Source organism: Chelonoidis abingdonii, chromosome 10 (assembly GCF_003597395.2).
Source record: "Chelonoidis abingdonii isolate Lonesome George chromosome 10, CheloAbing_2.0, whole genome shotgun sequence".
NCBI classification, from domain to species: Eukaryota; Metazoa; Chordata; order Testudines; family Testudinidae; genus Chelonoidis; species Chelonoidis abingdonii.
In genome coordinates, this window is record NC_133778.1 from 46,526,400 (window position 1) to 46,670,578 (window position 144,179).

Consider the following 144,179-nt stretch of genomic DNA (forward strand, 5'->3'; position numbering starts at 1 on the left):
ACTTTGCCATTGGGCATTTTCCATTGTCTCTGTAGCACAAAATACCCAAGGTCTATAGTATTATATGCATTAATAATTCTGTCTAGATTGGGCTATGTTCTCCTCACAGTGCATGTACTCTATATTCCATTAACGCCAATGGGTATTTTGTGTGCTTAGAGAAGAAATTTACCCCAAAATATGTAATAAAGGTCTGGGTGTATCCGGTGCGACAAGCTCATATGAAAGGGCAGGGAATACTGTTATAGAATAAATACTGGTTTACACAGAATGGAAGTTTGTTAGCTAACAATCATTTGATGTATGAGATGCGTTTAATAGAATTAATTTTGCGTGTCTTGTGTACTTCAAATTCTTCTCTGGAAACTTTTATTCAGGTACCATTAGTGGAGCAGCATTTCAGAAAAGAGTTCAATCCATTCCTAAAGCATTGGTATCGGGTTACTGGATTAAGTGGTGATTCTCAGCTGAAAATCTCATTTCCTGAAGTTGTAAGAAAGAATGATGTCATTATCAGTACTGCCCAGATCCTTGAGAATTCACTGCTGAATGCAACCACAGAAGATGATGAAGAAGGTGTCCAGTTATCAGGCAAGTTTTTCACCCTAGATTTTCTTTGGGGGACTTAACGTGTGGTTCCTCTCTGGAAAGTGTCATTGTGAAAAAGGCATGGTTGGTTTCCATGCTCATTGTTCCTCACTGCTGTTTTTCTAATTGTTAGCCTCGCAAACTCAACCTGGGCTGTGAGAGTCAAGATGAATTCTTGCCCTCTTGTGCATCATTACCAGGAATAAAAATTTTGGCAGCCAAATTAGACAGAATGATACCTTTGCATCTCCATTCCCTTCATTGTGTTTGCCAAAGTGAACTGACTGGAATCTAGTAAACAATTCTGTGGATGAAGCAAAAGGGAATTGAATCCAGCTGATGCAATCTTAGCTGTGTTAATCCAATAGCAATGATGGACAAAAAAGCAGTAAGAACTTTATTTTAGTTAAGTAGATATGACTGAATACAGAATAGAAACCATTTTGTTGAGTAGTAAGATATCATTTTTACATAGTCACTTTTCCAAGCTGAATTGTACTTGAGTCCTTAGCTGTTATATTCCTTTACACACACACACACACACACACACACAGAAATGGGATTGCTCAACATCACAACTCTGTGAGGTAGGCAACTACAACAATATCCCATTGTTGGAGAAACTAAGGTCCACAGAAGTTAAACTACTTGCCAAATTAATAAAGGGATCTGTGTGGGGAATGGGAAGGAATTCTCCTATTTCCCAGCAATAGACCAGCAGTGGAGCTACAGCGTGTGCGCCTTACTCCATTGACTTCAGTGTGGCCATGATCTCACCCAAGCTGTGGATCCTGCCACATGTAGTCTCCAAATCATGTGTCCCATTTCCATAGCAGAAGTGCACCTATTCTGGTAGGCTAGGCCCCTCTGAATAACAACAGTAATGCCCTCCAGAATATACAGGTTCCACATGGAAGGGCAAAATAGGTGTTATAAGAATCCAATTCAGGAGACTCTAAGAACCTGCTGGTACTATAGCAATAGTCCTGCAATACTTTGGGACAGTTTTACTTTGTGTAATGGCCCATCCACTCCCAAAACCAGACTCCAACGAGAGACTGCGGAATTGGAATTAATTTGCAAATTGGACACCATCAAATTAGGCTTGAATAAAGACTGGGAGTGGATGGGCCATTACACAAAGTAAAACTATTTCCCCATGTTTATTCCCCCCCCTCCTCCTCACATCTCCTTGTCAATTGCTGGAAATGAGCCATTTTCATTACCAATACAAACAGTTCTTTTTCTCTCCTGCTGATAATAGCCCACCTTAACTGATCACTCTCCTTATAGTGTGTATGGTAACACCCATGGTTTCATGTTCTCTGGGTGTATATATATATCTTCCTACTGTATTTTCCACTACATGCATCCGATGAAGTGGGCTGTAGCCCACAAAAGCTTATGCTCAATTAAATTTGTTAGTCTCTAAGGTGCCACAAGTACTCCTGTTGTTTTTAATTATCCTCAGTTTCCCCAATTACAAGATACTGATGATGATACAGTAGCTTAACATTTCTATATTCTTTCCAGTGGCTTTTGTGTCTCTCTTCTATATATAGCTTGCCCTCGTCCCCATCTTTTTTCTTTTTTTCTTAAAAGAAAAAACCTCTTGTCTGCTTAGACCAGTGGTCCCCAACCTTTTTGTGGCCAGTAGCACATTCATGTTTTCAGAAGAGTGTGGCGGGCACCAACAATTTTTTTCAAGGCTTATTTTGTATTTGTACCTTAAATAATGCGAAAAACATCATATTTAATACTACATAATATATGAATCCATAGGATAAAAAGGGTAATTTTACACGTAAAAGGGATTAATTCAATTATTTGGCAATTACCCTTTCACCTTACAATCTGAATTTGCTCTTTTTTATCTACCTGTAAGAAAAATTAAGGCGTTTTTACAAAATAAATATCATAAACAATTTTCATCTTATTTATTTAAAAAAAGTAAAACATTGTTGAACTGCTGGTCCAAGTATATTTATTATTCTTACTTTAACATAGAATGAAGCCTGCAGCCCTGGAGTTCTCTGTCCCTGGCAGGCACGGGGACTTCTCTCCCATGCTGGGCACTAGTCGGGCCCTGCGCCTGCAGAGACAGAGAACACTGGCGCCTGCAGCCCCGGAGAAGCCGGAGAGAAGCCACAGCCCTGCGCCTGCCAGGGACTGAGAACACCGGCACCTGCAGCCTGCAGCCGCGGAGTACCCTGTCCCTAGCAGGCATGGGGCCCTGGCTTCTCTCCCCTGCTGGGCACTAGGTGGGCACACATAAATGCCCCGGCAGGCACCATGGCGCCCGTGGGTACTGTGTTAGGGACCACTGACTTAGACTGTGAGCTTGTTGGACAAGACCATCCATTCCTGAATGTCAGGAAAGCATTTAACACATCATAGGTGCTCCCATAAATAAATAATAAAGCACAGTTTGTTTGCACACGGTTAAAAAAGTGTGTTTCTGGGGTCCATTCTTGCAACAACAAAAGTCAGTTTATATAATGTAAAAAATTACTTTGCACTTTAATAGTGCTGTTTCAAACAGATTTCAAAGCACATTGCAATACATACACATACATAAACACAACCCTCTAGGGATATTGCATGAAATTTACTTTCTTTTAAAGCAGATACATTTTAGATCCCAAACAGATTTACAGGGTTCCTCTTCATTAGTAGCATGGTATCCTTTGCTGTAAGAGGACTAATTCACTCCAGTACTGCAGTCAAAGGAAATCTTAACCATTTTGTACTGGGTGTGTTTTCCAGACTTTTCTCTCATTGTTATTGATGAATGCCATCACACCCAGAAGGAAGCCGTCTATAACAATATAATGCGACGTTATTTAAAAGAAAAGATGAAAAACAATAGATTCAGAAAAGAAAACAAACCCCTGATTCCACAGCCTCAGATCCTGGGACTAACTGCTTCACCTGGTGTAGGAGGGGCAAGAACTCCTCAGAAAGCTGAAGAACATATTCTGAAAGTAAGTAGCCCTTAAGTTGCAAATCACCAAGAGAATATTATCTTATTCAAGCAAAATTCCTATTGAAGTAAGTATTTTGCTGTAAATGAATCCCCTCATTTTTGGTGGGTACATAAGACTGATTCTGTAAACCTTGTAAGTAAGTTGTCCCTTTGAAGTTAGTGAAATCATTTGCATGAGTAAGGATTTGCAGGATCTGGTAAACAGATAAGAATGGCTACACTTTATTATTAGAAACCTACAAATCCCATCAGTGCTCTGGAAGTTGTAGAGTACTGTCATGTCCTACAGGAACATGTTTGTTAGATGTGTTTTTTAGAGCTGCTGACATTTTCGAGCTTCAACATTTTCAGCATCTGTATTGAAAACTTATTAAATAGGATGTTTGGTTTTGGTTTAATTTTTGTGAAGAAATGTTGCAATTCAGATTTCTAAACTCTTGCAAATAGATTGCTACTGCTGATGTCATATACCTTTTGTTTTGTACATTGATGAAGATATAAATGTTTCCCTTTATCATCACTGAGATTAATATAATAGAGAGAAAATATTTTCTTACTGAAAACATCAAAAGTGAAACAATCTCTCAATCTGTGTAGTTAACAGGCAAATGTCTATATGTTTCATGTTCCAAAAAGGTCCAGGTCCAGCTCTTACTTTTATAATTACTCTCTGAAACCCAATTTCCTATATTCCACTTTATTATCCTACATGTATCCAAAGTCTTTTTGATCTAGATTTTTCATGTCTAAATCTTGATGTACGTTTTTTTTTCTCATCTCAAATTCCCATTTTGCAGTCTAAGCTGATAGTTACATTTGTTTGCTTTTTGTTTGTTTCCTCTGTACAGAAAGGCTCATCTTCAGTTTGCGATGTGGTTTGATTAGCTTATCTCAGATGCTTTTCCCACACTTCTTTACATTTTGCAGACCTATATAGGATACATAGGATGTGCACACTGTCTTTTTAAGGAAGAACTTAAATTAGATCAGATACCATGTTAAAACATGTATATAAATAAAGAAGGCACAGTATACTCATCCAACTGTTTATGTAGAATAACTCATAAAATATATGAAAAGTAAAACAAAAATCTTCCTTCTTCCAGATTTGTGCTAATCTTGATGCATCTAGACTCATGACTGTTGAAGAACATGTCTCCCAGCTGAAAGATCAGGTGAAGGAACCATATAAGAAGTTTGTGATTGCAGATGACAAAAGAAGGGTATGATGTTTTGTTTTTGTTTTTGTTTTGTTTTTGCAAAATCTAAGCAGTAAAGTACATTCATCTTGAAAGAGGTATTGACTGGAGTCAGGGTTTTTTAGGCCAACGCTATTGCCCTGCAGGTTGATAGTGATCCACAGTATTTCTACTCATCCAACAATAAATGAACTCTTTAGAAAAAGAAACAAAATGTATATATGTTGAAATTAATGACACACTGTATTTCTGTAGATGAATATCAAGCTGAATGTAAAATTTTTCTTTCCTTTTCAAAAGGGCTTTGGGTTGCTCTTATATTTTTGAGATAACAGAAAGAATAGTATTAATGTGGGGTCATAGTTAAGTTTGTGTTGTAAGGAAATCTGCATTACTTTATACTCCTTAGAAATGTATTATTTGGACAGTATAATATTTATGATGTCCTTAGCTATTCATTTCCTTGGCTTTAAGTGTTTAGATAAGCAAGTACCTTCAGCAACCTTAATTGTTTTTTGAAACAAATTTTTGTTTAAGGAATTTCCTATAGACAATATTAAACTGAAAAAGTCTGTTTTTGTTGCTGGCAGAATAACTATTGTAAGTTTAATTACTTTTTATCCATGTGCTTTTAGGATCCCTTTAGAGAGAAAATTACAGAAATCATGACAGAAATTCAAAATTATTGTCACCTCAACCCAACATTTGAATTTGGGACTCAGCCCTATGAACAATGGGCTGTTAAAGAGGAGAAAAAAGGTATTAAAAATACTTTAACATAAATGCATCATGACTTTGGACTTTGGGGGGTGTTTGAGCCATCTGTGTGGGCAGCCATACAAACAGACACAGATACAGATGTGTATATATATGTTCTGTTTTTAGCTGCAAAAGAAGAAAACCGTAAAGAACGTGTTTGTGCAGAGCATTTAAAGAAATATAATGATGCCCTGCAAATTAATGACACTATCCGAATGATTGATGCATACAACCATCTCAATAACTTCTATAAGGAGGAGAAAAGCAAGAAAACAACAGTAAATGAAGATGATGATGAACCAGTAGCATCAAAACTAGACGAAACAGATACGTTTCTGATAAAGTTATTTTACGGTAAGCATGAAATATACGGTGATACTTAGTCAAATCTGAAATCTGTGCAGCTGACTAGTATACACTGCTGACATTGTAATATATTATTTGCATTGGTACTTATTAGTTCATACACACTTCTGTGGCATTCAGTTCTATAGAGTTTGTATGTCACAGTATACTGTATAAAATATATTAAACACCTTGTCAGCATCATATGATATTTTCATGTCTAATGGTATATAGTGCATTGTACAAAAGTATATTCTCATATTCAAGATTTTGCATATTTCTGATACAAGCTCAGGAGATCATTTACCACACGTTAAGCAGAGTCTCTCAGGTACTTGATGTTTCTGGGGATTCATAATTGTGAGAAGCACAGTCTCTCATGTCTAGGTCACTGGTGTGAATCCAGTCTAGGTTGATGACTGAAACTTGTTGCTGTCAAATGGTTGTTTGATGGGCTATGTGAAGTTCTTCAAACATGATCATTAAATCCTCTGCCCTTCTTCTTAGGCTGCCAACAAGAACAACTGTGACTGCTAATTGTAGGAGTGGTTCTGTCATGTGGATAGCTGTTTGGTAGTCTTGGCCTATTTGCAGCTAGACTAACATTTTTTAGTGCAATAAATAAGGCAAACTGTGCTTCTGATTTGTTATGGCTCTTTGAATTCAAACCCTATTTGTGCCAAAAAAACCACACACCATATTTTTACTTTTCATTCAGAGGAGAAAGTTCTGGTTATTGTTAATATAAATTACCATAGACCTCAATGGGAACAGGATCAGACCGACTGATAATTTGGACTAAATCCTAGTTGCCTTCTAGAATTTAGAAGTGTGTGTTAGGTTCTTTGTTGCTATAAATACAACCCCTCTGTGCCTTCACCACCACATATGCGCACATCACAGAGAGCCAGGAAAAATAGCTTCCTAATAGAAATGGCTTTTTACTAAAGATAAAGCATACTGGAAACCTGGGGGATATTCTAAAGAGAAAAGGCCCCGTCAAATTAGGCCATGAAATTTAGGTTTTGTGAAACCACGCTGCAAAGCCAAACTTATTATAAAGATTTGTAGTAAAATATTTAATAGCATCTTAAATATCCCTGGTCCTTACAGAATATAGATAACGTGTTATTGTAGATAAGCCTCAAAGAGATAATAGGCACAACAGTCACAGTAGAAATGTTTGATATATTTTTTTTTTCAACTTTCAATGGAGGAAGATTTATATTTAAAGGAAATCCCTTCAGATGTTTGCAGCCTGAACATGTCAACGTCGGGTTAATACCTGAGAACTAGAAAGTTAAACAGCTCAGAAAGTAAAGCTTAGTAGACTAGCCTGTTTTTCATTGCCAAAAGTCAATGAAATACTGTTCCCTAATGAGGGAACAGTAAATTAAAAAATCTATTCCATTGTATTACTGAAGGTGGCATTAGTGACACTGGGAAGGAAATTTATTTTTACATTAATTTTTCTCTGTTGTTTAAGACAGGGGATTGCCTATGGGAGGTGGTCCTTACTGTAGATTTCACTGTGTAATGGTTTTAATTAATTAGAGTGCCTAAAGAAACTTGTCACACCTCCAATATTTGATTACATTCTAAGATCATATTAATAAGTCTCATTCCCTCAAAAAAGCACATTATGTGTGATGGAATTCACTATATTCTCCTCCCATGCTGTGGCAAACATATCGTGTAGTGAACGTGTCTAAGGCCATTCCTCGTAAGGCACTGAACGTATAATGTTTTTTTTCAGACAATAAGCCAAACCTGGTGCTTCTTACATGCAATGGAAATTGTCAGTGCGGGGCATCCTTACAAGGGTGCCTCAATGGGCCTGGCCTCTGTCCTCTCAAAGCCACCACCCCAAAAATGCACTCCAGTTGTAAGGTCCAGTGTGTGTTAATGTAGGGATTTTTAATATAAAGCCTGCCAACACTTCTCAAGCTGTTTGGTAGATTAGTATAAGGGCTAAAGTATTGTTTATACTTGAGATCCCAAAAATGTTGTAACATAAAGTACTTTGTAAAGTAAATTGCTGTGTCGCTGCCCTTCATACTGTGGTGTGAATTAGCTTGTATGGGAGAAATATAAATTCATTCTGCTTTTTGACTTTCCTAGAGCATTTATTTACATGGTGGCATCTTGTTGATTTTATATTTATTTTTACAGCAAAAAAGAAACAGCTGAAAGAGTTGGCTAGAAGGCCGGAATATGAAAATGAGAAGCTGACACAGTTGCGAAACACCTTAATGGAGGAGTTTACAAAGACTGATGAAGCTAGAGGAATTATCTTCACAAAGACTCGGCAAAGTGCATTTGCCCTTTTTCAGTGGATTAAGGACAACACAAAATTTGAAGAAGTGGGAATTAAAGCTCACTACCTTATTGGAGCTGGGCATAACAGTGAATTTAAACCCATGACTCAGGTAACTCTAATAGAAAATGTAATGAAAGGAGTGGTGTTAAAAATGTGTTTATATTTAAAGGAGGCAGCTTGTCTTAATTGTTAGAGCAGAAGACTGGGAGTCAGGAGACCTGAATTCTAGTCCCACATTTGTGTCTGACTTTGTGCAATCTTGTTCAAATCACCTACCTGCTTTGTGTCTCATTTCTCCATCTGAAGAGTGGGGGGCACTCATAGCCACCTTTTTGTAAAGCACTTTGAGAGGCCTAGTTGAAAAGCATTACATAAGTACTAAGTGCTATTCATATTTTAAAATACATTTGTTGAAAACTAGACCATCCTGCCCTCACTTATCAGCTGAGTCCTGAGATCAGAATTCTGAGCTATCTCTTCACTGACAAGGAGTGTTTTGACCATGTTACAACTAACACTCCATTAGTTATCATGCAGTACAAACATAGTGGAGACAAGACACTGTAGCCGTGTACGGCGGAAGGTATAGTGCTGATCCTGCTACCTCCTGGTGTAAATTCCAAGTGCCTGGTCTTCTCTTCATTATCTCACTCTAAAATTCTATCATGCATTAGTTATCTCATAACAAAACACCTTTGTGTCAATGAAGACAAGGTTCCCCTAGAAGAGATGATCTTACAAAGGGCAAATGAGTAGGGATTGTTGGGAATTTTCTGCTTTGGGTCTTTGTAATGTCACCTCTTCCAGGGAAGAACCCAGAACTCTGTATTAATGGTCCCTCCTGCAAACACCACCGAGAGCAGCACTTAATGGTCCTACTCACAGCAATTAGAACTATCCCCAATTGTTTTCAAAGCATTGGGCTCACAGAAGTGAGTAGATTTTCAAATAATGGGCAGAATTCCACTTGACTAACTCTCAGTACAAGCCAACTGATATCAGTGAACTGACTTCTGTCATTTGTTACATCTGTACAAACCCTGGAGTTCAGTGGGGCAGCCTGGGCAGGACAGACCTAGGCCCTTTATAGATATAGATATAGATATAGATATATAGATAGATTGGCACCAAAATGGGATATTAAACTAATTTTTGTAAAATACAATTTATCCTTTAAAATTGTATTTTAAGAGACCAAAAAAAATAGCTATTGTCATATTTAATATTAAATTGAAAAGAAAAGAGTTGTAATGTTATTGACCTCTGTCTGTCCCTTGTATTGCTGTTTACTTAATTTGCATAGGCCCATATGCTTCACACCAGGGCTGGATAATTATTGAATGAGAAATTGCCAAAATTCACAATGAATGTTATTCACAATGAATCACTCAGTTTGGTTTACTTCATGCTATTCTGTTTGTTGACTGTGCTTTCTCTGTGACTTTCTGCAACCAAAAATTATTCAGATTTCAAAAATGAATGTTCTAATTGGTTAAATTTTCCCTTTGTATTCCTGTTCTAGCTCCGAATGAGACTATCATTTCAGCACTTTAAAAAACAAGTGTGGTTTACATGCTAGACAGAACCAATTTACATCAGGGTTTCTCAGTTTAAAAATATGTTAGGAATTGTTCCCTCAGAGACATGATTCTGGTTTATATGAAGATTTTTTGCAATATGGTATAATGATAAAAGAGCAAACAGAGCTTTTCTTTGAAAGCCTCTAGATTCTAAAGTTGAACAGAGCATGTAGAAAGATTTCAAAAGATGTCACATGTCCCTGCACACAAGATTGTTTTGTTCTGAAAGTCTGGTCAGTGCTCCAGTTTTTTCATTGCCAAGTCACTATGCTGTTTATCTAAAGTAGAAAATTTTACATTAAAATATTATAATTCTTATAAGGAAATTAAAAAAATCTTTTGGGCCTGGTTATTGAGGTGCTGAGCCCTATCACTCCAGTTGAAATCAGCGATAGTGGCAGATGTTCGCAGCACCTCTGAAAATCAGGACTTTATTTTTTTTTTCTATCAGTGCTGCTGTTAATGACAGAAAAAGAGCCAGTATTGTCCAACCGCACTGACACTTCTTAGTTCACTAGCATTATAGGGTGAAATTTTCCACATTTGGGCATTTAACATTAATATTATGTGCTTAAATAAAAGTGACCTGTTTTTTTTTTTTCTTTTTCAAAGATGTTGTGCATCTGCAGTACCTATTTGTCAGCAGTGTAGTTTCTTATCCCCTTAAAAAATGCCTAAATATGGTGCCTCATATTAAGTGCCCAAGTTTTCAAACTTTGGCCATAAGTCTCTGAACTTTTTAAAGAAAGGAAAGGGTGACTAGTTTTAGGTGCTGGAAGTTAACACTGAAAGTTAATATATTGAATCGAATTCATGGAATTGTTTTTACAGAATGAACAAAGAGAAATAATTAGTAAATTTCGTGCTGGAAACGTCAACCTACTTATTGCTACTACTGTGGCTGAAGAAGGCCTGGATATCAAAGAGTGTAACATAGTTATCCGCTATGGTCTTGTCACCAATGAAATAGCTATGGTGCAGGTATGTCGATTTACAACATGGATCTTTTTTTTTTTTCAATATGATTTGTATTTGTGGTTGTGTTTTTGTTGTGGTTTTAAATAAGGTGGTTATTTCTCATTGTCGTGCCTAAAAACGAAAATAACTTTTTTCTGTCAGGAGGCGGATTGGAGGTGATACACAGGAGCGATGCGCTCTCTGATGGTTGTTTTTACATCAGTTTAAGACTAATGATGATTTTTTTAGAATTGTACGTATCATATTTGGAGCAAATCTTGGGAGCCTTGCAGACTAAATGGGAAGGTGGTCAGAGAGGTGTTCTGCACAGTTGTATACTAAGGCCATTTCCATGCATCATCCTCTGCCTGTGCACAGTGTGAAATTCACCTAGGTGCAAAGTGCCTGCGCAAAGCTCTTCGCAATATTTAAGATCTGTGGTGGCCCTTCCTGAAGATAAGAGGGAGGATGGGCAGAGCAAATGTGAAGGGCTGGCCTTTGCTCCCTTGTACTGTGTTGGAAAAGGGGCTCGAGAAGGAGAAGTGTACCCACCACTTCTGTTGATTTAATGAGCTTTTATTTACTAACTCTTTCCCATCCCCAGCACCCAACCAAGATAAATGAGAGAGGTTTTTAATGGGAAAAAATTCTAAATTATTCACTGACAATATTAATTATTTGTATTGCATCGGAACCTGGAGGCCCCAGCCCTGGAGTGCTAGACAGAGTACAAATAGATAACAAAAGACACCCATGCTCAGAAAAGTTTACAGTCCAAGTAATGAACAGAATATAGCTTTGTGAAGGCATTTGCTGTGGTAAATAACACATGCAAAGGAACACTTGCATCCCAAAATACCACTGTGCCAATGCTAGAATTTTATGTGTGAACTAATTTGGGGTTTGTGTTTGCAACACTTTTTGTTTGTTTGTTTGTTTTTCTGGGCAAAACTTAGGTTCTGAGTTTCAAAGATTTTGTCTCATGATCCCTTTAGCACCATATCTCCTTAACACCCACTTGCTAGGTGTTTTATCTTTAATGGACTACAGAAGCATCCCAAGGTATTAGAATGCTGTTTATCCAAGAGCCAGGTGAATAATCTTTAACTGCAAATATGCTGCACAGGAATTCTTATTCTCTTAACTGAACATCTTTAGTTACATGAATATGGCCGAGCAAAGGACTGCGCAGGATTTCTAAGCCTATGTTTCTTGCAACTGCAGGCCCGGGGTCGAGCTCGAGCTGACGAGAGCACCTATGTACTGGTGGCATCAGGTGGATCGGGAGCTGTTGAACGTGAAAATGTTAATATATTTCGTGAGCAAATGATGTATAGAGCTATTCGACGTGTCCAAAGGATGCGACAGGAGGAATATTTAAATAAGGTATTGCCTCTGACTCCTACTTTTGTCTTATAAAGAGAAACAGGTCTGTTTCTTGAAGATTAAAAGAAACATTGTCAACACAAAATCTTATTTAAAAAAAAAAGTTAAATGTAATATCTGGTATGACAGTTACCCCCAATTCCTCATGCCAATATTTATTTTACAACCACATTTACCTGTTTTTAAAAGAACATTTTCTCTTTCCTGTTGATGACAATAGAAAAACCCACTTGAACTAAGTGAACCTGACTATGAACAAAGTAAAGTAACTGAAAATTTAGTGACAAATACTATTCTCAAATCTCTATGACAGTAGTTTTAGGAGTTAATTGTAACGAGAGCTAGACATAAATTGTTGGGCAAAAGAGTGATTTTAAAGTTGACTGTGTCCTTTTAACTGTATCCATTTCCAGAATCTGTATTCATTGCAAGTGTATGGCGTTTTGGAAGTAAACTTGGAAATAAATCTTTCAGTTCTATAGATCTGCTGCTGTAGCTTCAGCAGACTATGACAGTGTTGTTGTTGTTCTGCTTATAGATTCAGGGCTTTCAGATGCAAAGTATAATGGAAAAAAAAATGAAGGCGAAGAGAGATCAGCTTAAGACTTACAAGGAAAATCCATCACTAGTAACTTTCCTTTGTAAAAATTGCCACAAACTGAAATGTTCTGGAGAAGACATACAAGTTATAGAAAATATGCATCATGTCAATGTGAAAAAGGAGTTCCAGTAAGTGTTACCCAACTACTTGTTCTCTTTGAGGAAGGAACCAGTTTTACTGTCATTATGTCTGCAAAGAGCCCGTAACATCACAGCTGCTATAAAATAAAATATCAAAGTATTTTGGGGGATATGTCAGCCAAATTCTGGCTAGTAAGAAATGGAGAACTCATTCCTCAGCTACACAAGGTTTTGGTGCAGCTGAGGAGGTGGTGGGGCATGGTGGCCCTAAGCTAAATAGTGGATGAAATATCAATAAATGAAAAAGATTAGGTTCCAGTTGCAATATGGACTAGGTCACTTTGTATAGACTGCCTGTAATTAACAATCCAACCAGCAACCGAAAATGCTAAGTACTTGCAATATTGCAAACTGCAATACAGCATGTTTATATTTCCTTTTGTTTTCTGTTTTAGCAGTTTTTTTTATATTAAACTTGCAACTTTAATGTTAAGCTAATTTTTAACTTCTGCATATCATCAAGAGATAGAAAAGCGAAAAAAAGTTGTGCAATTATTTTTGGAGTCAGTTTTAAACATTACGGCTTTGTAGATTGAAGACAATAAAATAGCTATGGTACTATGCAGTTATATAACTATAGCTGTAATACTGTAATTGCTGAGCTCCATAATACCATAAGGTGAAACTCACCCAATACAAAGGGGTCTACACAGGGCCCTGTATGCTAGCCAAATGCTGCTTAGACCTTGGTGCTGGGCGTAGAACAGTGATCCTAGGATGTTGCATGGGCATGTGGTGTGTGTTGGGGTAAATTTCACCCACTGATCATAATGTAACAGAAACACTATTAGAAATGTCTTGCTGCAGGTGCACAAAAGAAACTGTAATTGCTTACAATAGAGTGTGTGTGTGTGTGTGTGTTATATTTCCAATTTATCAATCAATTATTCTTCACTGTGAACTAGCTCTATATCAGACTCCTCCCGACACTTGGGCACTTCCCCAAAAGTTACTCTTGGTTGAAACCACTTGCTGAAGGTTTCAGTCTAGGAGAACGTTTGAGAATGTTTGAGAAAGTGAAAATGGGGAGTTAGAGAAAAGTTGAGCAGGAGCTGTAAATATTAGTATGGTATCTATGGTAGCAAAAAGATAAGGAGGCCCCACAAAGAGCTCAGTAAGCAGCCTACCACCTTGTTAGCATAATGTTGGCAGCTGCCTACCCAAGCACGAGATTAGTAATTCTTTTAACACTTCCACATAGCCTAGGAACGCCAAACATCAAGCACTCAGTAGAATAACTAGCAGAATGAAATACATGCACTCTGTAGCGTTGTATTTTCAGAACCAGGCACAGCTCTACATTGAGAGGAAATAAAGAAGCAGGACCACCCGCTCCCACACGCTATTTCTCCCAAAGCTCCATGGCACATAGAGTGAGCTAGCTGCACCATCATGTCTGAGGGTGTAGCACGCTCTCCTTTCTAAGGAGGGTGTGCTCTGATGGCCAGTATGTAGAGAAGGGAGGGTCAGTTATGGCACCACTTCTCCCCTGACTCCTAAGTAGGAGCTACCAGAGCGTAGCTACTACACTCAGAGGTGCATACAGAGTGCAGTTGGCATTGTCTTGCCCTTGCATTGTCTTGTACACACACAAAGGTCAGTCAGAGTTTATGGCAGCAGCTCTAGTATAGCCATTTTACATCCACATCTTACTTCAGCAATTATGGTCTCAGTGTACTGTATTTAAGACCATCTCTGCTGTAAAAAGGATAACGCAATCTGATTAATCTTTCCTGTCCATTTTCAGGGACCTTTACAGCATAAGAGAAAATAAAACACTGCAAGAAAAACATGCTGATTACCAAACAAATGGTGAAATTATCTGCAAAGACTGTGGGCAAGTAAGTGTGTGTTCCCTTTTTCTGTTTTCTGCCAATATATTTCTGTCTGATCACACTGAATATTTTAACTGAAATACAACCTCCTTACTTTTTTCAGGCTTGGGGAAATATGATGGTGCACAAAGGTGTAGACCTGCCTTGCTTAAAGATCAGAAATTTTGTAGTTGCGTTCAAGGATAAGAAAACCTCAAACAAAATTTTCAAAAAATGGGGAGAGCTTCCAATCAAGTTCCCTGTCTTTGACTATGCAGAGCATTATGTTTCCAGTGACGAAGATTAAGAATTCATACAAGGATGTAAAGAAATGAAAATACTCAGCATTATTTTGACTGCTATAATCAGACACCCTTTTTGCATATAGAAGGCCAAATTTTGCATCCTACAGACTGTTGAAGGCCTTGAATGAAGTAAAACTACTGTGTGTGAAGAAGAAGGACATGGAGAGGAGAGAGGACTATGCTTTCTGGCAGCTGTTTACACTCCAGCATGCAGTGGAGGTTTGGGATGGGTTGAGGAAAAAGAAGATCTCATGGAGTCAGGCTTAGTGTGGGTCCACAGAACAAACCTACTCTACCTACACAGCAGAATCCAGTCAATTATCAAGGTTTCCCTTATATTTTTTTAATTGCAGCTGTCATTTTTATTATTGTAGTAAGTGCCTTTCGCTGGCTGAGACTTTCTTCAAATAGCCTTTCGCTGGCTGAGATTTTCTTCAAATATTTTGGGGGTTTTATTTCAAGAGACGCTTTTTAAAAAGATAATTTGATTATAGTTCAAATGTGCTGAAAGCAGGGATTGGGAATCGGTTTTTGGTGACACAGCAGCGGAAGTGGAGTACAGGGTATGCAAGAGTTGTTGAGGGCCACTGACTCCTAGATTTGGTCTAAGCTGGTCATTTTCCTCACCTCGTTCCTCATGCTCTCATTGCTGCTACCCAGAAGCACAGGTGACCTTGCTGTCTCTACTTCTACACTATGTCCTGAAAGAGGAGGCCAGTGAGGGGAGTAGATTTACCTAGTGTTGTCTCCCAGAATGCTCTATTTCTCTCCCTTTATGCCATCAGCTGGCGACTCCCAAAAGTGTTATGTGGTCAGACTAAAACTAAACTACTATTAAAACATGCTTTGAAAAATCACCGTATTTAAACCCATTTAAATATCCAGCCTCTCAAATTTCAGAGCTTCGGTGACAAATATAACTTTACGTGTGCAGTAACATGAAAAGACTATAAAATGTTCGAGATAAAATAATGTAGCCCATTAATAAATAATCTCTGTAAACTGTGATACAGCTTATTTCCTGTCACCATTAGTGCATACATATTCATATACAGTAATTGTTGAAGCTTTTCTTCATGACTTTTTTTTAAACGTGGTGTAAAATCCTGGTCCTATTTGAAGTTGATAGCAAAACTCCTATTGATTTCAACAGGGGCAGGATTCCACCCTTGCAATTTAAAGTGCAGCTCTGCTCTAAATAGTGACTTCAGAAATGGCATCATATGGTTCTATATTTGTCTCATTGACCAATTACATATTTTCTCATCTTACAAGTAAGATAACTATGGGTCTTGTCTTGTCTTCCTAAATGTCAGCGTTGTAAACTCAACCTGGGATCTCTGAAAGTAAAGCTGTGTTCTTTCTGGCTTGAGCATCATTGCTGGTAACCCTGACCCGCATAGGCGCCGACTGTATGGGTGCCTCGGGGCTGCAGCACCCACGGAAAAAATAATAGTGAGTGCTGAGTACACACCAGCAGGCTCCTCCTTCCCTCGTTAGCACCAGGCCCCAGCGATCAGTTCGTCCCCATCCCCCGCAATGCCTTCCACCGACCGCCATCAGCTGTTTGGCGGGGTGCTGGTGGAGGATTGGGAGGTGGGCCTGGATGACACATGGCCCAGATGTAGGAAGTGGAATGGGCAGGATCAGCCCCTTCCAGCCACTGAGACGCTGTTCTGCAGTCCTGCTCAGCAGTTGCCTGAGAGAGCATGGCTGGGGAGGTGACTCCCGCTGCCTGCCCGGGCTCAGGTGCTGGGGTCCTTGGCAGCCGAGCCAGGTGGGGAGCAGAAGCCACCTCCTCCCTAGCCAGGCTTTCTCAGGCCACTGCCGGGCAGGGCAGTGACCAGGAGGGGCTAGCATTAAAAGTGAGGGAGAGCAGCAGAACGTGCCAGGATGGCAGGCGCAGCAAGAGGACAAAACGCACCCCCCAGGCAGGTAACATGGGGCAGAGAGAGTGCAGTGGCCCTGGGGCTGGGCACAGGGACACACACACATGACCTACCCTTTTGCTTGTGCCCCCCCACTATGGGGAGGCACCAGTTGAATATGGGGCACTCTCGAGGAAGGGATTGGGGCAGGAAGAGGTTGGGCGGGGGTGGGGCTTTGGGGGAAAGGGTGGAGTGGGGGTGGGGCCTAGGACAGAGCAGGCCGTCAAACATCCCCCAGGAAATCTGGAAGTCGGCGCCTATGCTGACCCGAATGAGATCTGCAAAAGTGCAGTTGAAGTGCATCTGCATTGTTCTGCAACTGCAGGTGAAGATCCTGCAGTTGAAACATAGTTAAAAATTCCTTTTGATTATACACAAGACAGAAAGTAATCCAGCTCATTCTCTCATACGTATACCAGCTTTATGTTGCTAACAGAAGTAAAAAGTAGTATGCACTTGTTTTTGTTATTAAAGAATCAGTGTCCACAAGGAGCAGCTCTGTTGAATTAGGACTTCTGACCACACTTTAGGCATATTAAATTGTTACATAAAAAAGCAACATTAATTATGAATTGCAGAAAATAGTAGCATAACACAGGTATCAACAAACTGTGGTATGGAACAATGGTAAATTTTAATTTACATATCTCAATGTCTATTCTGATAGGCTCATCTGAGGTCTATATTGTTTTATTTAAATTCTTGCCTCAGTCATTCAGATAACTCATGGGAAGCTCTGCTGATTGACTCAAGTCAATTTTAGTATTTGCCCCTTTAATATAATTGTGCATTAAAATGTTAATATTTAAAAATACTACTAAACTAAATTTCATAATAGATACGGAGAAATATCCAGGTATTTCTTATTAAAACATTTAGATAACACGTAGTAGTACCTGCCTACAGTGGTGCTGTCTCACTGAGCATCAAGTTTTTTATTAACACTCAAGATAAATGCTGAATTTGGCTTCACCTCAATCAGTCTCTACCATGTTTCAATTAAACTGAATGTTCTGCCTCTCATACATGTCATCTCTAGAAAGAAAGATGTTGTGTAGTTTTACTGTAATATTGTTAGCAGTTAAAGTGAAGTTGATCCCAGTTCAGCACTCTGACTACTACTAGGAACTGTTGGTTATTCTGCACTGGCTGAGATCACATTTTACAAGCCCAAATACACATGTATGCATGGCAATGAATGGAGGTTATATCATACACATAGATTTGGCTTCTGGTGAATAAGTCATCTATGCTGTGCCATCATACATGTGATTTATGGTATGGCCCTTGCTAGCTGTTCTATCATAGCCAACTAAGCATGTGTGACAGCCTCATATCATACATAACCTATAATACCAAATACTGAAGCTCCAGTTCACATATTGGCTAGGCAATTTCCGCTCCAGTGCATTTGTTCACATATGGTGTTGTAAAACTCACATTGCTCATCCAGGAAGTGCGAAGTTGTAAAGATAGGACTAAATTGTCATATCTGTATCTGCTAGTTTTATCTCCATTTATTGCCTTGTGGTCTCAAAGTCCTCCAGGAGAGTGACAAATCTACACAAGGTTCCTGATTGTATTTTGCACTTAGAGCTCTGATTTTACTGACAGATGTGGAGAGGAAAAAAACATGTCTAATTATTAGGAATTTGTCTAGCTATGTTTGTGGATTCTTAAGAGTTCTGCTAAGGGTTAACTGTAAGTTAGGCTTCCATTGATTTCCTTCTGCTCTAGATTTTAGTTATATTTTGTATTTTCCCATCCACTTTTGGTCAGGTGTCCTGCACACAACACACCTGTATGCCTCCATTTCTTCATCTGTAAAATGGGGATAATACTTCACCTGCCTAACTGGCACAGGTGTTGTGAAGAGTAATTAGATAATGTCAGTAATACACTTTGAATGTGAAGAGAGAGTGACAGGTGTACTGTCAAAATTTTGGAACGTCAGTACCTAAAGTTAGGCATCTAAATACACAGGTTTGGGCACCTGATTCAAGAGGGCCTGTGTTTACAGAGCAGATGAGCCTCTGCACTTCCAAAGGATATTTGGCTCTCCGAGTTTCATATGACCCTCACCCTATATACAGTAGTGATACCACCTTCCTTGATTTCACTGCTGCTGCATTTCCCAGTGGTACTGGCTGTCTACTCCTTCCTGTTAACGCTACTTCCTATCTCCACCCACTAGGACCTCACTGGCTTGGGTGGATGGTGACTCTACTGTCAGTTAAGTACCTTCCATATCAGGATGTCCTAAAGGGACAGTGTCAATATGTTCTTTTTATTTTAGCTGAATGTTACAGTAACTAGAAGCTTAGGAAGCTGACCTCCTAGGCTCAGAGCATGTGAAATTGCCATGGGGTGGAGCAAACAGGCCTAGAAACTACATTGAAGTTGTTGCTCATTCAATGTGAGGTTCCCCTTTGTTCATGCCCTAATACAGCAAGGAAGAGCCAGGCCTAGATTCTCTTAGCAAAGGAGGGCTGCTTACATAACATTTTGCTCCTATAACATTTCTCCAAAGCTGTACATATGGCATGTCAAAAATGTGATTCTAAGGGCAAAATTCTCCCTTCGTATTTACATTGATTCAATTCATATGTGTTCTCCCTAAATATGTACAGTTGTCAGTGACATATGCAGGGAGAGCTGAATGGTAGAGTCCAGATCTGTTGCTCTGAGAGAGTTTTGCCTTGTGTACTGAGATCTCCAAAGCTGCTCTTTTGTGTATTACTCAGCAGTCTGAAATGCAAAACATTATTTTCTGTTTTAACTAACTTTTGATGTAAGAGCCCAAGGGCCTAGACCCAGAATTTGCAGGATTTGAGGCAGACACTATTGCTTTGTTTCCTTCAAGGGTCCAGGCAGGGTTGCCACCAAGAATTATTGAGGGAGGTAAGTCTGCAGGAAGGCCTGCCCTAAGGAGCATGAGCGACAGCCATCTGTGATTCCTTGATTGGCTGGCACTCCACATATAAACCAAGCCATTCTGGGTGCTTCTGCCTTAGATCCCACTCACTGTGACTTGCCTTGATCCAAGACTTCCAGCTTTCAGACTAGGCTCACCTCCTGACCCTGATCCTGGGTTTACCATCTAAGACTTAAGACCATTGCTGATCAAGGCCCTGGCCTGTCCCAACCCTGATTCTCACCTCATGCTCTCAGTTTGATAACAGACTCTGACTTCGTGTTTCTGACCTGACCTGACCTGGCCTGGCACTGGATTGATCTTTCTCTCACTCCTATACTGAGCAGCTCAGTCCACGTCCACAGGCTGCCCATGACCCAGCTCTGACATTCACACTCTCCTACTTCCATGCTCCTGCTTCTATCTCCTTATTGTAAACCTAAAGATTACTGTTCTTCGAGTGATTGCTCATGTGTAAGCAGGGCCGGCGCTTTCATTTAGGCGACTTAGGCAGTCGCCTAGGGCGCCAGCATTATGAGGGGGGTGGCATTTTGCCAGGGGGGCAGCAGGCGGCTCCACTGGAGCTGCCGCAGTCGTACCTGCGGAGGGTCTACTGGTCTCGCGGCTCCGGAGACCCGCGCGCGGGGTGGCGAAATGGCCCAGCGCCTAGGGTGCCAGAAATCCTGGCGCCGGTCCTGACAGTAAGTATGCGTGCTCGCCACGTCCGCCAGTGCTGAAAGTTTTTCCCTTAGCAGTACCCGTAGTGGGGGAGCACCACTGCAACCCCTGGAATGGTACCTCTATATCATGCTATAAGGGGAGCTGTGCACTCTCCCTGCGCTCAGTTCCTTCTTGTCGCCAGTGAAGGTAATCGGAACTTCATGCTCCAGCTTTGCTGCAGCTTCTCTAGTTAGCCTTAGTAGTACAGTTCTTCAATAGTGAAATAGTTTCTACAGTTAGTCGTCTGGGCTCAGGGCATGCCCCATGCCCCAGGCTTCAAGTCGTGTGACTCCTGTTCTATGCCAAGAAGTGAAGAAGTGATCCGCACATGCAGTGTCTCCGCTGCTTGGGCGAAACCCACGTAAGTGAGCACTGTAGGATCTGTAGATCTTTCAAACCACGGGCTAAGAGGGAGAAGGACATTAGACTTTGCGCTCTCCCAATGGAATCAGCGCTGACCCCGGCACCGCCACACCGAACGAATTTGGTGCCCAGCACTGCGTCTTCGGTATGGAGCGAAGTTCCCTCCACTAGCCAGCATCACTGTCCTGCAAAGAAGCAAGGGAAGACTCGGCAGCGCCGAGAGAAAGATAGGGATGAGGCCAGACCCGATCTGGGCAGCCCGTGATCCCTCTCAGGACCCAGGCCTCCGACTCGCTTTGAGCAGAGCAGCCTGGTCCCATCCACGGGTGCCTCCCCTGAGGGGGAGGATGCCGTCGATGCCAGAGGCGGCACAGACCACACATGACATTTTAACCCTCCCGGTACCCGGAGTGCCGCCTGAGACAGGCCCCCGGTCTGAAGGGAAGCAACCACTGGGAGCACAACAACCCTCCCCGACACAGCACAGCCCTCTACCCCACTTAGGCTGACTGGCTTGCCGCCTGTGATGGAGCCTCAGAACTCCTCTATTCCCCGCGACCGGGGACACAGGTACTGGGATAAGTGGCACCGAATCTCCTCCTTGCGTCAAAGCTACTGAAGCCGATCCCATCACCGCCAACGTAGATGCTCCGACTTGAGCTCCCACTCTACCAAACATCGCGCATGGGACTCATCTCATGATTCACCAGCACCAAAGCATTGTAGCTCCAGCCACCGGGGCGAGTACAGAAGCAGTACCGATGGGTACTGATCTTTGTCCTCGAGGTCCCAGTCATGTGGACGGTACCCTCGTGGGCACCATCACTCATGTCGCTCCTAGGTTACCGTGCAGTCATCGATGACCTCTGTGTCAGCACCCAGCCGCCCGTCTCCAAGTTGTGAGGCTCTACGAGAGCAAACTGCACTGCCTGGCACCCAAGTCCATCAGTGGCACGGAACACTGTGGCAAGGGCAATGGTGTCAATGGGCACCGTGGCCACAGATCCCTGCCCAGGCAAGACCCCACTCAGTGGCAGGAACGTCTCAGGCTCCTTCGGCCTCCCCTCCGTGACAGAGGGAGAAATCAACAGGTCCTGAGCCAACGGCACCGCGCCCAGACTCTGACCTGGGGATCAACCCACCGTTACCATCTTACATCCTAGACTTTGTGCAGGTACCCTCTCTGGCACCGGAGGATACCATAGCGGCACCACCGCCCGTCCCACAAGAGGACTTCAGGGCTCACCAAGAGCTCCTCAAGCAGGTGGCATCCAATCTCCAGCTCCTGGCTAAGGAGATGGAGGAGCTGTCTGACTCCCTCTTTAATGTACTGTCATCCTCAGCACCAGGCCGTGTGGCCCTACCTCTCCACCAGGAGGTAGCCAATATCTTGACTATCCTGTGGCAATGCACAGCTTCCTGGTCCCCCATCTCCAAGAAAGCAGAGAGGAAATACTTCGTACCAGCTAAGGGCCACGAATACCTGTACTCCCACCTGACACCTAAATCCCTGGTGGTAGAGTCAGTTAATCACCAGGAACGTCATGGTCAGCCTGCACCCACCCCTGAGAACAAAGATGCCAGGAGACTGGACACGTTTGGCAGGAAATTTTATTCCTCATCAAGTTTCCAGCTCAGGGTGGCCAATTACCAAGCCCTTCTTAGTCAATATGACTTCAGTTTATGGGGGTTCCTACCAAAGTTCACCTCTCCTTCCAGAGCAGGACAAAAAGGAGTTCAAGGCTCTGGCAGAGGAAGAAGAATCAGCGGCAAAAGCAGACCTGCAGGCAGCATCAGACACGGCAGACACAGCAGCCCGTGCAATGGATTCTGCCATATCCATGCACAGGGCATTGTGGCTTCTCCTGTCCTAACTGTCCACAGAGTCCCAATCCTTGATGCAGGATCTTCCCTTCAATGGGAAAGCATAGTTTGCTGACCAAACTGACATCTGCCTGCATGAGATGAAAGACTTCTGTACAACCCTGCAAACCTTGAGCCTGTATGTCCCTCCAGCGAAGGACAAGCCTAGGCCACAAACTTTGGCTCCTCCTGCTAGGGGTAGATATGAGCCCCCGTCTAAGAGACCGAGGGAATAGAAATGTAGGTCCCACTATCAGTCCCACTTGGCCCCACAGCCTGGCTCCTCGAAGGGCAAAAGGCAGAAAAAGAGGTGGTTTTGACTTTTTGTGGGGGGCCACTGGACTTGTTGCCAGGGAGACCCCGCTGTTAATAAAGTTTGTGTTCTGCAACTGTTTATTTGCCTTCCGAGTGGAGTGGTCCCAGATAACGCTGGACCAGTGGGTCCTCAACACTATTTCCAAGGGCTACACATTGCAGTTCACTTCATCCCCCACTCTGGGTGAGCCTCGGGGACCCGGAGCAGGCCTGTCTCCTAGAACAAGAGATGGCACGTCTCCTCCACCTGGGGGCAGTGGAAAGGGTACTGGTAGAGTATCAGAACAAGGACTTCTATTCCCGGTATTTCCTGATCCCAAAGGCAAAAGGGGAGCTCAGGCCCATCTTAGACCTCCGGGATCTCAACAGTTTTATGGTCTGTTACAGGTTTCGTATGGTATCCCTGGCCTCTATCATCCCCCCTCTGGACCCAGGGGATTGGTTCACAGCCCTGGATCTCCAGGACGCGTACTTCCATATCCATATTTTTGAGGGACATGGGCATTTCCTCTGATTCCTGGTAGGGGCGGACCATTACCAGTTCACGGTCCTCCTATTTGGCCTTTCTACGGCCCCCAGAATTTTCACCAAATGCATGACGGTGGTAGCAGCCTATCTCCAGAGGAAAAGAGTACACGTTTTCCCTTACCTGGACGATTGGCTTCTCAAGGGCAATTCTCGGTCCCAGGTAAGGCCCAGGTGGGACTTCTTCTGTCCACATGCGCAGATCTTGGCCTACTGGTAAACAAGGCCAAGTCTACCTTAGTTCCGGTTCAACGCATACAGTTCATAGGGGCTCTGCTGGACTCATTAAAGGCCACAGCGTCTCTTCCCCAGGACAGGTTCGAGACCCTAAAAGGTCTCATCACCTCAGTCATGGCCTTCCCAGTGATGATGGCAAGGTTGTGCCTTCAGATCCTCGGTCACATGACGGCATGCACATCCATGGTTTGCCATGCCAGGCTCAGAATGAGGCCCCTCCAGCTCTGGCTGGCCTCCCAGTATTCCCAGGCCCAGGACAGGGTGGACGAGGTTGTCACGATACCGTCCCTGGTAGTTGCTCCCCTACAATGATGGTCCCTCCTGCACAACATGCTGCAAGGGGTCCCCTTCCGAGAAATCTCCCCTTCACTAGACCTGGTGTTGGATGCCTCGGACCTGGGCTGGGGAGCCCATATAGGGAACATTGAAACCCAAGGGAGATGGTCGGCCTCGGAATTATCCCTACACATAAACGACAGGGAGGTCAGGGCGATACGGCTGCCGTGTGTGGCCTTCAGCGGGCACCTTCTCGGAAAGGTGGTCAGAGTCCTCACGCACAATACGGCTGCGATATATTACATCAACAGACAGGGAGAAACATGCTCCTCGGCCTTATGCCTGGAAGCCCTGAGCCTATGGGAGTTCTGTATAGCCCATGATATCTCTCTGCGAGCCTTCCACCTACCTGGCACTCACAATGTGAGAGTCAATCACCTCAGCAGGTTTTTTTCTCACCAATATGAGTGGTCATTCCACTTGGAGGTCACCCTACAGCTCCGAGAGTGGGAGTTCCCTGGGTCGATCTCTTTGCAACTGCCCAGAACAGAAGCTGCCCCCAGTTCTGCTCCAGAGGAGGGACGGGAAGGGGTGCGATCTCGGACGCCTTCCTCCTGCAGTGGTCGGGCAACATTTCTATGACTTCCCACCTTTCCCCCAATAGGCAAAGTCCTGCAAAAAGTAAAAGCAGATGGGACACAGGTCATCCTCATAGCCCTGGATTGGGCCTGTCAGCACTGGTATGGGACCCTCCTGCAACTCTTAGCAGCTCCTCCGCGGAGGCTGCTGCTTCGCCTGGATCTCCTCTCCCAGGAAGGGGGATGCCTCCTCCACCCCAACCTGGCCACGCTTCACCTGACAGCATGGTTGCTCCATGGTTAGATGAGGAGGAGGCAGGGCCGGTGCAACCATTTAGGCAAACTAGGCAGCCGCCTAGAGCGCCTAGTGGTTGGGGGTGCCTAAAAGTCCCCTCAAGCGAGGAGGTGGAGTGGAGGTGAGCTGGGTGGGGGGGTGCGTGGGGAGGGTTGCCCGCAGTAACGGGGGAGGGGGTGCACAGGGGAACAGCTCCTCACCCCAGCTTACTTCTGCCTTCTCTGCTGAGCACACAACCCAGCTCTAAGTCTCCTCAAATCAGCGCTGCAAGCCTGGGCAGGGAGGAGAATAAGAGCAGTGACGGCGTGCTCAGTGGAGGAGGAGGAGTCGAGGTGAGCTGGGGCGGGCTACCCAGGCAGGGTTAGCTTCCGCGGGAGGAGGTCTCCCCAGGTGGGGTTAGCTGCAGTGGCTGGGGCGGGGGAGTCTCCCGAGGTGGGTTAGCTGCCGTGGCAGGGGCAGGGGAGCCTCCCCAGGCAGGGTTAGCTGCCGTGGTGGGGTGGCGGGAGAGAGGGGAAGTCTCCCCAGGCGGGGTTAGTTGCCGTGGGGGGGGCAAGAGGAGTTAGCTGTCACGGTGGGAGGAGTATGTGCTTCGGGGGGGTTCCCCGGGTGGGGGGCTGAGTTAGGTGCCGTGGGGGGGGCAGGGTTAGCTGGGGGGGGTGCAAGGTGGAAGTTTCGCCTAGGGCTTGAAACTTCCTTGCTCCAGCCCTGGGAGGAAGAGAGGTGATTGGAGAATGTCAAATGAGTCCTTTTGGATAGTAGAAAGCCGTCCACTTGACAGACATACCTGGCCAAATGGTCTAGGTTCTCTAGGTGGGCGGGGGAGTGGGGAACTTCCCCATCGTCCGCATCACTCCAACTCATTCTCGATTATCTCCTGTAGCTTAGGACCCAAGGGCTAGCTCCCACCTTCATCGGGGTGCATTTGGCAGCCATATCAGCCTTTCACCTGCCGGTACAGGGCCTTTCAGTCTTTTCCCACAGTATGACCTGCTGCTTTCTAAAGCGTCTGGATCATTCATTCCTGTATGCTAGGCCCCCTGTGCCACAAAAGGGATCTAAACCTAGTGTTATCCTGCCTCACGGGTCCTCCCTTTGAACCCTTTGCTACGTGTTCCTGGTCTAACCTATCACGGAAGGTAGCATTCCTTGTGGCTATTATGTCATCCCGACATGTCTTGGAGCTTAGGGCCTTGACGTCAGAACCTCCATATACGATCTTCCACTAGGATAAGGTCCAGCTTCGCCCACATCCCGCTTTTCTTCCGAAGGTGGTCTCCACCTTCCATATGGATCAGGACATTTTCCGACTGGTACTCTGTCCTAAGCCCCATTCCTCTGAGGAGCACTGCCTACACATGCTAGATGTGCATAGAGTGTTGGCTTTTTACCTAGACCGAACCAGGCCGTTCCGGAAATCCTCGCAGCTGTTCGTTGCGTCGGCTGAACGGATGAGGGAACAACCGATTTCCACCCAGTGCCTTTCGCACTGGATCACCTCGTGCATACGTAGTGCTCCCCCCACCCTACGGGTACTGCTAAGGGAAAAACTTTCTGCACTGGTGCACGTGGTGAGCACGCACACCTACTGTGGAATACACCTGAGCAACACATCTCGAAGAACGCCAGGTACCGAACAGGTATCTGTCCTTTTTCCATGCTTCTCTCAAGTTTTTCACCTGATAGTGTTTTTGTTCACTTTCAGAATTGTTTTTGTTTCTAATTTTTGTCTGCCCACTCTCCTTTGCTCATTTGCTTGCTCTTTCTCTGACCTATCTTTTCTATACTCCTCTTTTTTACTGGTACTTTATGGCTAGCACATGTGGAAAGTAGAGACAGCTCTGTGATGGGTACTCAGTGTATCTGATATCACATGCCTGGACACTGACAATAACATTTTGAAGCACGGAATGTTGAGACTAATGTACTGAAAGAAGCAGCAGAGAGACATTGGTAGGGTCAGTAGATCTTCATGGCTTGTGATGTTATTCTTACTATTGCAATGGTTGCTGCTCGACTTCTCTGCTTATTACAACACATGCTTAAAATGGTTAGACCTCCAAATTAGAAAAATACACATTTTTGTGGGATCATGGTCTTGTTGTTAACTTGTTGTCTTGGTATGTGTCATATGAGTTTGACTCATTTCCTCCGTGGAGTTCTGTAAATGCCCATCCAATAGAAGCAGCTGAATATTTGGAAACTGGCTGTTCTGATCAAACACTGAGGTTTTCGGGTTTCCCCCCCCCCCTTCTGTTTATTAGTATTTCCTCCTCTTGAGGTTTTGGAATATTTTTGATTGTGTCAGATATGCCCAAACATGGTGCGGGAAAAATTGACTTCTGCAAATCCTGATTGCCCTGGAACAATGAGTATGTAATTTGTTCTCCAAAACACAAGGGAAGGAATTGATAGTTTAACTACAGTTTCCTCAGTGACCATATCCACTTGATGTTACTCAATATCAAGTGGTCTATATTATGAATACTGCATATAAAAACAATACATTTTCTGATGCTCAATTCATTTTTCCTAAAGACTTCCTCAAGGTTTAGGACCTTGGAAGTATAGAACAACTGTTAATTACAAATGTTGATCTAAATGAAAGATGTTTTTCTAGCAAATAATTGTCTATCAGATGCCATCTTTCTTCTAGAATTGGTCAAAAAATAAAAACAAAAGTGATCTCCATGGGAAAAAATTGAAATTTATTTCTTTTTGATACAGTCAATGAGGGTCAATTATTATTTTTCATTTTTCCTCAAACATTTTTATATTGAAAACCTCAAAATAGCAGTTGGTTATTTTTGTGAGGACTTTTTGCTACCTGGGTTTTGAAAAACTAAAAATGTTGAGAATCGGATCAGTGAGTGCTTTGGACGAATCGTTTCTTTTTATTTATTTTTTGAATAATTTTTACGTTTTTTGTGGAGGAAAAAATGTATAAGAAAAAAAATATATTCTGAAACTTTCAGCTGGCTCTACTTTCATTGCCTTATTAAGGATCACTACTCCTGTGCAGTGCAGTTCTATCCTTTAGGCATCAAAAGGCCTCATAAATGATCTATCATTTCTGACTTTTTTTGTTGGTCTTTGTTTCCTTTTCCAAGGAATTAGTCACTCTGAGGACCAACACTCATCACTGTTCATTCTGCATCTCCTTTATTATCTAGATAAAACAAAGGAGGGGTGAGAGAAAGAATCAATAATGAGAAAAAGCAACCCAGGCTTCAAATTGCAGTTGTTCTGAGAATTTTGTCTGATTTTGCCTCTTTACGCTGTCAGGGCCAGTTCAGACAATTCTGCCAAACCTGCAGCTCAAGGGGGCCCTGGATGGTGGCAGCCCCACCAATGGTAGTTTGAAGATTACTGTTCATACTGCAGGCTTGTGCAGAGTAAAAGTTGCTTCATGCTGGCTGTGGGTTCCAAGGGGATAAGGACTTGAGCGCCCATGTGTGGATGGGTGTCTCTTTTCCATTTATTACTGCCTTGAGGCACAGCACAGCCCTGATTCCACCAGTCAACTTCTTTGAAAGGAAACCTGTGTTCACTCTGTCTGGGATCTTCAAAGGAGAGAAGTATTTAGCTCCCATTTAGTTTCAGTGAGATTGGGGTGCTCAGCTTCCTTTTGCTACATAAGAAAATCCCAACCATTGGGACTATACTAATTCTTACCACAAACACACATCACTATTCTGGACTCATTACTTATTCTCCCCCCTTCTCGTTCTACATGAACACAACCTATGCAGTTTGTATACTTGAGGACTTTGGGACAGGACAGGACACTCACTGAATATTAGGTCTTTTCACCACTACCCAAAAAAGCAACAGCCAAGTCTGAGTCCACAATATTCAGTTAGATGGTGCAGTTATTTATTTTCTGTTCAATTCCCTTGAGAAGGACACAGGTTATGACAATATTCTAACACTTAGGTAAATACCCTGGAAATGGATATTAGATTATCAAAGGTTCTTTCAGACAATGCCTGTGGAATAAGCTCCCAATGGAAGTGGTGGAAGTGGCACCTTTAAAATTAAATTTGAAAAAAATTATAGGGTATTAGAAGAGGGCTAAAGCTCAGTGCACATTAGACACAGTTCACGTGTGAGGCTGGAGGCAGTGTTAGTGAGAATTGTATCAGCATCCCTGATTGAAGGAATGCAGCTGCCATGTATAAGGCAGGTTCACAGTTTGGTGGGTAGTACGCCAAGGTGGTGTCTAGATGGATCAATAGCCCAAAATCCTGTTTTTGTCATTTCTTGGTAAAGTGAGTAGAATCAATTACATCAGATACAGACTTTGCCAAAGATGTCCATGCCTGTCACCTCAAGAATAGAATACTGCAATGAGCTCTACATAGATCTATACCTCGGAACACTCAACAAGTTAACATAATGCAGAATGTGGCAGCCTAGAGCAGTTGTTCTCAACCAAAGGTATGCGTACCCCTTGGGGTACACAGAGGTCTTTCTTTCTGTGTAAAGTTATGCTTACACAGAGGGGGTACATCAACTCATCTAGATATTTGCCTAGTTTTACAACAGGCCACATAAAAATCACCAGTGAAGTCAGTAAAAACTAAAATTTCACAGACAATGACTTGTTTATACTGCTCTATATATCAGTGTTTCTCAACCTGGAGGTCATGGTTTATTTTATAATTATATGATGAAAACAAGAAAGTACGCAATTTTTTCAGTAATAGTGTGATGTGAAACATTTGTATTTTTAAGTCTAATTTTGTAAGCAAGAAGTTTTTAAGTGAGGCAAAACTTGGGGGTACACAAGACAAATTAGATTCCTGAAAGGGGTACAGTAATTTGGAAAGGTTAAGAACCACTGCCCTAGAACACATAGTACAGGTATTTCAGGAACTGTACCCGGTGCCTGTGAGTTTCTGGGCAGAGTGCAAGGTCTTGGTTTTGACTCTTTAAAGCCCCGAATGTGTTGAGACAGTGGTTTGGGCCCAGTCAATGTAAGTGACCCTTATCTCCTTCTCCGACAGTACTACAGTTGTTAACAGCAGAGTTGTTCAATCTGGAGTCTCATTGATTAATAGGACCAATCAACACAGTGGTGTCCATTGTGCTAGGTGTTGTACAAACACAGAACAGCAGACAGTTCCTGCTCTGAAGAGTTTACACTCTAACTAGAGAAGACAGAGATGGGGTGGGGGAAGTGGTAGAACACACAAGCAACATGAAGAGTGTGATGGCAGACAATGTCATGTTAGTGCTATAATTTTTGGGAAGGAAGGGAAGAGAGTGTGTTTAGTTAGGATAGGATAAGATGAAAGGGGCAAAGGAAGGGGAGAATAGGGTCAGAACAGCAGGTGTGGTATGAAGCAGAAGTAAGAGATTGTGAGGAAGGCGGGGAGTGGGGGTTAGAACAAACAGTCATTCAGCACAATTAAAACTGTTGGAAGTTCTCTGAATGTCCAGAGATCTGACTTTGGCTGCTTCTCTCTTCCTGTCTGGAATATCTATCTGTTTGTCCCCCAAGGCCACTACCACCTGGGTCCTAGTGCTCTTAGAATGGGGAAGGTTTCCCTTGCAGAATTCTGGGTCATAGGGGGTGTCAGTGAGAGGAGTGACCACAACTGGGTTCCATTTTATTGCTCTAAAAGTTGGTGAGCTGCGGGCAGGGCATTCTCTGAGAAGACCCTCTATTCAAAAATGTCCTTTCCCTACTTTTCCAATATATCCGGGATTGGTTAAGCTTCAGGACTTGTCACAAAGCCCATAACTTCTCTAGGGCATTTGAGGAGGAGTGATGGGAGTGGTTTGGAAGGGTTTTGAGGAGATGCCTTATGTTGGAGGCAGTGGGTACAGGGGGTGATTGTAGTATTTATTGGTTGTCAGTTATCTGGGTCACTTGTTAATTTGAGTTATGTGAGGGTACCCAGCATATACAAAGAAAGGGCACTTACTGGTTTGGTATTACAAATAAAATATTGTCTTCATTTTTAAATACATTAGTAAACAATCAGGTAGTACTGGACTAATCGGCCCAAGAGACCTCTAACCACTCTATATCCTGTAACTGCATGAGAGAAATTTTGTGTATAATCTACTATAGGTGTGATAGATGTGAGGTCACTTCCAGAGTGTTAAATGTACACTTTCTCCAACTGTCTTTGGCGCTAGTTCAGATCTGTGAGGTAAGCTTCCTTGCCAAAAGGGGGAGACAGAGACAAAGTTGAGAATGTGGGTTGCTTGTTTGGCTGAGTATGGAGACAAAGCAGAGGAAAACTCACAGCACCTCTCAAGTAAGGCCTTTATTTGAAAGGCAAATATTTCCAGCTAAAATAATTGATCAACTGAAAGAGGTAAGGAAGAAAGAGACTTTCTTAGCTAACTTGTGTCAACGCAATATGGAGAAGAAGTGGTACCTATTTAGGGTGACGACATGTCCCAGTGTTCTGGGGATCTTCTCATTTTGGGGGGATGTCCTGGGCTTTCAGATGGGTTTGCTAAAACTGAGTCAATTCCTAGTTCTCATGTGGTCATAGAGCTTGTGCTGTTGCTGGACTGGGCTGAGCTATAGGTTATGTTGTCCCGAAACAGCCCAGCTGTGCTTCACTAGCCCCTGCTTCTCTGCAAAGCATAGATTTTGACCCCACTCCCTGCCTGCTCCGGACTGGGTCCTTCATAGGCCACTGTCCAAGAGAGACCCAGGACTCTTGCAGACATATTTGAACAGCCTGATCCAGTCCCATGCTGAAGTAATTAGCTGAAAATATCATTACTGATTCTTTGCAGAGATGTCAGAAGAGGTCAGCTTTTCAGTTCTGAACTTTCCTTATGAAGTATTTCTGTGCAGTGAGGGGAAAATGGAAACCTGCATCTGGAAAGACAAAGGAAGATGAATGTTACCCCCCAAAAAATATAATAACCCAAACAAAACAAAATACCATGTTTATTTGCTAAACCCACTGGATGGCTGGTAAAGAAACCTTTCAGTACAGGCACTGTGTTGCACTACTGCAGTGGTTCCCAAACTGGGATTTGTGAACCCCTGGGAGTTCGCAAAATGTTACAGGGAGTACTTGGGAAAGGGACCCCAGGCAGCACGGTGCCTGCAGCCCACAGCCGCTGGACTTCCAAGAGCTTAGCAGATCAAAGCAAGCATCTCTATTAGACTGAGGAGATTTAAACTTCAAGGCTCCTTATAAGAAATGGAAAGGGAGGTGGATATTTTTTGCTGTTTTTAAAATTAAATAGGCAGCTAGTATTGTTTATAAAATTATTATGAAGAACAAGTTTAAGCTTTGTTGCAACGTGCATTGTTTGTCTGGACTGCTCAAGATCTGAATGCTTGTGTAGAAGGAATTCTTTAAGTTGGCTTCTTAAATACTTCCATGCTGTTTCATATCTGATACTCCTTAATGAAACATAGGAGCCTTGATACAAGCTACGAAAGTGAAATCTGGGAAGAGTGTTACCATTTTCATAATGTAATAAAAATACTGTAATAATAAATAGTATATAAAAATAAATAATAAATAGTATATATATAATTTTTTTTATATTTGATGATCACTGCTTTTATCATTTACACTCAGGTAAAGGAGAAAATCTGTGGAAATATTCATTTTTAGGAGGGAGTTTGCAAGACTTGACATTTTAGTGAAAGGGGTTCACAGGTTGTTAAAATTCAGGAATCACTGCACTACTGTAAGATATCCTGTAGGGCCCCTTGCAAGCACCAGAATATGGCACATGCTGTGGCTGGGGCAGAAGATAAGAGAGGCCGTGCTGAGGTAGGGCTATAGTGCAGCACTCTGTGAGAGACTGTCAGCAGCTCTGAATTGTGGAGCTGTCTAAAGGCAGCCCAGGGAGGGCTGCCATTACTTGAAGCAGCTCCCTGGGCTGCCTAGATTAAATGGAGGTCTTGTTTCTGTGGTGTTCAGTGGTCAGTGCTTAAGGTGCTTGTAAGACATCTTTATTCTGTGTCCCTTTCCAACTGACTGTTCATAACAAAAGCTAGAACTTTACTGCACTCACCTAGACTCCCTTGTCTGACAAACAGGCACAGTCTGCAATATCACAGGTTCAGTGTGAATGTATCCTAAGCGCGTGTCTACATGGTAGGACTTTCTTAATCTCCCACCCAAATGTTATTGCACTGGTGCAGCTCTGAGCATAGTTAAATGACGGATGGGTTAAAAATACCTACGGCCATCTACGCAAGTGCTGTCACCTTTTCCTGTCACCAGTTGGGGCTGTACCGAAGCTAAAGCAATAATCCAGGAAAATTGAGAAATGCCTCCTAACTATTATTTATAGGTATGTTCTGATACAGCAGCATGATTTTACTTCTCTTCATTACACTTTCCCCGCTGAGCTTTGGATCCAGCCCCTATATGCCTATGCCGGACAGAGGGACTGCACTTCCATGCTAGGAGCACTCACACAGACCAGTTATATGTGTATGTTTGTCACACTATAGAGATATAGAAATTGGGGAGGGTGGTGCCAGGGCCGGGCGGCGGGGTTGTTTTTCCTCAACACTAAAATATCAAGTTTTTTAAAAAAAATTATTAGCAGCGATGGGGCCAAACAGAAGAAAAATCCAAAGCCCATGGAAGTCAGTGAAAAGACTTCCATTGACTTCAGTGGCCTTTGGATCAGGCCCATAAATGTTTCCCATTCAAATCTATACTGTAAAGTCTACTACACAAATTATCATTTTCTCAGAAGTACATATAATAATTTTCTTCACATGCTAAAGAGTTATTGATTTAAAGAAATTAAAAAATGTATGTATTTCTGTTCCTTACTCTGCATTTCTTATACACTTTTCATTTGTTTTTTCTCCCCAAAACTAAACATATAAGCATAATATATACAAATAAAAAGAAGTGCTTTACTTTTCCATAATTTGTTACTTCATTGAGAATAGAAATAAGGTCATTGTCAATGGGTTCTAAAACCTTGAGGTTTGCCAAAATACACTAAACTCTTTAGAGGCAAACAGTGTATATCAGCCTAACTGTTGACTCATAAACCCCATAAATTTCCGTAAGCTGATGCTGGTTACAGTTTACATGGATAGGGAGAATATAATTACCACTCCCACAGCAACCCATGGGTCACTTCCTGGCAAGAACACTCCCAAAAATCTGTTTCTAATTTTCCAGAAAACTTTTGAAATTTGGCACAGTTTTCAAAAGTACGTGGAAAATTTTTTTTCCTGAGGTTTAGCCTCTGACTGTGAAAGCAGAGCCTGCTATTTCTGACTCCTCTCACAGATCCACTGACCAACACCCAGGAGAAAGAGTTTTCATTCTTTTAGAATACATCTGGAAAAATGAAGGTCAGTACGTGAACCGAATTCAACCTTTAAAAACTGCTGGAACTGTTGTTGTAAACTTTCTATTGTTGCACAGGGCCAGGCTCTAATCTGTAAGTATTTGCTTCACAGGAGAGAGGAAGAAAAACAGTTCTAAATATACTGCAGGAAGATGTATGCTCGTTGACCTGGATGGATGTCAGCAATTAACTCGAATGCTCTTTCTTTTTGTGCTGGGGCTATTTAGTTAAAAACAAAGCTGTAATATATCTACTGCAGAGGATACTGTAAACATAATTATTTGTTTTTATCCTACAGACCCAGCTAAAAATCATATTTGGAGTGATTGTATGCCTTTTGCTTTCCTCATTATTTATATGCATTATGCTACTTCCAGCAAGAGGTAAGACAATTTATAGTGTAATGCATTAAAAACACATCTTGGATGTTGTTTTAAAATAAGTGTAAAAATAAATAATTTTTATAAAAGTATTGTGCTGCCAGCATTGCTTTGGCTTTCTCAGCTTATAGGAATGTTTTAGTGACAATTTAAAGCTCCTGAAGAAATGAAGATGCCAGCATATGTTGATACAAGGAGCTCTTTCAAGTGAAAGGCACCTGCATTAACTTTAGCGTTCATGACAAATAATGTGCTTTGACAGGGCTGCAAACATAGTTTTCATCATACTCCTATTATCTGTTAGCATTTGTCTTTGGGGCAGTGACACTCTCATGATCTGTTGTTATTTGCTTTGGATTTGGGGAACTTGTATTAGGTTACAGATGGTTGAACAATAATTGTAGAAGATATTTTTACAGTAAAGTATTAGCTCAATGCATTGCTTTTATGAGGGGGAAGGAGGCTTGATTAGTTTGTGACTATTTACAAATGACATAACATGTTTTGTATGAAATGTTAGCCAGCAACGTGTTTCATTATTTGGCTAGCTCTCGAGAAGGGCATGTCACTCTGTGAGGTTTGCAGATGTCTTATGGATCTGTTCCTCCTTGAGCTAATTACTGTAGCTACATTTTAAAATAATTGTCTTTGGTATGAATATTAGGACAGGTGTGGTCTTAAATTCAGGACCTGAGTGGCAGTGGCCTATTGGCATAGGCAGGTTTTCCAGGTGAGGTGTCTTATAGGAGCTACCTAATTTATATAAGTACTCGCATAGCCCCCATAGTATCTTAGTCCCTCCCAAGCATTTAAAAGAAGAAATAATAATAAAAATAGGAGGCTTTTTTCTTTCTTCTCAGCCTAAGGGGAAAATAGCTTGGTTAGTTTCTGTTTTGTTGGGGAGGGGAAGTGTTTTGAATAATTTACTGCAAAGGAGCAAAGTCAAAGGAAGGAGTTGTGAATTTAGTCCCAGAAGTGATGAGATTTATGACCATAAACTTATGTTTTGTGGGAGTGAGTTCCATAGTGTAGATCCAATTACTGTGAAAGTTCTGTCTCCAACTTATGAACCTCTTTGCATTTTTATTGTGTCTGTGAAACAAAACTGTTATGGGAGTTGCAGTCATGGAGGGAAAAGGGAGTTAAGACTGATCCCATGAGGGGTTTTGAGTATCAGAACAGAGACCTTCATCTAGAACGGGCAAACATTTTGGCCTGAGAGCCACATCTGGATATGGAAATTGTATGGCAAGCCATGAATGCTCACGAAATTGGGAGTTGGGGTACGGGAAGGGGTGAGGGCTTTGGCTGGGGGTGTGGGTTCTGGGATGGGGCTGGGGATGAGGGTTGGGGGTGCAGGAGAGTGCTCCAGGCTGGGACTGAGGAGTTTGGAGGATGGGAGGGGGATCAAGGCTGAGGCAGGGTGTTGGGGCACAGGATGGGGTCAGGGGTGCAGGCTCCAGGAAGCACTTACCTCAAGCAGCTCCTGGAAGCAGCAGTATGTCCTCACTCCGGCTCCTATGCAGAGGCACAGCCAGGTGGTTCTTCATGTTGCTCGGTCCACAGGTACTGCCCCTGCAGCTTCTGTTGGCCATGGTTGCTGGCCAATGGGAGCTGCAGGGGCGGTGTGTGGAGCCCCCTGGCTGCCCCTACGCATAGGAGGCAGAGAGGGGATGTGCTGCTGCTTCCGGGAGCCATGCAGAGCCCTGGCATGTGCAGAGCAGGGCAAGCCCCGCACCCTGGTCCCAGCTGGAGCTCAAGGGTCAGATTAAAATGTCTGAAGGCCTGGATTCAGCCTCTGGGCCGTAGTTTGCCAACCCTAATCTAGACTCTATCCAATGGGGAAACAGTGCCGAAAGCATAGTACTGAGGTTATGTGTTCATGATGACCCATGATGTTAAGCAGATGGACTGCTGTGTTTTTGGCTAGTTTGTGAGGTATGGTGGACTTTGCTTTTAAGGACTGAGATTCCCAGACTGTGTCTGGCTGGGGCACTGTGAAGCTCTTCTTGTTGTGCACAGCCAACTGGAACCAAACACAGAACAGAGCAGATCTCTTATAAGCACCTAAAGCACCGAGAGATCACTGAACACCACGGTTTGAGCATTTTCAGTATGTGAGGTTTAATTCCTAAATAAATTAGCTATGAAAATCAACCTAGCAGTGACAAGTCTGTGGTTTATTATGACCAGGTCTATGGCTGATACTGTGGGGGCACAATCTTCTGGTCTGTTGCAGATGGAAATATGTGTATTTTGTTGCCCCAGCTATTTGGGGATCCAGCAGCACTCAATGAGCAGTAGAGCTTTTTCACCAAGAAATGCAGTTTGGGGTTGACCAAAATGATGAACTCATTTAACACAAATTCACTGAATAGTCTCAGACAAAAAAAAAGGTTAGGCTAGATATACAAGAGGACTTTGGCTTCAATCATTTGGCTTCAATCATGAGAATTATTCTGTCACCTGTTGGGTCTCCCACATCCCAAGTGAGCACACTATCCAAGTGCAAGTCACTCCTCCACTGTTTATAAATAATTAAATATTCACTGGAACAATTTCTACAGGAGTGACTGAGAAAGACTTACGCCAGAATACCCAGTAGCCTGCTGGTTAGGGCACTCGCATGGGAGGGGGAAGACCAGGCTTCAAGTCCCTGTTCTAGAATGGGGATTCAGATCTGGTGGGTGCACAAACCACTGGGCTAAAAGTTGTGAGTTTTGTCAATTTAGCCCTTCATTTACTTTACCTTTATTAAAATGATCAGAACTGAAACAAAACCTTTCATTTTGGGCCAGGCAAAGGGGTTCACTCACCACAGATGCATCTCCTTGTGGCTGGGTCTGGGAATTAACTGATGCCCCATCTAGTGTCCCTTCTGTCACTTGTTCACACTGTGGTCTCTTTCTCTCCCTCTCTCTGTGACTTGGGGTGTTAACTCGTGGTGACTTGGCCTGTGGTGGAGCTCACTATATAGTCTCCCCATCCCCCCAGAGTAACAAAGTCCCACAGGATAAGGTGTCCATTCCATCTCTCCAGGTCCTGTGCTATTTTCACAGTGGCTGCTAGGGGAATTCAGGCCTGTCCATTTCTCCAGGTTCCAGACCAGGGACCCTAAGAGTAGCAGTTCAGGTCTGCTTAGTCTCAAATCCTGTTGCTGTTTCCCTGGGCTCCTTCCTACCACACTTGTCTATCTCCTTGCCTATCTTTGTATTTACCACAGGAGATTCCTCTTCTCCCCATGGCTACTTCACCCTTCTCAGCCTCTTGCTGGACTCCCCAGTTTGGGGTGAGACACCAGGACTTACTCTTCCCCTGGATCGCCTCCTTGTCCTTAGTCAACTCCCTTTCCCTCTAGGGACAGATTGTGGACTTCCGCCCTGAATCGCTTCCTGTTCTCATTTCCTGGTTTATACTCCTAGCCCAGATTCTCCCCCACCTGGGCTTCATCTGCAGCTCGGCCTTCTTAATCACTAACTACCATCTGGGTGCAGCATATAAAGTTAATTATCCACCTTAACCCACTCAGGGCTTGTAGGGATGAACATCCCATTACAAATAGAATGACTCAAACTAAAATTTTGATCAATTTCTGCAATTCACTGAGAATTCTGAAAAATTTCATTTTTGGTTTGGGTTGAACCAATTTTTTTTTCCAAACCAAAAAACCAGTCAATCACCCAGCTCTAGGGAGGAGTCCAAAAGGACCCAAAGACTGAGAACTGGTTTAACTCTCAGAAAGTAGCTGCTGCAGATAGTGGGGGATGCTACGGAGGAGACAAACACTTCAGAACACTTTGCCTTTCCTACTAGCATCACCTCAGTCTTGCTTAACGTTCATCTTTAGCCATTTCTTCATCCAGATTTGAGCTCCAGCTAAGCACTGAGAAAGCTGGGAGATAATGCTCTTTATGGTGGATGTCAAGGCAATGCAGAGCTGCATGTCATTTATGTACTGCTGGCACTGCAGCCCATATTGTCTCACCAGTTCTTCCCAAGGCATCCAGCAGCCCAGAACCTGCATCCAGCTCACCAGATCACTCTATCTGGCCTGCCACAGACCCAGCTCAGTGCAGGGAATCCAGTGATACCAGGGCCAGGAAGAGGACCGGGCATCATGTGATGAGCGTCAACTAGCATACAGATGTGTGCATCATGTGGTGAGAGTCAACAGGGGAGAACAGGGAACAGGGATGGGAACCGCCACTGCTTGGTGACAAACCTGGGAGCAAGACCTGACCTCCTGTCCGTCCCCACGTCACACTCCCCTGGGCCAGAACCCAAACCTTTCCCTACCATGTCACATCTCCCTTGCCGCCAAAGGGTTTTAGTGGATTTTATGGCCCTCTACTACCATAAAGTTGCCCATCCATGATATAGAGGTTGAATAATAATGATGATAAGGTCTCTCAGCGAGTTCGACAGATGAACTAGAGTTAGTTATTTTGGGTCTTGAGACAACACCAAAGACCAATTTGGGACCTGCAACCCCATCTAGAAGTGCCACAGGTGAAGACTATTGCAGATGAAGGTGCACTGCTTTTAGCTTTATGCCTTGCACATCTCTCCTTAACTGCAACAATCTGCTGTGTCTTGAAATCTTTCGGTCCAAGATGGCAGAGCTGCTGCCATTTGATCTTGTCACAGGCTTTTGGGTTCTCACAACAAATGTTTTGGTGGCATTAGAGCTTGGCAACCAACTCTTGCTGATAGTCATTCTGACAATTTTTCCTAAAATACATAATTAACTTTAGGAAAAACAAATAAATATGCACATACACGTCCAAATCATTGTAATTTATTTTTGTAGGAGTTTTTTTGAAGACTCGATAATAAAAATAATCTACAGTTGTCTATTCTTTACTGGACCTAAATACGATGGAAACACAAATAAGGTGCTTTCCACATTCTTGTATTTTTTGTTATTGTTTCTTTTGCTCTTTTTCTTTCTTTCTTTTTTTTTTTTAGACTTGCTGGCTAGTAAATCTACTGCTATGATAAGTGATACTTGTATGTTAATATCACTTTTCATAGCCTCCTAGCTAGCTACTAAATCTGCTGTGAAAAGTGATATTAACAAACATACAACTATCACTTTTCGCAGCAGACTTACTCAACCCTGGAACAAATTAAGCCCTGGATGGGGAAGTGGGTAGGGAGGCAGCGGGACCACAGGTGATAGGAGAATGGATGGGGGCCAGAGCCTGCTGCTGCACAGCCTGAGGACAGACCCTGAAAGCCTGCATCCAGGGGCCTGGGACAGGGCCCAGGGAAGCACCCCAAGGGCCGGAGATGGAGCTTGAAGCCCTGTGGCGGGAGCCTGCTGCCCACCATTCCAGGGCTGAAGCCAACCCCAGGAAGCAGGGAACTCACTGGCTGTCTGCTTCTCTAATTTTTGTGTCTCCAGAGGGGGAAAGGCCCAACCCCAGCTGGTGGTCCCGGGAGACGAGTTGCTGCTTTGTACCCTCTCCCAATCCCTACCCAGGAGGATGTGGCTGTAAGAAAAGGCCCTGGTGGCTGCATTTGAGAAATACCTGGGGGGCGAGGGGGTTGAGGTCAACATTGTGAGATCGGAGGTTGGCCTTGACAGAGTCTTTGAATGTTTTCTTGGTCTGCTCCCAAACAAGTTCCAGTCTGCAATTCTCTGTAAAAGATGGCCTTTGGTGTTCTACTGCCAGACATACTGACCACATGACAGAATCATCTCAGATGCACTCTCACTATAAAAACTTCAATGCCTGTGATGTTACAGCACTGAAGGACCTCGGTGTTTGGAATCAAATCTTGCCATTTAATTCCTTTTATCTGCTGTAGATGTTGTAGGTGGAATTGATCCAAACATTTTATGTGGTGTTGCTAAGTAGTCTACGTATGGCAGCCACAGAGGAGTGTCGTGATGACGATGGCACAATAAACATCAGTTTTTGTTTGCAGTTTCACCCAGTGTTCATTCCAGAGATGATGCTGAAGTCTTCCGAAGGCATTGGTGGCTGAACCAATACACTAGGTGATGTTGTCATCAATCTCATGAAACGACATTGCCTACATAGTGAAATTTGTCAGCGAGCTTGTGTGGAACATCGTTGATGGACACAACTGGCATAGTTGCAGTACTTCTCAGTTGAGGCTGGACCGTAACTTCTGGCTTCTTTAGGCTGATTCTTAAGCCAAAAAGTTTGCTGAATGCACAAAGCAGTTGAATAATAATAGGACTGAACCTTGTGAGACTCTACAGGTGAGGGCTTTGTAGATGGAGGAAAAGGTGCCATAGCAATCTACTGGGTTCAGTCAGATTGGAAGGATATGAGTAATTTCACAAAGTTTCCCTTCATCTCATCATCTTCTTGGAGGTGAGAGGAATATTTGATAAGGTGTATAAGATATCACAAAAAAGTCCAGTTTAATGGATTTGGATGTGTTTATCCTGTCCATGGACAAGTGCTGGCTTGGCATCAGGCTCTGCCCAAAGCCTCACTGAGAGGAAACAGGAATTGCTAATACCAGGTCAAACTAGTGATTAGTTCCAATATCCATCAACTACAGTGTCCTGTTCCCATCAGTCTCCAGTACCAGACGCTTTAGAGGAAGATTTAAGAAATCCTGTTTAAGAACAATTATGGGTTAACTCGTCCATATGCGAGTACCTCCTTAATCCCAAGCAGTTAATGTTTGATATTGGCCCATCAATATAAGGGTTTATACTCCTTATGCTTTTTTTACTCTAGCTAATGGAACTGTGGATGTTATCTCTATCTATATAAAGATCCAATTTATCCTTGAATTCTACTGAACTGTAGCAGTTTCCAGAGACAGATGTATGAGTTTTTTGTGCTTGCAAATCTTGCAAATCTTGCAAGTCAGACAAGAACAGGAAATAGATGGTGAGTCAGAATTTTATGTTTTGCAACACCGCTTAACAGTGAGAAGTTGGAGTTCTTGAAAGAGGATTAACTCCACTGGAGGCTTACCCAGGAAGAAAGCTAAGTTTCCTCTTCCAAAATAAACAAAAAGATGTAATCTGTAAATACTATGTGAATTATAAGAAGAATTTAATAACAACACTGTGGAGGGGGGAACTGCCATCAAGTTTGCTAATGGAGAACCAAGAAATTCACAATTTTTCTTTCAGAGAATTTAACATATAATGTAGTTGCAGTTTATGTGATTTCCCTGTATTTGTAATTTTGATTACATGGCTATTCTAATACTTAAAACTTCTGAAAATATGAAATATTACATATTTATAATGAGAGCTATCTTTCCTGCTTTCTTTAGGAAACTAAAATATTGTGGCTTGAAAACTGCTGATTTTCACTCAGAAATGCTCTCCATCTTTAAAAAACTTTATTTTTTGCTTAGCAAATAGGCCTGCTGCGACTCCAGACCTCACCTTATCTCCTTATCTCTGGCCTTGACTCTTGCCTCCTGACTCTAGCCTGGTACTATCTCTGATCTCTAGTCTCTGACTCCAGCCTGACTCTAATCCTGATTCCTGCCTCCTGATTCCAGCCTGGTACTACTTCTGATCTCTGGTCTTGGATCCTGACCTAACTTTGACCCCAAAACTTGCTTATTGAACTTGGCTCTAGTAATTCCTCTGACTGCTGCTTGCTGACTACCATCCCTGATGCGTGGACTCCAGCCCGGCTGTGGCTGATAGGTCAGACCGCCTACACTCCACCTTATGTCTGCACCCCCACCCCCAAGTGCAAGTGAATATGCAAACCAGAAAGGATACTAGTCAATCATTATGCAGGTCTGATTACCAATAGAGGGAAGTTCACAAACGTCAATTTAGGATACACTAGTAAGCATGATGCCCTGGTATTCTGGAGATCTGGCGTCTTCAAATTTGGACAATCTTGGACTTTATTCCCTACCAATATTATGGATATCAAAGGGGTGTCTAGTGACCACCATTATTTTGGGAGAGTCAGTTTATCTATAATGTACTGCCCTGATTCATGAAACCCTCCCCTGGTATGGGAGCACCTGGCAGAAGAAGGTTAAATTAAACTTACAGCAGTTGATGGATGGTGGTAGAATGTATTTGTTCAACTGAAGGCAAGATGGTGCTGCCTACAAAGCCGTGTGGATGCCAGCATTTATAATGCCATTAGTGTTATTCTGCAAAACATATGTGAGGATGGGGGGAAATGTTAGAAGTGGGTTGATGTCTGTGCTGGTGTAGAGGCCTGTATATGCAGCCAGAAAGTGCACCTCTGAAAACTGGTGCTGGAGCCAGGAAAGCAAAGGAATTAAGGATTGGTTTGTGCCTGCATCCTTGATTGGGAGTGGGAAATGTGATTATGATATAGAATATGTGCACACAATACTAGTGCACTGTGTCAATTTACCTGAGGGAGAATCAAATTTATGTATTGTTAATCTGAAATTTATTAAAAGCTTGGCTTTGAAGTTCCTGTCTGTAGCACTCATACATCAAGCGACTGGATAGCAAAATAGAAGTAAAACACACAAATCACAGTTTGGGATATAAAAGAAATATGCAATGTAAAGGTCATATATCTTTATAAAGGTGAAGGAACTATAGAGAACTAAAATCAAGACAGTGTGTTTTAGAAGAGAGAGCGTTTGAGAGTCAAGAACCTTTGATTTCTACTGCCAGCTCTGCTACTGATTTCCTGTTTGTCCTTGGACAATTTGCCTTATCTCTTTACCCTATTTCTTTGTCTGTACAATGAGAATAAAAATAGCTACTTACCTAATTTGTAGGGACATTGTAAGGGTTAGTCAATGTTTACACGGTACTTTGAACATGTAAAGCACTCTAAATGCTCGTATATATTTTGCATGCCTATGAAACTAAAATAGTGATTAGATCAAACTGAATTTATTTTAGGAAATTATGGGCCTGATCAGAGCTGTTCCAGCAACAGAATCCAAAATAAGGATTCATAAGTGCTGGAGCTAGGCATGCAGGGGGTGCTGTTGCACCCTCTGCCATGAAATGGTTTCCATCATATACAGGGTTCACAGTTTGGTTCAATGACTCTCAGAACTCTCATTATACAGATTTTTCCTGCACCCCAGCAAGGATAAAAAACTCACACAAAAGTTATGGAAGGCTTTGAAAGAAGAGGAATAAATGAAGACACATTATTTCTTTGTGGAACATGATTTCAAGGACTAATTATTGAAATGATCTTTAGTTATACAAAAGGAGTCAGAAAACTGCAAATAATTAAAGCTGCTGCTTTAATTAGAGCATTTAAATGCCTCTTCAGTTGCTTATGAACAAGCATTCAAAATGATAAGTAGTCAGCAAACTGGGAAGTAAGAAGCACTGGCATTCAATTTTCTTAAAGTGGGATGCTGGAAATTTAAGAAGAAATGGATACGTTTAGCAGCTGTGCTAAGTTAGCAGTTGTACCAAGTTATGGAAGAATATACTGCATGTGAGAGTGATGTGGTTAAAAGAGTATTTAAACAGTCTAGTCAGTTGATGTGAGAATTAAGACAAATGGAGGTCACCAGCTTGATCAGTGATCCTGCTTGTATCCTTTGTAAGAATTCTATTCTAGATTCTGTAAGGACCTTTAAATAAATACTAAGATTAAGACTTTTGCCTAATAAAGGTATCAAATAGGACTGCAGGTTTTGGCCCCTTAGAGTGCACAATTCTAGAAATAAATCTTATTAATGGGTTTGTAATAGCTTTAAAACCACAATTCATGTAGAGAATTTAATCTGGAAAGTATATGGTAGGTCAAGACATTTTAAGTCTCCATTCATTTGGTGTTGAGAGGTGATGGTGAAGAAGCTGATTCTTGGCAATTATTTAACATCATTTTGGTAAGAGTTTGTAATCGTCTCTTCTTTTTTAATATATTAAGGCTTTCAGTAAAATATTAACCTGCTACTCACAAGGAGAATTAACTTCTTCATGAACATATATGGATGTTTTCTGAGCTTACTGCTAGCTCCATGGGTTTTTGGTTTGGTTTTTGTACTTGTATGTTTCTGCCTGTGGATTGTCATTTGCTTTTATTTAGCTTCACAATTTCCTTCTGCAGGCAAAAACAGTGTCAACAGTCAATCTGACATATGTGTTCTACAGTAAGTAAGTTACTTAGCAGAAGAACCACGCATTGTCATTGTAAAGTATACCATAAAAGTCAATGCAAAGCAACATTTCACAGGGAGTCAAAATGTGGCCTTAACAGAGAGAGAAAATAGAGGCAAAGTTGAAACTGCAGTGCAGTAAATCATCAGGATTGAATGGCATTCACCTCAGAGTTCAGAAAGAAACAACAGGATGAAGCAGCAGAGATACTCTCTAATAGCCCAATGCTGAACCCATTGAAGACAATGGCAAAAATCCCATCGACTGCAGTGGCAGTATGATTAAGTCCAAGGAGCACCCAAAAAGTGGAAAGCTGCTTATACAGTGGTAACCTTCAAAAACAGAGCCGAAGGAGTACCTAGACTTTACCCACAGATAAGCCTGACCAGAAGATGACTGCCTTTATCAGACGATGTTTCACGTGTCCTGCACATTACAAATGTTTTGTGTAGTCTTTCTGAAAGATTTTTATTTTATTTTATTTTATTTTTGGCTTCTCATGAATGAACCTGAATTTCTCATATTCCTTAACTTTGCACTTACGTGACCCAGAGCTTTCAGTATTGCTCTCTGCTGATTCACACTGATATGTTTTTTGTTTTACCCAAAAAGCCGTAAATATCTTTTGTGCTTGGTTTTTAAGCAAGTGTTTAAATAGTCACTTCATACATCAATAACTAGTTTGTGAATTAAACTGTGTGGCCCTAGCAGAAGCAGCCAAGTTTGCAATTGCAACAGGCTGTAATGAAGTATTAGAGAGGCCAACTCCCTTCCAAAATCATTACAAACTGTGTTTTTCAGCAGCAAATAAACAAATTGTTCATTTTACTACATCTGCTCTGGCTTGACTGGCAATTCAAACTCAAATCCCTTGACTTTCTTGTAAAAATATCTGTCACAGAACTACCGGATTAGATGAAAAGCCCAGCAGCCTGTCCCCTCAGCACTGATAACCTCGTCTGCACTCCCCACTCAATACAGACACATGTTCCAGCTCCTCTCCCAAAAAATTATGCAAAGGATGTTAACTAAGCCCATTCTCCTACCATCTGCTTGGCAGCTTGTTTCTATTGCTCTTTCAGCCTCATCTTCTCCTCTGTCTCTGAGATGACTTGGTTCTGTTTGCTCCACTCCGATTATGCCTCTGAAGCTATCCTCCTCTCTGACTGGGAGCTCAATGGTTCTGTGACTAACTTCACTCAGCTCATTCCTGTTCTCCCCAGTCACCCTTGTCTGGCAGACAAGAAAGTTGACAGATAACCCAAGGCTTCTGGTCAGTAGGATTTTCCCAGGCATCTGTGTGGGCACTGTGAAGGGGAGGGTGGAGACCACACAGTTAGGCACTATTCAGAAGCCCATTTATGTAGTGTCATATGCATGGCCCATCTGGGAGAAGGGTGATGCAGTGATAGTCACTGCTATAGAGGGAGATCAGACTAGGGGAGAAGGACCGATCTTTGAACATTCACTTGATTTCTAAAATTCAGTTTATTAGATTTATGAAATCGTTCTCCAGTTTTATTTCTAGCTCTATATATGTGTGTGTTGCTTTCTTCTGGCAACACGAAGAAATAAGCATAGGTGATGATAATCTTTCAAGTCTTATATCCAGCTTCTAACTCTTGGTAAGAACACTGAAAAGCTTGTAAAGAGTGAAACTGGCTGGTTCAGGGGACTGGTCATGGGATACAGAGCCTTTCACCTGTCAGTTATTGGTTGAAATCTAGCTGTGATGAGCAATGATTTAAAGTGGCTATTTGATTCTTTGGTGGCCTAGGTACAGGGCTTATTTGAAATCATATGTGGGTTCCTGTAACCATTAAAACAGGCATCTTCATACCCTATACAAGTTCAGGAAACCCATGCCCTCTTTAAAAACTGTTGAGTGCCCCTGGAAATGGTGTGGGGAGGGGTTCTCCTGCCTTCATGGTGTCTGCAGCTACATAGGTCCATCTCTGTTTATGTGAAATGAATTCTCCTCAATCAAGTTCCTAGCTTCTTATCCCTTGATAACCATCCAGAAGAAGGTTGAAGGATGCTGTCAGGGCAATGATGGAAAGTTTCCCTGCTGCTATCTCTGCTTTGCCTGATCTGGGAATTACTGGAACACTACATTCTTCAGCGCTTCTCACTACATTAAGTTTCTGGAATAACGGAAAAGCTCAGCTAGCAACAATTTCTATTTTGCTTCTCAATCCATGCAGGTATTATTAATAACTCTCTCCTCTCTCTACCTTATTTCTAAAGTTCCCAACTCAGATGACAATCCTAGGGCTCTTACATTGGAAGATTATTTGAATGGAAAGTTTCAGTACAAAACATTTTTTCCATACTGGATTTCAAGTAAGTGAAGATATTTTTTGTGGCTACATATAATTTTTAATATGTATTTTCTGACTGGTTTACACAGACTGATGCCTGGTCTATACTAGAAAATAAAGTTGGTTTAACTACATCAGTGAAGGGTGTGAAAAATCCATACCCCGCATGATGTAGTTAAAATGATCTAAGTGCCCATGTAGACAACTCTAGGTTGATGTAACAATTCTTCTGTCAGCCTAGCTACCACCTCTCAGGGAGGCGGATTATCTGTGCCAACAGGAGAAATGCTACAGCATCGCAGCAGTGCCGTTATAGCATTTTACATATAGACAAGCCTTCAGAAACATATTTTCTCTATGATGACTGTTGCTCTGAGTGAATGCTCACTGCTAAATTAAAGGTACAAAATCACAGCTCAAGCTCACCTTTCTATTGAAGAAATCTCAAGTATTTAACCCAATAGCAGAAAGAGGATTCTTATAATAGTTTCTGTTTTCTTAATCTTTTATCAATTTAGAGGACATTGTTTTACTGTACTTGTTTCCATTAGATGCACTGAACATTCAATTCTTAAAGAGCCTGTTTTATTTTATCTTTGGTTTCGCTGGGCTTTTATACTTCCAATAGACAGTGACTGATAATCTTTTACTTACGTACCCAACACTGCCACCCTTAGTTACGTTGAGCACTCTTGTCTGCTCTCTTATGATAGAAAATCCTATACTCTTGAAACTTGCAGAGTCTCTTTGAATGAGGCCTTTTGTTAAGGTTTTACATAGGAGTTAAGTATTTGGCTCTAAGTGAGTTCTTTAAAATAAATATATGAAGTTAAGTATTAAGTACCTGAGTTCAGTAGCACATGTGTAATTAAGCCAGAATTTGGCCCATATGATCCTTCTTTACACCATATTGTGCAGTGCTAGTATTATCTACAAAATCTGTATAAAATGGAGAATAGTCAAGTGAAATTCAAAGCCAGGATTTTGAATCTTCTTCCATTAGTGAGTTTAAATGAGATATCCTGTGTTACGGACCCTAAAATGGGTCAAATCCTGGCAAGTTTGGGCAGTCATAATTCAGAGCGGAAATTGGCTTCATAGCTATAAAGTAACTGCCATATCACTGGCTGTGCAGTGTAATTTCAGCACGTATCTGAGGGTCCAAAGGCCTGATCATTGATTGCATAATTTGGTGCTGTTATGGAATTACAAAATAAGGCAAAACTTATTTTTATACTGATTTCAACAGACATTTGTTCCTGAACTGCTCAACTGCCAAAGAGGGACTATACTCTGATGAACACTTTCACAATTTCACAATATCTTTTGACCAACAGGTCATGAATATCTTCATCAGACAGCAGAAGATAACATTATTCTCTATGATGTTGAAACTGAGGACTCAGCTACCATCTTGAGTAACGACACACTTGTATGTATCATTGCCATTTAAAAAATAAATAGAAGGTTGTTGTTTTAAAAACTCCCATGAAAATACAAATGGATTTAAATATTCAGATATTTAGTATGTGCTGGAATCTAATCAACTTCTCAATCTTTCAGAGAAAAGTTAATGCCTCAAACTATGCATTATCTTCTGATAAACAATTTATAATTCTGGAAAGTGATCACACAAAGGTAATTCTTTTTTTTCTTTTTTTTTTTTATTACTTGGCTGAAAATTCTGCCTTTTTAACATCTGATATTTTATAGGTTATGGTAATATATTACTCAACATGAGATCAAGAAGCATTAATAGTAGATTAGAGAGGTGAATTAAATTAAACAACCTTATAGCATGGAGTGTTGTGTAGGCCCAAGGGAAGTACTGAGAGGCATTATACCTCAGAGATGATAATATTTTTTTCTGGCTTACTCATTTTTTGCAGCTTTGGAGATACTCTTATACAGCATCATACCACATTTATGATCTTCAATACAGGTAAAGCCTGATACCTGTTTCTCATACTCTAGATGTGTGCTTACTAGCATTTCCATTAGAAAGCTCTCTTCTGATATTAGTATTGCACTGCGCTGTTGTTGCTTCAGTCTCTCAAGTTGCCTGCTGTTTACTTGATTAGCTGGTGCAAAATTCAGAAATTACCCTGAAAAAAATGTATGGTGGGAAAATCCCCCTATCTTTTCACCACTAGGCATCTTGGGTCTATCTGATCTGTGATTGCCTGAATCTCTGACAACTCAGAATTTTCTAGTCCCTCCTTCTGTCCTTTATCCATCTTCTTTATTTGATTTTTTCCTTCCATTCTGACTGCTCTCTTACATTGCTGGGAAGGTGCTGGCAGGGGGTGGCTGCAGCTTGGGTGCTGAGGAAAGCCATTGCACAAGGCACTGCAGCTGCTCTCCTGAAGTACACAGGCACTGCAGATGCCTCCTGCTGATGCTTTGCTGGCTCCTCATAGATGATACCACATGATAGGTCCATGGAACTTCCATGTGCTCACATGATTCACATGTCACTAGAGCCGATTCTAATAGTAATGCACACTGTACAGTATAGCAGATGACTTAGTTGCCTGTGCCATACTTGGACACAGCTTAAAACTGGCATTTCAGCTGTCGGACCAAGGGCTATCTGACGTGCGTACACAAAGTATGCTAGCGTATGCTGGCCCTTGTGCATGAGTCACATTATTTTATGCCTAACTGCTTGGTTTGCACAGCAAAGGCAAGCTTTCTGACACCGATTTTGCATTGTTCACAAAACAAAAGCTGTTAAAATATTGTACTTCTGTGCTTTTTCTTTAATCTGCCTTTTATATGTATGTACAATATTATGATCTGTTTGTAGGGCAGGCAATAGCCATTTCAACTTCTTTCCTTTTTTTTTTTTTTTTTTTAGTAATTTTGTAACAGAAAATCCACTTCCAAATAAAATTCAGTATATATCTTGGTCACCCGTTGGACACAAATTGGTCAGTAAAAATAATGAAGTGCTAGAATAATGTTACTTTTTGATGGAATAGAATTGATTTATTTGGTTATGTTGGTTTGCTTAATCCCTATTTTCACAGGCCTTTAAATTGTGTTTATCAACCATACTTAATAAAGAAAACAGTTTAGCTAGTCAGTGTGGAAGGGGGAACATAGAACAACCTTTTCTAGCCTAAAGCTTACGTTTTAACAGCTCATAAACAGTAAATAATACTTAACTTGCTATTGTCCCGTTATTTCTTTCATCAAGAACTTTGAACACAGTTTAGAGTTAAGACATTTTCTTAGTAAATCACTGACAAGCAGTTGCACTCTCACTGACCTCCAAATCGGACAGTGGAAGAAGAGAGGTCAAACAGGCTACATGCTTCACCTGAGAATTTTTTGCTGGTCATTTAAATTTCTATGCAATTGACATTTTACTTTTATGTTATTAAATCAAATATTTGTAGTATCAAGAGATGCAATTTTCTAAGAAATTTCTTATATTTTGGTTTGATGCAGCAGTCCTGGCACACCCTAAACTTCCATTGATTTTACTAACCTTTTGAGATGAACAAGGGCTGTAGGATCAGGCTCCTTTTTTGTAACAGAAATGGACAAACGGGTTCAGGTAAAATAAGAACCTTTGTTCAAATCTCAAACTGAATCAGAACTGAGTCTTTTCTAAATTTCCAGTAAAGTTTGATCATCTTTTAACATTTATATTATAGACTCATGTTTTATGCTACACTTGCTGGTCCCAGCTAGGACCAGAAATAGAAATGTCTGAAATCTCCCAAGAAAGCCTGTTCACCTGAGATTTCTAGCACAGCTGAAAAAGATACAAGAGTTTCAGAGTTTGAATGAGTTTCAAAGAGGACTGCAAGCTTTTAGGTGCTTATCCAAACCAAACTCATTTATGACTAATATTTCAGGACATTTTTTTCATTCAATGTATTTTCCAGTACAGCTCATGGGAGTTAGATGCCTGCATCAACAGTTTAAATAGAGCACTTTTTTTATATCGACAAAACTTCAGTGGAGTTACTGTGGATTTACACTGGTGTAACTGAGAGCAGAATTTGACCTTCAAATTGTAATGTACTTCCATTAGATCAAATCCAAACCTAGTCCCAAGGGAGGTACTAGGTTCTTGGGAAAATTTGCAAAGGCTTCAATTGTAATTTTACTTGACTAAGGATATCAGGATTTGGCCTATTATACTTTATTATCATTTCTAATGTATACACAATAGCATTGACTGTACAAAATTTGGTCAGACTTTTTTCTATAATTGTACATATTTCTAACGAATAAATTCTCATCTTTAGGCATATGTGTATAAGAATAATATCTTTTTGAAACTATATCCTGAAGATCGATCTATTAAAATAACTAGTAATGGAAAAGAGAATGTAATATTTAATGGAATTCCTGACTGGGTCTATGAAGGTAAGTTAATATTGAAAACTGCATTAAACAAAGCAGGGTTTGGTCAGAACTTAGGTGGGAAAACACCAAGCAACATCTAAGTGCAGCAAGAAATGGTGTTGGTGATTTAGTATTTTGCAATCTTCTCTCTAAGTCAGTAGTGAGCCTGTTTATGCACATGATGTGCCTATCACCTTGGTAACTAAGCACTGTCCATGAGCCAGTGAGGGTCCCAGTTTCAAATGAGACGTGAAATCAAGAGCCTGTGATCATCCAAAATACCATGTCACATTTCATAAGAGTAGAGATGTTAGCCACAGTGTCCTGGCAAAATTTCAACCCAGGAAACTACATTCTCTGCAGTTAAATTTTGCCTATAGCTTCAGTTAGATAAGTTACTTCTCACTTTCCTCCCCTAAAATCTCTGGTGTTGTGCAAGTTGGTGCTGCATTTAGAGCTCAGAGTTTGCTACATTTTGGCTGTGAGTTTCTGCCAGGTTAGGACATCTGTAATTTTCACTGAGGATTCACAATGGACTTTCTTCCTTAGGTGGCCTCCAGCAGGAGCTATGCCAGCAAAAGCCACTCTAGACCATGGGCTGAATTTAGCCCTTTGTAAATATTCCTTTCATCCACTGTTGTCTGATTTCATCCTGTAGTGCCCTTTTAGGGTAGCAGTGTTTAGCTGGTACAACTATCCACTCCTTATCAATGCAAGGAAGCGTGGGCCTTATTTTTGTGGCTCCATGCCAACCCTTTTATTCCTCATTTTTCACAATTCCTTTTCCTCCTAACACAAAAAAGTATCTCTACTAGATAGACTCATCTTCCCTTCCTTAGAGCTCATCCTGTGGATGACAAGAACCCAGTGCCCTTTGGAGCACTGGTTCCTCTTGAACTGATCAGGAAGCTAGAACAGCAGAGTATGTGCAAAAGTTTTCCGTTGAAAAACAACACTTCCACTTCAAGTCTTATGGTGACTTAAAACCACGATCAAGATTCAGACTCAGTCCAGCAGGAAGTAGCTTGATTTGCTACCACAAAGCAATTGGGCTGGCCTATTAATAAGTATATTTGCCTGAGCTAATCTTTTGTAAAACAGTACCCGTCTTGAGCCTGGCACAATTATATGGACCCAAAGATTGGTGGGCTTGTAGTACTTTTGAGATTATCTTTCAGCTTTTTGTTTCACGATATGCCAATGACGTTCTGATGTCTCACCATATCAGCATACCCTGCCCTGTGTTGTTCCTTATACGCAAACAAGTATAGGCAAAAGATGGGTTTCACCACTTGTAACTAGAAAAGTGCAAAAGTAAGGTTGAACAGAAAAGTATACTGATACTGCAAAATCTTGTCAATATATAGGGATAGCTCAGTGGTTTGAGCACTGGCCTATTAAACCCAGGGTTGTGAGCTCAATCCTTGAGGGGGCCACTTAGGGATCTGGGGCAAAATCAGTACTTGGCCCTGCTAGTGAAGGCAGGGGGCTGGACTCAATGACCTTTCAAGGTCTGTTCTAGGAGATAGGATATCTCCATTAATTTTTTTTTTTTACATATAGGAGGGAGTTTTAGAGGTCTGGATAGGTGCCTTGTTTCATGGGTCTCAGCAGTTTGTAATAAATCCTACATATTGGGAAATGATTACTAATAATGGCCTCCTTTTTATTCTGTTGCAATAGAGCAAGGGGGCACTAAAATTGAAGAGTAGAACGCTTAGAATTGGTAAAAGGACATGTATTTTTACACATCATATAATTAATCTATGGATTTCACTGCTCCAGTAGGTCATGGAAATGCATTCTGTAGCTTTATTTTATAAAGGAGTGGGGAAAATGTTATGACATTTAATATCTGTAGTTGTACAAGTGGTGATAATGATACTAGTACCCAGACTTATTGCTTCAGGGCATAAATCATTTACCTGTCCAGATCAAGAAGGAATATCCTATCTTCCTCCCCGCTCAACCTCATGCATAGCATTGCATAAAAGTCCAGGTTCGTTATTAGTTTCTGCCTTTTTCTGGCTAATCCCAGTACCTGACCAGATAAACCAGTGGTGCAGAATGAAAATCTTTTTTTGGTGTTTAGGAACAGAATGAATCGGCTTATAAAAATCAACGATGAACCAATTTGTTACGGTATTTTTCTGATAGGAAACATGAGCTTTTAATGTACTGCCCATAATTTATTTTTCCTCAGAGCAGTGCTTTGAATAAAGGGAGGATATTTTCCCGTCAGTTTCCCCCTGATTCCCATGCTCACTACCCCTTCCTTCTTTCCTGATCACAGCCATAATTCGTTGCCTCCTTCAAACATAGTGACTGCATTTATGCTGTTCCCAGTGGTTGGGACAGCCTCACAATTACTGTTCACTAGGTCCAATCCTTCATTTTCTTCAAAGTCCACTTCTAAAAGCAGTCCATGAAGCATTCCAGCTATAATGAACATTATTATGCACTGGATGATATTAACGCTTCTTTATGTAGATACAGATCTGAACCATAGCACTGGATCTGAACACCCTCACTATTGGGAGTTTAAACATTGTGGCTTGGGCACATTTTTATAATGTATAAACAAAATTCTGGATTGAAACTTGCTTAAATTTGGGGGGGATCTGAACTTTGCAGATAAGACTCATGTCTTTTTTATGCTTATTTAATGGCAATGACACCCAGTGGGAGTTTTGACTTCAATGCGAGCAGGATTTGGCTCTTAGGCTTCAATGCATCAAGACACTTAACCATATATATAACTTTAAGCATATGAACAGCTGACTTAAATGGGTCTATTTGCATTGTAACCTTTTGTAACTTTTATGTTGAAATGTTCCCAATGAATATTAAGTTGTTAAAGATAAGGGTGCAATAAAACATAATTTAGTTTTCAGGTTCGAGCCTCTAGGTTGGTTACAAAAAAAAGTATTTAGTAGATGACCACAAAGCAACAGTTTGAATGATAAAATTAAATGTTATTCAAAACAAAAATTATTAGTTACTCAAACAGATGTGCACTTATAACTTGCACAATACTGCAGTTATACTTACACTCAACAATGTGTTAATGAGTGATCATCAGTCCACTGAAAGCAGAGTGAAGTCCAGCCTTATAATCCTGGAATCTAACGGTACCCATCTGATGTTAATTGGAGCTCTCCCCGGTAGCAACAAAACTACTCTTATAATACTAATTAACATTAAACCTACCCATTGCCACCTTCACATTTCTGCCAACCCCTTATTGGTTCTTTACATTACACATGATTTAAATTAACATCTGCACCAATGTCTTCCCCCTAAATAATAGATAGCATTTTAATAAAACATTCACAATTCTTAAAATCACTCAGTAAAGTCCATGCTAAACCCAGTCATAACTGAAACATAGCCACAAGATAGCCTTTGGTCATGTCCTCACTAACTTCAATTTTCCCATTTTACTATCTCCAATTTACCTCTAACTTTTCTCACACTAGTCATCTCAATTTTCCCTACTCCTCTATACTTAGGCTAACTTAAATCAAAACCAAATTTCTACTTAACATAGACTACAGCATGCGGAAGTTATTAATGTTCTTAAGTGCTTTTCAGAGTCAAGATCTTTCTTATATAGCACTGTTCTCTTGTTGAGGAGTGATGAGTACACTGATGGCAAGATGTAATTTTAGGTGCTATTTCTTTGTTAGATCATGTTGCTTTGTTAGGTCATAAATGATGAGCTGTAACTAACATATACATTTTTTTTAGAGGAAATGCTTGGTGCGAAATATGCTCTGTGGTGGTCTCCAAATGGAAAGTTTATAGCATATGTAGAATTTAATGATACTGACATACCAGTTATTGAATATTCATATTATGGTGAGGATCAATATCCTAGAAAAATAACTATTCCATATCCAAAGGTATGTTTCTTATTTTAAATGGGTGTCATTTAATTCCCCTTGGTTTGTAAATGAGTTGTGATGACTTTTAAATAGAGACACCCAAAATGTGCATGAAAATTGTTTGTACTGCTGTGGAGCAGTGTTTAATCCTGGTCTGTCTTAGAATTAATTTAAGAAAGTAAACTTGAGCCCCAACCCTGCAAAGACATAAACATGTGTATAACTTTATACACATGGGAGTAGTCCCAATGAAATAAATGGAACTACTCATGGAAGTACAGTTAAGCACATGCATAAAAGTTAGGAGGATCTGGGCCTTACTTTGCTTTCCTACCTGATGTATCTATTGTGTTGCTTAACAATGTCTTTATCATAACATATTGTATTGAAAAAAGCCTACATTGCACTGAGAAATAAGAGGATGTGAGATCTCAAATTTATTTAAATCCTTTAGGGGCCTGATCCAAAGCCCATTGACTTCAAGTCAGTCAGGTTCTCACTGACTTAAATGGGCTTTGGTTCAGGCCTCATATCTGTAGTTCCAAATATAAGGCCAAGTTGTTTGTTCTGTCTTGGAGATCTCCTATGACCGTAACGGGAGTCTTCTGCCCAAAAATGAGGCACTATACGTTCTACATTGTACACAGGAGAGAAGAACTTCCACCTAATCTCATGTGTTCTACCCCCAAGCTATCTGGATGGACGTTGAATTAGATAATTTGTTTTCTTCTTGATGCATGAACTAATGCTAAGTGGAATAACAAATTGTCACAGTGAGTTACTCCAGATTTACACTAGTTTAAGGAAGATCAAAATCTGCCCCATTATGTTCAGTAATATCAATATTTCAAATACTTTAAATTGTTTTCTTGCAAGAAAAGATGTTAATTTTTTTAAATGGTAACTAATCCTCCAGAGCTTGATTTGAATAACCTGGTAATACATTTCCTTTGAAGGCTGGGGCTAAAAATCCTACCGTTAGAGTGTTTATTGTAGACACTACTAAACATGAAGGTTTAGTTCCTAAGGAAGTACCTGTTCCTGCAGTGATAGCATCAAGGTAGTGTGTTCTCAAATTCATCTTCTTTTCCTTTTCTTTCTGTTTAGTGTTAAATGATGGGACCTCTCATTTTCTTTTCTGGAGGTTCTGTTCTGTATGCTGCAGCTTCATATTTATGGATCTGGAGCTAATCTGAAGTTTTAGATACTGCCTTTACTGGTTCATACGTTATGCAGTTCACAATTCTTGTTCACATAGGGCCGAATCCAGCACCATTGAAGTCAATGGGAGATTTCCCGTTGTCTTCAATAGAGCAAAATTGGGGCCATAATGGATGCAATAGCAATAGCCCTTTTATATACTGTAATAACCAGCTTTCATTCTTTGTTTTTAGTGATCACTATTTCACTTGGCTCACTTGGGTAACAGATAATAGAATTGGCGTGCAATGGCTAAAGCGAATCCAGAATTTTTCTGTCTTAGCTGTATGTGATTTCCAAGAAAACTCCAATTCCTGGTACTGTCCAGAGGTACTGCACATTGAAATATATGCTTAACATTGCTGTGAAAACAAATTTACAGTTGAAGTTACAGAACTTTGAATATAGATTCACAGATTTCTGAGGCCATAAGGATCCATTAGATCATCTAGCCCAGTGGCTCTCAACCTTTCCAGACTATTGTACCCCTTTCAGAAGTCTCATTTGTCTTGCATACCCCCAAGCTTCACCTCACTTAAAAAACTACTTGCTTACAAAATCAGACATAAAGATACAAACGTGTGTCAGCACACTATTACTGAAAAAATTGCTTACTTTCTCATTTTTTACCATATAATTATAAAATAAATTGACTGGAATATCAATATTGTACTTACATTTCAGTGTATGGTGTATATAGAGCCGTATAAACAAGTCGCTGTCTATATGAAATTTTAGTTTGTACTGACTTTACTAGTGCTTTTTATGTAGCCTGTTGTAAGGCAGATATCTAGATGAGCTGATGTACCCCTGGAAGATGTCTGCATATCCAGGGGTATCTGTACCCCTGGTTGAGAACCACTGATCTAGCCTGACCTCCTGTATAATGCAGGCCATAAAGCTTCCCCCAGTTACCCCTGTATTGAGCCCTATCATATGTGATTTATTAAAACATATCTTCCGGAAAGGTATTCGTCATGATCTGAAAACATCAAGAAATGAAGAATCTTCCACTTTCCTTGGTTGTTTGTTCCATTAGTTCAGTGATATTTAACCTGTCGTCTGCAGATCCCTGGGGGTCCACAGATTATGTCTAAGATTTCCAAAGGGGACCACACCTCCATGCAAAATTTTGTAGGGTTTCACAAATGAAAAAAAGTTGAAAGACACTGCATTAGTTAATCACTCTCACTGTTAAACTAAATACAGTAACTCCTCACTTAATGTCGTCCCAGTAGTGTTGTTTCATTGCTGATCAATTAGAGAACATGCTCGTTTAAAGTTGCACAATGCTCCCTTATAACGTGCGTCTGATGAAGTGGGTATTCACCCACAAAAGCTTATGCTCCAATGGGTGGGAATGGGGCTTATGCTCCAATACATCTGTTAGAGCAGCCTGTTGGAGCTAGCTGGTGGGGGCTTGGAACCAGGGTCCACCAGCAGCCCCCCATCAGGCAGCCCCCCTATCAGGTGTGTGGCAGCCACCCAGAAGGCTATCAATTGCCAGGCAGTTCAGCTGTCCCTCCCTCCACTGCCATGTGCTGCTCCTGCCCTTTGCCTTGGAGCTGCTCCTGAGAGCCTCCTGCTTGCTGGGAGGGGAGGGTAACAGGGGGGAGAAAGAGGGGTTCTAATGTCAGGGTGTCCTGCCTCCCCTGTTCCTTTATCCCATCTCCAATGCGCAGTGGGGAGACACAACAGGGCTCAAGAGGGAGGGAGCTTGCTGGCAGCAGCTGCTGTCTCAACTTGCTGATCTAATTAAAAAGGCAGTGTACTTAGAGTGGGGTTGGTGTACTTAAAGGGGAAATGTAAGTCTCTCACACACACACAAACACACATGGTGTGTGAGGGCTCACCCATGTGCTAGTTCATCATTTAGCAGTAAGTCATTCCCTGGGAAATATCCCTCCCTCTTCCACCCTCCGACTCCACCACCTCAGCCAAGCTTCACAATCATCATTGCTGTGTACAGTATTAAATAGTTTGTTTGATTTATTTTAACAATTTTATTTTATTTATTTATTGGTGAAAAAAATTTCCCTGGAACCTAACCACCTATATTTACATTAATTCTTATGGGGAAAGTGAATTCACTTAACATCATTTCATTTAAAGTAGCATGTTTCAGGAACATAACTACAATGTTAAGCGAGGAGTTACTGTAAGTAATAATCTAGAACTAATGGTGAATTATTTCATGATACTGTGACACCTTTGCAAAGTAAATAAATAAATAAAATCTAGCTACAAAGCAAAAAACCTAATTGTCAGTACTGTGTTTTCAAAGAGTTTAAATAAAACACAAAACAGATATCCACTGACTTCAAAACTATTGGGTTTAATTCTTCTCTTTATTTCTGAGCCAGAAGATCTCCTCACAGGGAAGAGCCTAATTGTGAAAAAAATGCATCCACTTTATGTGCTTTGGAAGTTTATGTTAAGGCTGTATTTGAATCACTAAATTACTTCAGTTGGAATAGTTCAAAACTATGTACATTAAGATTGAGAGGAAGACGTACAGAGATGAGAGAGCTGTGGTCAACATTTCTCTGATAAATTTCATACAGATGCCCCCAAAAATGGTTACACTGAAGTGCATTAATTTCAGTATGGAAGACACATTCATGCTCCTGCAGTCAAAAGTCTCTCATAATGGGCATAAATCTTGTTTCTAGAGATTATGTTAAACCATTCATAAATATTCACTTCAGGTTGAAGCTTAGGGTATATAGAATCAAGCAACCAATTTTATACAGGAAGAAGTTTTTTGTCTGTTTTGTGCAATTATTTTTGTTATTTTATATAATTCAAATATAAAAGGACATGACATTTCAATTTACTCAAATGAACTTTGAGTAAATGTACAGCAGATATTGCTGAGACTTTAAAAGGATGTTAAGTTTCAGTCCTGCAAAGCTTATGCATACAAGTAACTTTTCATACATGAATAGTTCCATTGGGACAATTCAGACACAGTAATGTAAAGTTACTCATATGCAATTTGCAGATCAGAGTCCTATAAGTCAGTGGTTCTCAGCCAGGGGTACATGTACCCCTGGGGGTATGCAGAGGTCTTCCAGGAGGTACATCAGCTCATCTAGATATTTACCTAGTTTTACAACAGCCTACATAGAAAGAACTAGCAAAGTCAGTATAAACTAAAATTTCATAGACAATGACTTGTTTATACTGCTCTATATACTATACACTAAAATGTAAGTACAATATTTATATTCTAATTGATTTATTTTATAATTCTATGGTAAAAATGAGATAGCAATTTTCCAGTAATAGTGTGCTGTGACACTTTTGTATTTTTATGTCTCATTTGATAAGATTTTAAGTGAGGTGAAACTTGGTACACAAGACAAACCAAACTCTTGAAAGGGGTACAGTAGTCTGGAAAGGTTGAGAGCCACTGCTATAAGCAATTTTACATTTCCAAAAAAGGCCATTTTCATTATATAACAGATTCAATCAGATTTTCCTTAAAATTGAATCTGTGTCCCATCAATAAGAGACGTGTTTTGAGGATTAAAGTTTCTATAGAAAATTGAAAGTATTTAGAAACATCAAGGGATTAAGGGGTCTACCAGCAAGATGCTGATCATTCTGGCCTTGATCCAGGAAAGCACATAAGCACATGTGCTTAACTTTAAGCATGTAAATGACTTCAATAGGACTAATTCCATTTAAAGTTAAGCATGTGCTTAAGTGCTTTGCTGGATTGGGGCCAAAGTGATCAGCATCTTTCAGGATTGTGGTCACAATCCTTGTTTAATTGTGTTGATGCTTTCATAATACTTTGTTTATACAGTTACACAGTGCTTTTATCATATTAAAGTTTGCACAAATAGCCAATTGAAGGCATGTGAACAGATGGGAGTGCTGCATTAGCTCTATTTGTCCTGAAGAAGTGCATCTCTGTGCATTTCCACGGGCAAAAACAGTTCCATCTCTGCTTTGTTTTCAGATTAAACCAAGGGCATAAAGTACAATTAATGTGCTGTGCTTTATGCATTTTAAAATAATATATTTTACAATTAATTTCTAAAGCCCTGATCCAGCAAACACTCATGCACGTGTTTATCTTTTATTTATGTGAATAGTCCCATAGAAGCCAATTTAATTTCAATGGAACTACTTGTGTGAGTAAAAGTTGTGTGTGTGTTTGCAGGATTGAGGCCTATGAAAACATGTTGTTGTGAGCCGGAGGCTTACAAATAATACTTAAGCTTTTGAGTAACTTTACACATAAGAGTGGTCCCATAGGAGTCCATGAGATTACTTGTGTGAGAAAAGTCACACAGATGCTTACGTATTTGTGGGCTCAAGGCCTTAATTAAAAAAAGAGGCAAATAAATCAGGAATGCAGAGGTAAAGCTTTACTTACATCCTTAAGTCTTTGGAGGTTTGTCCCTTACAAAAGGTTGCTTATTTCATAAACAAATTTGTTTTGAACAATTTTCTATTTGGCATTGATTTAAAGTTTTTCTTCAGAATGCATAGATGTAAATCTGCCTTTTTAAGCACAGGAACTTAAGTAACTTTGCTCACATGAGTAGTCCCACGAAAATTGCTCATATGCTTAAGCTCTTGCTGATCAGGCCCTAAGTTGTGAGCTGACTGTAAGATGCCAGTGGGCAGAATTGCACAAAGTTAAATTGAATGTTATTTTACTTGTAGACTTATTAACTTGAAAAATTTTACCCTTTCTGTTTGCATTTTTCCTGTTAATAAGAAACAAAGCCAAGAATCTGAGTTAACTATTCAACAGAGTGCTGCATAATGATTCCATCTTGCAAGGTGTTGAGTGCTTCTCTGAGGTGCTGAATGCCTTCAACCCCCACTAAAGTCAGTGGGAGTTAAGGGTGCATAGCACCTTGTAGGATTGACAGGAGGAGGAAAAGGCACAATTCTGAATGTTAATTGAGACACTACATTAAGGATAAGAAATCTTTTCTTCTGAGAGCTAATTTGGGTATGTGCATTTCACAGGGCTCCAGATTGTGAAGAAATGTTCCATTAAATGAACAGTTTAAAAAAAAAACCCTAATCTAAAATTAAAAAACTTATAAATCTATTGCATGCAGAATTGTTAGCATTAACCAGTAAATAATTTAGTTCCATCTAACAATCAGGACATTACAGTCTGCAGTGAAAAAGTCATTAAAAACTATTGGAAATGCATTGGAAACTTTCTAAGTCAAACACAAATCAAAGCCTAAAAATGTAAAAGGATCATTAGAGCTAATAAAATAACTGATCTGAATACATTCTAAATCTGTACAAGCCATTTTTTAAAAGTCAACACAAAATATTGTAAGGGCCTAAATCCTGAAAATCCTTATTGATACGAGGACTTCCAGAGACCCACATTTTCAAAAGTGACTGGAGATTTTCAGCGTCTAAATTCTGCACATTAGTCCTTAATTCTAATTCTTGTGTACCCAACTGAAACACCTTAGAGAGGTTGAGCACCTGTTATGTCAAAATCCAGTCATATTATGGTATCTCAAGTTGGGCACCCAAATACTGAGATGCCCAAAATCACTAGTCACTTCTGAAAAATGCAACCATTGATTCTATAAATATGAATTATGTTAAAAGAGGAATATATTTTAGTTGACTTTAGTGGGACTATTCACACAAATTAGAGTCCCCAGAATCTCTCTGCAGAGTAGTGAAGAGTTTTCTCTCCAGACTGCTGAGAGTTCTAATGCCATGGAGGAAGCAGACCAGAGTCTGATCTGTTATATTGCTGTGAAGCTAGAGTTACTCCACTGAATTAAATGGAATATCTCTGCATTTACAACTGTGTAAATAAATGAATCCAGAATATGATCCTATGCGTTTAGTCTCTGCCAGAGGAGAAAAGGAGAAAGAATTCCCCATTGCTCATCAGTGCCCCATTGTGCTTGGGTATAAAAGGCTCCTACAACAGTGTGATCTGATGTAGCTTATGTGCTGCAGTATATACAGTCTATTAGAAAAGTTCAGGTGTAAATTTGAAAATGAACCTAAAATACAGGCTCCATTCCTCAGCTGATGTAAATCAGCATCACTCCACTGAAGTCAGTGGAACTATGCCAAATTACCCACATTTTTAACATTAATAGTCCTGAAAGGATTGATTTTTAATGAAAAATTAACTGAGATAAAATAGCCATTAATTCTAGCTTTTATTGATTGTTATGATACAAAAATTTTGTCAGATATCCTTCTAGGTTTCCTGGAATGTGTTATTTCAGCAGTGATTTGAATTTAGTCCTAAAATCCTTCCACAGTGTCAGTTTGCAGTTCCATATTTATTTGAAGAACTTTCCTGTCCATGAATAAATTGTGCTCTTCTCTTTCCTACACATCCTAAAGGTTTTGCCCTTCATTTTGTTTTTCAGAATCGGCAGCATGTAGAAGCGAGTCAGACAGGATGGGCTGGTGGAGTAGGGTTTTTGTTGTCTTTTACTATAATTTAATGAAAAGCTACAATAATTTACTTATCTTCACAATAATGTTGTAAATATGAATAAGCTGACATCATACTCTGTCATGGAATATATATATATATAGAACACTACACCTGATGCATTTTAAGGATGGGATTTTCAATGTGCCTGAGGGAGGTAGTGCCCATCTCCCATTGACTTTGCAAATCTCAGTCTTAATGACTTTGGGCTATACTGAAATTATGGAAATCACATCCACATAAGTGAGAAGGAACTAAGTGCACAGTGCCAGGAGTGGCTGCAAGAGGCATTCTGCTGGCAGAGGACGTAGATAAAGAAAGTTCCTTTGGCATCACTGGGCAGCTCCTATTCCTCTGGACATACCTATAATAAATATATTTCTGAAATGTAAACAGTGTTTTCAGAGTACAATTTTAGTGAAAAGTGCTGCTCTTCTTCACCAAGAGAGAAGCCTTTGAAGCCAGAGACCAGAAACCTGTGGGTAACTGATACTTGCTTTCTACTGCAAATACATCAATATAAGTATCTATGTCCAATAGCTCTCACAGCATTCGGATATCTATCTATCTATCTATCTATACATACATACATACATACATACATACATAGTTTCTATGTCCTATATATATGTCTATTACTCCTCAAGCATGACAAGGTCAATTACCAAGATTCAATCAAGCAGTGTCTGGGTCTTCTTACACTGGTCTTAATTGAAAACTTCAATTTGCAGTACACACAGTCCTATTATTTGAGATAAATACTATGCACCTACAGGGATAAGACACTCTATTTGATCCCCTTTTCCTTATCTTCACTTTTGGATTAATGATGATGGGTTGCTATAAGAACTAATAGAAACTGCACAAAATAATTTTGCTTTATTCTTTATGGGGGGTTTCATGGTTTAGGATGATTAATAATGGAATACAGAACAATTTAGCTCTGGGGTCACAGGTTCAAATACAGCTCAAGTCAACAGTGTTGGAAAGTCATAGGACCTAATGAGTGTCTGATGGCATATGTGAAACGGGTTGGTGGCTTCAGACCATTTTCTGTGAGACCATTTTCTCTTATTTAAACAATAAAAATCACAGTTGGCAGTAACTGGCTCCCGTGTTAACTGTCTCAGCAGAGACCAAGGTTTGAGCAGGAATAGAGATTGAACTGTCTTTATACCCAAACAGGACTGAAGCATATTGGTGGGCAGAGTGGAGAAGCTTGGACAACCTCTGCCCCGTGCTTGTGTACAAACAGAAAGCTTTAGTCACCAGGACTATTAGTCCAAGCATCTTTCACAAATACTAATTTTATTCAAAAACTTTTATTTTTAAAAATCACCAACTCTGACTATAATTAAAAAATGACTAAATTAAAAAATTGATAAAACCCAACACACACACACACACACAAAATAATCCCACCTGCATGAAGCAGAAAGCATGTGTACATGTTGGCAGGCATTGTGACCAGTTACCAATTAAGAAATTTGACAAAATATACACTGTGATAAAAAGGAAGGACAGTTAAAGCACACTCTGGTTGCTTTAATGTACATATTGTAAACTGTGCATATTATAAACTGCTCAAAAAGCCTGGTTGTTTTTGTTTCTGTTCCTTTGTTTCAGTTCTTCGTTTCAACACCATATTTTACTTCAGACACCACTTCATACTACAAAATTTTTAGTGATAAGGCTGGTTATAAACATATTCATTACATCAATGGCTCAGTGGTATGTCAAACAAAGAATTATCCTCAGTAAATTCCTATATTGTAGGTTCCTGAAATAACCTTGCAATATCTTGTTTTATAGGAAAATGCAATACCAATTACAAATGGACAATGGGAGGCGATATACATTTTCAGAGTAACGGATGATGCAATGTAAGTATTCTACAGAGCAGAGCCTGTTGTTTATGTGCTGTTTGCTCTCCTTAAGAAAGTACTACAATTATATTGATTTTTTCAGGGTTCCATTAGTCTCATTGGACCCTGATATTCAAAGGGGCAGGTGCCTGGGACCTGTGCAATTTTACTAGAATTACCACAGCTGTGTACAGAAATCAGGTATTTGGGTATGTGTCGTAGCTTCCTACTCAGATTTGAACCTTAGCGTTCATAAACTGAGAAGCTAGCATGAAACTCCCCCAAGCTTATTACCAGCTTGGATCTGATCTCGCTGCCACCAGCCAGGAATTTCCAGGGTCTGACTCCCTCTCTGGTCTCCCAAAACCTTCTCTGGGGGACCCCAAGACTCAGAAACCCTGAGTCTCACACCAAAGGGAAAACAACCTCCTCCCCTTGTCTCCTCTTTATCTCATCCCCAGCTCTCCCTCCCTGGGTTATCCTGGGCGATACTGTACTTAAACTCCTTGAATGCAAAACAGAGAGGGCAATTTACCTTCCCTCCTCCTTCCTCCCCTGAGGCTATGCATTCAAACCTAGTCAAGCTAACACAAAGAGATTTCCCCCTCCCTTCGTTCCTTAGCCTTAACCAGAGAAAAAACCTCAAATAGGTTTTAAAAAGAAAACTTTATATAAAAAAGAAAGAAAAAAGACATAAACATATAAACTCTGCATCAAAATGGCAAATACAGAGCTATCGCTTATAAGAAAATATGAATAACAGTATGATTCAAAAAGATATCCAATTTAAAATATTCCAGCAAACTCCACACATGTAAATACAAAACAAAACATATAAAATCCTATTGTTTTGCTACCTTTGTACTTACAACTGGGAACAGAAGGGTAGAAAGAAGCTTAGAGATAGAAAAAAAAAGAAAGCTCTTCCCTCATAGCCGAGAGAAAACAAATAGGCAGAACAAACCCAAAACCAGAAGTTCCCTCCCTCACTTTGAAAAATACGGTTTCCTGATTGGTCCTCTGGTCAGGTGTTTGGTTCCCTTTGTTAACCCTTTACTATCTGTTTATGATAGTATGCACATGACCATAGTTAGCTATGGTGGAAATACCCAGTTTGTGGACACAGCTATAGTAAATTCTGTGTACAAATATGCACATTTTTGTACACATGGGCTTCTGAAAGACCTTTTGAAAATCAAGGTCCACCATTTTTTTCTGACAATTTTTAGGCCTCTATTCAGCAAAGAACTAAAGCATCTTAACTTTAAGCATGTGAGTAAACCCATCACCATTTATCAGGACTTCAGTGCTTAGGGCTGAGCAAATGCTCTGCTGAATTTGAGTCATACTCTAGTCTACAGTTATGCTTAGTCCTCTGTTGTACAGATAGATCTATACATTACACCTAGTTGATCAACTAACACCTGGGAAGTAGGATGAAGTGATTAAATTTCATGGTTCATTTGCCATCTTCTCAGGATTTGAACAAAGGTTGTGAGGGATGAAAAAGTAAAGTGCTTAACCCACTGTTACATCTTGATACCCCCCGCCATACACACACACACCAAAAAAGTCAAAATCCAAATTCTAGTTTAGTTCAATATAACTTTTCAAGTAGGCTTCTGATTTAGAATGCTCAACACTAATTCATAGCTTATGATTTCATGGACTACTTAATAACAAGCAAATTAATTTATAGATTCTATTCAAGCAATGAATTTGAAGGCTATCCAGGGAGAAGGAATATATACAAGTAAGTTCATATCAAACTTTTATAAATATTGATTAAATTAATATCAGATGGATCTGGGTTTATATCATATAAAAGAGAATTCTACACAGTCAGAAACAGTTTCAAAATTTTAAGAGTAAATATCAAGAAGTTCATACCTAAAATTTGAATTGGGCTGTTGCACTGCATATGCGGGTATCTTGCAATGAATAGATCATATGTATTACTATATTTAAAGTGACCATGCATTTTGGAGGGGCACACAACATTGGGATATAGTTTCAAAATATGGCCCCCATTTGTGTATATATCACTTCCAGGTACATTTTGATACTATCATGTATATGTGATAGACTTGTATGTATAAATCACCTGAACATATGTGTGATAGTGCTAAAAATGCATTTGCAAGTGTTTTAACTGCAATTTGCACACACAAACAAATGGAGGCGGAGCAGGGTCTAGTGGATAGGGCACTGGACTCGGACTCAGGAGTCTGGCTTCAATTCCCAGCTTAGCCACAGACTTCCTGTCTGACCTTAGGAAAGTAGCTTAACCTATCCCAGTAGTGGGCAACCTGCAGACCACAGGCCACACACGGCCAGCTAGGGTAATGCGCTGGCGGGCTGCAAGGCAGCTTGTTTACATTGACCATCCACTATGAGATGCCATGAGAGCAAAATCCATTAATAATAAATGTGACGCACTGTGATTCTATGGTGATGAGGGCCATATTAGTACCTGAATATCTAAATAGACAGGCCACATTGAAGACTTTGAAAATACAATCCCAGAAATACTAAGCATATATCTGAAAGTTGGCACTGGGGAGTGGGGAGAGGAATATTGTCTGAATCATACAACTATTGTTTAAAAATATTGAAAAACTGTAAACCATTGATTAGAAAGTGAAATTTAAATGTGACTTGACTTTACAATATAGTCGTTTTGGAACAGGTGGGGCAGCATTATGTTGAAAATGTACTTCAAAGCAATATTATATTGTATTATTTTGTTTTCATTTCCTCCTAGAATTAGCATTGGAAGCAATCCTCTAAAGAAACAATGCATTACTTGTAATCTAAGGAAAGAAAGGTGCCAGTATTATACAGCGAGATTCAGTGAAAATGCTAAGTATTATGCCCTAGTCTGTTATGGTAAGTATAGTATGTGACCAAACAAATTCTAAGTTCTGTTTTCAAGGGAATGTGAGCTAGATGCTGATATTTATTCCAGGCAATATTCATTCAGTTGATAAAAGACATTTTAAACTGAAAAATGTTGGTTGCCAAAAACTGTGAAAAAAATGTTCTCAGTTGCTGAAAACCAAAGTATTTTTGTTTTTTGGATTTCAGTTTTTTTACGAAAACCTAAAAAAAATTGACTAAAACAAATTTGTTAAAATATTTCACAGGAAAAAAAATTGTTTCCTGATGAACTTCAGCCTTTCTGTTTCATTATTTGGGTACTAGCTAATCTGTACTTTGATTCTAACATAGAAGGCCAAATCCAGTTGTGGCACAAGCAAATGCAACTCCCACTGAAGTCATTGAGACTTGAGCCTGCTTATATTAGGGCTGAATTTGACCCCAAAAGTGCTGACAGTTTTCTAAGTGATGTAGTTTTTTACAATAAATATTAACTTTCTGAAAATAAACACAGCAAGACACAGGGATAAATATGAAACCTTTGAAATTGCTCTCAAGGCAGAAATGGGTGAAATCTTTGTCCTATTGAAATCAATAGAGATTTTGCCTAGACCTCAGTGGGCCAAGTTTTCACCCATTATCAGGGCACTGTAAATAATGGACAGCATATAATATAAAAATTCCAAGGTAAAAAACTGTACATTTCAACTTTCACAATCCTATATGCAGTGTAGCATCTTTTGTTACCCTCTTTCAGAATATGAACTAAATGTTCAGCTGTACAAATAATAAAAACCCCAGCCACTGGAGCAAATGTAACAGAATGATAACATCTCTCAATCATCCTTGCCAAGAATATTTGATATTGTCATCACCACATGCAATCCACTCACCTTAGCAAATGTGATGTGACATGTTCTCAGAAGCCCATTTCACATTGTTAATTTTGAGTTCACCTTATGTAATGGCACCTTAGCTATTAGCTGGATGTCACCTTGTCTACAGGAAAGAAATGCTCTTTGTGGGGTTTAAAAGTTATCTTCCTTCCTAGAGCTTTGTTGTTTGGTCAAGAACCCATTTCCTAAGCAGTGCTTTTGACAATGTGTGTGGCAGTGACTCCTGTGTTATGCACTAGGAACCCCAGAATTGTGCAACATTGCCTTCCCCCTCATGCCTGTATCCCTCACAGCTCTCAGCCCAGTACAGTACAATTTAATACAGAAACCTTTGTATTTTTATATTTTGATACTAAATTGAATTTACATTCCCACAATTTTTCATTGTGCTGGATTTTTCTATTAAAAATATATCACAGCATTGTAGATGATATGAAGATATGATGGAGACTTAGACAGATTGGTAGGGGACATTGGGGCTTTTGGTACCAAGACTGGGTGGGAAGCTAGTCTGGTTAACAATCAGTCATTCATTCATTATGTTGCTCATGGAGCATAGAGTGCACACTTCAGATCACCCATTCCCACAGAATCCAGTCTCCTGTCAGTGTTGCAGCCTGCTCTATATTAAGACTGAGGCAGGTGAGGTTGGAAGCCATGACATCCCTCCAGCATGTGTGAGGCTGTCCTTAAGGTCTTCTCCATCCAACTTTTGTTGGATCAAAAGCATAAAACTGGTGGGCTGTTATGGACTGTGGCATACAGAGCAGATGCCCAAGCCACCTGAGCTGGCATTGAGTCATTTGGGAAGACACTGGAGGCTGGTTGGTATGATGTTTGGCATCCTTGTTTGTATCATGAGTATCTTAGCTTCATTATTAGGGAAGGAAGCTGCCTTGGTGACATGAAACCTTGAATCAACAAGGCTGCGGGTGTTATGCTCTTTGAAAACTTCTGTGATGTCAATGCCATGTATCAACTTGGACTATGATATATATCCATCAAACAGTAATGGCTTCTATCTTTTTGTATGGATCTGAAACCTGGGTCACTACTGAGACACAAATGCACCAGCTGGACACTTTTGACATGAAACATCAATGACGTATTGGACATATGGTGATTTCATCACATTTGATTAACAATGATAACATTTAAAGTGACATCTTTAGGCTTCTGAGCTGACATATTATTGAGATGGCTTGGGATAGTTCACAACTTTTCTTAGAGCACTGTTTCAGACTGTCTGCAGACTCAGGCAGAGAGCACTATGTGGAAGTTCAGTTCACTTTTTGAAAATATTCAGTGCAACTGTAAGATTTATTTATTTTTAAATGAAAGCTTGGATTCTGAAGCATAATTACGCAGCAATTTTCAAAAGGAGGGCAATTATACAGTCATTCGATGTGGCTGTATAATTACACTATGGTAACAGCTATTATTACGTTTGTTAGTAAGACATTTTCAAAGAGCGTGTTCACTGTTTTGTGGTGTAGGTGCAGGGGGATGGACTAGAAGATCTCTTGAGGTCCCTTCCAGCCCTACATTTCTGTGATTCTATAAAAAGGAAGTTATATGCAAACATCCAGTCAAGAAAATTCAAGTAATCTGACAGACCTTATCATTGATATTTTAATAGTAACTCTTCTCTTCAAACCAAGTTATGTTTCAAAGGATATACAACTTTCTTTCTCTTTTAATTCTCATTACAGGTCCAGGCATTCCTATTTCCACTCTTTTTGACGGCAGCAATGACCAAGGTACTGCAAATATTCTGCGTATTTCTGTGCATCATTTTTATCCTGAATATTTACTAAATAAATCCCATAACTCTTTATTTAGACTTGCACTAAATGCTTTTAACCTTCTTTGAGGGTCAGATTCAATACCCAGATTCTTTCATATTACATTGTGAAATTTGGATTTACTGTATTTTTATTGTTGAATCCAGCCCTGAATTTTACATTGCTATAAACAGTGGGTATACTGAGCATCGGTAACTCCCAGTGAGTCAAATCTTGAGCTCAATACACTGTTTCTACTCAACCCTTAGTTACGCCCACTCCCACTGACCTGCATTTTGCCTGAGCAAGGGTTGACTAGAAATTTTGTGAGGAATCCAAAAGAAATGTTTGGAGCTGGAAAAGATTGTTCCATTCCCATCACGTGTGCTTTGGTCTCCTAGCTATGTTCTTCCAACTCCTACTTCTGCAAAATCTGTGCATGAATTGCCACTTTTATCTGCCCATTAAGGATCCCTTCTAATTTCCCCAGCAACGAGCACAATCTGTATGAAATGGTGAACAAAGTGTTGAATGATCAGTATGGCACTCTGATATCTCCTTGTGCCTAGGAAACAAATGTTTAATTTCATGGACTTTTACCTTTGCCTTCACCGGGCCTTGCTCAGCCATGCTGCAGAAAGAACCTGTTCAAGCTGCCTTCTTTTGTCTTTGTAAGGATAATTATGTAGCCACTTGTTTTAGTCATCTTTGTGCCACTTGGGCTAATTGCTTTCTTGTTAGATGACCATGGCACTGTTTGTCTCGGACTAGGCTGCAATTGCATAAGAGGGACAGCAAGTCCATTTTCATTGTGGTTGGCAGGTATTTGACCACACATCACCCATGAATTAAAATGGGAGTTGTGCAGGTAAATTCACATACACCAGACTGAAAGATTACTTTGGATGGTCTAGCAATGGACAAACTTCAAAAGATTTGGAGCTCTAGTTTGGTTTGGTTCCAACATCAGGATGCTATTTCAGCCTTTATCCAAGCTATTCAAAATTCCTGGATCTGCAAAACTGGCCTGGACATTCACAATAACTGGCTTTCTTGAAAGAATTCTGGTATTTCCTGTTCCTGGTCACCCTGTATTCTTCTGGCATTACTGCAGTCACAGAACCAGGAAGCGTTTTTCAAAAATGTAAAATGATGACAAAAAGTTTAACGGAAGTTATTGAAAAATCACGTAAGGTTCTGTTTCAGTTTGAGGGTGAAGATTCAGGTCATAGACCCTCATTAGGTACAACATTCTATGCCCATCCCTAGTCATAAGAAAGCATTTTGATACACAAAGTAGCTTTCAATGGACTCGTACTGTACCAGTACTACAATCTGTGCTGGATATTAATTATACAGAAAATATAACTTTTTAAATTTACATGTCAGTGTTTGGTGCTTGATCATCTAGTAAAGTTTTTCAGTAAATAAACATGGTTATATTGAGATGTGATTAGAAATTAGTCTGCAAGTTACAATTCAGTGAAGTTACAGCAGAGGAAAAGATTAAAGTATTAATTCAGATGCAAAGAAGCACACTGTATCTTGCTAATATGAGGCAGGATAGAGAGGAGTGTTCAGTAATCCATTATTCAGGACAATGGATATAACTACAGTCAACATTTGGAGAAGCATATTGCAGACAGGAGTGTGTTGTACATAATTAACTAAATAAAAGGTAGGAAGAGTGAGGTGTGAGTGAACAAGGAGAGAAGAAATAATAGTCACACAAGATCAATTATTTTGTATCCCATACAGAATGTGTCAGTGTTCCAGTTTATATGTAAATACTTCAAGTGTATGATTTTCCAATGTATGACCTCATTACCATATTTGTAAGAGTTTTCCATAGATTTTTTTTCCAGTCTAGCCACAAACAAAACAAGGAAGTCTCAATTAACGGAGAAGAGTTGAAAAGCAAATTGATCTAATATGGAAACTTCTTTTATCCAGAGATTAAAGTCCTGGAAGACAATTGGGAATTAGAATCTGCGATGGAAAACATCAGAATGCCTAAGATAGACATTAATAAACTTGAAGTGGATGGAATTAGTAAGGATTATACAACTTCTATTACACTATTTACTTTTTCTATAATTCTTACACTTTTTCTATTGTAGGAAGCATACTCCAACAGTTATTAGAACAAGGAATTTGGAATCAGGGTTCCTGAATTGTATTTCTGGTTCTGCCATGGATTCACTATTTGACTTTGAGAAACTCAATATCACTATGCATCAGTTTGCCTGTCAGTGAAACAGATACAATACACAGAGGTGTATTACCACACAGAGGTGATGCTGTTAAGAGACTTCATTCATTAATATTTGTAAATTAACTAATTTACAAATATTTAATTGTAAATTAATTTATTTTTCTCTCACATGAGAGAGAAAAATAAAAAGCATTGTGGTATTCATAAAAAGGTAATATGTAATCTGGCATGCATGCATTGCCCATTATAATGCCTTGAGAATAGGGTCTGAATTGTGAAAGTGTTATCATTGGTGATTTTATAACATTATTTTATAGTATAGTAATAAATTGGTATTGAATAGCTCACCATTGAGATAGTATTTGTCATCCTGATTTCATTTTTTTCGAGATACCTGCAGAAATTAGACCCTAATATTATTGTGTGCAGCTTAATTTAAAAAAAAACAAACCAAAAGCCTCAAGACTTTATTTCTTCAAGATTATTTTCAAAGAGTTAAATAGGAAAACTGACTTAAAATCAGTTTGTGACTCACAATTCATGAATCCTGTGTCTCATTGCTTACGCATTTTCATATGCTACTCCAATAAATAATGGCTCATACATAGAAGAATCATCTTAAACATTGATATATTTGTAATATATCTTTTTTTAGCTTTGTGGTACAAGATGCTTCTACCTCCGCAGTTTGATAGATCCAAGAAGTATCCTCTGCTTATTCAGGTGTATGTAAGATTTTCTTTTCTTTTTCCACATAATCTGCTTTATCAGAAAGGGTATTAGTTTTGACATGTCACATATAGTGCAGCATACGTGCATTAGTGTATATAACAAGTACATCAGTTCTTTGGTTTTAGGCTACATTTCTGAAATAGAATCCAGATCCTATTGAAATCAATGAGAGTTTTGTTGTTGATTTCAGTGAGACTAAGATTAGTCCTTCAGAAGAAGAATAGGAATTTGTAGAATATTGCTTGGAGTCAATTCCATTGCTGCTTCCATGTACCATGAGAGACTGCTTAAGATAGCACATTATGGGTTTCACAGTTGTTAACTTTGGAAAGTATGATATGAGCCTATCAGATGTGGATAAGAAGAAAAAATTAGAGATTATCCCCAGCTTTCGTTCAAGTGTATAAGAAGTAAAACCCTTTCTGTTGTCTTGCTCAGCTGAGTAAGGTGTGCTCAAACTATGATGCCAGGTATCAGGGAGAAAGCAGGGGCTGCTCACTTGATATTCCCCTTAATAAGCAAGTTGGCACAAAGGGGAAAGGAGGCCTTCCCTCTTCCCCACTCACTGCTGGTCAGATTATCAGTCCAGATGCAGAGGGGTGTGGGGTCAACTGTATCCCAACAAGGGGTGAGGTAATTCACTCTGCCAGAACAAGGCAGAGAGGGGAGGAATTGTGACCTTGAGGCATAATATCCTCTCAAAGTTCCTCTTGGGACAGTGCAGCCATGGGCCATTCTGGGCCAAATCGAATGGCTCAACCTAGTCTTACAAGAACTGAAATGGATTACAGCTGGCAAAGTCCCACACTCATATCAGTAAAGGTCTGACTGTTTCTGTCTTCTGAATACCATGAGCCTGTTCTGCCTTATAGGAGAAGATATTCAAGGAAAATATGAGACACATTATAACTACAGTCACTTCCAGAAATTTCCCCTCTCCAGAGTTAAGACTCTGTTAGGCTGCCCACCAGGGGCTATGCATTCAAGAAGTTTCTTTTACATTAAATAAGATCTAAGGTTTGAGCTTTAGTTATTCCATTATTCATGTCCCGTATTAAATAAATGCTTTGTTTAAGATCATCCACCAAATCTAAACCTGAGATTCTGCGACTATTTCCTTTAGGTATGGAGGACCTTGCAGTCAGAATGTAAAGCACACATTTGAGATTAGCTGGATAACCTATCTTGCAAGCAGAGAGGAAATTATTGTTGTTCTTGTGGATGGCAGAGGAACAGCTTTTCAAGGTGACGAGATGCTATATGCAGTATATCGAAAACTCGGAGTCTATGAAATTGAGGACCAAATCTCAGCAGTGAAGTGAGTATCAATAGAATCCCTTCCACATGTTAAGCAACACTGAAGCAGTGGTCTGTGAGACAGATTAGTAGATGCATTTCAAGGTCAAGCACCACTTGGCTGGTAACTGCTAAGAATGAAAATCTATATTGGGGCCCCTCACTGCCTCCAGTGGGCAAGACAAGAGATGGGACTTGTGGAGAGCAAAAATTAGAGGTACATGGTACCCAAGTGGTATCCCCTGAACCCATCACTTGATATACATAATCACTGTAAAGGGTGCACTTAATACTGCTACTTCAATTCTTTCAGAGTAATAATGTGCATGTCCATAATGCCCTCAATCCTAGGATCTGAAAGCACTTGCCCATGAAGCCCATGACATGAAGTCTGTGGTACAGCTGTACCCACATTTCTAAACTATCAGAGATCGTGTTCAATCACAAGACCCATCTTCCTTGCCATTCCAAGGTAGCAAGAAATGACAAGAGTGCCTGGGGCCAACAGGTGCTGACAGCAACTTCTTGCAATTCCTCCCACCCATGCTGCTCTGCATCAAAGTTATCCAAACTGCAAGTGCTCCAAACAGATATATCCCTCCTGCATGGAGCCTCTGGACAGAAAGAAGGACTGAGGTCTTATGAAAGAAGCCTCAGTTTGGGATTTCAGAGTCACAAGATACAAGAGCACTACCAAAGCAGGAGTTTAGAATGGGAGGAGAGTTAGTGTACTGCCCCAGGGGAGCTGTGTTGTAGGGGAGAGGGATTAATTTTTTCTTGGGGAAGGTGCCCCAAAGGGGCTGATTGGTATCTAGGCAGACTTTTTTGGTGCTGTGGTGGCTGAGTGGGGGGAATGGGTGCCCCACCCAAATGATAGACCTGGCCGTGAATAGTAGAGCCAGGAATAGAATCCAGGAGCCCTGACACCCATGTCCCTGTTCTATGTGCTTGAGAGCACTGCCTCTAAGTACCCTTATCTCTTCCTTCCTGTTTCTGCTTAGTGATCTCTACATTTCCTCCTTAGCTGTTATTGCATTAAGTATCATGTTGTTATCTTTTTCATTGAAGACTGAAGCAGACTACCTTTGTATCATTTCAGGCTTCTAAGTGTCATCTGTTATTTGCTTTTCTTTCCTGAAACATTGCAGCGACATAATCACTCACTTTATGAGAGCATCAAAGTTATAAATTACTTGCTCAGATGTGAAAGGGGTCGAAATCAACCTGTCAGAGACACAGTGAGGCTAAGGTGCTTCTGCAGCTGCAGTCTGGTCTGAGAGCCTGTAAAGGAATGGCTGAAATTACCACAGACTTTCCATGCAAACTTTCCCCAATTCACTGCCAGCCTCTACACCCGTTTTACATTCTGTGTGTAGGATGGCTTCTGCTTCATTTTGCCAGTCTGTCCCAAGACTATGGGGCAGATTTACCAGCAAGGGCCATGCGCCCTGGTGGGGGACTGCTCCCAGGGAGAGAGCCCAGCACAGGAGCCCAGCTGGTGAAGGCTGCAGCAGACCTGTGCTAAATTAGTGCACCCTCTGGAAGCCTACATCCCATGTCCCTCCCAGCCAATAACTCCTAATTTGGGTGTGGTTCTGGCCACTTGTGTGGGCTTCCTGGCAAAGGAAAGTTTGCAGCTGCTGGTAGAGACCCTGGGGTGAATCTGGCCCTATTTGATGCATTTGTCACTACGCTTCCTGTAAATGTGGATGCGAAGATGGCTGAGAGAAAGAAAAGTGAGATTATATTGCTGAAAGGGACAGGGGAGTTGCCCTTGGCCTACTAGTTTTTAATCTTTCTTGTGTCTTTTCCCTCCTCCTGCCTCTTCTTCCCTGTTTTACCCTATTGTGCTCTGTGATCTGCACTGATAATTCACCCGCGTTTACATAACTTTTTTTTTAAGTGGCTTCTTTGGAAAGATGTCCCTGTGCACAAACCTTCCTTCCCTCTCTAGTATGTTTCCTTCAGCAGACTGCATCATTGCAATGGGATGCAGAGACAGGAAACCCAACGCCAGTGATCTGGTTTTCCCTTCAAGCTGCTTGATGATCAAACAGAGGAGTAAGGCATAGCCCTTCCCTCCTCTCCAAGCTTTATAACATGCATCTGCAGGGAGCCTTGGGAGAACTTTTCCTTGTTATTTTTTATTACAGTGCCATGAGCATGCATGACACTTTACAGTCAAATAAAAGGGCAGGGTAGTTTAAAACCTCAGGGCCTGATCCTATAAGGCACCTCTGGGGAGTTACAGAGCAATGCTGGAAGTTGAGTATGTTGAGCACCTTGCCAGATCAGGCCTTGATGTTAGCGACAGCACAGCGAAGGCTGGCATTAAGAAAAGAGTGACTGGAATAATGGGAGAAGGGGAGTAAAAATAATGAAAGATCAGGAGATATATTTACTGGTCTGTATGCATCTTATTAACTCCTTTAAAATCTCTTTAGATTTAAATTGGGAACACAGTCAGGAATGAAGGCCAAAGGGGGTATCAGTGATTTCTGAGTGTGTCTTCTTTAGTTACTCTTCCATGCTGTGATCAGTACTCCCACTGGGCTCCTTAAACATTGCTTTCAGCTATGCCATGGCCTCTCTACATAGATGACAATAAATGTGTATTTAAACGTTAAGACTAAAAAGTAAACAAAAGGATGTTTCATTGATTCAGGAGGTCAGATAGATGGGCCTTAAAATCCATGAAGCTGTGACTTGGTCCTTTGTAGAAATCAGATATGCTTTCTGTTCTTAGTGGCACCCTAACGTGTCTGGGAAGCACGAAAGAAGCTTGACCTCTTTTTTTATTAACTACATGTAATGTAAATAATCCTATTGGGTGATAAGAATGGCTTTATAATTGTGATTTTTCTTTTAAACAGAAAATTTATAGAAATGGGTTTTGTTGATGAAAAAAGAATAGCAATATGGGGCTGGGTAAGTAGTTGCTGTTGTTTTTGGTATTTCCTTATTTACCTTTCTTAATCTTATTGCAGTCAGTGTTTTCTAAAATTCATCCTTGTTTTCCACAAAGTCTCTCTAAAGCTACTTCTCTAAACTTTTGTCATAGTAAACAAAATTTCAAAATCAGATTCAGTGAGGATTTTCAAACCCTTTGAGAAGCCTATACTGATTTTCAGGAAGACCTGGGCTGAATTTTGAATAGATCTCAGCTGCAAATATGGTTTTAGGTTGAAATCAGGCAAAGCTCAGAAGCTTCATTTGGCTTCACTGCTAGTAATGGCGTTTGTTTGAACATGATACTCACATCAAAATTCAAGAAGTGTGAACTTATGTGATCTGAAATTAAAAAAAACCACAACCGAATCCCATTAATCCCTTTGATCTGAAACCACTGACTTTGGCATCACTCTGACTTCCCGTACTTCTTGATTTTTATCTGGCCTGGAAATAGTGCATGGAGTTGAACTTCAGAGAAAATAAAGTGCACCAAACCTCTTTCCCAAACTAGATTTGTTTATTTTACTGAAGAAGTGAAAGGCTGAGGGCTGCACATGCTGAGGACTAGGGGACTCCAAGTAGGGATAGGCAAACCACATTGGATGAGCTAAGAATCAGGTCAAACCATCAGCTAGAACTTGAATCAAACCTAAAAGTAAAATGTCCTTTGTCTTCGTTTGACTTTTCCTGTGCCTTTGCTCTTCCTGATTGGGTTTGGGACCAGTGAAATACACAAGGAAAGTCATTCTCACTGCATTTCTAGGCCAGTCAAAGCCAGGAGGTATTGGGGATCTTCCATAGCTTATTGTTATATTATCCTTCATTTTTAAAGGGACATAATCGTAAACTAACCTCCTATTGGCCAGATTCTGCCAGCCCTACTTACACTGAGAAGTATCTTAGAGTGCCTGAGGGTCAGATTTCTAGCAGAGTCTGGCTTTAACAGAAGAGAAAGAAACAGTTATAATTATTGTCTTTCCCTTTGTTACCATTCAAACTTCAGGGTAAGATCCTGGTGTTGAAAGTAGTGTTTAGGAGCACAGGATGAGCAGTGTCCCAACAGTAACAGACCGCAGTAGCTAGAACACCTTATGGACTAAACTCGGACGTTAGCCACCAATTAATTGATTTTTTTCCAACGTTTTTCTATTTATAAATGTTGATTTTTCTCTGATTATCTTTCAAAAAGAGTTCTCTTTAAACAGACCGTCTTTTTGCCAGAATTCTTCTAGTCAGTCATTGTTCAATTTTTCTTTTGTTTTTCCTTGGCCGTGTTGCCCCATGAGCAGCTTACCTAGAACCACGTTACAGGACAGAACTTGAAGATTCAGTTGAACAGTAACAAACAAAAGTGGCTGATATGAGATGATACGTGAACAGGGCTGCTAACAGCTTTGTATGAAGTTTATATATTGATATGCGATCATATCAATGCAAAATACCTAGATAGAATTCAATGCAGTAAAATGTAATTAAATGATAGCTCTATTTATGAGTAGGTAATTCTGATATAACACTTAATATTTTGGGGACAAATCCTTATGTTTCTGAACTGAAAAAAATATGTTTTTTAAAATCAGGATGCATTTTATTTAAATAAATAAAATTAGAAGTTTCTCATACAAATGATGGAGACAAGATGGGGAGGTAATATCTTTTATTGGGCCAGCTTCTGTTGGTGAAAAGAGACAAGCTTTTGAGTTTACACAGAGCTCTTATTCAGGTGTGTAAGCTCAAAAGCTTCTCTCTTTCATCAACAGAATTTGATCCAATAAAAGGTATTACCTCCTCCACCTTGTTTCTCTCATATTCTAAGACCAACATTGCAACCGTACAAATGATGACATTTGACAGGTCTGAAGTATCATGGTCCAACATTAGATGCATTCTTAAAATAATGGCACTAATGCACAAGCAGTTAGTCTTTATATGTTAAGGAGGAAGCTGTCATTTTCCCACTCAGTCCACCCAAAAGGCTCTAGAGAGCTAATATATTTCAACAGAATTGGAAATGCATTCCTCTTTTGTACCTAAATGTCCCTATTCATAGTCTGCATGTGCTGGCAGGTATGCATTATGTTTTTCACTTTTTCAGACTCACCAATCTCTCCTGGACAGCAAAAGCTTGTAAAAGACTGTTAAAGAAATTCAGGCTTCAAACTTCACCTCTTAACCTGCTATAGCACAATAATCTTCCTACTGCTGGTTCCTTATTTTCTGGCCTTGCTATGTTGATTTCTGATTTCGATAAATTCCCCTTAAATTAGCTGAAAAATAATTGCATAAGTTCTCTGCTATATCCTTATCTGTTGCTTCTAGTTATTCCTCACTCTCATTTCAAGTTGGATACTATTTAGAAGGGGGTGGGAAGTTGCTTTATTTTTGACATGCAATATTATTAAAACCAATACATTCATTAATTTCTAAACTTCCTCTGTGTTCAAAATATAAAGGGATGAGAATCTGCAGGATTCTGACAAGCCCCTTTGGTCCCTACTCCCCTCTTCTGGCTTCTGTCACTCCCCCCTCCTCCAGAAAGAATGGAAATCCTTTATCCTCCTTAGCTGTTCATCCAAGCGCTCATGCTCCCTCAGTCACACATTCTGCTCCCCCCATCCCTATCAAGCAGGCCAAATGCCTACACACTCAGGGTACGTCTACACTGCACGATTATTTCGAATTAGCTTAAACCGATATTACAAAACAGATCTAATAAAATCGGTTTAGCGCGTCCACAGTGGGATCCCGAAATCGATTGTTTGCGTCCATGGTCCAAAGCTACCATCGATTTCAGGAGCGGTGCACTGTGGGTAGCTGTTCCTCAGCTATCCCATAGTTCCCACTTCCGTGTTGAGAGCACAGTGCCTGATGGGGCAGAAAACACTGCCCCGGGTGGTGCTGGGTACAGCCTCACCCCTCCCTTTGTGAAGGCAGCAGACAACCCTTTGGCGCCTTTTTCGCGGAGTGCATTGAGCAAACGCCATAGCACAGCAATCTTTCCCTTTTTTTTTTCACGTGGTGGTGGGGGGAAATAAACTGAGGAGCTGTTCCCTGAACCACGCCAGACACTGTGTTTGAACCTACAGACATTGGGAGCTCAGCCAAGAATGCAAATAATTTTCAGAGACTGCTGTGGACTGTGGGATAGCTGGAGTCCTCAGTACCCCCTCCCTCCCTTCATGAGCGTCCATTTGAGTCTCTGGCTTCCCGTTACGCTTGTCACACAGCGCTGTGTATCCTGGAGTTTTTTATTCAAACGCTTTGGCATTTCGTGTTCTGTAACGGAGCTGGATACAACAGATTTGTCTCCCCATACAGCGATCAGACCTAGTATCTCCCGTACGGTCTATGCTGGAGCTCTTTTTCGATTTCAAACTGCATCGCCAGCCGTGCTGATCAGAGCTCCACGCTGGGCAAGCAGGAAATGTAATTCAAAAGTTCGCGGGGCTTTTCCTGTTTACCTGCCCGCTGCATCCGAGTTCAGATTGCTGTCCAGAGCGGTCAGTGCTGCACTCTGGGATGCCGCCCGGAGGCCAATAACGTCGATTTCCGTCCACATGAACCCTAATCCGAGTTATCACTATCGAATTTAGCGCTACTCCTCTCGTTTGGGAGGAGTTCCGAAATCGATTTAAGGAGCCGTTTAACTCGATATTAATGACGACGTCGTGTGAACGGATACAGCGTTAAATCGGTATATCGGCCATTAAACCGATTTAAAGTCGCAGTGTAGACCTGGCCTCAGTATCAACTGTTCTCAGCTGCCAGCTCCACCTCTTTGCACAGAACCTTTCCAAACTCCAGGCTGATTCTTCCCCTTGCCTGCTCTCCAAATATGAACAAATTCTCCCCTGCTAGTTCCCAGCCTGAGGGTCAGGCCGGGAGCCAGCAGCAGGAGGGAGGTGGAGGAATTGTTTGCCCCACAGAGTTTTGACAGCTGGCAGCTGATCCTTTAAGAAGGGTGGATGGGTTTCAGGAACAGGAAATTATGCAACCATGTGGACTGGCCATCATGTGTTCAATTATGTATTTGAGGTGGTCAATACTGAGGCATCAGGTTCTAAGCTTCTTTATTTGGATAGGATGCCAAACAGAACTCAACTTCCCCACTTTTCTGGTGTTTAACATCCAGAGACTGGAGTCGTTCTGTTTTCTAGAGGCCTTAGAAATGAAACTTGATGCTGAATGAAATAGAGTGCGAATGACATGGGGCCAGATCCTGGCCTAAATGAAGGTCCTTTCTCTCCAATCTTGAATGGAGTAATAAATAATACTCAAAGGTTACTTAATACTTCCTATCCCCAATATTCCTGTAATAGCATCTGAATCTGAGAGATGCTTAGTGCCTGCTGCTCATTATCAGACCCTCAGTCTGTTAGAAACAAACAAACAAAAAAATCACATCGTAACATCTTGTAAATAAAAGCTTCCTATCTCTCTTCCTCTGAACGTAAAATTATTTTGTTTTACCTCAGCAGTTAGCTTATTAAGGACAGAGGGGAAACTTCAGTCAGTTTTTTAATGAGTTGCAAGAATATTTTCCTCACCCTTGCAGAAAAGAATCCAAAAATCTTGAAGAAAACATATCAGAATCATATGTAGGGATAGATAAAGGTAGAGTATTTTCCCTTTATTGCTGAGAAAACACAAATTTCAGTCCAGTCAGGCTTTCTAGTTAGTATAATTAGTTGACATTTTTCTCTCTAAACTGTTTTTGGTGGAAAATTGGGGTTTTGACTGTGACTTTTTTGTGAAAAGTTTTTTTTTCCATGAAAAAGTTCCACTTTTTGTTGGAAACACAAACACTTAAAACCAGGGTGAAAAAAAATCTATTTTAAAAAATGTTGCTGACATGCTTCATGGGAATGATAGTTTGGTTGCCTCATTACCCCAGTTCTCCCTATGGGTCAGGTCCTTTAGTTGGATTACATCTGCTATAATGTGCTACCAACAGGGATTTCCAGAATGCACCACAGTAACTCAGCAAGAAGAGACACTGAGGTGCATTTTGGGAGATGTAGTCTGCCCAGAGAGCCTGGCCCATAGAGGATCATAGAGACATGAGATACACAATCCTCAGCAGCATTTCCAAATCAAAATATTTGGTTTTCAGCTGAAATGTTTTGCTTTTCAGATAGAAATTTTTGGCTTGGAATTTTTTGCTGAAAAGTCTAACTTTGCCATAGGAAATTTTGACTAAAATGATTTTTTATCCATTTCTGTCAAAATTTTCTGCTAGGAAAAAAAAGTTCTAACCAGCTCTACTGGGCAGCTCTGCAGCACATGGACATTCTTAAGGCGTTTAACAAAAGCCAGACCTTTCCGTGGGGTATTGTAGTCTACTTTAAAGCCAACATCCATATCTTTCCACAACTTGTTGTCCACGGCCTCACATATCGGGCTGATTCAATATAAAATTCAAAATTCCATTTTTGGCTAGGTAATTCAGTAGATGAGGAATACTGGGATTTGTCCTGAACCAGGGTCCCCAATGAAGCAGTAACACAGATGGTAGGAAGAGATTAAGTGATTAGATAGAATTGTCTTGTCCTTTTGTTCCTCACAAGGAGTCAGCCAGACTCAGTTTCTGCTGAAGGTAAAACCTCTAGTTGCTTTGTCCCATGCTATTAAAGCAAATGTTTCCTCTGAATGTAATGTTTTGTTACTTGGATTCTCAGAGAACAAAGAAATAGCTACCTGCACAGCATTAACCTGCCTGTGATTTCTCTCCAGTCCTATGGTGGATATGTAACTTCTCTGGCACTTGGATCTGGCAGTGGAGTATTTAAATGTGGAATGGCAGTGGCTCCTGTCTCCAGCTGGGAATATTACGGTATAGAAACATTTAATAAACACTGACTCAGAAAGCATGACGTTATTGCAAGAGCTCAACAACTTGAAACCTTAAAGAAAAGAAATTGTCATCACCAAAATAAAATTCCTCAAAGCTTGTATTTAATCCTTTCTCTGCTTCCAATAGCTGCACGCAGCCTTTTGGAATAAATACTGTGATCTGGCAGAAGGTTTGCTAATCTCATTTGTGAATCCGTGAAGCCCCCTATGCATCCCATATGCATTCAGTGATGTGCTGGATGGGGCTTCCTGGAACTTCTAGTAAAGTCTGCCACTGAATTGAGGGGACAACTTTGAGGTGATTTCTCTGCCTTTGAGGGAGTCACCCCTCTCTAGAAATCCCTTCTAGAAATCACTTATCCTTGCAGCTCATAAAAATATTTCTGAAGGACAATTTTTTGCCTTTGAGATGGAATGTTTGTACCAGATCTCCAGTATTTTCAAACGTTTTTCCTAGCAGGACTTTCCATGAAGATTCTCAACCACTGCCCCCATTTCCTGGCACACAAGTTGAATGCCATGTTGCATTAATCACAGAATATCAGAATTGGAAGGGACCTCAAGAGGTCATCTAGTCCAACCCCCTGCTTAAAGCAGGACCACTACCCAGACAGATTTTTGCCCCAGATCCCTAAGTGGCCCCCTCAAGGATTGAACTCACAACTCTGGGTTTAGCAGGCCAATGCTCAAACCACCAAGCTATCCCTCCCTCTGTCTGTTGTGTTCTCATTTACTCAAAGCATCCTTGACATCATGCTGACCCTGTACAGGGGTCTTACATGTAACTACACTCACTGTGAATGTAATGCGTCTTGTTGGGAGGGTAAGGTATCAGCCACCATTATGCAAGCACTCTTGCTCAAAAAATTGCCTGTGACATCACAGCTTGATCCCTTATTGCCCAATATATTCCCCCTCCCCTTTCTGGAGAAAGTTATTGAAAAAGTGGTGTTGCAGCACTGCAGTTGTATTGTGATTCCACAGATTTCCATGAGCCCCCCAGATGAGCTACAAACGTATATGTGGCACACAGATGGCACTGCCCTAGGACATTGACTGTTTATTTCTCCCTAGACATAGTTAGATATGTGTACTGATTGTGTTAGATCTGTCAGCAGTCTCTGATAACACTGACCATAAATTATCATTGACTATCCTGTGGGCCTTTGCTGAGGCAGATGGAATGGCTGCATAATAATTTCTAGCCTTTCTTCCCAAAAGGGTAGTCACTGAGTAATTCTTCTTCCCTCCTACCTGGATTGAGCTTCAGCAACTTTTATTTAATGATGGTTCTGGTGCTGGGAAACATGGGACCCTGCTCCAGTAAGAGAAATGAGGCTGTAAAATGTATCCTTTCTCCAGAACCTTGTGCCATTCATAGCTAGTCAGTTAATGACATAATGCTACCATCTTGCAGTTCACGGATTCTCATTCTCCTGAACTGTGAGGTGCACATTACAGTAGGAACTCCATAGCATTTCACTAAACAGCCTGGCAGCCATAGAAGAGCACTTGTAAAGGTGTCCTGAGTGGGCTCTTAAGCAGTAAGGTGCCCCAGCTGAAAGTCTCAGATGCAGAGAGGTTTGCTCTCACCCATGTCCCTACATCAGTCAAAGACTAAGAAAGACAGCATCTGGTGTCAGTAAAAAATGGACAAAGACCTGAATATCCTGTGCACAGGGTTTTATACTGCAGCCTATGTCTCCCATTCTCCCACAGTGTCTGCATACACATTGAACAGGAAGGGTCACCAGGATGAAATCCTAAGGGACTCTTCCTTGCTTCTGAGTATAAAGTAATGTGTTGGTTACAATAAAGCTCTTGATAGTCTCTCTTGTGTGTCCCCTTGTGGCAGTAGATATATGCTGGGTTACTCTAGCTATTGGTTCCTGGAATTTATCCTACTAGCTAAAGCAATCTCAGCCTTTGTCTGTGGGACTGGGTGTTCCAGGTAGACTGCCAAAGCTTACGTTTGATAGCTCTCAGGTCATGGTACACAACTTACCGGTTTGCTCAGCCTTTTTGTTAGGTCACTCTAGGTTGGGTATTTCTGCAGGGCAGACAAAGTGGCAGTATATTTATCAATTCATCTTCATCAATGCTTTTTGTATGTAGCTGGTTTTAGTGTAGCGTGAGGCAGCCAGGAACTACAGTGATGGATGCCACAGAACTAGTCTAAAACAAGTAATACACTTAGGCTGTATTAATGGAACTGTGTGTAGTTTAAACACATACTCATTGTATTCAACCATTAGATGTGAATATATTTTGTCTACAGCTCTTTTTTTTTATATAATAGCATCCATCTACACAGAGCGATTTATGGGTCTTCCAACTGAGTCAGATAATCTCAAACACTACAAAGTAAGAATTCTCTTCATTGCATTTGTTTTCCTCAAACTTAGAATCACATTAGCAGGGAGGAAGGGAGTAGTGGAGAAGAGAAATCATCTTCTAGCCCTAGTAGTATCAGCTCTATAGCAGTGAGAGCTACTAGCACAGAATTCACCTGCCTATAGTTTACTCTTTTTTCCTATATTTAATAGTCTTAAATATTCTATGTTTAAGGGTCCTTGTTGTCCCATTGGAACAGACAGGGTCAGTTCAGATAATGCTGCTTACCTTCAGCATTGGAGGTGGGGGCCCTCACCAGTTATGGGTTTAAATTATGATGATTACCGGTTGTTGTTGGGACTACTTGGTGTGGAACTCAAGCTGCTTTGTGCAGACTGTGGTGAAATGACATGAACCCCCTAGGTAATCAGATTATCGCCTCTAAATTGGGGCACATTGCTGGTTCCTAAAGGTTTAACAGGAAATTTCCATCCTTTATTCATTCCCCTGATTCCCTCCACAAACATACTACCAGTTCTGAACACAGTTAGGGCCTGGTCCAAATCCCACTGAAGTCAGTGAAAAGGCTCTTACTGACTTAATTAGGCTTTGGGTTAGGCCCTTAATGCTCATTTCCAAACCCCATCCAAATGGCAGAAACTCCTCATCCCAAACTCCTCTGGCAGAGCATTTTGGTGTAAGAGGAATGGCATTGTGGCCAGTGGGAAGGATAGGGTGGAGGCTTGAGATTTGTGTCAACTAGCCCTGGGAAAAGCCTAGAGAATATATCTGGCTTTCATTCCAAGCCCAGAGAGTAATAAATAATCACTACTGTCATTATAGTGCTAGTTTATATGATGATTCAGTTAGTTTTATACTATGCAATGAAAGCCTTTTACCTACGTGACTAAGTGGTCTAAATTGCAGCTGCTGAAGTGTTCATTTTTCCCTGAACAGAATTCAACTGTGATGGCGAGAGCAGAGAATTTCCGAAACGTGGAATATCTTCTCATCCATGGAACAGCAGATGGTGAGGTTTACCGAAGGCAGTTCAAATACTGAGTGACAACCTCTTTGTTTGATAAACATTAAGCATCTTTGACTTTGATTAGAGTCAGTACTTAGATGTTTGGTCCATTTCCATAGGGTATATAAAGAGTTGCTTACTCATTGTTAGTAATGTCAGCTGTATCACTCGATAATCGATGGACTGAACTTAATGCACTGTAGCTTTAAGCTATCTGGTATTTACCAGATTTTAATAACCCACTCTTCCGTTTTTGTTCTGTTCCCTTTTCCAGATAATGTACATTTCCAGAACTCAGCACAGATCTCTAAAGCTTTGGTTAACGCACAGGTGGATTTCCAGGCAATGGTAGATAACAACAGACTATTTTTCTTTTTAAGCATTGGCTTATAATTCCTCTTACACCTGGGGACATTTTTAAGACGCTCACTTTACCCCAGTGAGTCCCATAGTGTAGCTTGTGGTCTGGGGAACACAGATAATGTAATTTCCAGAACTCAGGTATCTGGATAGTAGGTCCAGAGGGAGAAAAGAACAAGTTGTCAGGGAAGCCTATGCAGGGCAGCAGGGGCAGAGAGAATAGAACAGACAGAAGGGTGGAAGGGATGAAAGAAGAGCAAAAGGGAGGCCAAATGGACAAAACATTTATTGCATTCATACCAAGCTTTGCTTCTTCTATAACCTTCAGTCCTGGGCTACTGAAAGATACACCAGCCTTGTCCCTGTCCTACCTCTGTCCATGAGCTCCCACACACATGAGTACATCGGAAACCGCCATGGCACTTGGGTTTGTGGCATTCCATAAACATATGGACCATTGTGTGGAGTTCAGATTTTTCCTGAATTCCCCACCAATACAGAAAAAAAAATTGCTGGTTCTGCTGCATTTGCAGAGAAGATAAGGACCTGGCCTAAAAAAACAATACTTTGGATTTCGGAGTGTCTTTATGACACCTGGATAGAAATAACTTAAGGCAAGTTGTCCAATTAAAAATAAGTGAAAATAATTGCTGCTGTCCAAGGTATAACATAATCCACCCAAGTCACTGTTCTCAGGATGCTGTATATAATGCCTATGGCACTGATATAATGCTGAATGATTTGGACAGAACTCCACAATTTTTAGGCAAGGGCTGTTTGGTGAAAGTAAAACTTTGTTAGCCAAGTCTGTCTTCTTAACAATCCTACTGCTAAAAACATGCAACACGTGCCAAGGACTCTTGTCCCTGAGGGCATCTTGAAGTGTTTTTGCTCTGGCTTGATGCCACTAACTCACCAGACAGCCACTCGGACTCACAAATCACAGATTATTTAGAAACTTTGTTCAATGAGAATATGAATATAATGAAAACTGATCAAAAATAATTAACACAAAAAGAACAAAGATCTACCAAGTCACTGCCCATTTGCCTTTGTGAGGCACCTTGCAACCTTCATGGAGTTATAATAATAATTAATAAAGATCAAGCTTCTGGATTGTTTAATTACTTTAGGATGGAGAAATCAAGTGTGCTTTGTTGGGTTTTTTTCTTCTTTTTCAGTGGTACACTGATCAGGACCATGGAATTCCAGGCCTTTCAAGTAAACATCTTTACACCCATATGACCCACTTCCTCAAACAATGTTTTTTCCTGTCAGAGTAACAAAGGTATTCTCAGCACAGTGAAGCATCTTATACATGACTGAGAGCTAGACGTGCCTTGATGTAGTGCAGTTGTAACTGTGCACAGATTAAGTATATTCTGCAGGCAGATTAATAGTTAAAGATTAAGATACTTTTAATTTGGAGTTTACATCTGTTACTGATGTTGTATAATAGCAGATAATGTACCACTACAAGTTTGGGCACATTTAACACCGGCTTGTTAGAAAAAAATAAAACCAGAATTTAAAATGCTATGTTTGATTATTGTTATCTTGCATAAAACTTGTGTTCTGGGCTCTGGTTCATGTTCCAGAGATAGATGCTCATTTGGGAAGAAGACGTAAAGCCGATTGAATACGCTTGCTTAGTTACATTAATAACTGTTGAGAGAGCAATGTGATTTGCTAATTAATGTCCCAACCACAGTAACCGGGACAAAACCTAGTGCTCGGTGTACCACACCAAGTTTGGAATTGCAGTTTGTATAATCATCCTGAAGCTTAGATGCTTGTCCAAAGTTTAGTCAGTGCTGGTGGCTTTGAAATCCTGAGTTCCAAAGAAGAGTCTTTTCCTGAGATTTCCACTGTTTCCTAGCATGAGTGAGGTCAGTAGCTTAGCGTTTCTGGTCTTCATCTGGGCTGATCTGAAAACATTCACAGAGGCTTCGTTTTTGTTTTGTTTTTGTTTACCAAACCTTTTGAAAGTCAAACCAAGTTTCAGTTTGGGTTCATTTTAAGGGGTTGAAGAAGTAGGCTCAGCACAGTTATTTATCCCAACAGTTGTTTCCATTCTTATGCAGAACTTGCTAGCCACATTGTGTGTATCCAGTGACCAAATTCATGGCAGAGGCATCATTTTCATGAAGTTTCGATGGGCATCTCCTTGCTGGGACCCCCATTTTACAGGTGGGGAACTGAGGCACAGAGTTCCCAGAGTCACACAGGAAGTCCATGGTGGAGTAAGGAATTGAATCTGGGTGTCCTATGTCCCAGAATAGTGCCCCAGCCACTGGGCCATTCTTCCTCTCTGTTAGCCAGTTAGCCTCCCTCAAATTTCTAACTGTAATAGCACCACTGAACTGAATCTCTAATACCATTCAGTCAGAAATGAGAAGAATCATTCAGTTTTTTCTCGCTTTGTTTTCAATTAATGTTAATTCACTTAAAAACAGATTTTTTAAAAGATATCCCAATGATACTTGGGCCCTGATTCACCACTGCATGACTCCAGTTTAACACTGGCGCAACTTCACTGAAATCAGTGTAACTGAAGTTGCACTGTGATAACCGTAAAAGTTTTGGGCCCTGCTTCGCTCTCAATGTTTGGGGGGATGCTGCTTGGGAAGAGTCCTTTTACAGGGTGCAGACTTGGTAAGTGTCACCTCACCCTTTCAAAAGAGACCTAGTCAAGTTCTAGAGGATGTTCAGAAATCAACTAAATAAAAATATGAAAAATGGAATCTGTGAGGAAAAGTGAAGTGAACTTGGCAAAGAGAAGCTAGAAGGATAACATAACTATCTACAGATACACAAAATGATGTTATAAAGATGATACTCATTGCTAGTCCATGAGAACAGAATCTGGAATAATGGACAGAAGACAAAGAAGGAAAACTTCATGGTATATATTTAGAAAACACCCTAAATTCACGCTTCCTGGCATCGACAAGGTCACTACCATGATACGCATTTAGCGGGTCTCTTTGTTATGAATTTGTACACAGCCTAGCCCAGTGGGTTTATTGTCTATCTTTGGGGTCCCTCGGCGCTTCCACAATGCAAATAAACAAACAACAACAACAAAAGGGAACTGGGCTTTGAAATCACTACCAGTGGGGACATTCGAGCCCTAGACTAAGCATTCATCAATAAGGGATGATATGAGAATTAAATCAAACCTGCCTTTATGCAGGGAAATGGACAAGTTGTTCTATTAGAGTAGAACCAGTGCAAACCAAATAATTCTATGAGCGTACTTTCATAGGAGTTACCACATTGTATCAGATCAGGGTCCATCTTATCCAGCTTCTTGTCTTTGACAGTAGCCAGTGTACCATGCTTTAGAGAAAGGTGCAAGAAACCTTGAGGTGGGCAGTTATGGACTAACCTGCCAATAGGGAAAGCTTTTGTCTTACCCTGTCTGATAGTGCCTTAGATTTCTTTGTGGGAAAGCAAAGACCTTAATTTAACTAAAATGACAAAAATACAGGATTTGTCCAATGGAGTTAAAAGGTGGAAGCAAACTTCGATATAACAACTCCCTTTGTTTTGTGGATGGCGATAACAAATCTGATTTTCCTCACATAAAAAGATTCTTCTGAGAAAGATAAATCTTTATGTAAATGTTGTTGCCAAGCTGTTTGTAATGGTTAAATTATATTTTGATGGGAACTCTTCAGAAAATATTCAGTTCAGTTAAGGTTTTTTTGGAAACACTCCAATTAAGTGACGTTAATGAGCTTTTTGTTGGTAATGTAATTAAAATTCAGCTGTTCTAATTGTAAAAAGGAAAAAATTATAGCTCTGAGAAAGTTAACAGTAAAATAAGCAAATATAACATGAAGCAGGGCTAATTAAATGGTGATTATATGGGCCTCTCTGAGTGTTCTACTGACAACAGTACTTTCAATAATGGGTAATTTCACAAATGAGGAATACGAGTCAGTTGAATTTATTAGGGCCTAATTCTCAACTCTCTTACAGTGGTGTAACTCCAGAGAAGCCACTGTAAAATAGGTATGACTGAGCAGACAATCAGTATTTAGGTGTCTGAGGATACAGATTGAAATGGGAGTTAGACACCTAGGTACTTTTAAGATTTAACGTGCCACCTATCTGTAGCTTTAGGCATTTAAATACCTTTAAAAATCAGCCCCTACCATCTAATATTGGAAGTATAACCAGTGAAATGATTCTGACCTAATGAGTCATTCATAAGCTGTGTAAGCATTCATAAGAAGCGCTTGGAGGGATGGGCATATCTGGAGAGTTTAAAAGGGGTGTGTGTGTGTGTGTGTGTGTGTAGATAGTCCACTTCTAAACATTATTTCATCTAAGTTGCCTGGGCATCATTGTTAATCTGCTCTAATGCCTAGTTATTATCTACGAAAATAGAGCAGGCATTTTTAAACTTGGCTTCTGGGGGTGAGGGAGAAAGTAGTGGGGATAGACATTACAGGGCGGAGGGAACCCGGGGTTCTGTTAGTTCTGCTTAATGTCCTTCTACATCAGCCATTATGCACTCGGTTCATTGTAAAGAAAAGCAGGACTACATCTCCAGTACAGTGTGACAACTACAGAGCATTGCTGGAATAATTTCTACCCTGCAATCAGTAAGATGGGGCAGGTGAGTTAAGTAGTTAAGGGTGGGAGGTGATATCTTCAGCTGATGCCAGTATTGAAATCTCCTTGTAATCACAGATGCTCCGTCCACATAGGTAGTCTGTGCTAACAGCAAGCAATAGGGCTCATCTGCAATGCAGAAACTCCCAGGTGTTCATTCCTTAGCAACTGACACAGTGCCCATCAGAATCCCTGCAGCACTCTCCACTTTGTATTGCCATCCACCAGGTCTGGCACAGTCTCAGCATGTCTACTGACTGGGACAGTTAGACTGAGCTAGCACACTCCTCCCCTCACCCAGGGGTTCAGGCAGGCTACATTTCCACATAGCCCCTGCCTCCAGTCAGGCTTTCAGCTCACCCCTGGAGTGGATAGCCTGCCTGTTCTGCTTCTCAGCCTTCTTTCAGGCTGCTTCCAAGAGAAGGAACACTCTACCTCCTCTCCTCTGGGTCTCCTCCCAGGCTGGGCTCACTCAGCTCTATGGAAACAAACCATGCTCTCCCACCGCTGAGTTTTATTTCTAATTAGTACTGGCCATTTTCCAGGTGCAAGCAGGCAGGTTAACTGATCTCTCAGCCTGTATTAGCCCTTTCCCATGTGTGAGGTGAACACCCTATTCATACCTGAGATTTAGTCTCAAACATGACATTTTAACTCGCTGACACAATTTACCACAGCGAACAGCTAAACTTTGGCTTTAAATAACTCTAAGGGTATGTCTACACTTGGAGTTGGGAGTGTGAGTCCCAATCAAGGAGACATGCCTGTGCTAGCTCCAATCAAGCTATCATGCTAAAAACGGAGTGTAGCTGTGGCAGCGGGATTGACTAGCCACCCTGAATATGGTCCCATTGAAGATGCTAGGTACCTAGCCAGGGTCGTTAGCACCTACTGCTGGTTGCAACACCTCAGCTTCACTCTGTGAATCAGCGGCATTTTGGCGGCGACGCTTCTGGATGCTGCTGATTCTTGGCAGCATTTTGGCGGATGTTTGTCCACCGGACAGTATGTGGGCGTACATGGATGCCCTGGCGGGCGCCATGGCACCCACAGGCACCACATTCGGGACCACTGATATATAGCATCTACATGTCCACAGCAGTAGATCCTCTGGCCACACTCCAACCCCATTCTCTCTCTTGCTTCCTGCCCCCCCACCCATTCCATGCTGTACAGGGTGTACATGCCCCATGAACATCTCTCCCATATCCAGCCCCTCTTTCCCAGCCAGACTGGAACTACACCAGTTCTGCTGCACTGGATCTTCTGTGGCTGCAGAATAGGCCTGGAGAAAAACATGAATGAAAAGGCCAGGTGCACCTCCAGCCAGGCCTCCAGGCTATGGTTCAAGCTCATAACAAATTCAGAGATAAAGTCAAATTCACATCACATTCAGTATTTTTCAGTTTATCAGTCAGCTCCCAATTACAGGGCACAGCTGTTTAATACATTTTACAGAGCCATTTAAATGCTTTGCATTTAATCTGAATAATTTATCATATTTGCTAACGGTATTGGTATTACTTTCAATTATATTCATTGTCCTCACAAAATGTAGCATAGCTGCTACACAGTGGGCCAACTCCTCTGCCTGCATAAATTGCTGCAGCTCCATTGATTTGTGGCGCGTTGCATAGGTATGATACCTCTACTCACTGACAGCCAAACCCCCAGCCTTGATGCATCCATGGCATGGAGCCTAGCTGGAGCTGCACAGTTTAGCCAGGTTCTGGGGCACTAGAGTCTTTTATGTAGCCTGAGGGGGGAAAATCCTCCTTCACTGAAAGCCATCACTGCTCTGTGAGGTATAGTCATGTCTGGGGAATGATGAAGCAGGTTATGAGCATGTGCTGTGCCTCTCTAAAACCCACAGTGGGACTTCAGATCCCCTCTGACTGACAGGCAGTGGCGGGGACCCTTAACAAGTCACATAGCCCAAACAGTATAGTCCTGGCTGACAAGTCATTGGACAGATGAACACCTCCAGGGTAATTGTCATGAAGAGAGGGGACATGTTTACAACCCATTCCCCCAAGATACAACCGCCACCAATATGCACGTGTTGTGTATTTAGTAACAAAAATAGTAGAAAAACAGTAACAAAAAAAGTTCACTACAATGTGCTGACTTGGTTGAAAAACAAAATTTAGGAAAAAAAATGTTTGTTTTTCATAAAAAATCAAATTGTGATGAGGAACTTCCTTGAAAGTACAAAATTCAAAAAATTTCAACCACCTCTAATAAATACAGAAATGTATCAAATACGTGTCCAGTGTAATTCTGTTTACCATATAGCTCACCCATTGCATACAGTTGCACTCAAAAATATACAGCAATAACTAAAAGCACAAATGTATTTTGCTTCTTTCCTGTAAAGATTTTATATTGTTTATCATTCAAAACATATTTGTAATTTGATGATCGCAGCTAGATTGTGCTGAACTAAAAAATCTATGTAGCAAGTTGCCTGCCCAGCTGCATTCAGCTGCCCTGCTTCATATTTCATACTCATTTGAAATGAGTATACTGTAAATAGAAAACTTTATTTTTACACTAGACAATAGGACTAAACAAACAAGAAGAAAAGAACTGACAGGATTCTGGGGAAGGTGATATTGTATTCTCTTCTGCAGAGCTGATTTAGGAAGGCTGTGTATCTTTCAACTAAAAATAAATAAAACTCAGCATGCAGTAATGTAACGTTAATAGCAATCCATTGCAACAGGACTAGCTGTATACCGTACTGGGCAAGAAACTGATAAAAGGCCAACTGAACACCATCTGCTGTCCTGCCTGGGAACTGCAGACCTGCTGTCTGATGTGTTCTCATACAAGGGTAAGAAAGTTCACCAAGATGATGGAGAGACACAGCAACTTGCAATATTGAAGGATTCGACCCCCTTTCCTATTTAAAGTCTGATTTTGCCCCCCATACCTAACAATCTTAAAATCTTAGTCCAGAGTAAATGTTTTAAAAATTTGGGGCAAGGTAGGCAAGGCACTTCAGTGGTATTAAGTTTCCCTAAAATGAATGGATTTGGTTTTGCAAGTTGTGTGAATGCTTAAGGATTGGTGCCTTGGATTAGTTTGGGGTGTGTGTGCAGTGAGGTTGTGTTGGATGAGGAATTATACAGATATTGACACACCTTTCAGACAAAAGTTTGAAAAGCCAAAGTATGTGTGATATACGTGCACTATTTGGATCCATGTGTTAATATATGTAAGCACACAATCCCAATCCATACACTGAATCAGGATTGTGAGAGCGAGAATAGAAAGATAAGGGGGAGAGAAATGAGAAAGGGAGAAGGGAGAGAGTAAAAAGGAGATTGATGATGAGGGAAAGTGATGGAAGAAATGAATGAGGAGGGAGAATGAATTGATATAGTAAGGAGGAAGAGTGAATGAAAAGTGGAGGAATGTAGGGAATGGTAGTGGGAGAGGTTGTGCACTTAAGTTTTAAACTTCAGCACAGGCAGTAATTTGTCCTTCACATAGAGAAAACTTAACGGGAACATTGGTATCAGTACATGGATCCTGTGAGTGGAACAATGCAATAACTTCACAATGTTAGAAATTAAAATATACCATGTGGCCAGTGTAAGGTGGCATGATATGATGAGATTTGCTGGTGTCTAGGACGGTAATACAGTACTAGTTACATAGGTATCTATGGGGGGAGTTGGTGAGCATACATTACAATTTGTATTTGCTGTTATATTACATATATGCTCTAGACTTATAAGGCTAGATTCTGGTTTATATTCTGACTTCTTTTGTGCTGCTCAGGCAGTATGTGTGGCTGGAATCTGGCTAGTCAGTCAACATATAATTCTTCTAATGAAGGAGAACTCTGCTGATGTGAGGGGTTAGGTGGGGCGAGAGAGGATGTAATTTTAGGTATCATACTCCAGTATCATAAGTTAGCCCCTACAATGCTCTAGTTCATGCTGGGGCCACTGCTGGGGTCACAGGTTCAGTGAGCTGTAAGTGGCTTCCTAGTGGTCCCATCCCTCTACCGAGCAGAACTTTAAGCTCAGGGGAGTGTTTAGCCCTTAATTTTTAACATCTTATCTGGACCAGCTGATCGCTTACAAATGTAATAAGCACTTTCAGTTGTACATACATTATTATAATTTGTACTTACAGGTTTAGCAGGTAGTTCCAGATCCAGATTGTGCTCACCCATGAAAAAACCCATAGGAGGAAGTCTCCATTGGGATCCCCTCTTGGAGACCCCAGACTATTGTTTCATAAAAGAGTATGAAGGACCCATCCCCCAACACCGGCAGATCCTCAGGAATCCATTCAGATCCCAGGGCCTCAAGGCCAGCTCTAGCTATTGGTGCCCTTCCCTCCTGTCTCCTTGGCAATGCTGCTTCACCAGAGCTGGGCTACTGACCCTGTCATTGATGCCCCAAGGACTCACTCTGAAGGGCAACTCTACATGATATAATACAGCCTGAGCCTATATTATCCTTTTAAACTCATTTCCAGGGCACCAGGCTATATGAACAGATCTAGGGGGCATGATGTAGATCTCAGTTATGGAACAAGTGTTTGGCATACAGATCACACATGCCATATATTCTCATATGTAGGAATTTACAAAATTGATACATTGCACCTGGAGATAATTTGAATTGAAACCAAACATTTCTATTACATTCAATCTGTCTGGTTTAGGGGTTTGTACTGGTGCCCATTGCAGTTGTATCTCAGCTTTTCTTGGTTAATTATATCGGCACAGCAAGGTCTCTGGTGGACTTTATGGTGTCTTCCCTTTCTCTGATTGTGGGGGACTTTGTGTGAGGTTCATGTTTCTTATTATAATTAATGTTTTATTATGTTAAACCTATAAAAGTGATGGGTGAAGTCCTCGCCCCACTGAAATCAATGGGAGTTTTGCCATTGACTTGAATGGAGCCAGGACTTCACTCATCAATTTTAAATTAAATGTCAGATAAGCAAACATGAATTTGAAAGACATGTTGCATTGATTCCTAGCACCTTTATTTAATTGTGTATAGCCCTAATGTCCTCCTGACTGATATTTACTTCTTTTGACATTGACACCTCATTCCTTTTGCTTCTCCATTAAGGACCCATCTCAGCACTGATGTCATATGGTAAGCAGAATCAATATGTGTAATGGCTTGTAAAAATTGTCAAATGTAAAGTAAAGAATGGCAAATATGATTTTTTTAAGTCGAATAAGGAAACTGTCAGCAATGATGCACTCTCATAATGCTTACTAGAGATGAACAGTATATATAAGGCTGAGCCACAGAGGCAGCTAGGCAGATCTCAGGATCCTGAAGGCTTCCCAAAGTTCTGGAAGAGTAGCTACTCTTTCCCCAATCGCTGTGCATCATTTCAAAGTATCAGAAGGTAAGATTCATGCTAGCTACCTATAAGATTTGTTCAATGGGCTGAGTGCAATTGTTCTGTCCAAGGTTTGTAAAGCAAATACAGGATCTCTCAACATGGTGCTTTTTACGTTTTTATTTTATTATGTATTTATATTATTATTATTAATTATCTTTTTATATTTGGAATGAATAAGTAGTGTATATAGTTAAATTTTAATCAGTTTTAGTTTATTTAATGGAAGGCAACTAATTTTAAGAGAGAATGATCCAAAGATGCAAAATCAACTTCTAAGGCTGACAGAAATGATAGAAAGCAGGATGATTAAACATGGAATCATGGAAAAAATGCATTATAGTAAGAATTTAAATGTTAGACACTTATACATAAATATTGATTTTTGTTGTTTGTCTTACACTCCCATTTTCAAATACAACTTACTAGACATGTGTCCTTCACAGACACTGAACCATTTTGACTTTAAAAATCGTCATCCTTTCTAGAAACATCCTAAAAGTCCTATAGAAATTAATAGGGATGAAACTAGCAGGAAGGTAGAGAAATTAAATAGGTTTCTATGAACATTACTTGAAAATATCTCAAGGCAGATTTGCCGCTCCATTACAACAGTTTTGCACTGGTCTAACTCCATTGGAAGTATGTGGTTTTCATTTATTTTATGTATATTACACGATAATATGCCATATAGGAAAATTAAATATCATTTAATAGAAAAGTATAATCTTCCTGTTGGTTATTTTGAACCAGCCTACAGAGTTTAATATGGAATTATATCCCAGTTGTGGAATACTGTAGGATGGTGCAAAAAACTTCTAGAAAGGTATCAATTACATTCTATAGAACTTTTCCATAAATGCATTTTACAGTGTAGTGTTATAAATGAACAGTAAATTACATATACATTAAAGAGATAGTAGATTCATAATTAATAACCTGTACTATCTTCAACAGTATCATAGCTCCAGAAATCTATTCTTATGCACATTTTAATATTCAAATGAAAATATTTCTCATTATTCAGCCATGATGTAATTCAACTGATCGTTGGAATGAATTGGGCTTTTAGCAGGATTCTTTGTGAAAACTTTGTTGCAATATATCCAAGTACAGCTTCCACACGGTACACTAAAGAAATCTGTAGTAAAATATGTTCAGAAGACTAGTGAAAATCCAGGTTATCAAGAAAAAATATTCCTCTGTAATTCCAAATGCAAAGTAAATGCTATATGAGTCCATAACTGTTTTCAGCATTAAACATTTTGATCAAGATTTGATAAATACATATTATTGACAGTCTCTCTGGTGGCTGGGTTCCTGGTTAAGAACATCCATTCAGCAGATTTAATTTTTATGTGTCTCACTGTAACAACTTCAGTTTAGCTAATACATTCTGAAATTGCAGGAAAGGAAGGATTTGAACTGTACTTTCTAATTTCTAATTGAAGAGGAATTAGAAATGAATTCATTAGCCAACTAAAAAAAACAGATAATTTTCTATTTGAAATTTAGTTCTGTTTGACTTGAGACCCCAAGTTTTTGTAGCTGTTTCTACAAAAAATCTAAACCTCTCAAACAGATTCAAGAGTCAGGTTCCACTTGCTATGGAAATAGTTTTATCTGGATTTCAATTAATAATTATAGGTAATAAATCGGAACAAATATTCTTTTGTTAATAATTCCTCTCTCTCTATGGGGCACACTTTTGTGTTTTCTAGAATGAAGTAGGAATAGTATAAGAACACATTTCTAGTTACTACTTTTGTCTTTGACTTATAGAAAATGAATAACTATTACTGACCATGATTACCAATGCTAAATATTGAAGAATAAATGTACAAAAATGCATCTTAAATTTTAAGATAAAACATTTGACAAATATTTAATGAAAGTGCAGCAGTTTTCAAAATATCTGGCTGGCTAAAAGGCAGGTCCCTCTAACTTCAAGATTTTTTCAAATCTTGCAAATACTTTAGTAATCTCTTCCTTTTTTACTAATCTCACCAAATGCTACTTGCTGATACAGCCTAAGGTCTTGATTCTGGAAAACATACTTATTTAGAAAGAACTCAAGCACTTACTTAAATTTAAACATATGCCAAAATCATAGAATCATAGAATCAAAAGGTTGGAAGGGACCTCATGAGGTCATCTAGTCCAACCCCCTGCTAAAGGCAGGACCACTTTCCCTAAATAATCCCAGCCAGGGTGCGGTCTAGCCGGATCTTAAATATCTCTAAAGATGGAGATTCTACCACCTCCCTAGGTAACCCATTCCAGTACTTCATATCAAAGTAAATGGGAGTGCTCTCGTACATAACATTAAGCACTTTGTGTAAGTTTTGCAGGATTACTTAAGGTCTTGCAGAGCTTAAGGATCTGTCCCAAAAAATCACTGAAATCAACGAGAGTCTTTCCACAGATTTCAGTAGACTTTGAATCACGCTCTTTATATTTCTAAATTATTTACTGAAGATCAACTTTTTTTTATTGAGGATATTCAACATAAACACTATTTAATAATCAAACTATTTCATGCCAAATCCTGTCTGTTCTAGAAACTTTTGACTGAGAAATGCAAATAGATGTCAGGATTTCTCCTGTAGTCTTTAAACACGTGAAATGTGAAACTGATGTATTCTTTAGGATCAACATTGGATGTCAGTGTTGTACCACTGAAGTACAACTCCAAGTGGACAGAGTGTTAAATATTGTAGCTGGATTTTAATAGTTTTAGGACCAATATGACACTTCTAGGTACAATATGCACGGTATGTTGAAATAGAGTAATCAAACCTTATGCTTTCAGGACATAAACTAATCACTACAGAGGTCAGAAAGGAATCCCTCTTTATGTATACCATTCCATGATCAGCCAGCTACAGTTATGAAGGCACTTGCCTTTGGTGTATTTGGTATTGACCACTGCTGGAGATAGGATAATGGATTTCATGGCTCAAAGGTCTGATCCAATATGGAAAATCTTATATTCTTCAATTCATTTTTCTAGCTCTGACTAAAACGCCACTTAACTGTATTGCCTTATGTTGCAACACAGCAGTATTGTACTGCTATTAGTCAGTGACATTCCATTGAAAATAGGGCCTTACCTAGTCACAGCAGCACTAAGGGACTGCTGCCAGACATTCCAGCTCTGCTCAGGCACAGCACACAAGTAGTTAATACCAGGGGGCAGATCCTAAGATGGTGTAAGTTGTCATAGCTCCCTGAAAGTCAATTGAGTTGTGATAATTTGCACCAGTCGTGGATCTGCCCCTAGCTATTTAGAAATCCAGTTTCATGATTGTTTGGTTTCTATATCCTGCACTGAGTGTTCAGTACATACTTCGGTATGCAGACTTTCTATGTACTTCCTCTCTGGCATCATTGCTCTGCATCTAAGTTATATGTATTTAGCTCTGGGTAAGAAAACCTTAATATGATGATCTGAATACTTATGTACAATAAACAATGAGCCTTATTCAGTGCTTACTGGTAAGTGATTGCTATCCATCAGTTGCCTAGTACTTGGCTTATTATATTTTCCACTCATAGATTTTAGCCAAATTATTGGGCATTTGGCGTCCACTGAGTCTTCTACTCTGTTACGTTTCATGTCCAGTTGTGTGTTATCTTATAATTCATGGAAGATACAAGTTGTCATGCTCAGTTGTATCTGAAAACCTGCTCTGAAATGTGTCATAGCATAAACCTGAACAAGGCTTCTGATCAGTTCTTACTTCAGGCCATGGTGCCAAAGTAATGCAGTATAGAATGGGTCCATTTCTGCTCTGACTGACACTCTGTGCGGCTCACTGAATTCAAATAAACAATATCACTGGGATTTTATGGTGGTATAAACCCGTGCAGAATTTAGCTCTAGATGTGTACAAGGGTCCCTTATTCTGAAATCTGGACCAATGGGGAGGATTACAAATGGTGTGGAAGGTTAAATTTAGGGGGGTTTTTTATTGGCCTGCAGGGATTTAGTTAGCCCTTTAACATTTTATTTCAGTTGGCTCAATTTTCCTATCTCCCTTTGTTTTTCAGACTGTAGTATAAACTTCTCTGGAACATTTTCATGGACGGGGGAGTGGCTCTTTCAGGCACACAGAGTATCAGTTCAAAAGCATGATGAAACACTTCCAGTGACATTCAATTTCTGTGAACTTATTACAATTTCAGTTTCTTTATAGTGAATTAACATTGTCATCCATGCTGATTTTAAAGCATGAATTATGAAGATTAGCTAATTTTTGAGCTAAATATCTTGGTTTGTTTACTTTATTTTTAATAGCCAAAAGCATGAGTCCAAAATGTATATTAATTAATTTTATTAACCAATCATTTCATAAAGTTAAGAACTGACCCAAAGCAAGTAGTTTAAAATCTACTTGCTGCTTTATAATATTTTTGCTTCAATTTCATAGATTTTTTCATTACAAATCACTTTAGTCTATGAACCAGACCAGGCAAATATCTACTGCTGCTCACTGATGTGCTAACTTGTGTGAGTGGCCTGACTGAAGTCAACAGGGTTATTTGCAGTAATAGCGGCTACGCCCAGCAGTAAGTATTTTCAGTATTGAGTAGAGTTGATCAATATTATTTTGGTCAAATATTTTATTCTATTAAAAATTCAGTATCAAGGCAGTCAAAACTGTTAATTTGAGTCGAATTTGGAGAATAGTCAAAATGTTTGACAGTTTCAAAATGAAATATTTAACTTTTCATTCCAAAATAACATTTCATTCTAAATTTAGCTAGGTTTATTTAAAATAATTAAGGTTAAAAAGCACCCAAAAATGTAACAAAATTAAATGAAAAATTGAATAAAATGGTTCATTCAACCTTAGTCATTTTTTTTCTCCAGTTCTGCCAGCAAACCAAAAAAGTCAATTATTTGTTCATCTCTAATATTGGGTTCGTAAGCTAAATCAAACTAATGATAGTACATTGAGTAATGATAATGTTTAACATTTACATACTAAAGAACAGATGGTAAACACCTCACTCACACTGGTGATTGCTCACTGAAATATATAATTGAAGACAATGAGACTACAGTACTTGTGAGAGAAAGTGTTCATCAGTCTGAATAAGAGATTCACAATATAGTTCTGAACCACCAAAACATATATACACACACACACACACACACACACACACACACAGAGTGATACTCTTACTCACAATGAGTAATCTTACTCATGAGACCACACAGGGAGTAAGATAGAGATCACAATCTAGTCCTTTATTATTAATTGTATATAATCAATGGAACTACCCACAGCAAAATGCATTACACCTAGCAGCATATCGGGATCAGCCCTTCATGGCTGAAGCAAGGTATAAACCTAATGATGGACTAAAATGGAAAACCGAAGACTGTACTAGTTATAGCATTGTATCAAAAGCACCATAAACACAACAGAATTTGATATACCTTCTGTATCAGAAATTTCTAACCATAAATGTATTTATTTTTTGTAAAAGTCATACTCTGAATTGAAATTTGCCTATTTTACCCAAGGAGCCAAATCCTACAGGTGTTCATTGCTTTAAATGATAAAAACAAAAAACATACAAAACACAAGGATCTAGAAGTGAGGGAATGAATCAAAAATGCTCAGTTAGAGCAAGAAGAGTGGCTGGATGTGACACTGCACACTGTGATGGGATTCTGCTTTTATTTCTTTAGTCAGTAAATTCAGAAAATTAAAAACCACCTGGTGTTATAGTATGAAAATTGCAATATATTGAAACTATGTAGGATTTTCGTTCTCCACTCATATACATGGAGTTTCATTCCATTCTATACAAGTGGGTTTCCCTGTCTGTATGATGACTCCAAAGTATGTAAAGAGGACTATATTTATTCCTCCCCTCCACCATCTGTGTTCTGACAGGCAATGAAAATGAAAAGCATTTATTTTGTGGCTGGATTGCTTTTAATGATCATTCAAGGCAGCTGGCAAAATCCTCTTCAAGACACAGAAGAGAAATCCAGGTAAACACTACAAATCAAATGTCTCAAAATAATACAAACATACTCCCCTGTACTTTTCCCGCAACTTGATGCAAAATCTTTGACTTGAGGAAAAGTTTCTTATAATATTACAGTATATTTAATTCATCTATGGATCAGAGAAGGATATCTATATTGCAACATGCAGCACACCAGTTGTTTGCTGTTTCTAACAGTACTCTTTTATTGTTGTACTAATAGACTCTTAGTTATACAGTTACCAGGCCGGTATACTGATTGACTCTGTCAGCCAGCTAACAATCATATCAGTAGCAAGTAATTTTTGTTTCTTTTCCTTGTTCTTATTCTGTTGGAAGATAGAATTTTTTTAAAAAAAGAAGTCAATGCAGGTATAGCACCTGTACAAAGTGCTATCATCAATGCTGATTAATGCATTACAAACTATTCACAGATCATTCAAAGCTTCCCAGACTGAACCATTAGATGAATCTAGACAGCTGAATGAAGTAAAACGTCATTCACAAGGCACATTCACCAGTGATTACAGCAAGTACTTGGACACTAGACGAGCTCAGGATTTTGTGCAATGGTTAATGAGCACTAAAAGAAGCGGGTAAGTATATTGGGAAAATCATTCTAAATCTGCATGCACATCCATAATCTAGTGCATGCATCTGACGAAGTGGGCATTCACCCATGAAAGCTCGTGCTCCAATACGTCTATTAGTCTATAAGATGCCACAGGACTCTTTGCTGCTTATACAAAATCTAGTGCATGTCAGGAATCAGTTCACTATTCAGCTTCCCCTCACAGAACATGATCCATTTTCCTTTTAAATGCATAGCATAAAAATCAAAGATGACGACCTTAAGGATAATTGAAACATAGCATTGATATGTTAGCAAAAAATGAGCCAACTGTGGAAGATCATTGTTATATACTAGTTCAACCTTTTTTGAAATAGCAGAAGTGATTGGTTGAAAATAGTCATCAGTCTTTTGGCAGTTATCTGATTTGTCATCTGTAAGGAAACTCTTGCAGGAAGATGGACTCAGTGACCTAATAGGTCTTTTCCATATTTAGCTACTCTGATCCTGTGGTCTCCTTATAGAATACTTATCAAGGATTAAGCTTTGTTGGCCTCTAGATACCTTGATTGTGCCACAGAAATACTGGCAGTGCGTGCCTTTTTGGAAGATATGTTTTGGTCAAATACAAGTTTCTGGGCTCAGCATAGAAGCAACTGGATGAAATTCTATGGCCTATGATATACAAGGGGGATCAAATGGTCCCTTCTGGCTTTAGTTAGTGCTGCTAACATTTTAACTTCCTGTGCTAAGGTGGTCCTTAAAAACAGAAGTATGGAATGACGAGTTTCAAGAGCCTGTATTCAATTACATTCACAGCCCCTGAAAGCACTCACCTGTGTAGTTTAGCATTCACAGATTTTTACAATGATATTTAAAGAATGTTCAATAGCATTTTATGAGATAATGCATATTATGCATACAATGCAATGTACTAATATAATATCAGAGATCTAATGACTCTGGGCCTTTGCTACAGACAACCGGCACTGGAGGAGAGAGAGAATGAAAAATTCCTGGACCAGCTCTCAAGGTACTATAAAATGCTGGATATGTTACTCAGAAGGAATTCAAACAATTAAGATTTCTGTTGGGTAGGAAACAGCCAACACTATAGACAATTCCTTACACCTTCATAATTATAATGCAGGAATTAGATACTCCAGCCATAGAAGAAGGCATTCTGGGTCTAATTTTTACAATAAGGGAGGAAATGATTAAGACTTTCATTATGATAGAGAAGTTGGGACCAGTGGCTGTGAGCTAACTGAATTCAGGAATGACTTTGAGAATGTAGCAATACGAGAGTATTAGATTTTAGGAAAGAAAATTTTAGGGAATAAAGAAATCTAATGAGTAAGGTACAAAGGAATAAGTATTAAAATCCCGCAAGTGTGAGAGAAGACATGGGAATCTTAAGAAATATGGAGTTGGGGGGACAATACTGGACACAGGACCAATGAAAGAGGAATGATATGATGAGGCAACAAGAAATTTTAACTGAGTAGCACAGGGATCAGTGTTAGGGCCATTTTTATGTAATTTGTTCATTGTAGAAGGGGGAATAGATGGCATGTAATTGAAAAGTGCAGATGGTACTAATTGGGAGGAATGTCAAACTCCCAAGCAGATGGAAAAATAATGCAAGGGACCCTAGAGAAATTTGAAACATGGGCAGAAAATAACAAATTCTAAAAATAAATGTTAACTAATACATCTGGAGAAAAATGCTCCAAAACTTGTCTTCTCTGCCAGAAGTCAGGGAATGGACGATCTGAGCAGTTATAGTGAGCACAAATTAGATGACATTTTGCAGTGCAATTTGGCTTCAGAAAATGATCAATTTTATTCTGAATATGTAAAGGCAGTGTGTCAAGGGAGAGGGAGGAAACAGTTCATTTCTACACACCCTAGATGTGAGCACACCTGAAATAGTTCTGGAAACCATATGAAGAAATGGATATTGAAAAACTGGAGGTTTTTCAGAGAAGAGTAACCAAAAATGCTCAATGGCTGGAGGAAATGAAGGCAAAAGGAGTTAAATCTGTACAGTTTGGCTAAGAGACAAAAGGGGGATATGATGGAATTATTTAGAGTGGTGCCAGGGGGTGTAACTAAGACCTACAGTGAAAATATGAAGGCTAATTTTGGGGGAAATTTCCTGCTAATGAGAACTGCTGGTCTGACAGGAAATAGAAGTCAACAGAAGCAAGCAAAGGGCACAAACAGATGAAGTGATAACATGGTCCTGATCATAAGAGAACTGCTTTTCTTTCAGCAATGGACTCTCGAGGCGTCATGCTGAATTTGAGAGGCATGCCGAGGGCACCTACACCAGTGACATCACCTCTTATTTGGAAGGTCAAGCTGCCAAAGAGTTCATTGCTTGGTTAGTGAACGGACGAGGAAGAAGAGAGTAAGAATCCCTCCGTTCCTATCATTAAATGTTGTTTGGCTTTTCTGGTTAGAAATCAAGCCTAATGGAACCATAATGTATTTTTGTTTTATTCTTGCTGTATTTCATATTTTTCTTTGTATCTTAAGATACTTTGTGAGTGTGAGATGATCATTTTAAATGATTCAGTCTTACTACAGATTAAAATGAAGATGTTGACAAGTTTAATGTGTTGTTACACTGTAAAAGGTCAAGTTAGATTCAAGGTCAACATGTCTAAATCTGAACCAGTCTTTCCTCCAGAATCCCCCTGACACTTTTCCCTTTCTGAGATCTCTTTACTGCAGTAAGTTCAAGATTTGTCTCCTTGTCCTCAAAGTGCCCTTGCAGAGCTCTGCGCCGACCTACACTTCTGACGTCTTTGCTCCTACATCCTCTTACTCCATACACCTATCACAAGCTTCACTCTTTCCTGCTTACGCACTCCTCTCATTCCTGACTTTATACCTTCTTTCATTATAACCTTACACTTAGAACAGCCTCCCATTTAATCGTTTCCATGCATCCTCGGTCTCTTCCTATTTCAAATCCCCCCTGCTCTTCATGGCTTAGCAACTACAGCGTTCTCATCTGTTATCCGTTCTGTACTTATTTGGGCCTTTAGACTGTAAGCTCTTAAGGGCAGGGATTTCATTTCACCCTCTGTTCTTTGAAAAAATACATTTTACCAGCTGTAAAGCACCGTGTATGTCTCTGGCACTATATACAAAATAATAATAATATCAATAATAATAAAATATCTCTAAGACAAGATTGTGTGTTGGAGTCTAGGAAGAGCCAACAGATAGAGTATTCCTGGAAGGACTGGCTGTCCCCGAAAGGATAGCATTAAAGAGTGAGATCAGCTATTGAAAAGAGAATGGTGTCAAGTTCTGATATTGACATTCTGATTTCCAGTAGTCTTGTTGTCATGGGTAATGAATAGCATTCAGGGGCAGCAGAAAGGTACCTGTGTGTCTGTAGATAATGGAGGTAAAAATTAGGGGCCAAGTTCTCAGGTCTTGTTGAGCTGTGTTCAGCCCAGAGTCCTGGGTGGGAAAGTGGGGTAAGTGTAAATCACCTTTCTGAAAACTTGATCCTTGGCTTATTCAAGATCAAACTAATCTCTGGGATCCCACAGAATGACCTAATGGCCATTGTAAATTATGCAAGTTAGAGGGCTCCCCTAGGGTACTATTCTGCCTGCCAGAGGTCACCAGAGCACAGTGTGCTCCAGCTCCAACCCCTTGACCCCTGTCAATTAAAGAATCCCCTTTGCCTGGTGGGAGGGAGCAAATGGGGTAAAGGTGTCTGTCAGGTGAATCTCTGGCTGTCCTGTTAGAATGGATATCCAGGGGCACAAAGAGAATCCAGGATCTGGCCTCATACATAGGTGATGGAATTAGGGGTGCCGGGGGCTCTGCCACACCCCCTGGCTTGAAGTGGTTTCCATTATATACAGGGTTTAAAGAACAGTTTAATGGTTCTCAGCATCTCACTATAAAAATTGTTCCAGCGCCCCTGGCCCCATATGTCTGTATACAGCATACAACACACACAATTTAGGAAAACACTATAACTGGCAGATGTTAATTCACAAAGCTTCCAACTGATTTTGCTAAAAGGGTAAATAGTCATGCACTAAACACTTCAGGAATTATAAAGCAAGCTAGGACTTCATAAATCCAATAAAACTATTAATCAGCTGCTTGAAACAGTTGGCTACAATGTAATAATACATCATTCTTAAGCAGTAAAATTTATTATGTTTACAGTGGATTTGATTGTGTTTTAATCTCAGCTGCGAGTAACATTGGTTTAGGAAACTGCAGTTTGATGTATTAGGTCTGATGTTTCTGGCTTTTTATTTTTTTTAATTATAATTGAGGAATTAAGGCTCACTTAAAAAATCTTTGAGAAACAGTGCCCTAACTGGGAAAGGAAGACATCCAAATGTCTTCTCTTACTGAGAGTGCTCCAAATGTTCTTTTAACATAGAACATTCTAATACTGGGCTAGTCTTGCGTCTCTTGAAATCAGTGGGAGCTTTGAGTGTGTAAAGACTGCAGGATGAGGCCCTTGAAGAGGTTTTTTTATTCTGGTCTGCACAGATATTATTTGACAATTTCTCCCCTTTAAAGTTTCTCAGAAGAAGCTAATGCAGTTGAAGAATTGGATAGAAGACATGCAGATGGCACTTTTACCAGTGATATCAACAAAATCCTTGATGAGATGACTGCCAAAGACTTCTTAAAATGGCTGATTAACACAAAAGTTACCCAGAGGTGACTGAATTTTGATCATCTTAAATCTTGGTATATTTAGATTTTTAATATACTTGCATCACACTGAGGAAAGGCAGCTCATTTTTCACTTAGCTGTCACTATTTATTTATACCCATACACGTATTAAAAATGTTGGACTACAGACTGTGCCATATACCATAAGCAAAACCATTCCAAGTATAGTCTATGTTTTGCATCAAGAGCCAAATCTTGTTCCTATTTAAGTTAATGGGAGTTTTGCCATTGATTTGACTTTGACAAGTATTTGGCCCAAAATAAATTATTGATAAAAGAAACTGACATGTACGTAACAATTATAACCACAAAATATCATTAAAACAGATCAGAGATTTTTTGAAAATGAATACAGTCTAAAAGAGTGGTCTGAGCACAGGTGTGGGAGCCAAGAACTCCTGAGCTCTAATCCCTCCTATGACATGAAAAACATCTATGGCTAAGGCAGGTAATTTAAGCCCCCTGCCTCAGTTTTCCTGTTTGTAAAATGGGAAAATAAAATTTTCTAACCCAGTTCTCGGGGCATTTTAGGAATTATGTATTGATGTTTGTAAAACACTTTAAAGACAATACTGCTCAAATTGAGACATATGTAAGGTGTTTGATTTCCAAAGATGCTGAGTGCCTTCCCTATGAAAATTAGGTCTCTTTCATGCATCTCATACAAAAATGGAAACATCCAAAATCACTAGTCACTTTTGAGAATGTAGGCCAACAAATACTAATTCTTATTATTAAAGCTTGAAAATAATTATGAAAATACACATTTTATTGGAATTTTCTTCTTTTTTTTTTTTGCATTTAGCAAATTTAGCATCTAGTACAACGTGAAAAATGTTGTTTAACAACATCCAGTAAGAATCTTTTTAAGAGATTTACTTTTAGAAATAATTGTGCTTTCAATTGTGCTTTCAATAATCGAAGGGTTTGTGGAACTAATATCAGTTAAATCTAAACCAGGAAAAATGTCTTCCACATGTGTTTAATCTTCTGAATACTGCAAGTGGTCCTAATTACAGCATGTCCTTTTGTTTTTCCAGGGACCTTTTGGGGGAATACCAGTGAAAGTACAAAATAAATATGGGACAAGTCAAGATCTTCTTCACTGCATCAGCTGCTGGTCACCAGGGAATTCTGAAATTTGTGTTCTATATATTATATTTATAAGCCATATTGCTTTGCATGCCAAGAAATGAATTTTACTATAGTGTAGCGTTGCCAAAGGATTATATATGAAAAAGTTGTTGTCAAAAGGACACACAGAGTAACAGCTTTAAGAATACTAAAATGTCTCGTCTTCATATTTTTCAATTATTTAGGGCCAAAATATCTCTCTTTACATTTAGCAATGAAATTATTTTTCTATGAAGTCGACCTATACATAGGATAGATTCCAAACACCAAATATCTGCATTATTAGAAAGGGGCTGGTAGTCACAAATGTCTGAGAATTGAACTTCCCTCTTGAAACCTTTGTTATAAAAAGGCTAAGCTTTCGGGATATTAAATGATAGCCTTCAATAAATTTTTTTCAAGCTTCTTTTTTGTTGGTTTTTTTTAATTTTTTTTTTTTTGCATGTGTCCCCCTTGCGTCTTTGAAGAAAAACAAGCTTGTTTATATCTAAGGAATTAAAGTGTCACTGAGCTTCAAAGTGATTCATTTGTAATGCTGTGCATACATTTAGCATTTGTTTCCTGATATTTTCATGGTACAGTATTTCCTCTTGTGAATGGCTTTCATGAAATGGTTTTGATGATTTCTAAAAGTGGGTGTGTGTGAATTTTGAGTAGACTTTTGCTGAAAAAAGAAATTGTGAAAGCAAAAGCTGAGTTTAAAGGCAATAGGGTGGGGTTGTTTTAAAATGTTCTTCATTATCACAAACTGTTGTATTTTAACAAAACGTGCAAGAGCAGCCATCTTTGCAAATTTTTGAGCGCTATGTGTTGCTTATACCATGCACTGTTGCATAATACCATGAACGCAAAGGGCTGGGTCAGCTAGTTCCAATATGGTCAGCCAGTCTTCTATACCTACCACCATCTTGCTCAAAGAACATTTTGTGGCACTCTGAATTCTTGAAGCAAATATTCAACTGACAAGCAGAGTTGGGCATCCCTAGAGTGAAAATACCTGAATCTTGTGGCAGTATTGAGAAAAACATGAACAGGAAAATAACAAGGAAAAAAACACAACAGTTGCATCTATGTACTTATACACATGTAATCAGTGGTTTGTGCACTGGTCCTCATGCCCATAGTGATGTAAACTGTCTTACACTCAGTTAGTCAAGATAAGTTATTAGGCAGCCTTCCTTGATGTAACTCTGGAATAGCTTTTGTGGTGATGCTATCCTGGAACTGCCACTACCATCAGCTCCCAAAATCTCTCTCCCTTCACTTATTAGAACTGCAGTAATTCAAGTGTTTGCATTTTAGCTTCTGTGGTTTACGAGAGAGTACTTGGGGGTGAGGGATTGTCTAATGGTACTCACTGCTTCATTGTATAAAATCCAGAGTTGACTGGGTCAAGAATTTGACTACACTCTGGACCCTTTGCTACAGGCAATTGAAATGATTCTGTTCCTCTTATCTGCCTGTTTTATAGTCACACTCAGGGACCCCAATCAGGAACAAGGCCCCATTGTGCTAAGTGTTGAACACATACAGAGTGAAACAGGCCCTGCCGCAACAAGCTTAAAGTCTAATTTTAAAGACAAAAAGCAATAAGTGGTGTAACAAAACAACCTAATGGGATAGGGGAGGGAGAATGAGAGGAACAGTTATAGGAATGTATCTTACATAGACAAGCTTTGTGCACAATTAACAAGTTTCAAGTCAATTTTTAAAAACAAACACTGAATATTAATATTTTCCATAATTTGTACTGTGCACTTGCTTAGCCATAACCAACAAGCAATTTATTATAGGCATCATAGCAGATGTGGGTCTAGTGTGGATTTGAAAGAGGACAGTGTGATGGCTTTGTGGGCAACCTCAGAGAGGGCATTCTATGAGTAAGGGTCAATATGGAAGAAGGATTAAAGGCACTTGTTGAAGAGGTGGACAAATGAGCGATGGAAGCTGTCATAGTTGATGGACTGGAGGAAATATTAGAGAGACAAGGGGGGTGAGGTAATATCTTTTATAGGACCAACTCCTGTTGGTGTGAAAGAAAAGCTTTTAAGCCACACAGAGCTCTTATAAAAGATATTACCTTACTCACCTGGTCTCTTTAATGGCAAGACAAGGCTACAACTACAGTGCATACAACAATAAAAGAGATACTGTAAGACATAAGAGCAGATAAGTAGGGAGTTATTAATTTGTGAAGGGCTTTAATAATAATAAGCGTGTATTTGATGCTTTAGATAAGTGTGGTAGGGAGTGTGTAGAGAGACTCAGAATGTGTGTGTGCAGGGGGAGCAGTTGACTATTTGGAGCTTAGGGGAGGTCTGAGGGCTCAGCTACAAGCTGCAAAAAGTGTACTACAACATTCTCTTCACTTACAGACTTGTGGTCTGGAGGGAGATAAGTGGTAAGCACATTCCTCACACATTTGATCAAATCTTTGTCATAATCTAAACATTTTCCAAACAAGACTATTTGGGGGATTCTTGGCTGCACCATATTTTGCACAAAATCAATAGTAATCATAAAGGTAGGTGCCATGAGACATCTTTATTTGGAATTCCTGAAATTCTGTAGCATTAGCACATCTGCAGTACTCATAACTCTTCCTTTGGGCTGACTACTTCCCCACCCCTACTTCTGCAGAAACCAATAAATTGCAAATTCAGATAAGGATTGGCCATTTCTAATGACACCTGGAACAACTTTTGAGAGAAACACACAGCTTTTCTAACTCTTTTTTAAAAAGCAGGAACACTCAGATTATAGATTTTCTTCTTAAACATATGTTCATGTCTTCTATGATGCCATTGTTAGAGAAGATGAACACACGTTACTTGTTTAACCTCATGCGTGCACAATGTCTTGTTTCCAAGAGATTCTAGAACTGAAAAAGTTAATTTTCAGCCATTCAAGTCTGAAACCATGTGGTAATTATAGAATAAGTGTTGTTCCAACTGTTAACTCTTTATAGCACTAGGTGGTCTTGCTTTTTTATTACCTCACATTTTTTTATTCATGCTCAAAAGAAAAATATATGGTCCACATGCAAGTTGTTTGCCAGGTGGCCTATAAAAGACACTTTAAACATATTATAGGTCTCACTTGTACAGGATGGAGTAAAGTAAATCCATTTTGGTTTAGGCCAGGATGAAGTAAGGCAAATAATCAATACTTCTTTTTGCATGGATTGGAAGGGCAGTAGTGGGAGCCAGCTGGCTTCTCAGGTTTGTACTTTGTAGTTACCAGAATGTTAACAGTTCCATAGCCAATATTCCTTAATGTGCATCACATGTACTTTATTAAAACACTTTTCTATGGTGCTGATCAGAGAAACACTGTCACTCCCATTTTACAGATGATGTGTACTGAGGAACAGCGTGATGTGTAAGTGGCTTGCTCAGAATCACACAGCTAGTCTACAAAGGAGCTGAAAATTCAGACCAGATTTCCTGAGTTCCAGTCTGGAGCTTTAACTACCAGACCATCTTGCTTCTTCAATGAAGGGGCAGGTGGAAGTGGGAGTCAGTGTCTAGAAGTTGTGTGTGTATTTTTTGCCCAATATTAATAGGAAGAATATACATTTTATAACCCTAACTCTTCCCTATAGTTAGGGCCAAGAAGATACAACTTGGGGCTAAGTTAGAGCAAGAAATGGGGGGAATGAATATTTCTTCTATCATTTCACACGCTTCTTGACAAATTTTTGAAATCACAGACTAGTCATATGGAGTGAAAGAAGCTGCTGAGTGCTTCTTGTACATGTCAAGTGTAATTTTATGAATGATATCCTATGTTTGAGGAAAAATAATGCTTACTAACTGTCAGGGTGGTTAAGCACTGGAATAAATTGCCTAAGGAGGTTGTGGAATCTCCATCACTGGAGATTTTTAAGATCATTTTAGACATCCTACCAGGGAAGGTCTAGATAGTACTTAGTCCTGCTGTGAATGCAGGACTGACCTAGGTGACTTCTCGAGGTCCCTTCCAGTCCTATGATTCTATGGTTGTGACCCTACACACGTACCTTGTGAGGCATCATATGAAAGCTAATAACATTAAGGTTATTATTATCATTGTAAAATGCATGTGTTATCATATGTGAAGTTATGAATTCCCTCTGTATGATTTTACTAGAACATGTTTAAGTTCAGACAGCCTCATCTAGGTAGAGGTGATAAACAGGTCTGTCCTAGACAAGGAATATGGGTTTACCTCAATTTACATGTTAGCAGTAAGCAAAGCTGTCAGTTTTGAAGGGAAGAGCTATTCACGCCAGTTAAATTAATAAACTGTGATGTACTGACTTTTTAACAGAGCAGCAAACTTATCTTCTGTGAATGCACAGTGGTAATGACTGTGCATTGCAGAGAAACTTCTTGGTGTCCCCAGCAGTGTGTTACGCTGGTTTACAAGGAATAGTATTTGTAACAGGTTATGGCTAATTGTATGTGAGGGCTACGCAGTTCTGCAGGAGGATTTATAACAGCTTGGGGAGATGAATGTAAAGATTTCACACACTCTCATGGTTTGTTAGAGTTTGGTCTTTACAAATACAGCCCTCACCACATGTAGAGAAGGTTGGAAGCTAAGCCTGTTTTCATACCCCTTTTAAGTAATAGGTTTTCTCTGCCAAGCATATGGGGAGGGGTCTCTCAGCAGCTGTTATTTACTTAGATGGGGCTCTCTGCAGTTCAGGTGCTTATTTGGGGGTGAAGTGAAAGGGGGTTCTGCTTGAGCTTTGCAAGCACAAAACAGGGGGAAGTGTTAGTGCCCAAAGAGAGCAGGGTCTGTCCCACACCTCTCGCTACCTGGCAGATGAGGTAGTGCTGGGATGTGTTCATGCTGCGTTTCATAGCAATTACCACTCCCTCACACTCTCAGAGACATTTGACATGCCCCTGTCCTCTGCAGACACAATGCCTATGGGAACTCTCACTGAGTGTTGTCCCACTGCAGGTTTTACAGCCACAGTAGAGTCACTCCATAGGTTTGTCTTGTATGGAATAGAAGAGATACCTCTCCTCTGGCTGTACTGTTTGGGGGCAATGAAAAATAGTAATGCCATTCATAATTAAATTGGATTTATTCCATTTTGTGTCTGTGACAAAGTTCCTCCTCTACTTTGGTGGGTCCTGTGTTTATTGGCAGAGTTTCTCACCTCAGTGATCTTCCGCACAGTCTGGATCAACTCCTCCTATGTCTGATCAGGAGTTGAGAGGTTTGGGGGGAACCCAGGCCCACCCTCTACTCTGGGTTCCAGCCCAGGACCCTGTGGATTGCAGCTATCTATAGTGCCTCTTGTTACAGCTGTATGACAGCTACAACTCCCTAGGCTACTTCCCCATGGCCTCCTCCAAACACCATCTTTATCCTCACCACAGGACCTTCCTCCTGCTGTCTGATAACGCTTTTGTAATCCTTAGTCCTCCAGCAGCACACCTCTCACTCTCACCTCCGTGCTCTTGCTCCAAGCTCCTCACACACACACTTCCTCTCCCTGACTCCTCCCTACCTGACTGAGTGAGCTCCTTTTAAACCCAGGTGCCCTGATTAGCCTGTCTTGATTGGCTGCAGTGTTCTAACAGCCTGTCTGCCTAATTGGTTCTAGAAATTCCTGATACTCTAGTGAGCCCTGCTCTGGTCACTAAGGAACAGAAAAGCTACTCATCCATGACCAGGATATTGCCCCTCTACAGACCCTGACCCCACTGCCGCGTCTGTACATGTCCCAACGCCACAAGTGTGTTATTTCATTCCTACCAGAAATTGAGGTTTTCCCCATCTTTAAGTCTCATAAAGAAGCGTGTCCTATCATAGCTTTCTACTTCAGATTTGAAACCTAGCATTCATAACCTGAGAATCTAGCATAAACTCCTCTACAGCTTAATTACCAGCTAGATCTGATCTCGCTGCCACAGCCAAAATTTCCAGTGTCTTGGTTCACTCTAGTCTCCCCAAAACCTTCCCTAGGGACCCCAACAGACTCAGAGGCTCTGAGTCTTACCACAAGGGAAATAACCATTCCCCCCCTCTCTCCCACCGCAGAATTCCTCTCTGGGCTAACCTGAGAGTGACTGATGCAACCTCTTACATCACAATACCAAGAAGTGTCTTCTCTCTTCACAAAGAGACAACCCAAAGACAAGGAAACAGAAAGATTCTATCTCTCTTCCCCCATAGCTTCTTCCCATCCGGACACTAGAGAGTTAAACACAGAGAGCAGTTCCCTCCCCCTGTCTTTCCTTTCTCCCACCAATTTCCTGGGGATCAACTAGAAACAAATCAACAGTCTTAAAAAGCAAAACTTTTAATAAAAAATAGAAGAAAGAATAGAATAACAGTTCTCTGTAATCTAGATGTAAGATATAGAAATGAATAACAATAGAAAAGGGATAAACAGCCTTACCCAAAAACAATACAATCTAAAGTACTCATAGCAAAATACACATAAAGACTCCACCAGCCAGATAAAAAGATGCAAATACAGCAAAACATTTAAAAGACTATACTTTGGCTAATTTGTACTTACACTGGGAAACAGAAGATTAGAAGGACTGGAAATAGACCCTCTCATAGCTGAGAGAGCACAGACAGAGAGAGACCCAAGACCAAAGAAAAACCCACAAATTCCCTCCCTTAAGCTTTGAAAAATCCGGTTTCCTGATTGGTCCTCTTGTCAGGTGTTTGGTTCCCTTTGTTAACCCTTTACAGGTAAAAGAAACATTAACCCTTAGCTATCTGTTTATGACAGTCCTATACTGCATCTCCTCCCAATTGTATTTGAGATACAGAGCCACCCCACTACATGTGCTGAACCTTTTGGCTTTTTGTTTATTCAGAGTAAATATGAAATTAGCCTCAGCTGCCTTTTACTGAAAGACTTGTTTGGTATCCTTTTTACTGTCATTAAAAACAACCTGTTTGTAATTCATCTCTTATTTCACATCTCATTTTATTATAACACTGAACTTCCCGCAAATAGGCCTGACTCTTTTTCTCCTGCCCATAATAATAAACAAATACATCTGAGTGTAGATTCCAGACCTTTCTAGATACCACCCAGGCAGGAACATCAGCATGTTGTTCATTATTGCTCATTATAGGGAAGGAAACCAGAGATGCTGTAACAGTTGAGCATCATGGGTGTGTTGTGAGGACTGAGATAAAATGCCTGCTGCCACATGTAAGAAATGAAATTTCCAAAATGAGATGGGAACATTAAAAGAACTAACTGGCAGTGGCTACTACCCATGTTACAACTGTTAACCCAGTAAGAAGAATCAGTTGTGAGTTAGAGAGGACTGGAAATCTTCTTAGAAGAGATAGTTTACATCTCTGACTTGTTAATTATGTTTGTTTTACTTAATTAAAAAGGCATAGTATCTATTTGGAAGGACATCCAGGATATCAGGGAGAGGATAGATATATGCAAAGGGTAGCTAGCCCCTTTAAGGGAATCAGAGCCAAGTCTTCCTGCAACAGCCTTCTTTAAGGAGAACAAGCCCATCTCAGCCCACCTGTAAGTATTTTTAATTGCCTATGTTGCTGATTGGCAGTTTGTTGGCTAGAAAGTACTTGGACCTGGTAAAAGGCTAGCAGAGGTCAATGAGGGACATTTCTAGAGAGAAGATGAGGTTACAGGGAAAGTTGCTTAGTGAGAGATCTCTCAGATTGCTGCAGGAGGTCCAGCTGCAAGGAGCTGTGTGCTGTCAGGAGATGAATTACATTTGGGAGGAAAGCCCTAAATCCACCCTAGCTCCAGGAATCAAGGTCAAGTGTGTGTGTGCTGGGGGTAAAAGGCCTGGACATGGGACTGATAGACTCCAAGGAGTCTGCCTCCCTGTAAGAAGGCTGGGTGAAGTTCTTTTTTGTGTTTCTACTGAACTTTCCATTAATAAATCAGACCTGTGAAGGTGGCCACTTTGAGGTGTAAAGACATTGGTGAACTGATTGACAACCCAACTCGCAGGTTGCACCTGTAGTGTTGTGCCTGACCACACTAGGTTGCATGGGGTTGGCACACACCTTTTACAATAGAACAGGAGGATGAGAATAAGGATAGTTTAAGAGATTGTCTGTCTGCCTTGTCAATATGACTTAGCTTTGGCCTAGAGGGACTCACATCTAGGGGCAGGGGAAAGCTTGACCTCCACAGCCATTCTCTCCTTGGTCTCCTGAGTGCCAAGAAGGGTATTGATTGTGGGGCGAACAGTTCATTAGGAACTGGAAATAAGACCACCAGTGTACTTTCCATGGGTCATCAGAACAGCTAACAAGTTAATTGCTTTAATCCATAGCCAGCCTGAGTAACAGTGAAACCAGTGACCAGATGTGAAAGGTTCAATAGACCACTCCACGAACTAACTGCCACATAGCCCCACTTCTATGATGTTTTAATTGCTCTGGCTTCGATAGATGTTTTAGAGAGCTAACTACTCTGTTTTTAACCCCATTTTCCTAATCATGCTGAGCTAGGAAGGAGGAAGATGATTGGTTGAAATGCCTCACTTAATAGAATGTAATCAAGTATGAGCCCTTTCTTCTATGAATAAGAGATGCCAGGTCAGGGTTAGGATGCAAAGCTTCACAGAAAAATGACTGAAAAATGGGATATGAATTCTCTGATTTTTCTTCCTAACTTGCAGAAGAAAGTGTTAACTGCCCAGAACATTCTCAAACAGGCATTGGTGTAACTAAGCATAGAACCTGGCCCTAGGCCTTTTTAACTTCAAAATTAAAAACAATGTCTGCAGGAGAAAAAAATTCTAACGTAATTATGTTTTTTCCTGACTCCCCAACCTACACTTCTCCACCTTACAGATCCTTCCTACAGAGACAGCAACACTTTCATTCCCAGTAATATAAATGATCAAATTTGAAAAGGATACTATTAAAAACAATGTAAAGACCTACCTCTGTTTTTCCTTTATCTTAAACCCTACTCAAGAATAACAAAACATGAGTTATTTTCATGTAACAGGTTTTTTAAGTAAAGAAGAAGTAAATTAGCTCTCATGGGCTTTCTCATAGTTATATTCAAAATACAACAATAATACATACTGGGATATCAATGACAGATTAAACTCTGAGAATCAAATTGAGACTAACTGACCCTCATGCCATAATAGCTAATGCCAAAAAATGAGTTTGCTCCCACTCATCTATAATGATCCAGAAAGTTGGCCAGCGGGCCATAACGAAACAGGACCAATGCCTATTTTCTCATAAGTTCTTCAGTATTTCTCACATTTCTGATGACTATATGTTTTGCCCCTTGTTTGCTATTACTTTGGGTCTTTGTTCCTTTGTCTCATACATAAATACGGTATTTTGGGATATGTTTTTCTCTGGTGGCACTACTCAAGTGCTATAAGCACTTTGTCTTCAGGCTTGCAATACATCTGAGGCATGCTATTATACTAGTATAATGAATGCTTTCTCACAGTGTTTCCTCACATAGCCACACAGTCTGGAACACATTGTATTTCTAATGTAGATCATATATATATTCTCAATATCAATACCTCCTTAATGTGTTTTTTTTCCTATTGATTTATCCATTTATTTCTAGCAGAACTAACCAGTTAAATATACAGTAATGTGTTCTCTAGCTTTGGTGAGGCTAGAAAAGTATAAAGGAGACAACACATTTGGAATTTGCATTAAGTATATGGGGAAGCATCCCCAAAGAGCAATCCAAGAATTTGGTTTCACTTTCTGCTTGCAAATAACCTCTCTTTCTGTGCATACATCTATCCCAGTAAAGCAACATATCTATACAACTTTTGGGCACAAGAACTAGGAATACAATTTAAAGAGTGTAATCTTTGTGTTCAATACAATCTATGGGCTCCTGATAGGTTGGGCCTTTCTCTGGGGCCACACTCAGATAGTTTCAATGTCTCTCTTTCCCTTCCAAAGTCCTTTCCCCACTTGGGAACCTTACTCTAGCCTTTCTGGATTCTCAGGCATGGGAGTCTTTCACTTAAGGAGAAGTTCAAGCTGAGGCTTCCTGTAAAGGTCCAATTTGTCTATGTCAATATGATACATCTGGACCCCAGGTTGGGGTTTATCTTCAGCACCTCCCTGGTAAGTGCATATGAGCAGCACAGACTTGTCAGCTCAGGGGAAGGGTGCAAGAGTCACCTATTTCTGAGGCACCACAGCTCTCCTCCTGATTACCACTCCTGTCTGTGTCAAGATTTCCTTTCTAAGCTTGCTTCCTTCAGCTGGAGCAGGCTTTACAGGTGTGCCTATTTAGTAATGGTTGAGCCCAGAGGAGATCATTAGCCATCTCCTGATTGGAACGGGGGTGTGCCCCATCACAGGGCTGTTAAAAAAATAAAACAAATTATAATTGGGATTTATTGCAGGAAATCTGATTCTGCTTTAGTGTATAGGAGACTCCATTTTTCTTCTCAAGTCTAGATTTCTGACTAAAAGAAAAATTTATGGTTTAAAAGAAAAAATGGATGTCAGAGTTCACAATCAACTACTGCCAAAAATTCTTACAGTCTAAGAGGGCAAGTCCATATTGTACAAAAGAAAGATGAGTCAGCTGCTAGAAGTGATGGGTCAAGGTTCTCAAACTTTGGAATGACTTTATTTACAAGGCAATCTCTGTCAAGCACAGGGTGCCTGATAAATTCCATGTTGCCCTTTCCCAAACCCAGCTATAAGGGGAAAACCTTGTGCAACACACTTCCAAGGGTCAGCCTTCGTCTCTGCTTAAACAGAATGGAGAAGTGATGCAGATGGAGAGACAAATGGCCTAAGATGGAAATTTTCAAAGATGACAAGGATGGAGGAGATGGGGTCAAAGATGAAATTAAGCCTAGATACTGTGGCAATTGACACCCTCGTCAAAGTAGCAGTCAAAGCTGGACATGGCATGGGAAGATAGGGAAGTGGCCCTAACTAGTTGGTCCCTGGCATCTGGCTATGTACTAATGCAGGGGTTCCCACAACAAAAAGTTTGGTGGCCTCAGAGTGTAGCCACCACATCTCACTGATGGCTGCACTGACACGTTGTTCTAAATAAATGATTAACTTTAAGAAAAACAATTAAATATGCACAGACACAGATACAGATTATTGTAATTTACATTTGTAGGGCTTTTTGGCAAACTCAATAATAAATATAATACTGCCTCCCCTTTGCCCTTCCACACTCCATTCAGGGCTTAATGGATCCTGGGACTTGCTGTGAAAAGTGACAGTTGTATATTTGTTAATATCACAGTGCATTTAGTAGCTACCTGGGAGGCTATGAAAAGTGATAAGTGATATTAACAAACATACAAGTATCACTTTTCACAGATACCTAGTAAGTCTGCTGTGAAAAGTGATACTTGCGTGTTTGTTAATATCACTTTTCTCAGCAAGCCCCAGGATTCATTAAGCCCTGGATGCAGGGGCCAAAGGAGGAGGCAGTAGTGGCCAGAGGTGATGGTGGGTCGGATGCGGGGCTGGGGGAGGCAGTGGGGAGCTCGGGCAATGGAGGATGGATGCAAGACCAGGAAGGCACCAGGGTTCAGGAGCAATGGATACAGGGCTGTAGGAGGCAGCAGGGGCCAGTGGTGATGGGGATGGGTGATGAGCCCCATTGTTATGTGGTCAGAGCCAGGGCCTGGTGTCTGCTGCCATGTGGCCAGGGCCAGGGCTCAGTGCCCATGGCCAGAGCCCGGAGCTGGGGACAGGAACTGCATAGCTGGAGCCAGAGATCAGAGCCCGCTGCCATGCAGCTGGAGCTGTGGATCAGCGCCTGGGGTTGCTGCATGACCAGAGCCCAGGGCTGCATGGCTGGAGTCAAGAGTCAGTGCCCACCGCTGCATGGCTGGAGCCAGCGCTTGGTGTTGCACGGCCCAGGCCAGGGGTCGACATCCAGGGCAGCTCTCAACACTGCATGGTCAGAGCCTGGGAACAGTGCTGCGGGTCGCACCTGCTGCCATGTAGCTGGGGCAGGGGATCAGCATCAGGGGCTGGGCCACACGACTGGAGCCTGGGGCCAGCACCTTCCACAACACAGCTGGAACTGGAGGCCAGAGGCCAACTGAAGCTCCAGAGCTGGGGGTCAGTACCTGCTGCCCTGTGGCCAGAGCCAGGGATTGGCACTCAAAGCCCTACACGTGGAGCCTGCTGCCATGGGGGTGGGGCTGGGTTGACGCCTGGCACCTGCCATTGCATGTCTGGAGCCCAGGACTGGAGCCAGGGGGCAGCGCCTACTTTCACACAGCTGGAACCAGGAGGCAGAGACTGAAGCCCTGCAGCTGGAGGTCAGGGTGGTGTGGCCAGAGCCAGGTGGGTCAATACCTGCTGCCCTGTGGCTGGAGCCCAGCGCCATACACACAGGTTCCTGAAGTTCAGCTGCTGGAGCCTGCCACCCAACCCCCATTTCCCCAACATGGGTCAAGAACTCACCTTGCTCCTGCAGCATTGAGCTCCACCTCTCTCCAGAGGCAGTGCAGAGCAACACATCCAGGAGCAAAAGGAGGCAGGGGGAGGGGACAATGCTTTGACCCCCCCACCATCACTGCCCAGGAGGCTGTCATGGCCATACGAAAAGCCCCTGGTGGCTGCATGCAGCCAGTGGCCACATTTAAGAAAGTTGTACTAATATGTATATAATGCCTATTGACCAGGAAGGCACCAGGGTCCAGGAGCGATGGATACAGGGCTGTAGGAGGCAGCAGGGGCCAGTGGCGATGGGGATGGGTGATGAGCCCCATTGTTACGTGGTCAGAGCCAGGGCCTGGTGTCATTATGTTCCAGTATGATCCAGTATGTGTTGCAATATCTAGCAAAAGATGAATAAGCTTATTCCCTCAGTTCAAAACATGGACAAGTTACAGGTCACTGTCATGGGTCATAAACCTGCAGATAATAAATAAATTGCCGTCAAAGGAACTTCACTTAAAAGTTAGATCGTGCCATAAATATCTCTGATATAGGGTAAGCAAAGCAAAAATAATGGGGTAAAGGAGATTAAAAACAACTAGACCTGGCTGGAACAACCTTGCAAGCTTCATATTATAATGAGAGACAAATTCAAAAAGTATAAAATTACCAGACATTACCAATGAATTCTAGATCTGGGTATTGGTCAGGCATGCAGAATTTCAAGTATTTCTGAGCTATACACAATGGCTGTTTTGTTATCACAAGGAGTAACTGTAGGTTATGTGCCGTTCTCTTAAACTCCATGGATTATTTTGGTGTAACTGAGACCAGAATCTGGACCCATAAGCCTGACTGGACAAGGGTCTGATCCACTATATGGTTTGAGGGAGCATTTGCCATGTTCAGTTAGACACTTACTTCCCTCATGCAAATTAATCACTGATTGGCACTGGAAAATCTCTCAGTATCACTAAAATATGAATGGGTTATAAGCTTAGTAACATTCATCAGGCTGGTGTCACAAGACTGACTGGAGTTTGAGCTATCTGTTACAATTGTGGTTCATGTTCACCGCAAGCAGGAAAATGTTCCTCATAGGCTTCTTTTAGCATTGCTGCCAAGATGAGTCAAGACCAAAGGCCGTACTAGCACAGTATGTTAGAGATGTTTTCAGTATGCAGGTAGCTGCTAATGGCAGAAGTTGCTGTATGTAACAACTCATCCGCTGCTTGAGGAAGTGTTGCCTAATGATTCAAAGAGTGGCTCGGGAGTCAGCTGACTCACTGTAAGTTTGAGGAAAACCCTTGCCTTTGCGTTACCCATCTGTGAAGTGTGTATAAATACCATCTTCCTTTTCTGGGCACTGGGAGACAATGTTTGTAAAACTCTTTGGGGTGATGTATCAAGGATGCATTTCCAGCCCCAGATACAGTAGCTGGCATTTTGTGTTGGTGTGGAGGCAAAAGTAGGTAGGACCATCCACTACAAGCCACATAACTTTAAGTAAAGTTCTGTCTAGTGCTTTGAAAACAGGACTAAATATCAGGAACTCTTGCTCTCTCCCAAGGCTCTGGCAGTGACTCCTCCATTACTTCAGCAAGTCATATACTTTCTTTGTTCTGTGTTCCTATCTGTATAATAGGGATACAAAGGTTTGCTTTCAACCCTGGGATGTTGTGATGATTCATTAGTATTTATTAAGTGTTTTGAGCAAAGAAAACTAAGCAGAGATGTGCCTAAATAGAAACAGAAATTCACACCCTCTAATTTGGTGGAGATTTGGATCAAACTTTGTGGCTAGAATCTACCTCTAATATAAAGTACTGTTATGAAAAACCCTAGACTTCTAACAAGTTGCTGATACTCATCTTTTAGACCACATGATACTATACTTAATTTTGATTTACAGGTTATTCATTTTATATTTCATTAATCCTTGGTATATTAATTTTGTCAATCACTGGTAGCAAGGAATGTTTTTCTTCATGTTTGTCTACATGAGAAATTGAACCAAATTTTAAATAAAGGTGTGAATTTAAAGTGTTTTAATTAAAGTGCATTGAAGCCTTATATAAATGCTGTTTGAGAAGCAGAGTGCAGTCGAAAGTAGTTCAATTTAGCTTAATGGCACTTTTGCCAAAAACTTTAATGAGAACAGCAAGTCACCCCTGTTTGGGTATAACATGCAGTCTATAGCATCTGGAAAAATAACATATTATTTAAATATATATGTCTCACTATTCTACATTTTGGACTTGACTCAGACAAAATCTGATTTGTTCTCCCTGGAAATCCAGTTACCTGATGAGGACTAAAGCAGCAGTTCTCAAACTGTGGGTTGGGAGCCTGAAGTGGGTTGCAACACTGTTTTAATGGGGTTGCCAGGGTTGGCACTAGATTTGCTCGGGATGAAGCTGAAGCTTTAGCCCCACCACCCAGGGCCAAAGCTTGAGCCTGAGGGTTTCTGCCCTGGGTGATGGGTCTCAGGTTACAGGTCCCACACCTGGGGCTGAAGCCCTTGGGTTTTGGTTCCCCTCCCTGGGGCCATGTATTATTTTTTCACGTCAGAAGGGGATGGTGATGAAATGAAGTTTGAGAACCCCTATACTAAAGAAAACCCTTAATCCTGCTGAAAGGACTTCCGCGCAGAGTTTGTCTGGCCAGCAGCAGCACCTGCCGGTCCCCCGTGCAGATGGTTACAGGGGCTAGACTCCAAGTTGCTGCAATTCCGTCTCTTCCCCAGTGCCTGGTTAGTGACGGTTCGGCACAAGTGAAATAAACTTTAGCAGCCTACGTACCATCCCCGCCCCCTTTGATCCTCACGGGAGAAATCGCAACCCCGCCTCTTCCAGCACACTGCCAGCCACCCAGCCCGCCCCACTGAGCACTAACCTCCCGCGTCTCCAGCCCTCCAGCTCCGCTGGGAACCTCCCCGGGTTGTCCCTACGCTCCAGTGCCCCCCACCACTTCACGCCGCTGGAACCCGCGCCCCAGCCCGGGGCAGCTCCTCGGCTTCTCCTCACCACACCCAGCCCTGCCCGCCAGGCCACGCCCACCTCGCGGTGCCCCTTTCGCTGCCCAAGCAGCTAGCTAGAGGTCCGGTCCCGTGCCGTCCCCCGCGGGGCGGCCCCGGGACTGAGCCGCCGCCGCCCTTGCGCCGCTCTAATGTTTAACTAGGCGCTGGGGAGCCGGGAGTTCGCCGCCTGTGCCAGAGAGGAAGACGCTTCGCTTCTTCTGTCGCTCGCAGGCGCACAGGGAGGATCCGCTTCCCGCAGCTCCCAGTTATGAAGGTCAGTAAGTAACTGTGTCGCTGCCCGCGGGCGGCTGCTTCACCCCCAGCTGGAGCCAGAGGCAACTGAAAAGGCCCTTGCCTGAGGCCCGGGGCAGGAGGGTAGTTCCAGCCTGGACTATGCTGCGCTTAATGGGAGTGCAGCATTCTTTGCACGTGAGCAAATTCTCCCGGGGCTTGGGCTGTGCGTTTCTGTTCCAGACACGGAAGATGCGAAGGCGTATTTGCTATGCTAGGAACAGCTTGTGGCGCTCAACCTCAAAGATAGGGCGGTACTCTCCCCCCACACAGCCACACCGGCAAGGGAACACACGCCCAAATTCTCACTGTGCAATAAACTGCCCTGGAACCAGTCTAAGTGCACAACCATACACGCTGGTGTGCACACCGCCCCAGCCCTGGAACAGTCACTTGGCTTTTACACGCTGGCACATTAACACACATCGTGCACGTCTAACTTTGTATTTTCTTTTCGTGTTTTCCAGACAGTAGTGAAGTATCTGTTGGGATTGCTTGCAATTGCAGTGATTGTTATTGCCATAGCTGTTCCTGTAGCTTTACTGACAAAAAGTAAGTTTAAAATAGTCATCTTTGAAGAGACCCTATGATAATGTGAGTGAGAAAACTAGGCTGATCTCCGAAGAAAACTCAAGGATTCCAATGAGTTATTTGTCCAGAGCTGCTAGACTTTATTTTCTGCAGGGTGTCATGAATCCACAGCTAGAAAGTAGACTGTAATATTACCTACTGAGTTCTGGAAAGTGTTCCCAGCAAAGGTCTTGCTGACTTGTTAAGCTGGAGACAGTGAAACTAATGTGCATTCAGGCAGGAACTGGAGGTTAACTCATTTTTGAAGTTGTCTCTGGATTCCAGGGGTGAGAAGCCCCTCTGAAAATTAAAATAATCAACCATCTCAGTTCCCAAGTAAACACCAAAAAGCATAATCAAAATGTGCCACTTTGCAACATCTTGTTTTCCTGTCACTAGAGAGTGAAAATTGTAGCCCTAACAGTAAAATTCAAGTCTGTTGATCTTGTGTGGCAGGTTGACGGAGATAAAAGAGCGTTACTGAAACCAAACCACCTTTACATAAATGTGTGATATATATAGCACTGTCACAGAGATCAAGGAACAGAGAGGCATATCAAAGACAGACTTTTGGACTCTGGTCAATTTGTGTTGTCTAGTGTGACGCTAGTCCTGGGTGTTAATCTAAAACAGGGGTTGGCAACCTCTGGCACGTGGCCCGGCAGGGTAAGCACCCTAGCAGGCCAGGCCAATTTGCTTACCTGCTGTGTCCGCAGGTTCAGCCGATCGTGGCTCCCACTGCCTGTGATTCACCGTTCCAGGCCAATGGGGGCTGCAGGAAGTGATGTGCTGGCCACAGCTTCCCACAGCGCCCATTGGCCTGGAGTGGCGAACCGCAGCCAGTGGGAGCCACGATCGGCTGAACCTGTGGATGCTGCAGGTAAACAAACTGGCCCGGCCCACCAGGGTACTTTCCCTGGCGCACTGTGTGCCAGAGGTTGCCGACCCCTGATCTAAAACAATATTAAATCAATGTTTACTCAGTGAAGACCTGCCAGTTGATAGGATGCAATTATACATCAACTTTTTTCGTTTTAAATTTCTCAAGACTACTAGTTATAACAGTATAGAATTCAACATTACAGACTTGTAACAAACCAGAGAGAAACAGAATGTTCCCACTTTAAAGCAGACATTGTGCAAATCTCTTTTGTAATGTAAATATCAAGAAAGGGTTACAGATATACTGGCTTGACAGAAAATAGCTGCAGTGTATTCTTAAAGTAACTAGCCTGTCCAGTACTTAGATATACTAAGAAGGTTTGGGTTTTGTACAGTTTAAACTAAAGATACAGCAGTGAATTGGAGCAAAAATTGAGATTAACATAGTGTAATTTATATATAGTGTTACAATATATATCAATCATTTTTAAAGTAATACTAGATATTAATAGAAATCGGGGTGTTGTTGTACAACTCTTGAAGGTATTCTGTTGCTAGGATTTTCTCCAATAGGAGGCTTGTGTTTTATTGGTGGTTGGTTATCTGTTTTTTTCCTGCCTGATTGTCTATCCAAAATAAGCAGATTTTCAAAGTGAAAATTGGGACAACTCTATCAGGCAGTTATAGGGGGAGGGGAAAGCAGCACAGGAAATGATTTTGTGGGTTGGCAGGAAAGTGTGCATGGGAAGATTTTGGTAGATGAGTGGATGTGGTACTTATGTTTAGGTAAGCAGTCAGAAGCATTGTGGGGAGCTGGAAAGGAAGATGACAATATGTGACAAACCTGGTTTGGGATTGTCCTTGAGGTGCACGTGCATTTTGCCAGCATGTTGTCAGAGTACCTGGGACAGCTTGCCAGCAGTTCCTTAAGGGGTCTAATATTTGCAGAGGCTTATAAAAAAGTGGGATAAAGTATTTTCTTTTTCAGACTGACAGGGATGCTGGAATGTTGTCAATGAAAACTGGGAATTAATCAATAATAACAACTTTCTATCACAGCCAGTTCTTTTCATCGGTTCAAAAATGATAGCAAGAATGTACATTAAAATAAGGCAGTAAAATAAAATATTTAGTCTTCACTTATTTAAATTGTAATCAGATGTGTACAAATGTTTATATGCACTCAAATCCAATTTTTAATTGAAAACACCGTTGACTTCAGTAAATGTCTGTAAAATAGCTTGTGTGTGTAATCCTTCCTATTTAGACAGTGTAGATTTTTTTCCATTTTAGGTAAGGAGTGAAATCTATTGTCCTGGCCACATACCAATTGTCTAATTCAATTTTATGTACCTAAAATTTCCCTGTAAATTCAACAAGATACAGTATTCTCCTATTTCTAATCTAAATTGTTGTGTAGAGTTGCTATGCGGTGTTAAACTGCTGCCGCTTTTTAACTGAGAAGTGGCTATGATTTAGTAGTCTGTGAAATAATCCTTATATGCAGAACTTAATTTGTGCCAGGGCTTGCCAGGCCTGAGCCCTGACACGTCTAAGCTTGGCAGTTCAAAATAAGTAAGCAAGTTCAAAGCTCCAGCTCCTCTGGGCTTGCCACGTCAGTTATGAAAGTAAAAAATTGCTTGAGCTCTGGCACCTCTTTCATTACAAATTAAGCACTGCCTATTTGCAATAATAATATGGCTGTATCATGACTTCTGAAGGCCAGAACCATGTTACAGTAGATGCAGAGAGTACCATCAGCTTTGGCTGGAGCCATTTTACCTATGGAGGAAAAATAGGGGAGTGTAGCGTTCCCTTCACCACTGACTCAAAATCAGTGTCTGGTATGGAAGAGGACAATGCCTCAGCCAATTTGGGGGCCTCAGGAGTGCCAGAACCTGTGTAGAAGGGGGGTGGCCACCAGTGCTGAACTCTGCTGACACAAGGAGCATAGTGTGTACATGCAATGGCGGTTTAATTAAAGCAGTTGCTCTATGTTGGCACAATTTTTGTTGATAAAACTGTAGTGTAGACAAGGCCTTAGTCCATGTGTAACTAGCACTTATGTCAGCAAAACTGTTGTCATTCAGGGGTGTAAAAAAATAGCCCCCTGAGCAACATATGTTTTGCCTGCCTAAGCGCTCATGTGCACAGTGCTATGTTGGGAAGAGATGCTCTCCCACCAACATAGCTACTGCCGCTCATTGAGCTGTTTTTATTATGTCGATGGGAGAGATCTCTCCTATCAGCATAACATGGCTACATGCGATACAGCTGTATCGGTACAGCTGTGCCACTGTAAGTTTGTAAGTGTAGACGTAGCCTTAGACAAGCTGGATGACTTGAATCGGCAGGACCTGATAAAATGACATCCTAGAATACTTAAGGAACTGGCTGAAGAGATCTCTGAGCCATTAGTGAATATCTGTGAGGCCTTGTAGAGAACAGGAGAGAGCACAGAAGACTGGAAAAGGGGACTATATTTGCCCATCTATGAAAGGGGGAATAAGGACAACCCAGGGAATTGTAGACCAGTCAGCTTAACTTTAGTACTTGGAAAGACAACAGAGCAAATAATCAATATGTAAGTAACAGTCAGTGTGGATTTGTAAAGAACAAATCATGTCAAACCAAGCTAATACCCTTCTTTGATAGGGCAACAAGTCTTGGGGATGGGGGAAGCAGTAGCTGTGATATAACTCAACTTTAATAAGACTTTTGATACTATCTCATATGACCTTCTCATAAGCAAACCAGGGAAATATAGCCTAGATCAGGGGATCTCATAACAAATTTTTTTGGTGGCCGCTCTGACAGTTTTTCCTAAAATACTTAATTAACTTTAGGAAAAACAAATAAATATGCGCATATACATGCCCACATCATCGTAATTTATTTATTTAGAGGGTTTTTTGCAGACTCAATAATAATGTACAGTTGGGTTTGTTTAGTATGGAGGAGAAAAGACTGAGGACATAAGTCTTCAAGTAAGTAAAGAGGTTGTTATAAAGAAGAGTGATAATTTGTTCTCCTTATCCACTGAAAACAGGCCAAGAAATAACTAGATAATACTTAGTTCAGGGGAGTGGACTAGATGACCTATCGCCATCCATTCCATCCTACATTGGTATGATTCTGTGCCTGTAGTTTGAATTGTAAGTAAGTTTTCAACATCTGTACAGTGCTTTGGGATCTTTGAAAGTGAAGGATCATGTCACAGTTGTCAATATTTAATTGAGAACATACAAGTGGTATGGATGTCACCGAGCAACTGTTAGGATGAGAACACTTAATTACTGAGGGTTTGATTTTGCCACATTTGCTCAAGCGTGGTGTCATAAACAGATGGTTAAGGGTTAATGTCTCTTTTACCTGTAAAGGGTGAAGAAGCTCAGTAAACCTGGCTGACACCTGACCAGAGGACCAATTGGGGGACAAGATACTTTCAAATCTTGGTGAAGGGAAGTCTTTGTTTGTGCTTTTTGTGTTGTTCATTGTTCACTGTTGGGGCTAAGAGGGACCAGATGTACACCCAGGTTTTCCCAATCTATCTGAAACAGTCTTTCAGGTTTCAAAATTGTAAGTAATAGCCAGGCAAGGCGGATTAGTCTTATGTTTGTTTTCTTAACTTGTAAATATGTCTTTTTTCTGGAAGGATTTTTACCTCTGTTTGCTGTAACTTTGAATCTGAGGCTGGGGGGGAGTCCCTCTAGTCTATATGAATTGAGTACCCGTAAAGCCATTTCCATCGAATTTTACAGAGATAACTTTTACTTTTTTTTTCTTTCTTAATTAAAGCCTTTTTTTTTAAGAACACTGATTGATTTTTCCTTGTTTTAAATCCAAGGGATTGAGTCTGACTCACCAGGGATTGGTGGGGGGAAAGGAGGGGGGATGGTTAATTCCTCCTTGTTTTAAGATCCAAGGAGTTTGGACAATGTGAAGCCCTCCCAAGGCACCCAGGGAGGGACAGTCTAGGGGAAAAGGAGAGGGATGGTTATTCTCCTGTTTAAGATCCAAGGGTTTGGATCTGTGGTTCCCAGCGGAAGGTTTTGGGGGAACAGAAAGTGTGCCAGACACTAAATTCTGGCTGGTGGCAGTGTACCAGATTTAAGCTAGTAATTAAGCTTAGAAGTGTTCATGCAGGTCCCCACTTTTTGTACCCTAAAGTTCAAAGTGGGGGAAAAACCTTGACATGTGGTATGACTGACTTCAGGGGGCATACTACAGAATTGAATAAGGGTGGCAGAATTGGGCCCTGAGAAAAAACTGGAAAAAAAATACTGTTCTCATGACGATGACCTAAGTGAACTAAAGTCCATTCTGATAAACACTTTTTTGAAGATACAGTTATCTTAACCTTTAGTCAAAATGGTTAGATCAGTGTTCAAGGGCTGAAAAGGCAAACAAGAAAAGGTTGAGAATTATTTCAGAATTACATGTGGGACATCAGAAATGTGAACCTAGACACTAGAGGTTAATGGATAAATTTGTCAATATAATATGTGGAATATTTTAGTTTGTGGTATGCTTTACCCTTGTTTGTGAGAGAACTCATACAAGCTTCCTCTTTTCTTCACTTTTCACCCCTCCACAGACTCTCTCAGTTTTCTGCTGGGAGAAGGTGACATGTATTGAAAAAAATAAACTAGTTATCAGCATCATGTGAAGACTGTTTACACAAAGCTTTAAGAACATTCACTCCCAGAAGAGTTGTCTGAATTAAGGATTGGTGTCATAAAAGAGACTGGTTTTATGATACTGTAAATATTTCTGGAATGAGGATGACAAAGGGAAGAAAATATATGAGCTGTATTTAGGGAGGGATGGGGTGGAAGTGAACAAGCATTCATCTAGAATTTAGTGGAAGACAATTGCCCATTTCTGGATTAATCTAGGGAGAAAAGGAGACCAAAAATCTGAGTTTCTGTATTTTTTAAATTTAAAGATGAATTGACTGTGGCCATATTTGCTCCATTTTTGCATTCACTTACCAGAAGCATTTTAGTGAAATAGACATTTGTGAAAGGAGGCTTTTAAGTGTGCTCGCTTGACTATTCATATATGGAAAATATGCTAGGTTTTGAAGGTAGAGTTGTAATGGTATTAATGTTAAGATTTCCCTCTTATGACCGTCTAGCACCTAAATTTATTTGACACAGATTATTCCATTTTTTGCTGGTATGTGAACTAAAGATCAGTAAAGACAGTTAGTATGTTTTTCATGGGACACTGTTAGACAGAGAAGGGAGACAGTTTTCTAAAACCACTTGCCTGAGGCTTAGAAGAGAAGCAGTCAAATGAGCTAGAAAAAGAGCTCACACTTTACAGCTTGGAGTGCACTTGCAGTTACTATGTTAAATGGGTAGAGGGAAAACTTAAATATAAATTCTCTGTCTAACCAACAAATCTTAAAGTAAGCCTGTCATAACTAGATAGGTAAGGTAAGGGTTAAGTTTCTTTTACCTGGAAAGGGTAACCAAACACCTGACCAGAGGACCAATCAGAGAACTGGATTGTTTAAAGTCAGGGGCGGGAATTTGTATACCAGGGGTCTTTGTTGTTTGCTCAGCTGTGAGTAAACAAGGTTTCCTCCTAACTCCATCTTATCTTAAAGTTTCTTCTAAACATCTGTAAGTACCCAGGGAACGCAAAGTAATTCGGCTATGATGATCTTTGTGGTGTATTTACCTGTATGTTGATTTGTTGGACTGGTTTAATTGGGCTATCTTTAAATCAGACTGTTTTTTCATATCTTCTTATAAGCAAGAGCCTGTATTGAGTTTCTTAATGCAAGATTATTGTTTTATATTTTCTTTCTATTTTTATATAAACTTTTTCTTTTAAAACGTGTGGAAGTTTCTTTTCCTAGGGAGGCAAAGGGAAGGGAAAAGCCAGGCTGTGAGCTATTTTCCTATTGCTTTCAGGGAAGGAGCAGGCTACGGGGCAAGAGACAAAGAATCATCTCTGTTCTCTTGTGGTTGAAGTTTTTTTCCTGTTACTGCTACGAGAGCAGACACGGGGGAAGGCAAAGCCAAGCTGGTGGCATTTTGCATCTCAATTGTCCTGAGGGTAGAGAACGCTTATCGCTTGGGAAGTAGAGAAACCGGTTTCTGTGCAAGGCGGGGAAGGAGGGGAGAAGGGATTTTTTCCCCTGCTTTTAGCATCCAAGGGATTTGGAATCTGGAGGTCCCACCCAGGGAGGGTTGGGGACACCAGAGAGAGGAAAGGGGGAGGTCAGGCCCCCTAAAGTAAATTACCTACCTGACCTGGTGGCAGCCCAAATACCCAAGCTGGTAGTGAGCTTGGGGGAGTTTCAGGTAAGCCCCCAGACTTTTGGACGCAAAAGTCCAGGTTTGGGACAGGACCAGGCTGTGGACGCTAAAGTTCAGGTCTGGGACTGGGAGGCTAGATTACCACAAAGCCATTGTTGTTTTTATTGTTTTTAGCAATAATGCCTCAGCCAAGACGTGTGTTATAGAAAGGAAAATGTAACATTTTTGAAAAATCTTTCAACCTGATTATCTGTCCTTAAATTGCTTCCCCTTTCCAAGAGAATTTAAACTAGTTGCTACGTAAAGCCTCACTGCTTTTAAGAAATATGCTTCTGAAGTCAGGGGAGGAAAAGAATAACGTGACCATTTACAAGTAACCAATAGCGCTTGACTATCACATCCAGATAGCTGTTCATAACCAATCTGTAAAGTAAAATATTTTTCAAAGATTTTATTCTGTTAATTAGGAATCATTTAATGTGCGGAAATCATGATCTGCTTACAGACTGTCCATAAGCAGAGGGAGACTAGGACTGGGATTTTTCCAAAGAACTGAACTTCAGTGGGTGTTCAACATTTAACTCATAAATTCTAAGGGCAAAGGGACTGTTGTGATCATCTAGTCTGCCCTCGGTTCTCTTTGGTGCATTGAAAATCCCAGTCTAAGTTCATTGAGTAAATTATTTGTTGCAATCTATTCATTTGGCTTTGCTTATAATAATGCATATGCTTATTGTTTGAAGTACACCTCCCCCAATATAACGCTGTCCTCAGGGGCCAAAAAAATCTTACCATGTTATAGGTGAATCTGCGTTATATTGAACTTGCTTTGATCTGCCGGAGTGCACAGCCCCCCCCTCCCCCCCCCAGAGCACTGAATTACCACATTATATCTGAATTTGTGTTATATCAGGTTGCGTTATATTGGGGTAGAGATGTAAATTAAACTTGAAATGATTACAGAATCATTAAATCCCTTACACTCATCTTCCATATTCCACCTTCACGCATGTATTAAACATGACCTACATAGTTTTTTTTATTAAAAGGGCTTGTGCTCTTTTTTTGCTGCCTTATTTTGTACAAAAAAGGGCCAAAGAGGTTCTTGTTCCCTGAAAAATAATCTGAAATGGCAAATCTAGCCTTCTCTGCCTTTGCTGGAGGAGGAGGAGGTCTCAGAGTTAATGTTGGAGGTATTTTTAGCGCTTAGTTAAAAGGGTTTTGACTCTTTTTTCAAAGACTTTCTCCCATGTGTTTTCAGGTTTTTGATTTAAACCGATATTGACAGTAAGTTTTAAACAATTAGAATGAAAAATTCATTTCTCTTTCTCAGTTATGAGGTTTTAACCCTTCTAGGTCTCCAGTCATCCATTGAGGCTTTCAGGAAAAACAGGAGAGAGAGACCTGCCTTCCAAAGTTTTAGCCCTCCTTTATCAAGCACGAAGAAGCAAGAAAAGGCATAAACCCATTACTGTTTTGAGGGATAGCTCAGCAATTTGAGCATTGGCCTGCTTAAACCCAGGGTTCTGAGTTCAATCCTTGAAGGGACCACTTAGGGATCTGGGGCAAAAATCAGTACTTGGACCTGCTAGTGAAGGCAGGGGGCTGGACTCAATGACCTTTCAGTGTCCCTTCCAGTTCTATGAGATAGGTATATTTCCTTTGTAAGTCCCCTTTAAGAGTTAGCAAAAACTAGTTAATAGTTGGTGATGTGAAACCTACAGAAGATACTGGTTTTGAAAGAAAGGTACTTTACACAGAGGGTGAAATCCTTGCGCAACTGAAGTCGATGACAAACTTGCTGTTTTCTAAGAATTTACTTTGCTGTTCGGTTTTAATATTGCAACCTATTTCTGCAATGATTGCAACTCGTAGGGCACTTGGATTCTGTGGGGTGAGCAGTGAATAAGCTATGTAAATGTAGCCTTTATTGCAGAGGGTAAATATTAATCAGATTTTCCATTATATTTAAATATTATATAGTTATATTATATTTCTATTATAATTATATATTATAATCAGTAAGAGTTTTATGACTTAATTACTATTTTCAAAAGTAGAAATTCTGCACTGGATGTTTTATTGCTCCTATGTGTTTCATTTGAGCCATTTATGAGAGTTGGGTTTGTTAACCGTTTAACAGAAAGTAAATGATACACTCTACAAGGATTTGTGAACTTTAATAACATTTGCTATTATAATGTGTGGTTTCATATTGAATGCAGAAACAACTTTACATTACAGTGATTTTCCAGGTCGGACAACTCTGCATCCAGTCATGAAGGCTAAGTGGTGAGGTGGTTGTCTAGATCCCATGATCCTAGTCCCTCTAGGGGCTAGTAATGGAAAAACTCCCATTTACTTCATTGGTGATTGATTAGCCGCTAGAGGGAGACCAGAACAGAGTGGTTGGGTCTTAAATCATTAACTTTATCTGTTGTGGTATATACTGTATTTCAAATGCTAAGCTATACAGGAGCTCAAGTACCTCTGGGATCAGCTCAGTGACTCTGAGCCAGAGTTGTTCACTACTAAGCAAAGGGACTGGGTTTGAATTCCAAACTCAGGGCTTGTCTACACAGCCCCCCCGCCTTTGAACTATGGGGGCGTGAATGCAGTGTGCACTAGCGTGCTGCTCTGTAACTCTCCTGTGTGGACTCTGCAGGTGTGAATTAAAAGTTACGTTGTTCATGTTAATGTTTTAATTCATGCTTGCAGCATCCACGCAGGGAAGTTACAATGCAGTATGCTAGTGTGTGCTACAGTTCACACCTACATAGTCTGAACTGCATGGCCACGTAGACATAACCTCAGTTCTTCCTGAGACAGTGGGGACTGGAAGTGTTGTAAGCACTAGGGATGAATGAAAAGGTTGACATTCAGATTCAGTGTTTCTACTGTTCATATCATATTTGGGAATATTTTGACTTGGAAAAAATGCATAGGCTGGGAAATCCTTGCATGATGTGAAGTAGGAAACACAAGGTGAGTGGATGCTGCACAAAGATACAAATAAGGTTAAGCACTAGTTGTAGTCCTTTGCACTGAGAGTCTGTCTACACTGATGCTGGAGGTATAATTTCATCCAGCTAGCGTGCTAAAAATAATGGTGTGAGAAGTGGGAGGGTCTAACATCTCCAAACATATCTCGTCTGAAATCCTAGGTATGTACTTGGTATGTATATCCTATCACTTGCACCTCTATGGCTACACTTCTATTTTTCGTGTGTTAGCTCTGTCAGAGCTACCGTGGGTATGTCTGTCTGAGCCAGAAATTATACCCCTAGCTCCAATGTAGACATACCCTAAATGGTAACAGGCCTCAAGCCTTGTATGTCTGCTCCCTTACCCTCAAGGATATAGGGAATAAAAATAGAGGGCTGAGTGTGGGTGTGTCTCAAGAGACATGGGTTTAAGTGTGATCCTCAGCATACAAATGGAGTGCTGAGTTATGTGCTACTGTTTTGGTCCTTACTCTTTCTACTCAGCAGGAATACAAACCACACTCATATTGATGCAGAATCCCATTAATCTTGCTTCCTGATCAGCCCATCAGTTTTTGCCTTGTGCTTGTGCATCTGCGCTGTGCAGGATCAAGCCCATAATAGGTGTCTAAAGCAAACAGGTAATAGTCAAGGTAAAGAATACAGCAATGAATCCCAGGAGTACTCACAGAGGGGAGGAAGACTAAGGTTGGGTCTTTCTCTTTTTAGTATCTTCACCTTTTATAATATAGCCTTAATTTCTCTGGGCTTCTCTGCTGCAGAGGTGAGTGCTTTTACAGGGAGACAACTATTGCACATTGTTATCTCACTGTATAATCCTTGTGGAGACAAGGCACCTGGGGCTTTTACCTCAAGGTGGCTTGGCAAGGGCAGTACTATAGCCCCTGTTGTTTTACTATGAAGTAAACCAACTACAGTGCCTGGTCTCCACTAGGATTTTACACGAGGATAGTTAATGTGCTAGTAAACTTGTAGCAGAGACACATCTATTTTTAGCTTTGGCTGGGTAGATCACAGCAATATCCACATCTTCCTTTTCTTTCTTCCTGCTGCAGGTACCACGTCTGACCCGCATAGAACATTTACCTTACAGGATTATTTAGATGGTGACATTAGATACAAAACATATAATTTACAATGGATTTCAGGTAACCAGTCTGTGTTGATTGAATGTTCTCTCTGCCTACCTCTGATATTTGATGTTCACGTTAATGGCAGGCTGTACTTACCTAACTGCTCAGAGGTAGCTGCTATGTAGAGGAAAAGTCTGAACGTTTTTAGGTTGCTGTTGTGGAATGATGCCACTAATACTAAAAGCAGAATGAAAATAATTGGAAACATAGGGCTTGATTGCACCCTTCAGGCATGTCTTTGTGTTGCTGATGATGTGGAGGCACATCTCCCCCTGGATTCCAGAAGAGCACATCTGCTGCTTCACCCTTCTATAGGGGATAACGCACTCCTCCCTGTGCATCCACCCTACTCCTTCAGTCAGTGTGGGAAACCGGAGGAGACAGAGCAAGGCTCCTTTCCCTTTTGGTGTGCTGAGTTCCCCAGGGGAGTAAGGTGGGAGCAGACCCTGTGCTCCTCAGAACATAGGGACTGCACTTCTTACTGGCTTCTGTGACTTGTGCCCCTTCCCACTGTATAAAGACCCAGAGTTTTGAATTGTTCTGTTTTAGATAGTCAGCTTTATAATATAAATGGAAAATAATAAATGTTAAGAAACATTTTCATTTATTGTTGCCCAGTGACATTTCTCTTGTTCTTTTAGGAAATCAATACCTGCACAAAACCGCTGACAACGACATTGTGCGTGTAAATGCTGAGGATCAAGCAATCTCAGAAGTTCTGAAAAATAGCACATTAGTATGTTTGCTCACATACTGTATATCTCAGGAAAGTACTGCTGCATGTTTCTCTATATAATCAATGTGTGAAGTTTTTTCTCTTCCTTTTTGTTGATAGGCCACATATGGAGCAACCACAGCTATATTATCTCCTGACCAAAAATTTGCTCTTCTTCAATACAACTATGTGAAGGTACTTGCATGCTTTTTCTTTTTTCATGCCTATTGTATTTTATGGAAGCACTAAGAGAAAAAGAGAGAAGGGAAAGGAAGAGAACGCTCACTTCCCAAAATTTGAATTCATTTTAAACTTTTGGTTGCTGCAGACAGATATAATAGGCAGGGCTGGTAGCACCACCTATTAAAGTTGTCTAACACTTCCCACTGTAAGACCCAGTTTTCAGTTGCTTATAACTTCGCCAAACTTTGCAGTTTTAGCTAAAGTTTTCCATGCCAAGCGTCTGCTTCAGGCTCAGTTCTGAAAAAATTCAGCCAAAATGGTCCACCCATTTCTGAGAATATGGTCAGGGAGAAGTATGTTGTTTTGCCGATGTTAAAAAAAAAAAAAAAAAAATTCTGGTGACCTTTTCTTTGAGAAATGCTAGCACCCCTGTGCTTTGGAGCAAGGATTTGAAATTTGGCGTGGGGGTGGCCTTTGTGTCAGGGATGTGCCTTTTTCTGTTGCTGTGAAGTTGCACCCAAATTTGGCCGAGTTATAAGCCTTTGAAAAATTGGAGGTTGCACATGCTTAAGAGACTCCTTAGGTTTTAGCAGCTAAAATCTCTGAAGATTCCATTCTTTCACTGAGAATGCTCAAGCCTCTCAGAGCTCTTCATGCTGATTAGACTGCACATGTGCCATCCCCACAAAGTGACCGAAGATGCCACCTTCAGCCCAAGACAGCAGGGATGAAGCTGGACTTTTCCTGTAATGGCTGCTCTAGGTTGGGCTGGGGCCAGGCAGTAGAAATCCGATCAAGGAGCCTGTCTCACCATGCTTTCAGTGAACCCCCCTTGCTGATATGTCCCTTCATGCTTCAACCAACATTCCAGGGGACATGTGTCCATGCTGATGACAATCCAAAACTGATAACAATCCAAAGCAATACTGACCGATGCATGTTCATTTTCATTATCTGAGTCAGATGCCACCAGCAGAAGGTTGATTTTTCTTTTTTGGTGGTTCAGATTCTGTAGTTTCCGCATCAGAAGACTTCTGAAAACATGCTCCACACGTTATCCCTCTCAGATTTTGGAAGGCACTTCAGATTCTTAAATCTTGGGTCGAGTGCTGTAGCTATCTGTAGAAATCTCACATTGGTATCTTCTTTGTGTTTTGTCAAATCTGCAGTGAGTGTTCTTAAAATGAACAACATGTGCTGGGTCATCATCTGAGACTGCTATAACCATAAATTTTATGGCAGTGTGCGGGTAAAACAGCAGGGGACATGCAATTCTCCTGCAAGAAGTTCAGTCACATTTTTAATTAACGCATTATTTTTTTAATGAGTATCATCAGCATGGAAGCATGTCCTCTGGAATGGTGGCTGAGGCGTGAAGGACCCAACGAATGTTTAGCATATTTGGCATGTAAATACCTTGCAGTGCTGGCTACAAAAGTGCCATGCAAATCCCTGTTCTTGCTTTCTGGTGACACTGTAAATAAGAAGCGGGCAGCATTATCTCCTATAAATGTAAACAAACTTCTTTGTCTTAGCATTTTCCTGAACAAGAAATAGGACTGAGTGGACATGTAGGCTCTGAAGTTTTACATTGTTTTGTTTTTGAGGGCAGTTATGCAACAAAAAATATCTACATTTGTAAGTTGCATTTTGATGATAAAGAGATTGCACTACAGTACTTGTCTGAGGTCAGTTGAAAAATACTATTTCTTTTACCATTTTTACAGTGCAAATATTTGTATTAAAAATAATATACACTTTGATTTCAGTGACAACACAGACTACAATATATTTGAAAATGTGGAAAAACATCCAAAATATTTAATGCATTTCAATTGGCATTCTGTTGTTTAACAGTGTGATTAATTTTTTTGAGTTAATCATGTGAGCTAACTGCGGTTAATCCAGAACCCTATTGTGAAGCACTCAGATATTATAATGATGAGCACCATAGAAAATAACATGAATAAATTAATACTTCTGTCTTCAGAACAGGGTTTGAAGACAGTGCCATAAATAAGGCATGTAGTCACACATTGAACAATGAAGAGAAAACAAAATATTGAATAGCTGCTCATTAAGTGAGCACTGTCCTTACTGTGCACAGAATGTGGAAAAAATAGTGTGTGGACATGCAATTAAAGACTGTATTGTAATGCACACACAAGGGGGCTAAATTAAAGTTCTTTCTTCGAGAGAGGTCCATGTGGGTGCTCCGCTCCAGATTATGGTGCATCCCTGTGCCTGTGCTCAGAGAGTTTTCCAGCAGTGCCTATAGGGGTCATGCACATGCGGTACCTGCCTTGCGCGCCGTTGGCACTTCATTGAGTGCGTGTGCAACATGGACACTTCAGTTCTTTCTCAACCATCCCTGGCCTGAGATGGAGCTCAGCAGTCCTGTTGAAAACCTTTGTTTCTACTAGATAAGTTTAGATAAATTAGTGAGTTAGGATAGTTTAGATACGTTAAGTTTCAGTTACTAGAGTTACGTCCCCTCCTGGAAAAAATTATTTCCCCATCCCTTAGTATAGTTAGTATTAGGTTAGAAAAATGCCTGGTTCACCAGGATTTAAAAGATGCACAACGTGCAGAGAGGTGATGCCTGTGTCTGATGGACACATTGTAACAAATAGAAAGCCAGGGCATGCAGGGATAGAGATCTGAGACTGAAACTCATCTTGATGGAGAATTTAAGTCATTAAGACCAGCCTCCAACCCAAGAACGTATCTCTTCCTGGCATAGGTTACCAGTCTCTTCACTGCCAAGGTCCAGAAAGACCAAAAAATCCTCAGAGAGCAGACCAACACAAAATGGTCACCGACCAAATTGCTGTGATCGGTGCTGGCTGTACTATGGTTCACCACCTATCACACTCTAGGCACCTCCCGCACTGTCCACATGGCGACCGCTGCTAGAACCCAGTGCTCCAGTGCGGACCCTAAGGGCTGTAAGCTGCTCATCTTCACTACGACACTGTCAACAGCGCTAAAGGAGATGACACCAACAACCATTCCTATTTCCATGCCGCAGCCTAATGTTGCTAGCGCAATGGCACCAACACAAACTGCACTGGCTCTTGCTCAGCACACCACGCTTCTGACACAATTGGCACCTCTTTGGCTCTGATGCTCTTGGCACCATGCCACTTTCTTCCCCAGAAAGGTTTGTCTCCATGACCCTGGAGTCCCCTCTCTTAGGCACTGATGTCTCACAGGGGTCAGCGGTACCACTGCAACAGGTGTCTCTGATAGCATCACAGTTCTTGAGTGTTGACAATGGGGTGGTTGAAGGGATATTCTCCCCTCACCGTTCCTCCCCAGTCAGGACACCTATGGCTACTGGATCACTATGATCACAGTCCACATATGCGCACAACATGCCACCATGGTATGGTCACCCATGGATGGGACTACCCATGCCCTTCTCTGGTCACTGGCCATACTGGAATCATTGGGGTCTTACAGAGTGCACTAGAGCAGGCGCCTCAGCCCTCATAGGGAAGATACCAGATTCCCCACCTCTACCCTCAAAGACAAGAGATGAATCTGTGGCAGAGTAGGAAGAGGACACGGGTCCTGACATCTCTCCAACCAGCAACAATTCATCCTCCTCAACGGACAAGGCTATTATGCCTCCACCCCCTCAATCACCGCATATGACTTTATCCGCTTCCAAGATTTATTCAAAAGAGTGGCCAATGAGCTCAAAACTGCTCTGGAGGAAATGCCAGAAACTCAGCATGAGCTAACGGATATCTTGCAGACACCTTCCTTCTCAAAGATAGCATTGCCAATCAATGGGGCTATCATGGAGTCCGCCAAGATGGTATGACAAACTCCAGCCACCATATCTCCAACCTGCAAAAGCGCAGACAGAAAATATTATGTTCCTCTGAAGGGATTGGAATTTTTATTTACACACCCAGCACCCAACTTGCTGGTAGTGGAAGCAGCCAACTAGAGGGGCAAACAACAGCACTTTTGGTCCATGCCTTTTGATAAAGAAAGTAAGAGGTTGGACTTATTTGGCGGCAAAGTACATTCTTCCTCCATGCTTCAATTCAAAGTGGCAAATTACGTGGTACTACTTGCCAAATATGATCACAGAAACTATGGAAAGTTTATGAACTTTATTAATGCGGTTACGGAGGAAAAGAAACAACAATTTAAATTACTGGTCTCCAAAGGACAAATGATTGCGCACATGGCTCTACAGGCCTCACTGGATGTTGTTCCTGACATGGCTGCCAGGTCCACCACTGTAGCTGTGGTCATGTGATGAGCCTCGTGGTTTAACTCCTCAGCATTCCCACGGGAAATAGAGAATACAGTCAGAGATCTCCCCCTTGACGGAAAAAAATTGTTTGCAGCCAAGACCAGTGAGGTACTGCACACTATGAAGAACTCGCAGGCAACTCCCCAGTTCCTTGACATTCATACACCTGCCACAAAAAGGAGACAATATGGTATCAACCATATCCAAGGAATAGATACTCAACATACACACAGCAACACTGGAGGCTGTATGAACAACAACATCAACAATGACAAAGACAGAGACCACAATGACTCTTACCTCCGGAACCAATGGTGTCTCATCCTTCTTCCTCTAAGCAACACATTTGAAGGCTTGGTCGAGGCTCTTGAAAACCTCTCCCACTTTCCAGTGCTTACACCATCCATCCATCTATCTGAAGACTGTTTGCTCCCATTCCACCTGTAATGGGCTGCCATTACCACGGACAAATGGGCTCTGAAAGACATACGTATGGGCTACAAGATTCCTTTCCTGTCTTTACCCCCCAGCCACTGCCACTCTCTGTCCCTCATCAGGAACCACTCTCATGAACATTTGCTATGCCAAGAGTTAGATCATCTTCTCTAATTAGGGGCAGTGGAAACTGTTCCCCTGCAACATAGGGGATGGGGCTTTATTCCCACTACTTTTTAACACAAAAGAAAAATAGGGGATGGCGACCTATCCTCAACCTCAGGCGACTGAACAAGTTCATGAGAAAGCAACGGTTCATGATGGTCACCTTAACAACAATAATACCAGCGCTGGAGCAGGGGGACCGGTTTTCAGCCCTAGACCTGCAGAATGTTTTTTTTCATGTTATGATACACCCCACCCACAGGCTTTTTCTGAGATTTACTTTGGTCACAGACCACTATCAATACAAGGTTTTACCTTTCAGCCTCTCAACAGTGCCTCGTGTTTTCTCAAAGATCCTCTTGGTAGTAGCAGCGCACCTGAGAAAACAAGATATAATAATATTCACTTACCTGGACAACTCTTTCTTGAAGTCACATGGTCGATCAGACGCCATTCGCTCTACCCACACACCGATAGATTGTTTCCAGCGTTTCAGTTTACAAATAAACAAAAATAAACTGACAATAGAACCAGCTCAACAGTTAGAATTCATCGGTGCTTATCTCGACTTGGTGGCAGTGAAAGTGTCAATTCTACGAGACAGATTCAACACAATAAAGACACTCATATCCACAGTGCGGAACAGCCCACAGGTCACAGCCCACATATGCCTACAACTTTTTGATCAAATGGCAGCGTGCATGTTTGTGGTGAGACACACTCGCCTGCACATGTGTTGCCTGCAAGGGTGACTAGAACTGTCTACACACCAAACAAGCAAAGGTTAAACATACAATTAACAATGTCCCCCAAGGTCAAGGACTCACTGACCTGGTGGACTCAACCACACAACCTGTGCTTGAGGATCCCATTTACACAAGATTCTCCATCACAGATGATCACAGTGGATACCTCCCTCATAGGGTGGGGAGCACATAGGCAACATCGCACAATTCATGGATTATGGTCACAGCTGAGACAAGGCTACACATAAACCTGCTAGAACTTTGTGTTGTCTGCAATGCCTGCCTCCACTTCCTACCATTCATAAGGAACCAGAACATAAGAGTAATGATCAACAACATTACTTGCATGTTCTGTATAAACAAGCCAAGAGGGAGCCTGATCATACTCATTATGTACTGAGGCTATGAGACTCTGCAGTTTGTGA

The 144,179-nt window shown here is 40.8% G+C and overlaps 4 protein-coding genes across 6 annotated transcripts in view; all 4 read left to right on the forward strand.

The window, feature by feature from the left end:
* The window catches only part of IFIH1 (interferon induced with helicase C domain 1), a 35,369-nt gene extending 19,381 nt beyond the window's left edge, over window positions 1–15,988 (forward strand). Inside the window, exons 6-16 of the mRNA XM_032803574.2 lie at window positions 378–591; window positions 3,355–3,572; window positions 4,681–4,797; window positions 5,409–5,532; window positions 5,659–5,886; window positions 8,050–8,306; window positions 10,609–10,758; window positions 11,959–12,120; window positions 12,659–12,849; window positions 14,609–14,702; window positions 14,800–15,988. Coding sequence (XP_032659465.1) covers window positions 378–591; window positions 3,355–3,572; window positions 4,681–4,797; window positions 5,409–5,532; window positions 5,659–5,886; window positions 8,050–8,306; window positions 10,609–10,758; window positions 11,959–12,120; window positions 12,659–12,849; window positions 14,609–14,702; window positions 14,800–14,982 — 1,938 coding nt within the window. The 3' untranslated portion in view covers window positions 14,983–15,988. The remainder of the gene's footprint in view (window positions 1–377; window positions 592–3,354; window positions 3,573–4,680; window positions 4,798–5,408; window positions 5,533–5,658; window positions 5,887–8,049; window positions 8,307–10,608; window positions 10,759–11,958; window positions 12,121–12,658; window positions 12,850–14,608; window positions 14,703–14,799) is intronic.
* Window positions 15,989–34,093: 18,105 nt separating this feature from the next.
* FAP (fibroblast activation protein alpha) lies at window positions 34,094–88,740 on the forward strand. 3 transcript variants are annotated; one of them, XM_032803562.2, is made up of 26 exons: window positions 34,094–34,313; window positions 34,608–34,692; window positions 47,024–47,119; window positions 48,435–48,529; window positions 48,661–48,735; window positions 48,987–49,039; window positions 49,958–50,030; window positions 51,363–51,483; window positions 55,213–55,367; window positions 56,306–56,409; window positions 56,744–56,879; window positions 62,945–62,989; window positions 64,639–64,743; window positions 64,825–64,895; window positions 66,577–66,630; window positions 67,642–67,766; window positions 70,366–70,413; window positions 72,391–72,489; window positions 73,308–73,377; window positions 74,508–74,702; window positions 77,554–77,608; window positions 83,366–83,465; window positions 85,785–85,849; window positions 86,777–86,849; window positions 87,121–87,194; window positions 88,388–88,740. In XM_032803562.2, exons 1-26 carry the CDS (start codon window positions 34,308–34,310, stop codon window positions 88,487–88,489), a joined length of 2,280 nt encoding a protein of 759 aa, XP_032659453.1. In that variant the 5' UTR covers window positions 34,094–34,307; the 3' UTR covers window positions 88,490–88,740. The 3 variants fall into 3 exon arrangements, with proteins under 3 accessions (XP_032659453.1, XP_032659454.1, XP_032659455.1); XM_032803563.2 differs by lacking the exon at window positions 72,391–72,489 and having other exon boundaries at window positions 34,115–34,313; XM_032803564.2 differs by lacking the exon at window positions 64,639–64,743 and having other exon boundaries at window positions 34,115–34,313.
* A 14,267-nt stretch (window positions 88,741–103,007) lies between these two features.
* Window positions 103,008–109,997, forward strand: GCG (glucagon). The gene is made up of 6 exons (XM_032803551.2): window positions 103,008–103,230; window positions 103,661–103,822; window positions 104,777–104,830; window positions 106,076–106,213; window positions 108,373–108,516; window positions 109,573–109,997. The coding sequence occupies exons 1-6, from the start codon at window positions 103,133–103,135 to the stop codon at window positions 109,595–109,597; spliced, it is 621 nt and encodes a 206-aa protein (XP_032659442.1). The 5' UTR covers window positions 103,008–103,132; the 3' UTR covers window positions 109,598–109,997.
* A 15,200-nt stretch (window positions 109,998–125,197) lies between these two features.
* DPP4 (dipeptidyl peptidase 4) overlaps window positions 125,198–144,179 on the forward strand; it is an 81,189-nt gene continuing 62,207 nt past the window's right edge. The window contains exons 1-5 of the mRNA XM_032803566.2: window positions 125,198–125,352; window positions 125,837–125,921; window positions 137,157–137,249; window positions 137,876–137,970; window positions 138,070–138,144. Coding sequence (XP_032659457.1) covers window positions 125,347–125,352; window positions 125,837–125,921; window positions 137,157–137,249; window positions 137,876–137,970; window positions 138,070–138,144 — 354 coding nt within the window. The 5' untranslated portion in view covers window positions 125,198–125,346. The remainder of the gene's footprint in view (window positions 125,353–125,836; window positions 125,922–137,156; window positions 137,250–137,875; window positions 137,971–138,069; window positions 138,145–144,179) is intronic.

What these genes read in the sequence shown, in the direction of transcription:
- FAP (XM_032803562.2), top strand. An exon ending in CTCCAGCTGGGAATATTACG is followed by an intron (nt 83,466 to 85,784) that starts GTATAGAAACAT and finishes TTTATATAATAG; the next exon opens with CATCCATCTACACAGAGCGA. An exon ending in AGGTGGATTTCCAGGCAATG is followed by an intron (nt 87,195 to 88,387) that starts GTAGATAACAAC and finishes CTTCTTTTTCAG; the next exon opens with TGGTACACTGATCAGGACCA.
- GCG (XM_032803551.2), top strand. Translation starts at nt 103,133, where the DNA reads ATGAAAATGAAAAGCATTTATTTTGTGGCTGGATTGCTTTTAATGATC. An exon ending in ATGAGCACTAAAAGAAGCGG is followed by an intron (nt 103,823 to 104,776) that starts GTAAGTATATTG and finishes CCTTTGCTACAG; the next exon opens with ACAACCGGCACTGGAGGAGA. An exon ending in AACGGACGAGGAAGAAGAGA is followed by an intron (nt 106,214 to 108,372) that starts GTAAGAATCCCT and finishes TCCCCTTTAAAG; the next exon opens with TTTCTCAGAAGAAGCTAATG.